The 144179-nt window shown below is 39.5% G+C and overlaps 4 protein-coding genes across 8 annotated transcripts; 3 read left to right on the top strand and 1 right to left on the bottom strand.

The window, feature by feature from the left end:
- The first annotated feature begins 5012 nt into the window (after positions 1-5012).
- si:dkeyp-110g5.4 (uncharacterized protein LOC561637 homolog) lies at positions 5013-11662 on the top strand. 3 transcript variants are annotated; one of them, XM_051652960.1, is made up of 4 exons: positions 5013-5213; positions 6109-6778; positions 9893-10024; positions 11295-11662. In XM_051652960.1, exons 2-4 carry the CDS (start codon positions 6137-6139, stop codon positions 11655-11657), a joined length of 1137 nt encoding a protein of 378 aa, XP_051508920.1. In that variant the 5' UTR covers positions 5013-5213; positions 6109-6136; the 3' UTR covers positions 11658-11662. The 3 variants fall into 3 exon arrangements, with proteins under 3 accessions (XP_051508920.1, XP_051508919.1, XP_051508921.1); XM_051652959.1 differs by having other exon boundaries at positions 6087-6778; XM_051652961.1 differs by having other exon boundaries at positions 6084-6778.
- A 1355-nt stretch (positions 11663-13017) lies between these two features.
- Positions 13018-18421, top strand: LOC127414738 (insulin-like growth factor I). The gene is made up of 4 exons (XM_051652979.1): positions 13018-13165; positions 13885-14032; positions 14948-15108; positions 17369-18421. The coding sequence occupies exons 1-4, from the start codon at positions 13097-13099 to the stop codon at positions 17603-17605; spliced, it is 615 nt and encodes a 204-aa protein (XP_051508939.1). The 5' UTR covers positions 13018-13096; the 3' UTR covers positions 17606-18421.
- A 9639-nt stretch (positions 18422-28060) lies between these two features.
- Positions 28061-58854, top strand: LOC127414722 (plasma protease C1 inhibitor-like). Of its 3 annotated transcripts, XM_051652942.1 has the most exons (12): positions 28061-28121; positions 28383-28430; positions 28823-29099; positions 30163-30501; positions 37500-37571; positions 37673-37693; positions 42979-43185; positions 43297-43440; positions 54530-54733; positions 54834-54973; positions 56387-56609; positions 58384-58854. In XM_051652942.1, the coding sequence occupies exons 2-12, from the start codon at positions 28398-28400 to the stop codon at positions 58635-58637; spliced, it is 1914 nt and encodes a 637-aa protein (XP_051508902.1). In that variant the 5' UTR covers positions 28061-28121; positions 28383-28397; the 3' UTR covers positions 58638-58854. The 3 variants fall into 3 exon arrangements, with proteins under 3 accessions (XP_051508902.1, XP_051508903.1, XP_051508904.1); XM_051652943.1 differs by lacking the exon at positions 37673-37693; XM_051652944.1 differs by lacking the exons at positions 37500-37571; positions 37673-37693.
- Positions 58601-120089, bottom strand: LOC127414725 (double C2-like domain-containing protein beta). The gene is made up of 11 exons (XM_051652948.1): positions 119922-120089; positions 106413-106836; positions 104195-104274; positions 101690-101764; positions 88633-88742; positions 83960-84086; positions 83823-83879; positions 83514-83638; positions 76208-76289; positions 68859-68955; positions 58601-61648 (listed from the first exon to the last, which is right to left on the bottom strand). The coding sequence occupies exons 2-11, from the start codon at positions 106816-106818 to the stop codon at positions 61518-61520; spliced, it is 1290 nt and encodes a 429-aa protein (XP_051508908.1). The 5' UTR covers positions 106819-106836; positions 119922-120089; the 3' UTR covers positions 58601-61517.
- Between the last annotated feature and the right edge of the window lie 24090 nt (positions 120090-144179).

The raw sequence follows: 144179 nt of genomic DNA, 5'->3' as shown, positions 1-144179 counted from the left end.
ACTGTACGTGTATATGGATGGACTTGTAAGAGTAGCATGCAGTGGGCTACTCCAAAATTAGGCTGCAATTATTGCATACATGTGGTTCGAGTTCTAAGTTTTACCGTACATAGGTTTCACACACAAATATGTGCACACGGTTAGCGAATGAGACCCATTGTCCTGTGAGCTCTTTACTATACTATAAGAGTAAATAAGGTTTAACACATTTGGAAGATGTTTAATAGTCTTGAGAGAGCTCTGGATGTGGGCTAGAGATGCTAGTTGAACTAGGGATTAGAAAACACATAGTAAGTTAAATGTTACCAATATGTTACTCATATAAAGAGGAGAGAAAGAGGAGAATGAAATGAATAATATACTGACAATTGTCTTACTACTCGAAACTGCTTGGAAAATCCAATCCACACATGTGCTCATGGTCTGTTTACAGCAAGTTGCAATGCAAACTATATGTTTGGTAATAAAAATAAATAAATAAATAATAATAATAATAAAATAATAGAAATAGAAAGGAAATTTTAAAATAATAGGTAAAAACAGGATTGTGCATCTGCAGATGCAAAATGCCAAATCCTAAATGTTTTATTTAATGTATTACCTTTGAGGTTGTCTGTTAAATCCATCCAATGATCCTTTGTACATTTGTTTATCTTCATGACACACTTGAAATTAATGCAGTCTTCCAAAATCAAAAATCAAGCAAATGTCACAGAAAACCAGATCCTGCATTCCAAATCCATATTATTATTATTATTTGTTCAAATTTCTGATAAGAATAAAGACAAAGACACTTTGTGTGATAATCTTGAGGTAACTTTTCATATTATTTGACTGTTTGACATTACTTTGGTGTGTCACCAAACATTCGACAGTGAGAAGAATCGTGTTACAGTGAAACATCTGAGTGTCAGAAACTCTTGATTAACAGATATGTTTTGTCCAATTCCTGGGAATTCAATCTTAATTCCACCAGCAAAAGAAAAGAAAAAAGAAAAATAAGTCTTTTTAAAGGTCTTTTAACATAGGTAATTCTCATTTCTGTTTATTGTTTACATCCCCACCAATAATAATTGTACAACTGGATCTATTTACTTTTGATTTTGTAATCCATCACTGTTTTCCCTTTATCTTCACTGCGATAACAACTTTGTCAAGGTAAAATAATTTAAAGGGACAGATTACCCAAAAAAAGAAAATTCTCTCATCATTTACTCACACTTATGTATATGACTTCCTTTCTTCAGCAGAACACATTTGAAGAAAAATAGAAAAATATCACAGCTCAGTAGGTCCTTATAATGCAAGTGGATGGGAACACGATTTTTGATGCTCCAAAAGGCACAGACAGTCAGCAGTAACGTCATCCATATGACTCCAGTGGTTAAATAAATGTCTTATAAAGCGATATGATTGCTTTGGTGTGAAAAAGATCAATATTTAAGTACTTTTTAACTCTAAATCATCACATCTGGTAAACAGCAGTATGCACGTTCATGAGATGGCTGAGGTCACGCGGTCTTTCCAGCGATGGCGTGGCAACGTTCCATTCGTTGCAGCAGACATAATTGCTTGGCATTGCCTACATGTGCACCACCACATCTCCTGAGCTCTCTGTCTCTCTGAGGCTTGTTGTTGTGCTGCTGTTGGTCCAGCCTCCTCCATCTCCCTGTGCTCCTGGTCAGAGTTCTCAGATTCAAATAAATATGGCTGTGCAAAAACTTGGATCTCCTCTTCTCCTCTTAAATCAAAATCTTCTGACACCTTTGTTTAAATTTGTTTACGGCATTTAGTCTGTAGAACGTTGCTCCTACTCAGTTGTAAACAACGCTGCTTTTCCGGGCGTGTCGTGCATGCGTCACTTCTCGCGTGAACATGCCAACGCTAATACGTCACACGAGAGGCCGCTTGACCTCAGCCCTCTCTTGAACTGCTGCTTATCGGAAGTGATTATTTATAGTTAAAAAGTACTTAAATATTGATTTTTTCTCACCAAAAGCACTCGTATCACTTTATAAGACATTCATTTAATCACTGGAGTCGTATGGATGATGTTAATGCTATTTGTCAATGCTTTTTGGAGCATCAAAAATCGTGTTCCAATCCACTTGCATTATAAGGACCTACTGAGCTGAGATATCTTTCTATTTTTCTTCAAATGTGTTCTGCTGAAGAAAGGAAGTCATATACATCTGGGATGGCATGAGGGTGAGTAAATGATGAGAGAATTTTCAGTTTTGGGTGAACTATACCTTTAAAAGACAAGACAACTGTGACATACAGAAAACAGAACTGGTTTTCCCAAAAGTGTATTTATATTGCCTGGGAGAACAAGGAGGACAACCTGTGTTTAGCACATGCTGATACACAAAGTCTACTGCAAGCAGTAATATTTATAGATAAACAAACAAACAAACAAACAGAAAATGGGAAACGAGGAACAAACTGGAATAACTTTCAACATTCTAGTACAATTAACATTCTGATGCATCCTAGTTTACACTGGACAAAACTTAACAATTTTAAGTTTGTAAATGTTTTACTGCTTCAATAGAAAAATATACTTTTATGCTGCTGATTAAATCACTGACACATGTAAGATAGAACTTACCTGCTCAGCTATTACCTTGCTGCAATCAGAATCAGAATCATAATCAGCTTTATTGCCAAGTATGCTTACACATACAAGGAATTTGTCTTGGTGACAGGAGCTTTCAGTGTACAACAATATAAAAACAATACAAAAACAGCAGCAAGACATAGATAATAATAAAAATAAAAAAAATAATTATACACATACGTACAGACACACACATACATACATACACACATACACATAGGTAGTGCAAATCTAATACAATCTGTTGTCTGTTATGTACAGTGCAAATGTTTTTTTATTTTTATTTTATTTTATTTTTTTCAGAGGAATGAAATGGCAGAAGTGGTTGGATGTGATGGATAAATATAAAAAAGACTAAACTGTGTATTGCACATAGTTGTTGCTCAATGGGGCAATTTATCTGTTCATGAGATGGATAGCTTGAGGGAAAAAACTGTTCCTGTGCCTGACGGTTCTGGTGCTCAGAGCTCTGAAGCGTCGGCCAGAGGGCAACAGTTCAAAAAGGTAGTGGACAGGGTGAGTGGGGTCCAGAGTGATTTTTCTAGCCTTTTTCCTCACTCTGGAAGTGTATATTTCTTGAAGGGGGTGGGGGGGTTTGGGGGGGGGCAACCAATAATCCTCTCAGCAGTCCGAACTGTCCTTTGTAGTCTTCTGATGTCTGATTTCATAGCTGAACCAAACCAGACAGTTATTGAAGTGCAGAGGACAGACTCAATGACTGCTGAGTAGAACTATATCAGCAGCGCCTGTGACAGGTTGAATTTCCTCAGCGAAAGAAGTACAACCTCTGCTGGGCCTTTTGAATACCCCATTCTGTGTTATAGCTATTAAAGTCTCTTCTGAAAAAGTTCACCCTTTATACTGTCATATTTGGGAATGCTGGTAATACAAGTGCTTTTATAAAATTATAAGCTTCACATTTCTGCCTTTAAACCCTCCAAAATTTGGCCCCAATCACTTCCATTGTAAGTGCCTCAATGTAACTTTTTCTTTTTTTTTTTTTTAATGAGGAGGGACGAGTCAAAATTAATTTTTTGTGGTAATTAACATTATGCTACAAATGCTGTCGATTAAGCTTAACATGTATTAAACCTGGAATATTCCTTTAATGTTACTGTTAACTGTAATTTATTCATTACAGGTCATGGCCTCTAAATACGCCCTATATGTAAAAGAAAGAAAGAAAGAAATATCTGAAAATTGAAAGAAAATACTAAAATTATTGAAGGGTATAGGATTGTGACATTTCAAAGATAAATTCTTATTTGGCACATCCCATATTAGCTCTGCTATGAATTTGTGTGTTAATGGGATAGTTAACCAAAATGAAAATCCTGCAATCATTTACTCACCCTCATGTTGTTGCAGACACCTATGGCTTTCTTTCTTCCGTGAAACACAAAGGATGTTCAGCAGCATGACAGCCTCAGTCACAATTCACTTTCATTGCATACATTACCACACAATGAAAGTGACTGGTGACTGAGGCTGTCATTTAGCCTAACATCCCTTTTTGTGTTCCACGTAATCAAGAATGCATGTTTGTAACAACATGAAAGTTAGAAAATTAGTAATTTTGGGGTGAAATATCCCTATAGGAAATAAATAAAAAATATATACAAAAATCATAAAACAAGGTAATTAGTTGTTTCCATTCTGTTGGTGTTCTTCAAGAGTTCTCACAATTATCTTCATGGCATGTTCTGAATAAATGCAATATGTCAAAGTATTTTTTTTATAAAACAAAATGAAAGAAACATTTTTGCATGGCAAGAGAATGCCACACTCATTGAAGCTAATAGCCATTATTCTGTTCTTTAATATTATCTGATAAGAGCAGCCTATCAGGTCTTCATAAAGATAGTTATTTTACTTTTTCTTTCATTTCATATCTTGTCATCATGACTCTTTGGTTTACTTCTTGAGGTGCGACTGTTTTGAATACTTTTCCTTTCTCTTTTCTAAAATAGCAACCTTCCTGTATCCAATAACTCATGACACTTGCAAAACAAAAGAAAGTGCAAAATGTGTTACCTGAGAGGATGAACTGCATTGGAATAAAACAAATTTAGATACAAAAAATGAATAAATAAGCAATAAACAAACAAACATGAAATAATAATAACAATACATTTTAAGTCTCGGACAGGGTTGGTTGTTTAGTTTAGACTGGACAGCACAGCCCCAAGTCAGCTTAGTGCAAGCTATATGACACTTCTAGCCACTCTGTACATAATATATCTTCTGTATGTTTTTTTTTTTTTTTCTACTAGTCTAAAAGTCTACTTCTATTTTTACTTCTGAAATTTTGCATCCACAGGAATGAATTTTGATTACTCTATTATACATTTATTTTTAGTTATATTAGTCTTTAATTTTCAAACAAGGACTTTTATTTTGACACCAAACAAATGTCTCCGGAAGTACCAGCTGGTTAAAGATTGCTCCTGTAAATATTCTACATAAATAGATTAGCTAATTCAAGTAATTAAAATATTGCCCTGAATTCAGTTTGTGGGGTTTGATTTCGAGATATTTATGTACAATATGATCACTCCGACTGCATTTCTGTGTTTCATGTAACCAGTTCCAGGTACATAACATTTGTTTTTGGGCATATTTGTCATCTGAATGATTGTTGGTGCTTCTGATGCGCCAAAAAATAATTTAACATGGTAACCATAGTTTCTGCCAAAATACCGTACAGTAGTTACTTCGGTTATTGTTATTTCTGCAAAAAATATTAAATCAGTACGTGTTTAAAAATCTTCACCAAACAGTGTGTGACAGTACGGAGCCCCTTAGGCTGGAACTTGTTTTCTGAATTGATATTCGTAGTGAAAGCATAGTAATAATAGGGCCTACAGGAAAACTATGTTAATAAAAATAATTTTGTGCTTATTATGGGTTTAAAAATCATTGTAACCACACGATTTACCATGGTTAATCTATACTATAGTAAAACCATAGTTACTATATGGATACAGTGTACTGTATTAAAACCATAGTTTCCACCAAAACTATGGTTACTACAGTGTACAATATTACTATAGTAAAACCGTAGTTAATCTATGGTATTTGGGTAGTAAAACCATAATAACCACAACATTATGATTTTTATTACCATAGTTTTTGTTTTGCTGTATTATCACTATGCTTTCACTGCGAATATCACGGTTAAATTATGGTTACTGTAGTAAATTCATGGTACATTTAATGTGAGTGAACGCAAAACAGTTTCAGAAAAAAAATCCGCCTGTCCTCTACGGAGCTCCGTAGTACAGGAGCTTTCAGAGTAATTATTATTTTATTTTTTTAATAACAGTAGTGACTACAATACTGACATTAACTGATGAAACTGTGGAATTTTGGTGGAGACTGGGATGGTTTTGAAAATCTGTTTCATTATTTTGTTGTACACTTAAAGACTCAAACATAAAAAGTTTTACTCTGTCTGTACAAGCAGGCAAATTTTTATAATCCCACAGGTATAAATTCTTGGGTCACCAGGATAGTATGGTTGACTCAGCGTCTTGCATGGAGAACATCGAAGTTTACATCCCGAAGGGAGCTTGTGTCAAAACCATCCCAGTGCAATCCCTGTCCACCTCTACGGCCAGGAAAATCGGTGTGTCTCAGCTTCAGAATGGATCTGAAACATCAGAGAAACAGATGTCACAAACAGTAATGTGGATCTCCCCAGTTGAGCTGCGGGAAAAAGAAGTGACTGTGGGCAAGGACAGCAGAGAAAAGGTTCCAAAAGATCAGAGGCCACTAGTGACCAAAATAACTCCAGGCCAGTTTTGCATTCCTGTTGTAAGTTCCAGCATCACTGCCTTTAAGGTCTTAAGAAAGATTTTAACAGCACACAAGGCTCCAATACGGCTTTCAGAGACCGAAAATGAAGCTGTCTCTGTGCCGTGTAGCAGCAGGTCTTCTAATTTACGTCAGAACGCCTTCATCGTATTTAACAGCCAGATCTTCCTCTCAGTAAGGAAGCGTAAGTCACGGGGCAGGCAAGTGAGTGCTCAAAACTCTGTCTTGGCATCTTCAAGTGCGTTACCTGTTTCTCCCAGCCCACAGCACCAGCAGGATGCTACATCTAAATGTCAGGAAGAAACATTCAAAGACACTCCTCCCTCAACACATGAGAGTAAGGTAGGAAATGTTTCCTTTCTGTTGTGGTTGTCAGTCTCTCTTGAAAAATGTTTAAATGCCAGATTGTACATAGTAAATCATTATGTACAGTGCATTCAGAAAGTATTCAGACCCCTTAATTTTTTTTTCACATTTTGTTATGTAGCAGCCTTATGCTAAAATGCTTTAAATTATTTGTTTTTTTCCCCACATCAATCTACACTCTATACCCCATAATGACAAAGCAAAAACCAGATTTTTGATAACTTCGCAAATTTATTAAAAAGAAAAACACCTGAAATATCACATTGACATAAGTATTCAGACCCTTTGCTATGACACTTGAAATTTAGCTCAGGTGCATCCCATTTCTCTGGATCATCTTTAAGATGTTTCTACACTTTGATTGGAGTCCACCTGTGGCAAATTCAATTGACTTGACATGATTTGGAAAGGCACACACATGTCTATATAAGGTATCACAGCTGTAAATGCATATCAGAGCAAAAACCAAGTCATGAGGTCAAAGGAATTGCTCGGAGGCAGGATTGTGTTGATGCACAGATCGGGAGAAGGCTACAAAAAAAATTTAGGCTGCATTGAAGGTTCCCAGGAGCACAGTGGCCTCCATAATTCTTAAATGGAAGAAGATTGGAACAACCAGGACTCTTTGTAGAGCTGGCGCCCGGCCAAACTGAGCAATCAGGGGAGAAGGGCCTTGGTACGAGAGGTGACCAAGAACCCGATGGTCCCTCTGGTTGAGCTCCGGAGATCATGTGTGGAGATGGGAGAAACTTGCAGAAGGACATCCATCACGGCAACACTCCACTGATCTGTGCTTTATGGCCGAGTGGCCAGACGGAAGCCTCTCCTCAGTGCAAGACACATAAAAAAGCACCTAAAGGAACTGTTTGGCCTCAATTCCAAGTGTCATGTCTGGAGGAACCTAGTCACCACTCATCACCTTTGCAATACCTTCCCAACGGTAAAGCATGGTGGTGGTAGCATCATGCTGTGAGGGTATTTTTCAGGGGCAGGGACAGGGGGACTGGTCAGGGTTGAAGGAAAACTGAATGCAGAAAAATACAGAGATATCCTTAATAAAATCCTGGTCCAGAGGGCTCAGGACCTCAGACTGGGCTGAAGGTTCACCTTCCAACAGGACAATGACCCTAAGCACACAGCCAAGACAACGCAAGTGGCTTAGGGTCAACTATGTGAATGTCCTTGAGTGGCCCAGTCAGAGCCCAGACTTGAACCCAATCGAACATCTCTGGAGAGACCTGAAAATGACCATCCAATCTGACAGAGCTTGAGAGGATCTGCAGAGAAGAATGGCAGAAAATCCCCAAACTCAGGTGTGCAAAAGTTGTCGCATCATACCCAAAAAGACTTGAGGCTGTAATTGCTACCAAAGGTGCTTCTACTAAGTACTGAGTTAAGGGTCTGAATACTTATGTCAATGTGATATTTAAGTTTTTTCTTTATAATACATTTGAAAAGTTGTCAAAAATCTGTTATTTGCTTTGGCATTTTGGGGTATGGAGTGTAGATCGATGTGAAAAAAGTTAAATAATTTAAAGCATTTTAGCATAAGGCTGTAACATAACAAAATGTGAAAAAAATGAAGGGGTCTGAATACTTTCCGAATGCACTGTAACTAGTAATAGACTGTTATATATCAGCCAGGGTGATTAATTGGATGATATTGAATATCAGGTTTGTCCAATAACGGAAATGTTCCGGGTTCAATCCAAGTTAGGCTCAATTATCAGCATTTGTAGCATATGTTAATTATCAGAAAAAAATTAATTCGACTCGTTCCTCATTTGATTTAAAAAAAAGCAAAAAGTGCAGTTACAGGCATATATAATGGAAGTGAATGGGGCCAGTCCATAAACAAAAGACACACACGGTTTCAAAAGTATATAGCCACAAGTCGTAACCATTATTTGTGTTGAAATTATTTTAGTGTGATACAATTGTTTACTAACCTTATCTATGTTAAGTTACAGTGTATCCAATATTGCAACACATTTTCATAGCAACGTAACGCCGGTAAACCTTGTAATCTGGCAAACGTCGTAACACCGGTTAATCCCTGATTTATTTCACACTAAAATCATGTTAACACATTCACAGACGAGCCAAAACATTATGACCACTTACAGGTGAAGCGAATAGCATTCGTCATTTCTTAACAAGGCCAAATGTCAAGGTCTGGGTTGATTAGATGGTAAGCGAACAATCAGTTCTCGTAGTCAACGTGTTGAATGCAGGAGAAATGGGCAGGAGGAAAAACCTGAGCGACTTTGACAAGGGCCAAATTGTTTTGGCCAGACGACTGGGTCAGAGCATCTCTGAAGCGGCAATGCCTTTGGGGTGCTCCCGTTCAGCAGTGGTGAGTATCGGACTGTGGTCCGATGAGGGACAAACCACAAACCGCCGTCAGGGTGTTGGGCGCCCAAGGCATCGATGCACGAGGGCAACGAAGGCTATGCCGTCTGGTCCGAACCGACAGAAGGTCTTATGTGTCATAAGGCTCATCTGTGTATAATGTTTTGTGGCCATACTTTTGATACAGTGTGTATTTTATTTTTTATAAACTGGCCCCATTCACTTCCATTTTAAGTGCCTTACTGTAACTATGATTGTTTTTTTTTTTTCTTTTTTTAAAATTAAATTAAGGACGAGTCAAAATTATTTTTGTGGTATATTATGCTACAGATGCTTTAGACTGAACTTGTATCGAGCCTGGATCATTCTATTAACGGTCTAAAAAAATTCTAAAAGATCTGATTTTCAAATATTTTTAGTGAATTTTGAGTACTGGTAAAGGTTGTTTTTAAAAATTGTTAACTTCATTGATAACTTTAGCAATTTTGTTTACACCTCATTTGCTATTATTTAATTGTCATTCATATCATTATATATACCAGCATTATATCAGCCATCTACCACTTAAATCTCTAGATATTGCTATTGAAAACCCATGTCAATCAACCACTATAGTATGAGATTAATTACATTGTCATGGTGATTGTCATATCAGGTATTATTTTTTCAAATATAAATTTTTTTAATACAGGCTTTTATTCGATTTCTTACTGTTGCATGTCTCTTTCCAATCCACAGACTGAGAATGTTCAGACTCCAGTCACAGAGGTTGGCAACAACATGCAAATATCAGCATTTCTGCACAATGTCTCTAAAGACATGCCTGAAGACATGCCTGAGCAATGCTGTACGGATGAAGAGTGTCAAAAGGTTTAGTTTCTATCTTTTTACAATTCTTTTTAAATACTTATAATGTTAAGTGTTCCTGGAGCAGCATTACTTGTAGAGTATGGCTCTAGCAATGCCAAGGTCATGGGATCAATTCCCAGGGAACGCTGTTTCTGATAACATGTATACCTTTAAAAGCATTTCCTTGCTGCATAAAAGTGCTTTGTCATACTCTGCAGAGGATCAGGTTTAAAAATACTATATTTTGAAATGATTAAATATGGGGGAAAAACATGGTGATGGTGATAATATTTGAATTCCCATTACAGGAATATAAGTTAAGCTCAATCCTATTGTTGATTACCACAAAAATTAGTTCTGACTTGTTCCTTCTTTTCTTTAACAAAATAAAAAATTGCGGTTACAGTGAGAGGCACTTACAATGGAAGCGAACGGGGCCAATCTGTCAATATTAAAATACTGTTTCAAAAGTATAGCCACAAGATGTAAACAATATGCATGTTCACATGATTTTAGTGTGATAAAAATCACTTTCTAACCTATTCTGTTAAAGTCCAATTTCACAAATTCGCTGTAAACCCTAAAACGACTGTAATAATTATGATAGAACAACTTTACAGCTCAAATAATACACAAGTTTTAACAGAAGAATTAATGTAAGTGCTTTTATAAAATTATAAGCTTCACATTTCTGCCTTTAAACTCTCCAAAAATTGGCCCCATTCACTTCCAGTGCCTCACTGTAACTGTGATTTTTTTATTTTATTTTATTTTATTTATTTTTTTAAAGGAGGGTCAGGTCAATATACATTTTTGTGGTAATAAACTTTTTCCACAAACGCTGTTGATTGCATACCATATCAGTGTGTAATTTCTGCGCCACTAGCTCCACCGAATGGAATTACAAAAATAAACATGGTTTTCAACCAGCTTTCCAAATACGCCTCCAGTCTGCTGTTGATCGAACAAACAGATAGTCCCGCCCTTAACCTGCTGCATTGGTTGAGCCAGTGTTGTTGTGTCGGGCTGGACGGATCACTTAAAATAAACAGGAATTTTTATAGCACCACCAAGACGCAGTTTTAACAGTTTTGGAGAACATTTACCTACAAATGGCTTACTTAATAGTTGTCTCGGCATAATAACATGGGATAGGAGAAAGTATTTTAACACAGAAAAATTTCACACTTAAGCTTTAATGTTAGTTTTGATGTTTTGACATTACAAGATTAAATGACTTCACCCACTACAACAACACAAGATAACCATACATTTTGCATGTGTACTATAGGTGGATGGGACAACCCCAGATTCCTGTTTGCAGACTAGCCCACCCCAACCTCCAGAGAATCAAAAGTACAAACAGAATGCCTCTTTGGAAGTATCTTCTTCCCAGTCTGATATCATCCAAGAGTCCTTAAGCCCCAACACATTAAGAGAGTCAGAACAGCCCATGGAAGCAGATGGAGAAGGAGAAACACTTGATGAGAATGAGTGTTTAGAGACTGCAGTGCTGCCAAAGGTTGAGAGCAGTCTTATGTTTGATTTTGACCAGTTGGCCAAGGAGGAGAGAATCAACCACTTACGAGCTCAATTGAGACAGAAGGAGGCTGCGCTGAACATCTTTAACTCAAAGCCGGCAGATCAGATGTAGATGATCTTACTAAATATGACAATTATGTGAAATGTCCTCATTCATAATTTCATTTGAGCAGCAGCAGGAATTTTCTTTTGTTTCTAAATTGAATGACAACTCACCCTCATGTTGTTCCAAACCTGTATGACTTTTTTTTTTTTTTAAGGAGGTGTTAGGCAGAATGTTGGCCTCAGTCACCATTTACTTTCATTGTATGAAACAAAAAGCAATGAAAGTGAATGGTGACTGAGGCTGTCAGTCGCTAACATTCTACTTAACATCTCCTTTTGTATTATACAGAAGAAAGAAGTCCAACAGGTTCACAACAACGTCCGTTTGAGTGAATTTCTGAATGGGTGAAGTTAATTAGCTGAGGTATTTGTTACGATTTATATTCACATTTAATTTGAATAATTATGGCAGAGGAATAAGGTTGCACTCATTATGTTAAGGAGGTATATACAGCCTTCCATAGGCTGGAATGCAAAAAACATTTGCACACATTTCCCAGACTCATTTACGTACATAATATATGTTTGAATTCAACTGATTATTTGCTAATATAACCACGCTTGCTGTTTGGTTTAACTTTAGTTTGATTATTCATCTGTATGCATCTCAGATGAAATAAAGATAGTTAATTTGTACTCGTTTCAAATTAGAAGTTTTCAATCAAGCTTTTTATACAGTTCACTTTTAGATATATATTGCGCTTTAGTCACTTCTTTGTACGCCGTCTGCGTTCTCAAACTAGATTCTGCCTGTTAACTTAATATTTTGTGATTATCACCAAGTGTGTACTTTTTAGTAATCTAGTACTTTCATAGGAGAAATAATCTCATTGGCTGTGAACGTGCCCCCCATCTTTGTTTGTTTTTTCTTTTCTTCCCTTAACTCTATCATTTCAGTTGAAGCCTACACGCTCTAAAATAACTGTGACCTGCTTCTCGTTGAGATACACTTGTGATTACTTATTGCTCCATTGTCGTCACTCTTAAACATGGTTTCAGTGTCATGCTGCTGTGAGTTTTGAATCCCTGGTTATATGAGATAATAATAAAAAATGAATCGCAATCATCTGAAGTAACAAATACTGTACATATATTATTGGGTATCTTTCAGAGAACCTCAAGCATAATTCCATTTACATTACTGAGTTATAAAAGTGACATACAGCTGGATAACTTAGACACATCGAAATGCCTCACCTCAATATGTCAGTTTTTAAGTTGTTTTTTAATTACAAATGTGTTTGCTAGTTTTTTATGTGCACTGAGCAAAAGACAAGCTTGCGATTAGGTGTTGTCTTTGGTTAAAGGAAGGGTAGGATGTAGTCGGGTGTGTGCGGCACTGGTCCGTCCCCCCGGTCCTTCTATAAGAGCAAACTGGTGTAAGAACTTCAGCAGCTCTTTAGACAGACCAAACCTGTGGGGGGCGGGGGGGCAGAAAAAACAAGCATGCCATCAGACGGAATGCCTCTCTCTCATGCCAGATGCCTGTGGACAGAAAGAGGATTCATGCTGAAGGTAAGACTTTGTTGTGGAAAGTGATGTGTGCACTATGATCAGGCTTTTAAATTGTAATGGTTTCATGTTGCACAAGCCAAGGATCTTTTATGCTTGTTGCATGATATCTAGGTGTCTAATTTGAGGGCAAAGACCAATTCCTGCTGATTCTTATATGTGCATCCTTGTTTAAGCAAGTTTTAAGGGGTTTCAGGGGCAAAGAACTTCCCTGACATTAAGTCTCCATACAAAGTTGTTAAAAACAACTTTGCATTTTTTGCTAAATGACTGGTTTCTCAGATGAGTCAAATAGCATTTTTGTGACTAACAATTACTGCCTCCATTGGAGGTTTGCATGTTAGGGAGCTATTATAACTATTATGTGGGATGTTGTCTGTAGAAGAAATATAGTTAGAACGTCTAAACACCATGCATTTTGCAGTTGGATACATTTCTTAAACTAACTTCTGCTGAGTCAGCTTTTTATGCAAGGCCACATGGCAAATCTACAATTTCAATGGCTGCAATGTCTTGAATTTTAACTAACGTCATTGTAGAACAAATCCAGTGCCATCTGGACTTTTTTGCATATTCGAATCAGTATGTTTTTGGAAAACAAGATAAAAACAAAATATATGCAAGGGTCATTCGTGAAAATTTCTATTAGTTGCTTTAACAAAGGAGTGTTATGGGGCCCTGATAAGATGCAGGTGGCTTAGAGTTTGTTTTTTGTAAAACAGGTGCCCAGCTGGCGAAATGTGTGTGTTCTTTACTCCTTTTTCTGTGTCCTGGTTCTGCCGGATGTCGGAGAGGGGGCAAAAGCTCGCTGTGGAAGAGAACTAATCGCAGACCTGGAGTTTGTGTGTGGGGACCGTGGATTTTACAGAGGTGAGAATAACCTAAAAACTTTGCACATGTCCTAGATTTGGATATACTGCAGAATCAAATCTGGATACAAAGATGTGAGTGCTGATTGTGTGTTTTTACTTATGTACTGAGACTGGGGTCACGCTGATAGAGTGCGACTCGGAAGTGACTTGTATCTAAAGCATGTCTCTTAATCTGTAATCTTACAGTTTACCCTCAGCATTCAATCATATTCATAACATTTTAATATCAGTGTATTAAAAGTGACCTTGCCCTGTTAAGATACAGACAGGGTGTCATCAAGTCAAGCCGTTATCATCACTTTTAGTGTTCATGCCGATCAATTGAATCAGCCAATAGGGAACAGAAACTATTTGCTTTTGTGGGCGGTCTGAAGTTAAAAATAAAAAAATAAACACTGAATATATAACAAAATAAGTTACCATACCAACATGTACTCTTCTGGTATAACTGATTTGCAGTTGTTGACGTCAACATTGCTGCTAACTGGGACCCTTTCACCCTGTTCCAGATTCAAGGCCGCCCTCACACATTTCTTTCTAGTTTTCTCACTTGTTCGCACAAAAGGAACATTATGACACGGTCTCAGTGACAATGCCTTATTATTATTATTATTATTATTATTATTATTATTATAACAATTTCAGAAAAATATCTAATAAATGTTGTTTGTCAGTTTTAGCCAACTACATACATTTCACACCCAATAGTGGCCTAACTGAAGAGTTATATGGTTTGATTACTCATTTTATACAATACAAAGTATAATGTTTTTGAAAGCCCCCTTTTCCATAGTTCATTTCAAAGTTTGCTTCAAACTCACTCAATTATTATGTTAATGGGAGTTGTGAGGAACTACATCATGAAGAACATTATAAATCTTTAGGATTTTTCTTTGTGTCTTTTGGTGGTTAGGTAAACCTGGAGGAGCCCGTAGCAGTGGTCCTCGCTCACGTGGGAAAGGCATTGTAGAGCAGTGCTGCATTCGAGGATGTGACCTCCAGCATTTGGAGTCATACTGTGCAAAACCCAAGAGACGGCGCCGTCAAGCCCCTTCATCTCTGCAACAGACTCTGGTGAGACTTCGTTTAGATCCCATTCAACTGATTTTGCTTTTGTAAAGCTTTACATTTTTAGTGCAGAGCTTCATAGTAAAGTTCATAGCTCTGTTAAGATTAGGCCACAGTGGTTCTCAACTGGGTCCAAAACTGGGTCGCAGCACGTCTGTTCTGATAGAGTTGTGAATAGGAGAGAAAACCAATGCTAACTGCAAATAACAGAAGGCAAAAGGCATATTAGCCATATAATCATGCATAGTTAGGATTGCCAAATCATTAGGGCTGTCTACTTTTAAAAGGGAGAAGAAAACGCTTTCCATATCTTCTGTTGTTGACGTCAAAGGTTATGTGATCAATCTCTCTACACTACACTATTTTGGCTTACTCTATGCTGTATTGCCTCAAATTAATCTTGCACTTGGTAGAAGCTAGCGTAATATGGCAGATGCCAACTTGGACAGCTTGTGTTACATGCCCTCCACCTTAAAAACCATGAACAAATCTATGCAAGATAAAAGATAATACAACCCAGACAACATTAAAGGGATAGTTTGCTCAAAAATGAAACTTCTCTCATCATATATTCACCATCATGCCATTACAGATATGTATGACTTTCTTTTTTCTGCTGAACACAAGCGAAGATTTTTAGAAGAATATCTCAGCTCTGTAGCTCTATACAGTGAATGGTGGCCATAATTTTGAAGGTCCAGAAAGCACATAATGGCAACATATAATTAATCCATAAGACTCCAGTGGTTAAATCCATGTCTTCAGAAGCGATATGATAGGTGTGTGTAAGAAACAGGTCAATGTTTAAGTCCTTTTTTACTATAAATTCCCTCCCTGCCCAGTAGGTGGCGATATGCACAAAGAATGCGAATCTCTAAAAACAAAAGAAGAAGAATGTGAAAGTGGATATTTATAGTAAAAAAGAACTTAAATATTCATCTGTTTCTCATATTGCTTCTGAAGACATGGATTTAACCACTGGAGTCATATGGGTTACATTTATTCTGTATTTATGTGCTTTTTGGACCAACAAAGCTGAAATATTCTTTAAAAATCTACATTTGTGTTCAGCAGAAGAAAGTATACATGTACATCTGGAATGGCATGGCAGGGTGTTTGTGTAAACTGTCCCTTTAAATCAGTAATGTAACTTTTCCATAACGGGGCAACAGTTACTGTCATTCTTTTATTCAAATACTTCAGTTTAATCAATTAATTTACATAAGTTCTCAATCTGAATACTATGGTCCTAATAAAGTGCCCGACGTGGTCTTCTGCTGTTGTGCATTCTGAGATTCTATTCTGCTCACTAAAATTGTATAGAGTGGTTATCTGAGTTACCGTAGCCTTTCTGTCAGTTCGAACCAGTCTGGCCATTATCCATAGACCGCTCTCATCAACAAGGTGTTTCTGTCTGCAGAACTGCCGCTCACTGGATGTATTTTGTTTCAGAAATACTCAAACCAGCCAACAATCATGCCACGGTCGAAATCACTGATATCACATTTATTGCCCATTCTGATGGTTGGTATGAACATTAACTGAATCTCCTGACCCGTATCTGAATGATTTTATGCATTGCACTGCTGCCACACGATTGGCTGATTAGATAATTGCATGAATAAGTAGGTGTACAGGTCTTCCTAACAAAGTGTTTAGTAAGTGTATTACTGTACCTCCTACCCATAAAATTAAATCAATATCAAATCATATTTAATGTGATTGTGTGTATAACTAGGCTTAGAATATATCAGATAAATAAAAAACTGAAAAATTATTTAAGGGGCATTTTTTGCCTGCACAGTTTGAATTTCAAGGGCATTTTTGTTACAAGCCCCCCTTAATTTGTTACCTTGCATTAAATACAGGTTATGGTTTTGTTAATGTGTTGGGTCACCACTTGATGTTACATTTATGTATTTGGCAGATGCTTTTATCCAAAGCGACTTACAGTGCTCTTATTACAGGGACAATCCCACTGGAGCAATCCCCCTGGAGTTAAGTGCCTTGCTCAAGGACACAATGGTGGTGGCTGTGGGGATTGAACCAACAACATTTTGCTTACCAGTACAGTGCTTTAGTCCACTACGCCACCACCACTCCACATGTGCAGTGTAAAATCTGGGCTGAAGCAAAACCATTTGAGAACCATTTAGGCCATAATACATCCAAAGAGCTATGCAACTAAAAATTAACTTTAAACCTGGCAACTTCAAAAGCCAACAACATGATGTCAAACTCATGCACTTTTACTCTATTGTTGCAGGAAGAGCAGTTCTGGCTGGTGTTTCAAAGGCGATACCAGAAGTTTGCTGAGATGAACAGAGATGAAGAAGCCACATCTCAAAAACTCATAGAGCGGACGCTCTACCATTGGAACTCTGATGATTCAGTATTATCAAATTCAAACACCAATACACCCAACCGGCCACCTTCTACAAACCAGCATGATTCACCTTTGCGAGTGAAACCTGTGCCAGTATTTATCCACCAGAATCGATAGTCTTTGTGGATCTGCATGGACCTTTTCTGTGCTTGTAGAAGTATAAACTGAAAAGAGACACTTGAGGACAAGATACCAAAGTCACTCAGAAATGTGTCTGTCAGAATAATTGTTGCTGCTGAAATAGAAGAAAACAGATAAGAGAATGTGAATGAAACTTCAGAGTGGACTGTTTATGTGTGTCAGTTTTTCCAAAAATATGTTGCATGTTGAATAAAATGTTAATTGTATTTTTCAATGTCCCCTTTTTTTAGTTTCTCCTGTAGCACTGATTCCTGTTCTCAGATGTACTTGAGAGTGAACTTGCTCAAAGCAAATTTCGTTTCCAAGTTGAAAACTATGTTATTCTTGTGAACTTGCAAGACCCAAAATATGAAAACGTATGCATAGGCCATTTTGAATGTTCAAATATGCCAAATGTGTTTTGTGAAATATTACTGATTTTTGAGGAGGATGTTTAATTTATGTTCTGAGTTTTATATTAGGGTTTGACGTTTTTTGATGCTTGTGAAATGTCTATAAGCAGATTTTGGACAGAAAAACATTAAAGAAACATGGTGAGGACACCATGTTACACAGAAGAAAGATCTTGAATTGTATTGCTTTAAGGATAACTGGTGTGTATTTGATAAAGGATTGCATTTATCTAATATACCAGATCAGTAATATACCAAACAGTACTCTGTTTAAAAGATGCATTTAGTGATTTTAGAACTATAATGTGATCTGAATGCTGCATATGGTTTTGAATTCTTAGATCTTCCCAATGACCTTTAAAGATAGAACATTAGTCTGTTTACAGTGAATAAATAATATCACCACAGCCTTGGTGTGTTATCATTACATAAACATTGAATAATGTTCTTTTTTGGTATGCAGTGCATAGGTGAAGTTTGGTGTTATGGATTTTCTTCACAAAGTTATTTTCTTTACTGAGAATGCAATCACCAAATCTGAAGAATTTTTTTGCATTGGAGAGGGGGTAGCTCACTTTAATGATGAAAGAGTTAATCACTCAAGAACAAGGAAAAGGGGAAAAAGCCAGTATATAAATGTTTAAATACCAACAAAATAAAAATAAATAAATAATAGTTCCCTATCTGTCACTCACTCGACGTCGTGTCGATGTAGTGACACTAGGGGTCACTCTTGGGAGCCCCAAACACCTCTGCTTTTTGAAAAAAGGCCAATGGGAATTGGCGAGTGGAATTTGCATGCCACTCCCCCGGACATACGGGTATAAAAGGAGCTGGTATGCAACCACTCATTCAGATTTTCTCTTCGGAGCCAATCGGTTCTATTCAGTGAGCTGAATTCATCCGCCGAGTTCATTCACCTCATCTGCTGGATTTACGGCGCATTTCAGCGGCTTCTCCCCCTCTGCACTCGTGGAGTGCAGAGAACGCCAATGGGTGCTTCGGCAGAACAACAAAAAAAAGAGTATATTCTAAAAGTGCGGCACACACAGAACGTCTTTTTAAAGATGCCTTTCCGCTTGTGTGTTATTCCTGGTTGCGGTCATTATCTCTCCGCTTTTGACAGCCACGATCGGTGTCTTACGTGTCTGGGTGCTGCCCACGTGGAGACTTCATTTGTGGATGGGTCTTGTCCTCATTGCGAGAACATGACCATGGCAATGTTGCGGTCGCGGCTTGCCTTCGTAAGAAAGCAAGCCACCCCAGTGGCTCCCCACCTCGGTCCTTCAACCTACGGGTATGAGGCTGCGTCGGTTAGCACTGGGGGAGATTTGGGGACTCCAATGGGACCACCTCCGCCGGGTAACCCCCCACGGACCTCCCATTCCTCAGCACGCTCGCTTGCCCTGGTCGGGCTCTCGGATGAGACCGCCGGCTCGTCTCAGGGCGAGTTTGACATCTTATTCGTTGCCCGGGAAGACGATGAGCTATCGAGCGCAGCATCGGAGAGTGGGTTCGTCCACTCTGATGTGGAGGCTTCGGCTGGGCTTCCCCCTTCGGGTGTGGTCGCCCAGTCTCAGGCCGACGCGGAGATGACGGACATGCTTTCCCAGGCAGCCGCGAGCGTTGGGCTAGAGTGGAACCCTGCACTCTCCCCTGAACCCTCGCAGCTCGATGATTGGTTCCTGGGCCCAGAGCGCCACTCACGTCCACACCCCGCCCCGGTTCCTTTCTTCCCGGCAGTGCATGAGGAGCTGACAAGATCGTGGGGGGGCACCTTTTACTACCCTGTCCCGATCTTTCAGCTCCCCCGCTCTCACTACCCTCGATGGTGGGGTGGCCAAGGGGTATTCATGTGTACACTTGTGCCCGCAGAGCGCCACCACCTGGCACGGGCGCCTGAAGCTTCCGTCCAGGGCCTGTAGGTTTACGTCATCTCTGACGGCTAAGGCCTATGGTGCCGCTGGATAAGCCACCTCCGCCCTGCACGCTATGGCTCTCCTGCAGGTACACCAAGCTAAGGCGCTAAAAGAGCTGCACGAGGGTAGTTCTGACCTAGGATTGGTGCAGGAACTGCACTCGGCGACCGACCTCGCTCTCCGGGCGACGAGGGTTACATCACGGTCTCTCGGGCAGGCAATGTCCACCCTGGTGGTCCAGGAATGCTACCTTTGGCTCAACCTGGTCGACATGAGAGAGGCTGACAAGGCACGGTTCTTTGACGCCCCCATCTCCCAGGTTGGCCTGTTCGGCGACACTGTCGAGGACTTTGCCCAGCAGTTCTCAGCGGTGAAGCAGCAGACGGAGGCCATTCAACACATCCTGCCCCGGTGCAGCTCAAGACCCCACACCCCGTCTGCTCATTGCCAAGGGCATCCTCCTGCAGCAACAGCACTGCTCCACCTCAGCCCACCCCCACAGCCCGGCCCCGGCATGGAGCCCACCGCAGGAAGCAGACGCCACCCGTCTCACGGCCGGCCACCAAAAACCCAAGGAAGGCTTTGAAGTGCCCCTGAGACGGGCGACCCAGGGACGAGGAGACCTGTTCTACGGAGCTGACCTCCTCGACCAATCTTATGGTGGGCGTCAGGAGCCAGGTAAATGCTTCGATGTCTCTGGACTCAGCACAGCCATGGGGTTCGAGCCCCTTCGACATGGCACCTCAGGCTCTTCCCCGCCGCAAGGCCCCACCCGCCAGTACATCGGACGTGATTATCCCCTTGGTCCCCCTCACCTGGAGTTTGGACGTGTGGCTCGCGCTTTCCAACCCATCACGATGGCTGACCTTGACCGCCCAACTCGGCTATGTGATTCAGTTCACCAGGCGCCCGCCCAGGTTCAGCGGCGTCCGTTTCACCTCGGTGAAGGGCGAGAACACCACTACCTTGCGTGCGATAGGGCCTGCCCCTCAAGCTGAGATGAAGAAGGGGTTTTACAGCCCCTACTTCATCATACCGAAGAAAGGCGGTGGGTTGTGGCCACTCTTGGACCTGTGAGTACTGAACCGGGCCTTGCACAGGCTCCCGTTCAAGATGCTGACACAAAAACGCATTTTAGGGAGTGTCCGGCATCAAGATTGGTTCGCGGCAGTAGACCTGAAGGACGTGTACTTCCACGTCTTCCTGTGGTTTGCTTTTGAGGGCCGGGCGTACCAGTTCGGCCTGTCTTTGTACCCTCGCGTCTTCACGAAGGTCGCAGAGGCAGCCCATGCCCCGCTAAGGTGCTGAACTGTCTGAAGGTGTTCAGACAGAAGACAGTGGTTCCACTGAAACTTTTTCAGAGGCTCCTGGGGCATATGGCATCCTCATCCTCGGTTGCCACACCGCTCGGGTTGATGCATATGAGGCCACTTCAGCACTGGCTTCAGACTCGAGTCCCGAGATGGGCATGGCACCGCGGGACACATCGTGTGGTCATCATGCCGATCTGTTGCCGCCTCTTCAGCCCTTGGACCGACCTTGCATTTCTACGGGCAGGGGTTTCCCTAGAGCAGGTCTCCAGGTGTATCGTGGTTACGACGGATGCCTCCAAGATGGGCTGGGGCGCCATATGGAATGGGCACACGGCCGCCGGCTCCTGGACTGGCCTGCGGCTGCGTTGGCACATCAACTGCCTCGAGTTGTTGGCAGTACTGCTCACCCTGTGGAGGTTCTGGCCGTTGATCCAGGGCAAGCACGTGTTGGTCCGAACAGACAACATGGCAACTGTAGCATACATCAACCATCAAGGTGGTCTACGCTCCCGTTGCATGTCACAACTCGCCCGCTGTCTCCTCCTCTGGAGTCAGCAGCGCCTCAAGTCGCTACAAGCCACTCACATCCCGGGTGACCTCAACACTGCAGCGGATGTGCTGTCACGACAGGTTACGCTCAGGGGAGAGTGGAGACTCCACCCCCAGGTGGTCCAGCTGATTTGGAGTCGATTCGGTCGAGCACAGGTAGACCTGTTTGCTTCCCAGGAATCCTCCCACTGCCCGCTTTGGTATGCCCTGACCGAAGCACCCCTTTGTATAGACACGCTGGCACACAGCTGGCCCCCTGGACTATGCAAATATGCATTTCCCCCAGTGAGCCTACTTGCACAGCACCTGTATGCCTTGAAGTGCTGTCTGTTCGCTAAGCGGTGTTCTTCCCGACACGAAGACCCCCAGAGATGCGCAGTCAGATCGGTGCTTTCCTTCCTGCAGGAGAGGCTGGAGGGGTGGCTGTCCCCCTCCACTTTGAAGGTGTATGTAGCCACCATTTCGGCACATCACAAGGCAGTGGATGGTAAGTATTTGGGGAAGCATGACTTGATCATCAGGTTCCTGAGAGGCACTAGGAGGTTGAATGCCCTCGTGGGACCTCTCTGTAGTCCTTCCGGGTATACGGGGTGCTCCCTTTGAGCCTCTGAAGTCAGTTGAGCTTAAGGCACTCTCTTTGAAGACTGCCTTCCTGACTGCGCTCACTTCCATCAAGAGGGTAGGGGACCTGCAGGTGTCCTCTGTCAGCAAATCGTGCCTGGAGTTCGGTCTGGGTTACTCTCACGTGATCCTGAGACCCCGACCGGGCTATGTGCCCAAGGTTTCCATGACCCCGTTTAGGGATCAGGTGGTGAACCTGCAAGTGCTGCCCCAGGAGGAGGCAGACCCAGCCTTGGCGTTGCTGTGTACGGTGCGTGCTTTACGCATCTATTTGGATCGCATGCAGAGCTTTAGAAGCTCCGAGCAGCTCTTTGTCTGCTTTGGTGGACAGCGGAAAGGAAGCACTGTCTCCAAACAGAGGATTGCCCACTGGGTCGTTGATGCCATCATGATGGCATATCACACCCAGGACGTGCCGCCCCCTGTGGGGCTACGGGCCCACTTTACTAGGAGTGTAGTGGGCTCCTGGGCCCTGACCAGTGGCGCCTCTTTGGCAGACATCTGTAGAGTAGTGGGCTGGGCAACACCCAACACCTTTGCAAGGTTCTATAATCTCCAGGTTGAGCCGGTTTCATCCCGTGTGTTGTCAGGTCCAAACAGGTAAGTTCCGGGACAGCTGGCTGGGTATACTGCTTGCGCATAGTGCCTTTCCCCTCCCATGAGGTGAAGACGTGCGCTTTTGACTCCCAGTCGTGTTCACAAGTTGTGATCCCTGGATGACTTTCCTCCTTAGCCCTGTGGCAGACAAGTTTGTGGAGAAACTCGCTGCCGGCCCAGTACATGTGCTAATGAGGCCCTGTACTGAGGTAGGTGCTCCACATGTGGTGGTTCCCCGTAGGTGACCCCATGTGATATCTTCCGCTGAATCGTTTCCCTGTCGGTAAACTGCATCTTCCTTGGGCAGAGGCCCCTCTGCCCCGGTCACCATGTTTGTAGAAACTCCTCCTCCCTCGGGTAGGACCTACCATGGGACTTCTCCACATGACATACTTCTGACAAGACCATGTGACGTATTTCCTCTCAAAATCCGATGTAGACATTTATGGCCCCCAGTCGGTTAACAAATTCCACTCTTTTTGGGGAGAAAAAAATAGGAAAAGAGGCCATGGCTGGGCTAGCCTGTCCCTATTTGTTGGGCAGTCGACTTGTTCCCGAAGGACCGTTCGACGCTCATAAGAGTGTTGGGGGAGGTTACGTGACGGCCTGGTGCGCTGGCTATGAGGCACACAGTGGTCTTCCCGTCTCGCACCGCCAGTCCACATAACACAGTTCAACTAGTTGTGTAGTTTTGTATAGGGACCACTAGTGTCACTACATCGACACAACGTTGAGTGAGTGACAGATTGGGAATGTCCTGGTTACTTTTGTAACCTCCATTCCCTGATGAAGGGAATGAGACGTTGTGTCCCTCTTGCCACAACACTGAACTACCCGCTGAAATGGCCGGAACCTTGTCTCGGCTCCTCAGCACAAAACCTGAATGAGTGGTTGCATACCAGCTCCTTTTATACCCGTATGTCTGGGGGAGTGGCATGTAAATTCCACTCGCCAATTCCCATTGGCCTTTTTTCAAAAAGCAGAGGTGTTTGGGGCTCCCAAGAGTGACCCCTAGTGTCACTACATTGACACAACGTCTCGTTCCCTCCATCAGAGAGCGGAGGTTACGAAAGTAACCAGGATGTTTTCAGACAAGATAGCCGCCATCTTTTGGTATAAGAACATACTGTACATGTGTCAACAGTAATATTGCCATTAGAATATATACATTGGTAAAGACTAGATAATAATGTTGAATTTAAAACAAGTTAAAGTGTTGCAATCACCCCTGTGAAAATTCATGAATAAAATTACATTAATACATTTCTTTATATGCAGTATTGAAAATATAAAAAAATTCATACTAATAATTTATAAATAGTTTTAAAATTTCCTCCCAAATGCACAGTCAATATAAAATCGTATAGCTCCCAGCAACAGTAATAAGGTTATAGCTACAGCATGGCCGGGTCCAAGGGGGCATTGCCCCTCTAGATTTTCCTTGTGCCCTCCCCAGACTCTTCTGAAACCACCCTCCCACTCCAATGAAGAGAGAACCACTTGCCCACCCTAAAGATCAAAATGACCCCCCCCCAAAAAAAATTGGTATCTTAGTACCGGCCCTGAGCCACAGTAACCCTAAATTAATGCAAACCTAATCCTAACCTTAACCTTATCGTAACCCAAACCCTAGCAACTATTATCAATGTTAATGTTTAACCAGCAACCTAGAAATAAAATATACAAGTTTAAAGTCAGTCATCATAACATTAGACAGCAGAAGAAAAATACTAGAAATACAAAAATCACTTGTATACCTGAAATTAGTTTTGTACTGAAAACTGAAAAAGGTAAAATTGAAAATAAAATAAAATACAATCACACTTTTTCTTAAGCGACAACTATACTGATCATATGATGAGTCAGTGCCAACACTTGTTTGTGAAATTAAATTTGTATGTAACAATTACCACACCACCCACCCACCCAATTTGTCCTGCCCACTTAAGATGCTGCATGTAAATTCTGAAATTCTGATGAGTGTAGCTAAGGTGATGTGACATTACGTCACATTGCATTGATAGTAAGTATAGTGGATACATCATAAGCAGTCACATAGTCACAAATACTAGGGTGAGTTTTGCTAGCTGAAGAAACTCTTTCTCTCTCTCTTTCTCTCTTCTCAATGCCCTTGAGCTCTGATAAGTAAAGCACTGAGATTATTTAGAGTTTTGCAGGTGACAAGCCTTCAGCCAAGACACAGCACAGCGAAACATACACCACTTACACACACACACATGTTGGTGCGGCAATCCTTATGAGGAATCTCCATAGACATAATGATTTTATACTGTACGAACTATTCTATCCCCTAACCCTACCCCTAAACCTAACCCTCACAAAAAATGTTCAGCATTTTTACATTTTCAAAAAAACATAGTTTAGTATGTTTTTAAGTAATTTGAATTATGGGGACACTAGAAATGTCCTCATAAACCACATTTATAGCATACCCTTGTAATTACCGGTTTGTAACCTAAAAAAATGTCCTCGTAAACCACCCACACAAACACACACACACACACATAATGGCATCAAATGCTTCCTTTGCTGAGTTTTTGTGCTCTGAAAACATATAAGGAAAGAAATGGATGCAAACACATGACAAATATCCACATAACTCCATATATCCACATAACTCCATATATCATCAAATCATAAAAATTTAATTGAGTATTGTTAATCAGTTTTGAATTGTTAATAAGGAATCCTTTTTATTATATTCAGAACATTTTCCCAGTAAAGTACACTTGCTTTACAGCGTAAAATAACTTGTTTTACTTTTCTTTCCATGACCACATGAATAACTAATTTATCTAAACATCTAATTCAAATCCATGTTTATTGCATGGCTCTCTGGAATACTTGATTCAACTGATTAATCGTGACATTCTTTAACAAGTGGGACAATGTACAATCAGTCAGTTATTATTGCAGAATAAACCTGTTCTAAGTGACAATCTTGATCAATCTGTCAGGGTTTGTTTAGCAATAATGACCATCTGATGTTACATTATCCCTTACATATGGGGGTATGGTTCTAAGTTTTTAACATGTTTCATTCAAAACATATGTATTTTAAAAGTATTTTAAAAGTATTTTTGTAATACAAATATATTCAAATAACAGTATTAATATAGATCGATCGATAGATAGATAGATAGATAGATAGAATATAAAAAATATTAATATTAAAATATATATTATTATAATATACAATCTTTTTTATATTTTATTTGAATATTTTTGTAAACATTTTGTAAGCATATATATATATATATATATATATATATACACATACATACTTACACAAAAGCATCTGCTAAATGAATGAATGTAAATCCAACATTTAATTTAAAGTGCCATTTATGTCTCTTTAGTTTATCAATGTATGACAATGAATTTGCTTGCATATCAAAGAGATTTTGATAATCTCAGAACTGTGACATCATTTGTGCCTTTGAAGTCATCACCATTGATTACGAGTCGTCCAATGAAGAACAGATAGTCACTTACGTGTCACTCTATATTTTTAAGGAAAAGACGTCACAGAAACCTTTAACCATCAGTATAGTACTACTCAAAAGTCTTTCCCAGGCCTTCACCATTTTTACTATATCAGCATAACTTTTTCAGATGTGAGAGATGACAATAGCTTTATAATGCTGTAACAAACTTACAGCCGCTAAGAAACAGATAAGAAACAGATATCACAATAATCTTTCATTTTACCTTCTGCGTCAGAGTCTGATAATACTGCTCACTCCCCCATCCTGGAGATGGACCAAAACTCCTGGCCGCTTTGGTCAGGATAAACATGCCCTTTTTACTCTGAAAAAAAAACAAAACACTGGGCAACATTGTCCATTTTGGACCAACAAAGCTCTGCTTTGTATATTACTGTTAGGCTTTTGTTGCTCTAAGCTGCCGAAGTTTCCATCAGAAACTTTGCATTACAGCTAAATATTAAAATATTAGATGTATTTAATGTGTAAAATAGTAGCCTAATCAGAGAAAGAAAATTTCCCACTTTTTTAAGAGATCCTTTAAAAGCTATTTTTATTGCCAAGTGATTTTGGAGAAAACACTTCAAGCACAAGTGCAAGGACACAAAAGCAACCTCTTGTTGAATCGTCTGAAACATTCGAATGAATTAGCATTTTTATAATCTACTCATTTTCACCGTCATGGCCCAGCAAACAGTACACAAACAAGTCAAAACATGTTCTATGACATAGATGAGACTGAATGAGTCTGAAAAATCTTGACTTTGAGAGCACAGAAAAAATGGAAAAAAAGAGACCTCTATCAAGACATTTTACAGGCCAAAAAATATTGTCAAAGATTGTGGGACTCTTAAAGTAAAGTGCAGTGCAAGGTCTAAGCAAAAGACCACAATGCACTCTCAGAAAAAAAGGTACGAGGGCCATCAATGGGGTCATACCCTCCTGGTGATCTCATCTGTACTTCTAGTTAAAATGTCTAACTTGTTTTGGGTACATAAATTAAGGACCTATTGTGTACATTTAAAGGTGCATTTATGTATTTAATTGCTCTGGGAACTAAAAAACATACCTTTTTGTTTCCATAAGAGAACAAATATGGGAACTCTAGTGATGGCCTTGTGCCTTAAACCGTACCTTTTTTTTCAGAGAGTGAGAAATAAAGCAAAATGAATGCTATCTGAAGATGATATATAAAGTATATACATTTATTTACCAATACTGTACAGTATAATATGATCTGCATGCAATTAACAACACAGTCTTGCTTTCATGCATTGGCTATATTTGAACTAATATTACTGTTGTGGCTGACAACCACTTGTCCCACATACTACACATTCTCAGCCCATTTTAATGACAATGTTTGTTATTCCACATTAGTAGCCAGCTGCACTCGGTTAAAGAGACTTTGGACATGATTTTCAGTAAATCAGTTGGATTTCAATCCAGGATCTATATAAATAAAGAATCAACAAGTTAAGAAACATCTGTTTAATGATTTACCAAAGAGCAGTGGGAAGAGGCCATAGCAAGAAAACCATACAAAACTCCCAAACGGAAACAAAGAGAACATTTCACCAGGTGCAGCTACGTCTGTAAGTCTACCTTTTATTGCTTAAATAGAATTTTCCTTTATATTAAACTATTTTCCAAAAATATTTGCATAGGCTAATGTATGTTGGTAATGAAACTGCTTGGTGATGTAATCTGTGTAAGACAAGACAGTCCCTTAAGGGTATTCTGGGATGCATTTCCATGATGTGTTGTTATTGTGTTTGAAAGAGATAGATATGGGGAAAATTAAATATATATAATCTAATTGTTTCATAGAATTGTTGCAATCTTTTCTTTTCAAGGCTACTTTCATCACTATGTATCGTGCCTTCCTCCTGCTCTTGTTAGAGGTATGTAAATAAAACATTTATAAATCACATTGGACATTGATTTCTATATGACAGGATAGCTTCGGCAAAGATACAAAATATATACATTAACATAAATGTGACATACTGCTACAAACATGTAAGATTTTCTTTATTTAATGGAACTCAAAGAAAATTATTGACAGAATATTAGCTTCAACCACTTTCATTGCATGGAAAAAACATGCAGAAGTGAATGGAAAATGAGACTTACATTCTGCCTAAAATCTCCCTTTGTGTTCCACAGAAGAAAGAAAATCATGCTGGTTTGGAATGACATGATGTTGAGTAAATGATGCCAGAATTTTCATTTTTGAATGAACTATCTCTTTAAGCAAAGTGTTTGATTTGGAAGTGCAATCTCCCTTTTTCAGCTTTCCCTGTCTTCCTGTGATGTGGCTATTCCACGCAACTCCAAAATTTCCCTTCATTGTCTCACTGACAATGACTCTTCACTAGTTAACGTTAAATTTACCTGGAGCTTTAACTCCACCCCAATCCTGTCAAAGGACAAAATTGGCAGGGATGGAAAGGTCTTGCACCTTACAGACATAAAGTTCAGTGATGAAGGAGAGTACAAGTGTGTGCTGGAAGGATTGAAAGGAGAAAATTATGTGAGGCTGAGAAGAACATTCAAGATACGTGTGGAAGGTGAGACTTTTCTTATCAATGAGGGGAGCCAGACAATGCAGTGTCAAATGCCAGCTCATTGATTTCTTTAAACTCAGATGTCAGTTAATTAACTGAAAAAAAAAAAAAAACCAACAAAAAACAAAAAACAAACAAAAAAAAAAAACAACAAAAACAAAACATGTTGTGCAATTTTTTTTAACAAAATATATATAGTTTTAGAGTTTAAAAACCAACTTTTCAAAGCTACATTGACTTATCTGATTGGTGGAGCTCTCTTCAGTATTATGTTTACATTTAGTTCAGTTCTTAACTGGGAATTCATCTACTGAAAATATTTTCTGGGTTCAATACAAGTTAAGCTTATCTGGCATAATGTTGATTGCCACAAAAATGTATTTGGACTTGCCTCTCCTTTTCTTTAAAAAAAGCAAAAGTATGGATTCCAGTAAACAAATTTACAATGGAAGTGAATGGGGCCAATCCATAAACATTAAAATACTCACTATTTCAGAAGTATAGACATAAACAGTATGCATGTTAACATGATTTTAGTGTGTTCAAATCACTAACTAATCTTTTCTGTGTAAAGTTATATCTTCATTGCCATGACAAGGTAACATCACAAACAATCATTGTACAGTAATTTAGTAATCCACCTTCAAAAATTATGATTTAAACAACTTTACAGCTCAAATAATTCACGAGTTTTAACAGAAGAATTAATGTAAGTACTTTTATAAAATTATAAGCTTCACATTTCTACCTTAAAACCCTCCAAAAATTGGCCCCATTCCACTTCTTCACTGTAACCTCGATTTTTGCTTTTTTTAAAAGAAAAGGATGGATGAGTTGAAATAATATTTTGTGTGATCTACCTTATGCCACAAATGCTGCAGCTTGAACCCGGAATATTACTTTAAATTGAAATCGTAGGATATACCATCGCTTAATCTCTGAGTTCATGGCAAGTCTATCCTGAAATTTAAATCAATTACTCTGTGGAGAAATGCAATGGGATTCTTACTTATGGAACATTTGTGCTCTTTAAACTCTTGTTTCTCTACATCTTTATTTTTCTTAGTGCCTCCACCTTTGCAGGAGTTGAAGATCATCAAATCAACAGTTGGGGATAATGTGAGGCTTCCATGCCAGGTTCAAAAATCTTCCTATTCTGAAACAAACGAAACAGCCCCTGCTGTCTGGAAACGGGAAATTAAAGGAGAAACTGTGCTGCTTAATCCTAAAAAAGGCATAAACCAAGAAGAGGAAAACATGACAACTAATAGGGTGTTCTGGGATGACAAACCCGAAGAACGGGACTGGACGATTAAAATTAGTCAGGTCACAAAGGAAGACGCTGGGACGTACCTCTGTGTCATAAACACATCCGAGACGCTGTTGGTGGACCTGGAGGTGGAAGGTACTCCTCATACCTTACTCTAATGCAATTCACTTCAACCCACTAAACTAATATATTTATTTAAATATTTAATATGGATTACTGTTAAAGGAATGTTCCTAGTTAAATATGAGGTAGCTTAATTGACAGTATTTGTGGAAGAATATAAAAATACTTGTCCATGTATAATTAATAAAATACAAAATAAAAATTGCTGTTACAGTAAGACACTTACAATTGTAGTGAACGGGGACAGTCCATGAACATTAAAAAACACACTTTTTTTAATGGGTGTAAAGATTACTCATGTTAACATGATTTTAGTGCAATAAACTGAGGGATTTACTGGTGTTACACTGTTTAAGAGACAGGATTTTACCAGCGTTACGGTTCCACGACAACAAAGTTGTAATATTGGATATAACTCTTCACAGATAATGTTAGTAAGCATGTCATCACACTAAAAACATATTAACACATGTAAGGTTTACATCTTGTGGCTATACTTTAGAAACAATGTATATTTTAATGTTTATGGACTGGCCCCATTCACTTCAATTTTAAGGGCCTTACTACAACCACCATTTTTTTTTTTTTTTTTAAATAAAAAAGAGATGATAAAATGAAAATAAAAATGGTCCCACTTTATATTAGGTGTCTTTAACTACTTTGTACTAACATTAAAATACTGTACATACAATGTACCTAATTGTGTAACTACATATTGTTCAGCAAAATTCTCACAAGATTCACATTTGCTGCTACTGAGGTTGAGGTACGAGTAGGTTTAGGGTTAGGGTTTAGATTAGGGTTAGGGTTTAGGGTAAGTGTTGGGGTAGGGTTAGGTGTAACAACAAATGTAATTAAATGCAGGTACTTTAAATTTAAGTACAATGTAACAACACATTTGTACATAGTAAGTACATTGTATCAAATGCTTAAGTACATAGTAGTTAAAGATAACTAATATAAAGTGGATCCAAATGTTTTTTTTTATGGTAATTAACATTGCGCCACAAATTATGTTGATTGCTCTTAACTTGCATTTAACCAGGAATATTCCTTTAATTCAGACTACCTTGAAGAATCAAGTACTCTACAAATATTCTTAATATTCTATGAATATTATGATCCTACTAGATAACCTGAAATTCCTATTTTTAACTTTATTTATCTATCAAAGTTTCAGTTTATTCAGCAGGATCTTATTTGATTTTTTGAGGATGCTTGAATGATTATTATGCATTCCCATTAGAATCCTTTAGGATTGTTTGTTCCAAATTATGACATAAATTCCAATAGGAATTCTGTACAAACAGAGGCGTAACTTTGTTTTAAAAAGTGGTGGGGGACATTTTTTTGTTTTTGTTTGGGGGGCTCTTGAATATTAACCCTTTCGTACATAACTGGGCCCCGCAGAGTAGCATCACACATATGTGTTTCTGCAACAGCCAGTTACGTTACAAGCTGCCAGATTCAAATTGGCTTTCGCCGACACAGGCTAAGCTGGTCAAGCGTCTGTAGTTTATATTTGCTCAAACAATTACTCATACAGTCTTTTAAACCACAGAATTATTTTATTTTATATATATACAACCAACTCGTCACCAAAGTACCATGATAAAAAGTTTACAGCTCGTATACGCACAGTCAATACATCAATCTCAATCTTCCTCCGATGCGTGCTGCCATTTGTTTACATTAGTAGCAGTTGTCATTTGTCAAACAAACAGCTACTCAAACAGTTTTTTCAAGCACATAATATGCTTATTTTATGTAACAAACAGCCTAATTGTCACCAAAGTACCACAATAACTGTTCACAGCTTGTAAATGCACAGCCATCATATCTAAACGTGATCTTCCCATGCACGCAGCTACGTCTACTTATTAGGTGCAGATTCGATTTTCATTCACACAAACAGCAACTCAAACAATCTTTTCAGGCATATAATAAATTTATTTTCTGAAACAGACAACCAAACTATCACAAAAGCACCACGACAACAGTTTAAAACTCATATACTCACAGTGAAAACATGCTGATCAATGTAATTATCCGATGCACGCAGCGAAGTCTGTTTACATTAGCGCTTGTCACACAGACACAGACACACACACAAACACACATACACACACACAATGTCTGAGAAGTCAAACAGGGCATATAGGGAAACAGGACTGCTGATATTATTTGTTCATTTGTTTTTTTACAGCTATAAAAACTAACTAAATAAAATAAATACAGTAAAGCAGACATAGCCCATTTGTTCACATGTTTACTATATTATAAACAGTATTTTGCTTTCTTTTTTATGACAAGAAATCAAAAAACATAAAAACTAATTGCGAAGCACTCGTCTTGTTGTGAAATCTTTGCTGATTTTGATATAGTGATAAGTGACAATAATGATTATATTGTTAATAATATTTTAAAAAGAGTATTTGCTGAATATTAGCAACTTGTGCATAGTTATTTCTTTAAATGTTATTTAATTGAAAAAGCATGTCGAAATCCCCGTATCTCTCATTCAGCATTACATTCCATTCATGCCTACCAAAAAAACAAAAAACAAAAAACAAATCACATTGCTTTGAAAATTCGGACATATCATTTTTATAAGATATATTTAAATTTTGAACTAATATGTATACTTATTTTATATATTCAGCCTGCACTGTCATTATAAAGATCTCATTGTTTAATATTGTAAGCTATTATGATGTGATCTTATTATAACCTCCTGAGACCCAGCAACAAATGTTTTACAATTTCCCTTTTTTAAATGTCAATAGAGTGTTTGGTGCATAAAATACATATGATAGAATGTATTATGGCCTTTAAAGCCTGATGTATCAAATGTGATAAAAAAATAAATAAAAAAAATTAATCACAAATTAAATATATACTGTATACATATATTTTGTTTAATGGTTCAGAAAACAGCTCCATTAAAATAATAATAAAAAATAATAATTTCCAGATTATAATAATTTTTTTCCTATTATTACAAACTAAATGGAAACTCCTGCTCAAGAACTGGAGATGTTTCTTTTACATTTGTCACATCATCTACTATCTCTTCTCCTAGCCAGTTCACACGATCCTCATCCCCTGAACACTAACCCCTCACTGGACTACAACCCCCATCATGCATGGCCTCCTGCCATTATCTCTCACACCTGTTCATTATTACTCATTATATGGAGTTAATTAACAGAGGTTCGGGAGGAGCATGTTAATTTTAATCTGACAAATCACAGTCCACGAGCAGGAGTATATAAGCCGCTGCTTACCTGCTTCCTGTGACAACTCTCCTGACACGAGAGTCTTTCCGGCATTCAGCCCCACCCATTTCCCCACAAACAGACCCAGGAAGACGGATCATTGGATGCAACTTCCCTGCAAAGCATTCGGCTCCACCAGAACAGCTCTTCCATCCAAACAGTCTTGTTATTCAACAGAAGCTGCCACAGCAGCTCTTTGTTTTTTAACAGTATTGATGGCTACCACGTTAAGTGTTTTATTTATATATATATATATATATATATATATATACACTATATTGCCAAAAGTATTCGCTCATCTGCCTTTAGACGCATATGAACTTAAGTGACATCCCATTCTTAATCCATAGGGTTTAATATGACGTCGGCCCACCCTTTGCAGCTATAACAGCTTCAACTCTTCTGGGAAGGTTTTCCACAAGGTTTAGGAGTGTGTTTATGGGAATTTTTGACCATTCTTCCAGAAGCGCATTTGTGAGGTCAGACACTGATGTTGGACGAGAAGGCCTGGCTCGCAGTCTTCGCTCTAATTCATCCCAAAGGTGCTCTATCGGGTTGAGGTCAGGACTCAGGCCAGTCAAGTTCTTCCAAACCAAACTCGCTCATCCATGTCTTTATGGACCTTGCTTTGTGCACTGGTGCGCAGTCATGTTGGAACAGGAAGGGGCCATCCCCAAACTGTTCCCACAAAGTTGGGAGCATGGAATTGTCCAAACTCTCTTGGTATGCTGAAGCATTCAGAGTTCCTTTCACTGGAACTAAGGGGCCAAGCCCAGCTCCTGAAAAACAACCCCACACCATAATCCCCCCTCCACCAAACTTCACAGTTGGCACAATGCAGTCAGACAAGTACCGTTCTCCTGGCAACCGCCAAACCCAGACTCGTCCATCAGATTGCCAGATGGAGAAGCGTGATTCGTCACTCCAGAGAACGCATCTCCACTGCTCTAGAGTCCAGTGGCGGCGTGCTTTACACCACTGCATCCAACGCTTTGCATTGCACTTGGTGATGTATGGCTTGGATGCAGCTGCTCGGCCATGGAAACCCATTCCATGAAGCTCACTATGCACTGTTCTTGAGCTAATCTGAAGGCCACATGAACTTTGGAAGTCTGTAGCGATTGACTCTGCAGAAAGTTGGCGACCTCTGCGCACTATGCGCCTCAGCATCCGCTGACCCCGCTCTGTCATTTTACGTGGCCTACCACTTCGTGGTTGAGTTGCTGTCATTCCCAATCGCTTCCACTTTGTTATAATACCACTGACAGTTGACTGTGGAATATTTAGTAGCGAGGAAATTTCACGACTGGACTTGTTGCACAGGTGGCATCCTATCACAGTACCACGCTGGAATTCACTGAGCTCCTGAGAGTGGCCCATTCTTTCACAAATGTTTGTAGAAGCAGTCTGCATGCCTAGGTGCTTCATTTTATACACCTGTGGCCATGGAAGTGATTGGAACACCTGAATTCAATTATTTGGATGGGTGAGCGAATACTTTTGGCAATATAGTGTATATATATATATATATATATATATATATATATATATATATATATATATATATATATATATATATTATCCTGTCTGTCTTTCTATGCTCCATTCGATGAAGCAGTTTATAGCGCGAAGTTGCTGCTGCAAACTGGCTGCTCCTGCACTTTAAAAAATGTGAAACAGCTCTCTACGACTGCTCATATGTTCTCTTATCTAAACTTTAAACCCGGAAAGCAGTCCCAGCTGCCTCTGTGAACGGGCGCCATTCCGGCTTCATGCCATTAGAATAAAATTTTGTTTGAATGCGAAAGAAACAAAGATTAACTATTCAATCTAACCACCATTTCAACCCCCAGCATTTTTAATCCGGTTCTGCCGCACAGGTGATGACTGTCAGCCTCATTACCACACTGCAGCTTGTTTAGGGGGCGTGTTTTATTCAGCGATTGTTCCTCATCTTCTAACCTGAATATCACGATTGTTTCTCCCTCCAAAGTGCCCTTCGGAGCGTGATTTAGTTCATCATGCAACACAGAACTCCCTTCAATCGACCGATAATCTAATGACAAATTATTTTCAAACCAATGCAGACATTTTAACGCAAGCTCGCTGCCACGCAGCACTGGCTCTGACCATTCCACAGCACACTGCAGTTATACACGGCCTCTGTCCGAACAGACACGAGCCAAATTTGGCTCCGCAAGAGGCGGATCATGCGCCGCGTTCCAACTCATTCATAATCATTCTGCAATGTGTCTCGCTTCCTCTCAACTTTATTGACATATATTGATGAATATTGTACAGCAGGGGGCAGTCATACTCCTAAGGAGGGGATGACCACAACTGTATCCTTCAGTCATGACTGCAAGTCCATTTATCCTGCATATTTGCATGCAGTACAGAGCCAAAGATCTTATTTCTTAGATCATTTCCCAGCACATATCTCCTGCATTTCTGTATGCAGTGCAGAGCTGCAACTCAATGCATTCCTAGATAATTCACACCTATTGCTATGTGATACATTTCCTATGCAAGAAGTATATTGTACTACAGGTGATGGTTATACTCCTAAAGAGCAAATGGCCTAAAGTGAATCCTTCAATGATTGCAAGTCCATGCATATCTGTTTGCAGTACAGAGCCAAAGCTCTTATTTATCAGATCATTTTATGCTATTTTTTTCACATTTACCTACCGAGGAACCAAAGATGGCAACCATTTTAGTTAAGAAAGCACAACTGCGGTGCTTCTGCCTTTGGCTCAAAACATCTCTAAGCAGCACAAATGTGCTGTCCACGTGCCACAACTGTGGCGTCTTTTGGGTCATGCAACAAACCCCCATGACACCACAAAGCAGCGCAAACGTGCTGTACAGGTGCTGCAACCGCGGTGTCCTTCAGACCATGCGACAAACTACCACAACACCGCAAAGCAGCGCAAATGTGCTGTACAGGTGCCACAACTGCAGAACCTTTCAGGCCCTGCCACTAAATCTCCCACAACACCGCAATCATGCTTCCTGTTTCCTCTTATGTTTCCTCTTAAAACTCAAGGGGCACAGCTCATAAATGTATACCCATTCAGCAGGTTCTTTACTCTGCGCCACCCATCATTCGAATGCAGTGTGGGCTCTCCCGTTCGAATGCTATGCAGGCTTTCCCATCGAATTGCAGTGTGGGCTCTCCCGTTCGAATGCAGTGTGAACCTCAGCGCATTGGTCGCAGACTCTCCCATTCGAATCGCAGTGTTGGCCCGCCCGTTTGACCGCAATGCAGGCTCTCCCGTTTGAATCACAGGGTGGGCTCTCCCGTCCGAAACACAGTATGAGCTCTCCTGTTCGAGTGTAGTGGTGGTGCAGTAATCTTAATAGCCTTTTAGCTTTTCACGTTAACCATGGCATTGGCATTTCCTTTGGTCATGGTCTAAATGAGCCTGACACACAATAAGGTGTGCCTAAATGTGATAAACTATGTGTGCCCTATTTGATATTGCAGCCACAGTGCCCCACCAGATAATGTGCTGCAGCACCCGCCCACGCTCGATACTGCCGCAGCATTGCCCGCATACTTTCAATTATGCCACAGCATCACCCCTTTTTGCATTTTGATACTGCTGCAGCACCCTGCCATGACAAACGTAATAAAGTTGTATTCTTAACTAATCTTTTGCTTCTCTCAAAGCTGCATATAAACGTAATTGACATGTTTTCCATAACTAACCTTTGCTTCCCTTACAGGTGTTGATGATTCTAATGAAGTCTTTTGTGCCCTACTTAATACCGCAGCAAAAGTGCCCTGCCATGACAAACGTAATAAAGTTGTATTCTTAACAAAATGTTTGCTTTCCTCAAAGCTGCATATGAATGTAATTGACACATTTTCCATAACTAAACTTTTGCTTCCCTTACAGATGTATATAAAGGTAATAAATGTACGTATTCCTAACTAACCATTTGCTCCACTGCAGGTAAGTACATTACAGGTGTTAATAAATCTAATGAAGTCTTTTGTGACCTACTCAATACCACAGCAACAGTGCCCCACCCATACCAATTATGTGTACACAGTTGTCAATATTTTCTCCACAGGTGCTTTCAATGTCTATGTTCCATACTTTCTTAGAAGTGCATCTACAGCAATGGAAACACAGCAGCGCTCCCACAGGAGCTCCTTCATTATGCCCATAAATACTCAATCCACTGCCGCAGCAGTGCTTTAAACTCCACTCCTACAGAAGGCCCACTTTACTCTACTGCCACAGCAGCTTTTTTTACCATGCCGAAGCCTTTTTTTCTTCACTTCCCAGCAGCTGCAGCTAGCATTACAGGAGATAGTAGTCACCACCTCCCCTTCTCAAAGCACCATATTTCCCAATCTATGGGTAGTCTATTGAGTGAGGCTACCCCTGCAAACAAGCCCCGTTCCTCTCATTTTCATTTTCCCCGTTTGATTGCTTGCTGGGCTTACCCGTTCGAATGCCGTGAGCGATCTCTCTCTATGGAGCAGTCTCCCATTCGAATCGCAGTGTGAGCCCTCCCTTTCGAATATGAGCCAACTCTCGTTCTCATTCTTCCCTTTCGACTGCTTGCTTGGCTTACCCATTCGAATGCCGTGAGCGCTCTCTTACTATGGAGCAGTCTCCCATTCGAATCGCAGTGTGAGCCCTCCCTTTTGAACACAGCACGAGCCTTCTCCCCGTTCGACTGCTTGCTGGGCTTACCCGTTCAAATGACGCGAGCGTTCTCTCTCTATGGAGCAGTCTCCCGTTTGAATCGCAGTGTGAGCCCTCCCTTTCAAACTCAGCACGAGCCAACTCTCATTTTCACCTTCCCTGTTCGCATACCGTGAGCCCACCCACTTCTACGATGAGTGGTGGTCTCTCGTTCTAATCGCAGTGTAGCCCTCTTGACCAGCAATTGTACAAGAACGCACCTTCAAACAAATGATTAAAGCACTCTCTCTGTACAAATTTTTTTGGGGAAAACAATTCAGAAGCATCCGCCAAGCCAATTTACCAAATAGAATTGTTGCTGGCTTGCTGTCCTAAATACTTCCTGTCATGGTACTGTTCTTTCATCTTAATGCCTTTTTGGGGGTAATCAGGAGTCGAGTCTCGAGCTCTGAGCCCTCCAGTATACGGACAACAAGCCAAATATGTTTACTGTTTCAACACAAGATTACAGTAACATACGAACTACTGAAATGGAGTTAATTAACAGAGGTTCGGGAGGAGCATGTTAATTTTAATCTGACAAATCACAGCCCATGCAAGGAGTATATAAGCTGCTGCTTACCTGCTTCCTGTGACAACTCTCTTGACATCCCACCTCCACCTATTCTCTAGATTCATTATTTAAATAAGTAAAGTCCGGGGGGTAATCAGGACTCGAGTCGAGTCTCGAGCTCTGAGCCCTCCAGTATACGGACAGCAAGCCAAATACGTTTACTGCTTCAACACAAGATTACATTAACATACGAACTACTGAACTGTGTATTTAAGCCCTGGAGTTCTATCATTCTGTGCGAAGTCTTGCCAGTTCTTTCTCTGTCTGCAATTCTAAATGTTTATCCCTATTTGCCTGTTTTGGATTTTTGACCTGTGCCTGTTTATTGTGGATTTGGCCTCAGAGTTTCTCCTTTTGGATTTGTCTTCCTCACTGGACTGCTTTCTGGTTTTTGACATTTTTGCCTGTTTGATCACTCTATTAAACCTGCATATGGATCCTACATCTGCCTCTCTGTCTGATTCGTTACAGAAGATTTCGCCTCCAATTGATCCAGCAGATTTGTCTTCTTTACATAAGGCATTCAATGATCAGTCGGGTCTACTAGCCTCCCACCACCATCGGCTAGAACAACTCTCTACCGCTATGGAAGAAGTATTAAGTTTTCTACGGGTGGCTCCTCCTGGTAGACCCTCAGGGCTGAGTGATATGCCCTAGAACAACTACGAGAGGCTAAAGTATTCACCAAATTGGACTTGCGTCATGCCTATAACCTCATTCATATCAAAGAGGGGGAGGAATGGAAGACTGCCTTCAACACACACTCAGGTCACTATGAATATTGTGTCATGCCTTATGGCCTTTCGAACTCGCCTTCAGTGTTTCAAGCTTTTATGAATTAAATCTTCAGAGTCTTGCTGAATCATTGTGTCATAGTTTACATTGATGATATCCTCATCTATTCCCCCTCCCTGGAAGTCCATAGGATAGATGTCCGGGGAGTCTTGCTTTGCCTCAAGAACAATCACTTGTTTGTCAAAGCTGAGAAATGTGAGTCATGTCACCACTACTACATTCCTGGGTTACGTGATCAGTCCGGAAGGAGCACATATGGACAATGCCAAAGTCGAAGCTGTCAGGAACTGGCCCCGTCCTCACACAGTAAAGGAACTCCAAAGGTTTCTGGGCTTTGCAAACTTTTATAGAAGGTTTATTCGCAACTTCAGTTCCATCGCAGCTCCACTCACCTCTCTTCTCAAAGGCAAACCTAAAGCTCTTGTCTGGACTTCCCAAACCACTTCTGTATTTCTAACACTTAAACATCACTTCACTTCGGCCCCAATACTCTGACATCCTGATACTTCACTCCCCTTCATTGTTGAAGTTGATGCCTCAAATATTGGCATCGGAGCGGTTCTTTCCCAGTGCCATGGAAGTCCCACTAAAATGTATCCATGCACCTTCTATTCACACAAACTAACTCCAGCAGAGCAAAATTATGACGTGGGAAACCGTGAACTCTTGGCAATGAAAGCTGCTCTGGAGGAATAGCGGCACTGGTTAGAGGGCGCACATCATCCCTTCACTGTTTTGACTGACCACTGCAATCTTGAGTATTTAAAGTCTGCTAAAAGGATGAATCCAAGACTGGCCCGCTTGGCTCTTTTCTTCTCTAGATTCAACTTCTCAATTACCTACCGCCCTGACTCTAAAAACTCTAAAGCTGACACCCTATCGCGAATCTATCCCTCTGAGTCTGTTGAGCCTACGCAAACCATACTTCCCCACTCGATCACTGCTGCCCCGGTTCAGTGAAATATTATGAGGGATATTGAACAAGCTGCCCAGACCAAGCCATCTCCTCCCAGTTGTCCTAGGGTTCACACCTATGTGCCAACTGACCTTCGCCCCGAGTCATTCACTGGGTTCATTCCTCCTTGAGTTCCGGACACCCAGGTGAGAACTGCACCATTCAGTTAGTCCAAAACAAGTTCTGGTGGCCTACCCTGACCCACGATGTCACACAATATGTAGAAGGTTGCTCTGTCTGTGCACAAACCAAGTCTTCTAGGCTTCTCCCCGCAGGACTTCTTCACCCTCTGCCTGTCACTCGACGACCCTGGTCACACATAGTAATTGACTTCCTCATGGATTTACCTCCCTCACAAGGTAACACCACCATTCTAGAGATCTAGAGATGGCAGAGGCCCTCTTTCAACATGTATTCAAACTCTATGGCCTGCCTGAGGACATTGTTTCTGACCGGGGCCTGCAGTTTACATTAAGGGTGTGGAGAGAATTCTGCAGACTCCTCTATGTCATCGTCAACCTCTCTTCCGGATATCATCCTCAATCTAATGGCCAGACAGAGCAGCCTTAATCAGGAGCTGAGCCGCTTCCTTCGCACCTTCTGTCTCTGTAACCAGTACGATTGGCGTTGGTTTCTCCCCTGAGCCGAATACACTCAAAACTCCTTATGTAATTCCTAAACTGGTATGACTCATTTTCAGTGCATCCTAGGCTTTCAACCTCCCCTCTTCCCTTGGTCGGCAGAACCCACTGAATTACCCTCTGTCCAACATTGGATGCAGCGAAGTGACCAGGTTTGGGAATCAGCTCATGTTCACCTTCAAATGGCGGCTCGTCGGCAGAAACTACAGGCAGACCGACACCGTAGACCTTTCCCCACTCTCTGACCAGGCCAATGCATGTGGTTATCTACTTGGGACCTACGCCTTTCTTGCAAGAAGCTTTCACCCAGGTGTGTGGGTCCGTTTAAAGTTATCAAACAAATTAACCCAGTCTGCTACAAACTCCAGCTATCGCCTGACTATTGTATTTCTCCCACTTTCCATGTCTCCCTCTTCAAACCCCTGGTTGAGTCACCTGGAAGTCTGTCCAATAATCCTCCACCACCACCTCTGGACCTTGATGGAGACACAGCATATCGAGTAAATACTCTCCTTAACTCTCGGCGGTGTGGGGGTCAACTGCAGTACTTAGTGGACTCGGAGGGCTATGGGCCCGAAGAACATTCCTGGGTATCTGCAGAGGACATTTTAGACCCTTCACTCATTGAGGAATATCACCTAGCTCATCCTAATCGCCCCGCTCCCAGACCTAGAGGCCGACCCCCGGCACGCCCTAAGAGAAAAGGGGGGGGTGCTGTCACATCATCTGCTGTCTCTTCTCCTAGCCAGTTCACACAATCCTCATCCCCTGAATACTAACCCCTCACTGGACTACAACCCCCATCATGCATTGCCTCCTGCTATTATCTCTCACACCTGTTCATTATTACTCATTATCTGTGTATTTAAGCCCTGGAGTTCTATCATTCTGTGCGAAGTCTTGCCAGTTCTTTCTCAGTCTGCAATTCTAAGCGTTTATCCCTGTTTGCCTGTTTTGGATTTTTGACCCGTGCCTGTTTATTGTAGATTTTGCCTCAGAGTTTCTCCTTTTGAATTTGTCTGCCTCACTGGACTGCTTTCTGGTTTTTGACCTTTTTGCCTGTTTGATCACTATTAAACCTGCATATGGATCCCTGCCTCTCAGTCTGATTTGTTATAACATTAGATACTTACCTGATGAAAGCAATTTCAAGAAGTGGTAAGGACAAAATTGGCAAAGGCAAAAAGTAGTAGGGACATGTCCCACCCATCAGTGATGCATATATGTACACATTCCTGTAGGATTTTTGACTAGGGTAATAAAACTACTCCTGTTTATACACTGTAAAACAAAATTCCCCATTCTACATTAATTATCTGGAATGAATTATCTTTCTCTTGGATGCATTTACAATATGAGTTGAACATAGTCTATGATGAATAGGTAGAAATAACCATGATGAAAAGCTAATTTTCTAAGTGTTATTATATCTGCACTGAATTACCTAAATTGCTTTATATTTCTCAACTTGCATCCTCATAGAATGAAAGCACTTATTTGTCACACTGAGGTAAACTTTTCCCTCCATTTCACTCTTCAGCCCGTCCTCTGCCCCGCTGCCATAAGCACACCCACCCCTGGGAGACTTGTGAGGATCCAGACAACAGATCATGGAAGTCAACTCTGAAGGAATCACTCACAGAATTCTCCTTTTCAGTGTACTTCCATCTTAAAGGTTCAAAGCCCTCAACAAACTTTATATTCTCCCCGATCAGCATTGCTGCAGCTCTCTCTAACTTGCTATTGGGTAAGAGTTTGTGGAGGGAATGTCATCTAATCAGCAAACGCTGATTGAAACACATTCTTTATTTAAGCGTGTTCCTTCCCTCTCTGCTTCACCCTCTTTCCTCTCCTCAAGGTGCTCGTGGTGAGACCAGAAAACAGTTGCAAGATGCTCTCAGGCTTCCCTATGATTTCTCCTGTGTGCATTCCGAAATGAAGAAGCTGAAACAAGCATCAAAACAAACACTGGGGATGGCCTCGGCCATCTTTTATTCTCCAGGTAACCACTGAATCAAACCACATCAGTGGAATTGCTCCACTGGGATGCAAATTTTGTTGGCCAATAACCTGTCTCACATAACCAAACATTAGATTATAGGGTATAGGGGCTAGGTGTAACAAAGTGAAGTTGTCAAAAGGGCTATATCAGTAACAATAAGATTTGGAGTCAAATGTCCAATTGTACAAATATGTTTTCTCTAGCAGAACTTATGCATGTTGATATCAATCGCCTAGTTCAAAGCCTATAAAGTAATTAACCAAATATAATCAAAACACTGGCATACATTAACCCTCCCTATTGCCTTAAGAAACTGCAGCCTCCTTTTGCCCTTTGGGTCATTTTTTACCTGTATTGAAAACCATTAAAAATGCATGAATTCTTGATTAGTGTACAACAGCACTAAAGACCCCCCTTGCTAAAATCTGTTTTATTGTAGTCCCAAAAGTGTATAATGATAGGAACAATTTTTTTCATTGAATGTTAAAGCTGAAGTATGTAATATGCAGAGAAAACGTCATGGTTACTTGTGTAACCTCCGTTCCCTGATGGAGGGAATGAGACGTTGTGTCGATGTAGTGACACTAGGGGTCACTCTTGGGAGGCCGAGACACCTCTGGTCTTTGATAAAAGGCCAATGAAAACTGGCGAGTGGTATTTGCATGACACTTCCCCGGACATATGGGTATAAAAGGAGCTGGTATGCAACCACTCATTCAGGTTTTATGGTGCGGAGCCGATATAAGACCGGCCATTTCAGTGGGTAGTTCAGCATTGTGGCAGGAGGGACACAACGTCTCGTTCCCTCCATCAGGGAACGGAGGTTACACAAGTAAACATGACATTCCCTATCTGTCACTCACTCGACGTTGTGTCAATGTAGTGACACTAGGGGTCCCTATACAAAACGCCACAATTAGCTGAAATGTGTTACGTGAACTGGCGGTGTGTGGTGGGCAGACTACTGTGTGCCTCATAGCCAGCACACCAGGTCGACACGTAACATCCCCCAACATAGTTATGAGTGTCAAATGGCCCTTTTTGGGGACAAGTCGATTACCCGAGAGATAGAGACAGGCTTAAGTCAGTCGTGGCCTCTTTTCCTCTTCTCTTTTTTCCATTCCCTAAAAAAGAATGGGGATTATCCGACTGGGCCGCCAGGTCTAGGTCCTCCCAAGGGGAAGACACAGTGGAGACCACACCTCACCCAAAGAGAGGGGGGGATATTTAAGTGGAAGGATACGTCACATGGTCTTTCCAACCATGTGGAGAGTCTTCAAGGTAGATCGTGCCCAATGGGGGAGGAGTTACTACAAACATGGAGACTGGGGCAGAGGGGCTCTGCCCAAGGAAGACGCAGTTTGCCAACAGGGAAATGAATTAGTGGAAGATATATATCGCATGGGGTTAGCCTTACAGGGAACTGCCACATGCGGAGCACCTACCCCAGAACAGGACTCTTAGTTAGCACGTGTACTGGGCCGGCAGCGAATCTCTCCGAAAACTCGACTGCCACAGGGCTCGGAGGAAGTCAACCAGGGAACAAACTTGTGAACACTACTGGGAATTAATGGCGCATGTCTTCAGCTCAAAAGGAGGTGGAAGGCGCTATGTGCAAGCGATACACCCGGCCGGCTATCCCGGGCTTATCCGCTTGTGTTGTGTGTCACTACCTGGGATGAAACCGGTTCCACCTTGAGGTTGAAGAACCTTGCAAAGGTGTTGGGTGTTGCCCAGCCCGCTGCTCTGCAAATGTCTGTTAGAGAGGCACCCCTGGCCAGGTCCCAGGAAGCCGCTACACCCCTGGTAGAATGGGCTCGTAGCCCTACCGGGGGTGGCATGTCCTGGGTGAGATATGCCATAGTTATGGTGTCAGTGAGCCAGTGGGCGATCCTCTGCTTGGAGACAGCGCTTCCTTTCCACTGTGCACCAAAGCAGACAAAGAGCTGCTCAGAGATTCTAAAGCTCTGCGTGCGATCCAGATAGATGCGTAAAGCATGCACTGGACACAGCAATGACAGGGCTGGGTCTGCCTCCTCCTGGGGCAGCGCTTGCAGGTTCACCACCTGGTCCCTAAAAGGGATGGTGGGAACCTAGGGCACATAGCCCGGTCGGGGTCTCAGGATCACGTGAGAGTAACCCGGACCGAAATCCAGGCACGTTTGCTGACAGAGAACGCTTGCAGGTCACCTACCCTCTTGATGGAAGTGAGTGCAGTCAGGAGGGCAGTCTTCAAGGAGAGTGCCTTAAGCTCGGCTGACTGCAAAGGCTCAAAGGGGGCTCTCTGTAGACCCTGAAGAACTACAGTGAGGTCCCATGAGGGAACGAGGCATGGTCTGGAGGAATTCAGCCTCCTTGCACCTCTTAGGAACCTGATGATCAGGTCGTGTTTCCCTAAGGACTTACCGTCGGCTGCATCATGTTGTGCTGCTATGGCGACAACATACACCTTCAAGGTGGAAGGGGACAGCCTCCCTTCCAACCTCTCCTGCAGGAAGGAAAGCACTGATCCGACTGCGCATCTCTGGGGGTCTTCGCGTCGGGAAGAACACCACTTAGCGAACAGACGCCATTTAAAGACATACAGGTGCCTCGTAGAGGGGGCCCTAGCCTGAGTGATCGTGTCTACCACCGCAGGTGGTCCCATCCAGGGGCCAGACATGGAGATTCCAGGGGTCTGGTCGCGGTTGCCAGAGGGTGCCCCGTCCCTGAGAAAGAAGGTCCTTCCTCAGGGGAATTCGCCAGGGGTGAGCTGTTGCGAGGAGCGTGAGGTCTGAGAACCACGTCTGGGTGGGCCAGTAGGGTGCTACCATGATGATCTTCTCCTTGTCCCCCCTGACCTTGCACAGGGTCTGTGCAAGCAGGCTCACTGGGGGAAACGCATATTTGCGCAGGCCAGGGGGCCAGCTGTGTGCCAGCGCGTCTATGCCGAGGGGAGCCTCGGTGAGGGCATACCAGAGCAGGCAGTGGGAGGATTCTTGGGAGGCGAACAAGTCCACCTGTGCCCATCCGAATCGACTCCAAATCAGCTGGACCACCTGAGGGTGGAGTCTCCACTCTCCCCTGAGGGTAACCTGCAGAGACAGCGCGTCCACTGTAGTGTTGAGGTTGCCCGGGATGTGAGTGGCTCACAGCAACTTGAAGTGCTGCTGACTCCAGAGGAGACGGCGGGCGAGTTGTGACAAACAATGAGAGCGCAGACCACCTTGGCGGTTGACATGTGCTACTGTTGCCGTGTTGTCTGTCCGAACTAACACGTGCTTGCCCTGGATCAATGGCCGGAACCTCCGCAGGGTGAGCAGAATTGCCAACAACTCGAGGCAGTTGATGTGCCAATGCAGTCACGGACCCGTCCAGAGGCTGGCGGCTGCGTGCCCATTGCAAACAGCGCCCCAGCCTGTTTTGGAGGCATCTGTCGTGACCACGATGCACCTGGAGACCAGTTCTAAAGGAACACCTGCCCGTAGAAACGAGAGGTCTGTCCAAGGGCTGAAAAGACGGTGACAGACCAGCGTGATGGCCACACGATGTGTCCTGTGGCGCCATGCCCATCTCGGGACTTGAGTCTGGAGCCAGTGCTGAAGCGGCCTCATATGCATCAACCCGAGCGGGTTGGCCACCGCCGAGGATGCCATATGCCCCAGGAGCCTCTGAAAAAGTTTCAGTGGAACAGCTGTTTTCTGTTTGAACTCCTTCAAACAGGCCAGCACCGACTGGGCACACTCATTCGTAAGGCACGCCGTCAAGGAGACTGAGTCCAACTCCAAACCGAGAAAAGAGATGCTCTGAACCGGGAGGAGCTTGCTGTTTCCCAGTTGACCCGAAGCCCTAGTCTGCTGAGGTGTGAGTGCCAGGTCCCTGTGTGCGCACAACATGTCTCGAGAGTGAGCTAGGATTAGCCAGTCGTCCAGATAGTTGAGAATGTGAATGCCCACCTCCCTTAACAGGGCAAGGGCAGCCTCTGTGACATTCATAAAGACTCAAGGAGACAGGGACAGCCCGAAAGGGAGGACTTTGTACTGATATGCCTGACCCTCGAATGCAAACCGCAGGAAGGTTCTGTGTCAAGGAAGGATCGAGACGTGGAAGTATGCATCCTTCAGGTCTAGGGACATCGAAGCACTTACCTGGCTCCTTGTGACCACCCCTGGAACAGCCTGGGATGGGGGAGGAAGAGGCCTGTCCTCGTAACCCATGGAGACTGCCACATCGGGGGCAGCTGTGTGCCACAGCTGGGCGCTCAGGGGTGGAAAGGCCACTGCTGGAGCGCCAATCCTGCAAGAAAAAACCCGTGGACGGTAGTTGTGGTGACCGTACACACTGGGTATGTGACCCAGGGAGGAAGGAAGCCGCTCTTTTGCTGAACTGTTGGGTACCGCAGCCACTTGGGCATGCGGCGAAATCAAACAAAAAGGCAACAAAAGATTTTCCACCCAGCCCTCCACTGGGGGATGGAGTGGTCTTTTTACCAGCTCCAAGTGAGTGGGTTCCCTCGTCCCTGAGTTGCCCGTCTCAGAGGCGCTTTGAGGACCTTCGTAGGTTCTTAGGCACCGGCTGTGAGACGGGTGGCGTCTGCTTCCTGCGGTGGGCTACACGCCGAGGCTGGGCCGAAGGGGCGGGCTGCGGCAGAGCTGGTGCAGTCACCGCAGGGGGATGCCCTTGGCGATGAGCAGACAGGGTGCGGGATCTTGAGCTGTGCCGGAGCAGGATGTGCCAGATTGCCTCCGTCTGCTGCTTCACCGCCGAGAACTGCTGGGCAAAGTCCTCGATGGTGTCGCCGAATAGGCCCGCCTGGGAAATGGGGGCAGCAAGGAACCATTTCTTGTCGGCCTCGCCCATCTCGACCAGGTTGAGCCAAATGTGGCGCTCCTGGACCACTAGTGTGGCCATCATCTGCCCGTGAGACCGCGCCGTGACCTTCGTCGCTCAGAGAGTGAGGTCAGTCGCTGAGCGCAGTTCCTGCATCAAATCTGGGGTGGAACTACCCTCGTGCAGTTCTTTCAACGCCATGGCATGGTGGACCTTCAGGAGAGCCATGGCGTGCAGGGCAGAGGCGGCTTGTCCAGCAGCGCTGTTGGCTTTAGCCGTCAGGGATGACGTGAGCCTATAGGGCTTGGATGGGAGCTTAGGGCGTCCGCGCCAGGTGGCGGTGCTCTGCGGGCATAGGTGCACCGCGAGCGCCTATTCCACCGGGGGAATCGCCGTATAGCCCCTGGCCGCCCCGCCATCGAGGGTAGTGAGAGTGGGGGAACTGCGGAATCGGGGCCGGGCAGTAAAAGGTGCCTCCCACGACTTCATCAGCTTCTCGTGCACTTCCGGGAAGAATGGCACTGGAGCGGGTCGTGGCTGCTTTGAGCGGTGCCGCGAGCCCAGGAACCAATCATCAAGCCACGAGGGTTCAGGGGAGAGCAGAGTGTTCCACTCTAACCCGACGCTCACGGCCGCCCGGGAAAGCATGTCTGTCATTTCGGCATCGGCCTGTGACTGGGCAATCGTCCCTGAAGGGGGAAGCCCAGCTGAGGCTTCTGCGTCCGACTGGACAAGCCCGCTCTCCGATGCTGCGCTCGAGAGCTCATCATCTTCACGGGCTCCGAACAAGAAGCCAGACTCACCGTGAGATGAGCCACCAAACTCATCCGGAAGCCCGATTGGGGCAGACGAGCGTGCTGGGGAATGGGAGGTCCGCGGGGGGATACCCAGCAGAGACGATCCCATTGGGATCCCCAAATCGCCCCAAGTGCTAGCCGCGCTGGCCTCATACCCGTAGGTAGAAGGACCGAGCGGGGAGCCGCTTTTCTTACGAAAGCAAGCCGCAACCGCAACATTGCCATGGTCTTGTTCTCGCAGTGAGAACATGAACCATCCGCAAACGCTACCTCCGTGTGGGTCGCGCCCAGACACGAAAGACAGCGATCATGAACATCCGAAGTTGAGAGATAACGACCACAACCAGGAATAACACACAATCGGAAAGGCATTTTTAAAAAAACGCGTCTTTAAAAAGACTTTCCGTGTGTGCCGCTCTTTTAGAGAAATATATACTCTTTTAGAGGAGGAAAAGCTCTTTCAGAAAATATACTCTCTTGTTTTTCAGGGGCGTTCTCTGCAGTGCACCAGTGCAGAGGAGGGAGAAGCCACTGAAATGCGCCGTCAGATCCAGCAGAGGTGAATGAACCGTAGTATTCAGCTCAATGAGCATGACCGTTTGGCTCCGAAGAGAAAATCTGAATGAGTGGTTGCATACCAGCTCCTTTTATACCCGTATGTCTGGGGGAGTGGCATGCAAATACCACTCGCCAATTTTCATTGGCCTTTTATCAAAGACCAGAGGTGTCTCGGGCTCCTAAGAGTGACCCCTAGTGTCGCTACATCGACACAATGTCGAGTGAGTGACAGATAAGGAACTATAAGTAAGCCCTTTAATTTTCTTAAACTGTAAGCTCTGTCTTTCCGTGGCACTATGAAAATTGCTCATTTTTTTTTTTTTTTTGAGTGACCCGCTTAGACCCCATTCAACAACATACCTCAACCAATGATGTGAGGTGGGGGTGGTTGATTGACCAACGGCAGATGGAGGGCTTATTCAGAAAGCTGTTTTGAAAATAAAGTTTATTTTTGCAATTCTGTTTGGTGGCACTAGTGGTGCAGAAATTACATACTTTGGCTTTAAGTAAAATAATAATAATGGAAAAAAAAGCTAAAAAATGTAGCAAACATTGGCAAATGATGTCTTGTGTTACATTTATTTCAATCGCTTTTAGCATTTTCTAATAGCTCATCTGTTTTACAACTGATTCTGATTTATTCTCCTTTTCAAAAAGGAGTTACAGGAGTTAGAGTTACACTTTTACTTTAGTATATGCCTTTTTAACAAATTAATCTTAATAGACTCCTCCAGCAGTCAAAATGGGCCCACTTTGCATGTCCATTGCAACAAATCCATTCCTTCCCACTTATGTCAAACAATTTGTTGCAGTGTTACAGGTGTTTAGAAAGATGCAGTAGTGTTTTATCTGCCATCTGTTTTAAGAGAAAATAACATTGGATATGATATTTTAACATTAGGGGAGCCTTAAACCCCATTGTTCCCTATCATATAAAATCATGTTTGCAAACTTATTTACTAACATATTACCTGTTCAAAACTGTAAAAAAAAAATAAAATAAAATAAATAAATAAATAAAATAAAGTTTGTGTGTGTGAGACTACAAACCCCATGTGAGAGTCCGCAATTTGTGGGAAAGATGCAGTACCCAGTAGAGCAGGTGGGGGAGCTAGAGAACAGTATGGAGCTAGGGGCTAAATTTGAAAACATTTGGAATATTTTTAGGTTAAATTTGATTCTAACTATTTAAAGCTGCATTCAGAAATTCCTAGGGTGAAAGGTCACAACTGGTTATTCTCATACAAGTCAAAATTGATCCATTAATACAATGGAAGGAAAATTTTGTTTTGATTTTCTCTTAATTATTTTTTGATGGTCTTGACAAAGTCACAAAGTATGGTTCCAAAAATGATTCAGTATTTATAATGTATTCTTTACCTCAAAAATTACCCCAAGACAGTAGGAGGGTTAAGGCAAGGGTCAATAATGATGGCAGATGACTGAAATGCCATTCGCTTAGCATAAGTGATGTTTTCCTCTTTTGTAAGTCACTTTGGATAAAAGTGTCTGCCAAATGAATAAATGTAAATGTAAATGTTTTAATGTGTTTTTAGGACAAAGGCATTTTCATGACAGTCAGGCCATGAAAAATACATTAATACAATTTATTAATTAAAATATTTGTTTGTCAAAACATTGTTTTGACTTTCTTGAACGTTACCTTTTCCATGTTGCGTTGTGAATCGTTTTGTGCTTAATTTTCTTACGTCTTAGTAAAGAATAGTTCCCCCCAAAAATTCTCTCATCACTTTCATGCCAACCCAGATGTGTACAGTATGATTTTCTCTCTTTAACTGGAGTCATATGGATTACCTTTATGCTGCCTTTATGTGATTTTTGGAGCTTGAAAAGTCTGGTTACCACACCAGACTGTGTGTGTAACCGGTCCTGCTCGACCCGCTCCGAGCAGGATTCGAATCGACATCTCCGGTGTGGGAGGCAGGTGCGCTAACAAGGAGGCTAAAGGATATAGCCCCTAGAGACCAGGGGAGTGATGTTTACACACTGCACAGCTACCTACCAGCTGGCTACCTTTACACTCACCGCCTTAAACCTCACTCCCATCCAGGTCACGGCACCACTGCACCGGTCCTGCTCGACCCACGCCTAACGGGATTTGAACCGGCGTCTCCGGTGTGGGAGGCAGGTGTGCTAACAAGGAGGCTAAAGCCCTTAGCATCAGTCGCAAGTGTGCCTCTTGAGGCCAGGGGAGGGATGTTTACACACTGTACAGCTACCTACCAGCTGGCTACCATTACATATGGACCTACAGAGCTGAAATGTTCTTCTAAAAATCTTTGTTTGTGTTCAGCAGAAGAAAGAAAGTCATACACATCTGGGTTGGAATGAGGGTGAGTAAATGATGAGAGAATTTAAATTTTTGGGTTAACTATCCCTTTTAATAGGCTGCTTAATACAGATTAAATGTGGTCACTCTGAATGAAGCATGGCACTACTGTTTGAATGAACCCTTCGTTAAGTCTTGGAAGGGCCCTTAGTGAAAAAATGTATTTTCTTACTTCATCTGCCCCCCCAAACTCCCCAAGATATAAGGTTGTACAAGGCAGATTTCTGTGCGTACCCTCAGATGAAATCCTGCAGGCGCCCATGGCTTCATTCTGTTCTGAGTGATTTTTAAAGCATGGTCAGAGTAAGATAACAGCTAATGTATTTATAAATACATATGGGACATTTATCCATAGAAAAGTTATTTGCAATCATTGTATAGTGAAATTTATCATTTAATCTCAACTGGTATGAAATATCATCAATGAATGAAATGTGTGTTAATGAGATGGCCAGACTGCTGCAGGTTATATATGTTTGATTTATTATTCAGGAGTTAAATATAGCTACATTTGGAACAGAAAAAATATATTTAGAGGCAAATTTCAGCAAATGATCAAATTGAGATGTCACGTTAGCGGCAAAAATATGATTTATTGATTTAATCAACTTGCAGCCCTAAAAAAAAAAAAAAAGAAATAATCTGCCTTTCCGTTAATAAATCTCTGCGCCTAAACGTGCTGAACGCTGTAACCGGAAACGCCTGAGCCGCACTGCTTAGAAGGCAGAAGCAGTTGTGCAAGTAGTCCATTACCCAACAGTCACCGCTACTGATCCTCTCGACCAATCACAGCGGACTGGATTTTCCGAGCTGGATGATAAAATGATTTTATTTATCATTTTTTACTGATTTTCAACAGTGGATCACTTGCTTATCATGTGTATATAGTATCACTTAAGTCTGAACTGGTTCAAACTTTGTTTTATTTAATTTTCCAGAGATATGGAATTACTCCTGTTCAGTTTATTGAATAGTTTTTCTTGGGGAAGTTTTACGTTCATAAAAGTAAGAAATCTAACATTAAACCTTTGCTATTGTTGTTTCAAAGAGGATTTTATAATTATTGTGAGTCTCTAAAATACCAAGACAGGAGAGAATAATTTAATGCACATGGCTGTAGCAGATTGCTTATATTTACTGATATAGTGTTAAAAGTATAAAAATTCGGTCTAATCTTGGGCTGTGTGTATTTTATAACTACTTTTGCGAGTATAAGGCTGTATGTTCTTTCTATACATTGTGTGTTCTAAGCACCTGCCTGTAGCCATCCATGTGTCTGAATCATGTTTATTTGTTCTCGAAAGATATAAAATGATGGGGTTTTGTTGCTTTAGTTTTGATTTGCGCTTTGTCATTCAGAGGTTCTTGATTAAATTATCTAATGCTTTATTGTCAATATATTGCTTGAAATTATTTAATGAAACCAACATTCAATAGTGAGTTTAAAGTGTGTTTATTTACCCTATCTATCAATGCCATGACTTTTTCAAATAATAATTTGTAAAACTGCATTTATAAAAAAAGTAAAAAAAAAAATGCATCATCTGATTGTAGTATTGAAGTCTACCCCAAATGCACACTTAACACTCATGCCCCCTCGTGAACTTGCTGACTAGCGCCCTATCAGTCTGCGCTCGCTTACATCACCAAAGTCTTCACTCAGAGGAAGACCGCATGGGCGGAGGGTGCTATTTGGAACAGGGCCACAGTAGACGTGTCCTTAGAGAAAGCCCTATTAATAAGTCTACAGATTGACGAATTCAATTGCAAAATGGATTGCTGTAGACTATATCTATATATATCTATATCTATCTATCTATCTATACATATATATATATATATATATATATATATATATATATATATATATATATATATATATATACACACACACACTACCGGTCAAAAGTTTTGAAACACTTATTCTTTATTATAATTATTTTCACATTTTAGAATAATAGTAAAGTCATTAAAACTATGGAATAACATAAATGGAACTATGGGAATTATGTTGTGACTAAACAAAATCCAAAATAAATCAAAACTGTGTTATATTTTAGCATCTTCGAAGTAGTCACCCTTTTTCTAGAATTTGCAGAAATGTACTCTTGACATTTTCTCAACCAACTTCTTGAGGAATCACCCTGGGATGCTTTTTAAACAGTATTGAAGGAGTTCCCATCTATGTTGGGCACTTATTGGCTGCTTTTCTTTATTATTTCGTCCAAGTCATCCATTTCAAAAACGTTTTTTTTTTTTTTTTAATGAAATAAATTAATATGTTGGCACAATTATATTTTTGTCTACAAAACTAATTTCAAACATTTAAGCATACGCCTTCAGATCAGAAGATTTTTAAGATCATGAGAAACATTTCAGTCAAGTGTTTCAAAACTTTTGACCGTGTGTGTGTGTGTGTGTGTGTGTGTGTGTGTGTGTGTGATAAATTCGATTAATTAATTGACATATCATTCAGTCAGTTTTCATTCGGAATTAACATTCTACTGGCTTATTCTGTTTCACTGATATACAAGAGTCCTATTGTTCTCTGCCTAAGAGTTTTGTTTTCCCATAGAGTACAGGTTAGCAGAGGCTTTCATCAACCAGTCATTGGATTTCTATGATGCAAAGCCACAGGAGCTGACCAATGACAGCGATCATAATGTGAAGCTCATCAACAATTGGGTGGCAGAAAAGACAAATAATAAAATCACTGAGTTAGTTGACGAAGTTGATCCCTTTACCTTGTTTGTTCTTTTAAATGCTGTCTACTTTAATGGTAAGTGCCATTATATCTGAGCTCAGTGGGTTTCTAATACCTATTTCTCTAATTATGAGGTGTCAAGGCATGACACAGTGTCTGTGTTTGTACATTACAGGTAAATGGAAAATGGTTTTTGAATCCATGAATAAACAGGAAGAGTTCACTAAGTTTTCAGGTGAGGTTGTAGATGTGGAAACTCTCTACAGCTCCAAGTACAAGCTTGTAATGAGCTATAACAAAAATTTAAAGGCAGAGGTAAGTGTCACAGGCCTCGTTTACACCTGGTATTAACATCCATCTCAGGTGATCCAGTCACAAGATAGAGCTAAATATAGGTGTTAATCGTGTCCAAAATGTTTTGTGATTGATCAATCAAAACACAATGGGATATGGTCATTAATGCATGTGGCCACAACACATTTATAGTGTAAACGCAAATGCATCCTGGACAGTGGTGTCTGAGGCTCATCATTTCTGGTGGGGCACAAACAATCATTTAACCCAACATGTCAGGGGTTGCGTCATTTACCAATTGATAGATTGATAGATAATTCCAAATGCTTGCCATCATTTTGATAGATAAAAAAGAAACAATATAATCATTTTAACTTAGTACATCGGTTTTGACTTCACTCTACTGTCAAAGGCTGTGCATATTATCTCACTGACTCAGATGAACAGCATTACAAAACTAATCAAAACAAAAAGGCTCAATGTTTAGCTGTTATTGTAATCTAATATAAACCAATGCATCAACAACACCTCAAACCAATGGCATCCAATTCACTGAAATTATAAGCGGTGCGCTTTAATCCAATCAGCAACACATTAGAATAAAATTTGCTTTTAAAACTTACCAATGAAGTTCACTATGTAGGTCTGCATTTGATTGGCTAAGGGGCAAAGGCAAACATGCCCCTCAGGCTGTCGCTGAATGCTTGTTGCACATGCACATTATGTTCTCCAGATCTCCCCTGATTAACACTGATGACGGCTTGCCCCACGCATAGCAAATAAGAAAGATTAAATGGCTTTAATGCAACAGACCATAATAATTATAGAATTTCTCAAAAGAATGTCTACTGTTGTCGTGAATAATGGACATAAAACAAGTTTAAAATATAGAAAATATATTATTTTCAAATTAATGTATGAATGAAAATTTAAAGGGATAGTGCACCCAAAAATGAACATTGTCATCGTTTACTTACACTTATGTTGTTCCAAACCCATATAACGTTCTTTCTTTTTTTGAAACACAACATGAGATGTAAGGCCTAACTCAGTCCTTTCACTGTATGGAGAAAAAAATACAATGAATGTGAATGGTGACTGAGGCTAACATTCTACCTGACATCTCATTTTATGTTTCACAATAGAAAAAGGTAAGTAAATGATGACATAATTTCATCATAAGATTAAGTGTACAGCTTTTTTATTTTATTATTATTATTTTTAAGCTTTTTTGTACATTCTTATACTTTATCAACATACAGTGATGTACTGTATGTAGTCACACAATCAGAGATTCTCTCTTTGATTAAATCTGATCACAAATGATCAGTGGAGACACATTTTAATGCCAGGTGTAAACAGGACCACACATAACACGTATTTGTGTGCAAGCATATATATATATATATATTTACACTCTTTCTTTAACTCCAGGTTGGAAAGTTCCCTCTCACAGGCAAAAATAGTCTGTTCATTTTGATCCCACGCACAGTGTCAGAAAAATCATTCTTATTGATGGAGAAAAATATGAATGCCACAAATATTATAGAAATGGTTTCTGAGATGAGCAAAGTCACAGCTCAAACTGCTGAGGTTACACTGCCTAAAATAAAACTGGCTGTGACCACACCTCTGGAGACGTTACTGAAAAAACTTGGTAAGAGTGTCTCTATCAACCCCAAAATAATATAGAGAACTAAGATGTGACCTTTAAAGGAACAGTTCACCCAAAAATGAAAATTCTGTCATAATTTACTCAACCTTATGTTGTTCCCAACCTGTATGCCATAATTTTTTCTGTGAAATACAAAAAGAGAAATTTTGTTACCATGCCTGTCAAGCTTCAAAAAGGACAAAAGCACCATAAAAGTAGTCTAAGACTTTTATGTACTAAATTCCATGATCCTGTTCTACGATAGCTTTGTGTGAGGAACAGACCAAAATGTAATGCATTTTTCACTGAAAATCTTCCCCTCAGCTGCACATCTCATTTCGCAGTAGCATACAAATTCAAATAGGTACCTAAAGACACTTTGGAGGGGAAATCACTAAACATTTGCGTCACTTTTGCCCATAGTATTTCAACACAAAAAACTGCATCTTCTTCACTTCACTAACCACCCGCAATCTAGATTAAGTAGATGCAATCAGTGATGAAATTGCGCTGTGTCTTCAGTACATAATATAAATTAAGTAACTGTCATTCCTTTTCATGCTAACACGCCTCCTTTCTATGTAAATTTACATCATGCTATTACCACCAGATGAAAGCAGGTGGTAAAATAAATTTTAGCAGAGGCTATTTACACTAAGTGCAAATAGTGTTAGATGCTGTTTGCACCCCTAATTAAATACTAACATTAACATACAGTAGGGGCATCACTGTAGCATGTTTATTGTGTTTATTTGGAGTTCCACAGACACCCTACACCAACCTCTACCCCTAAACATAAACCTAACCTTCCCTTGCAAAAAATAACCATGGTTTTACTATATAGTATCATGGCATTTTGTAGTAAAATATAAGTAACCACAAAATTAAACATGGTTACTATATTTACACCATATTATATTACTAACACAATGGTTAATTGCATTAAAACTATGCCTTCCGCCAAAAAAAAAACAAAAAAACAAAAAAAAAAACAAAAACAAAAAAAAAAAAACAGTTACAACAGTATTACTATAGTAAAACCATGGTTAATTTTAACCAGATCAAACCTTTCTCTAAACTCCACTTCACCATGACCAAATCACTGTGAGGAAATGAACCTTTCTATTCATTTTTATGTATTCTTAAAGTAGTATTAAAGAAAATATTAAGAGTAGAGACAGGAAACCGGATGGAAAAAGTGGGACAAAAGGCTGAATCGAACCGGGTAGCCCGCACGAAAAAAGCACATCTATACTGTTGTTACACCCCACGCCACTGGAGGTGCAGTTTGTGTTCAATTTGTGTGTTCTACTAGACTATTGGAGTGCAAATAGCTGCGCTGTGTGGCAGGTGGTTTACATCTAATGCAAATAGTCACTCCGATAAATTTTATTTAAAATAGATATTGGTGTACTTTTTATGTTGATCGTGTCAGCAGTAATTCATCGAATAATGATCAAATGATAAAGAATAGCGTTGTAACCTGATGATTCATGTGTCTGGATCTCAATAGTGAAGTAATGCTCTTCAGTTCTGACAGAGTGTGTCAGATCGCGGTGGTCTGCTGCATCTTGTGCTATACAGGAATTGCTCGTGCAAACCTGAGGAGAGGAAGATAATCCTGGAATAACGACTTATATCTGTCCCTCACATAAAGCTATCGTATGGCTTCAGAAGACATGGAATATTAAGTAAGCAATCAAGAACAACCAGAATATTTATTTTTGTGTGAACTGTAAGTGTTATTTTTCATTCTTCTCATCTATTCTTCACTCAGGTTTGTCAGATCTCTTTGACAGTCCTAACTTGTGTGGTATGTTTCCGGGGGAATCTGTTTCGTTCATCTCAGACGCTCGCCATCGTGCCTTTCTATCGCTAACGGAGAAGGGAGTTGAAGCTGCCGCGGCCACTAGCATTTCTTTCTCTCGCTCCTTCCCATCGTTCACAGCTCTGCAGCCCTTCATTCTGATAGTCTGGAGTGATGAGATTGGGGCTCCGCTTTTCATTGGAAGGATTGTTAATCCGTTATAAGAGAGATAGAGAAAGAGAAAACGTGATGGAGAAAAAAGACATCACAGTATCGATCAAATCAACAAAAATATGGATCCAATCAAACATTCTGTTGTACATTCAATCATTAATCACAAGCAAACCCAATGAATGCATTTGTGTAACATCTCATTATGCATATAATTAGAATGCATGCACAATCTCGGTAACCATTAAATACATGCTTGTCCTTAAACAAGTGTTACATGTTTTAGTTATTTAATATAGTTTATTCTCTTCAGAGCAGTTTCATTTAGTCACAACACAAAAATAAAAGTAATTTCATGAATTAAAGATTATTTACAATATCACAGATGGTCATATGACTCAAACGCACAAAACCATTTGACATCGCTCTTGTTTCCAAAATAACCCCCTAAACAGCCACTTTTGCACCAATTTATTTTTGAGACGCAATTACAAAGACCGACACACGGTGGCAGTCACATCATGTTCCACACAGACAGTCAACAGAGGACACGTGAGTGAGACTTGAAAAATCCTCTTTCAATTTAACCCCTCCTTCATTAAGGCTCTCCCTGGAGTCCCATCTTGGCTGGCAGGTGGTGCCAGTCCATTATCTAAATACCACGCTGTTTCATCAAAGGTAGCCTGGATTGTCACAGTTCAATGAGCAAAAACAAAAACCCATAGATGGGCCTGATGATGGAGATTAAAGCAAACATAAGCACTGCAGACCAGTGGTCCATCAAAGCATGTGACATTCAGTTGGCATGCAGCTGCTTAACATAACATACTATAGTTATACACCATTTAAGCTATTCATTTCATAACTCAAATTTAAAGGGGTAGCTCACCCAAAAATGAAAGTTCGGTAGAATGTCAGCCTCAGTCACCATTCACATTCTCCATATCTTTATCACATACAATGAAAGTGAATGGTGACTGAGGCTACCATTCTGCCTAACATTTCCTTTTGTACTCCACATACTGTAAGAAAGTCACGATTAAACCATGACAAATTTAAAATATTTGGTGAACTATCCCTGTAAAAAGACACAGTAGAACTCAATAAGCCACAAATGCAGCCATGGAAGAACTGGGATAAAAGTAAAAAAAAATTTTTTTTATAATTACATTTTTGTAGATATTCAATGATTTATAAAACTGAAGTGAAAACTGACATTTGGGGCATTACTACTTGTTTTTCCAACCAATTGAAGAAGGTTCGACTAATGGTGTTCGGTTATCCTTTTTAGAAACAGTTATTTTTGCAACAGAGTGCAACAGAGCCCATCTACTTTTTTTAGCCGCCTTGGTTCCTGAAGTGTTTTCTCCATTCATTTTTTCCATCCTTCATAAAAGCGTTCTAAGCCAGAGTATTCTAGTTCTTAACCAGGAATTTCGCTCAGTGTGTCGCCAATAGAAGCATGTACTGCAACATCAATTAACAACCTAGGAGCTCAAGGTTGGTTTGTCTTTAAAGATTTATAAGTTATCGTTAAAAATCAATTAGTCTATGGAGAATAGGAATAGGATTTTTAGTTCTGGAACCTGACTGTTGCACTCTATTCCATATGGTGATGCTACTGCCATTGAAATTACACACTTCACCTTTAAATATGTTTAAAATAAAAAATGTGCAGTCATTTTTACAAGGTATAACCAGGGCTGATGTGAACACACTGTCAGGACTACAAAAGAAGTGTGCCCTTTGATTGCTCAGCACCCCATTTTTGTGTGATTCTGGGCTCTTGCACGCTCATGTGACCCAAAGATGTCCTGCGATTGGTAGTTTCTCCTTCAGACGATTTGTTTGATTGTTAATTTAACCCCTAAGGGGCTGCAGTTGTGCATGAGGGCTACCAGAGGCTGTCATTGACAATTTAACCCCTGTATTGGTATGCACTGTCCTTTGCGTGTGGCACCTGTGGTGCTTGCAGTTAGACCTCTAAACTAGAGAGAAAGTGAGAAAGTCAGTCAACGTGCATAAGAGCTTCTTTTTTGTACGAGACTGAACAAACATTCAACAGAGACACAAATATAGAGAGATAAAAACAGGCAGACATTCACACACAGATACATGCATGCACGCACGCACGCACACACACACACACACACACACACACACACACACACAAACTTGCAATGAATTCCCCAAAAGAGTTGTGCAGATTGTTGAGGTGACTGTCAGTATAGTCCTGCATGGAGTGACAGATGGTAGTCTCCAGGTAGAGATAAGTTCTTGAGTGAAACTTTAAATAAATAGTTTCTTTCTTCCTTTAAAGTTTTTGTCCATTTTTCTTTGCAAACTGTCTCTTGTACTTTTCTCGTGCTCTGTGTTTTTGTCAGACTGGAAGAGACTGTAAACTTTCATACAAAATGAATCGCAAATGGTAATACGTACAGTAGATACACATTGATATTTACAGTCAGCTGGATGTGTTGTGCATTGACAGTATGTAAGATTACGGCTCCACCAACTGTAACAAACACCAGGATGCTATTACAAGGTTACTAACATGTAATAAACAGTTAATAACACTATAATATGGCATGGGCTCCTGTGGCATAGTCACAACACGGTACAATTTCATATAAGTGACGTATAGACTGGAAAAAGTCAATGCATATGACAACACACGGTTGTGCGTCACAATCCGGGCCTGTGATCACACTTGCCTCTTTCTCAGCACAAAAGACTGTGTGAAGGTCTGACATTTATCTGTACAATAGGTTATTATGCATTATCTCACTCTTTAATATTGAATGTCACCATCGCTCCCAGATTAAGCATTATTGCATTTCTTTATCATTATTACTTCATTATTTTTTGTATTACTTATCAGCAGGTAAGGAAACGTGTGCGTGTGTGTGCTTGTCTGAGTGTGTGCATGTGTGTTAGTCACTGCTAGGGGCTCCTTGTTGTGTTAGTGTGTGCCAATATTCTACTTTCTTTCCTTTGTATTTTAGACACTCAAACCAGTGTTTTAGTCTATCTCCTTTTGCGTTAATTCCCAATTCAACTCCACCTGAAAGAGAGAGAGGGGAGGGGGCATGGGGGTCAGAGAGAGAGAGAGAGAGAGAGAGAGAGAGAGAACAATCAGATACCAAAGGTAGGGCTGCATTATATGACAAAAATCTTAATTGTCGATTATTTAGTGGTTAACGAATATGGGTTTTCTGATGGCCAAAGCCTATACTGAAATATAGAGCTCAGGCTGGCCAGTGGCTAATATTACATAATGTTGATAAAGAATGCAATTTCACTATCACAAATGAGACGTACACAAAATAGCAAAATTAAATGAACAATATTTACTCAGAATTCACTTAAAACATTTGACAAACTGTTGGCAATAACAGGCACAGTTATTGCCGATAATCCAAAATATCAGCTAATCAGCCTGGCCTGTAATCATCTGAAATTATTTTATTTTACATTTTTCAGGTTGTATGCTTTCTTGCAATAGAAATGGCAAAGTAGGTACCAGTTTTGGGGAAGCTACTTTGAAACTGTAGCTTCCCAAGCTACATGTTACTCATTACGTACAGTAAAGTAGTTAAACTACCGTCAAGCTACACCGTTAAAAAGTAGTTAGCTACACTACAAGCTACTAACAACATTGAAGTTAACTGAAAATTAGAAACATCAGAAAAAGAACAATCAGATGACAACATTTACTATAACTGATATATAAAAACCTGATATTATATATTTAATTAAGGTGACGTTAAACTAGGCTCAACATTGAATTGATATAAATTTATACTAAATATAAAATAATAATAAAAAAATTAAAATACAAAAAACAACAAAAAGAAAACAAACTTTAAAAAAAAAAATTCACTGTAGAAAAGTAGTGATTTCTGGCAAAGTGAATTCAGACTCAAATGAATTAGTGAATCATTTATGTGAATGAATTCATTTACATGAACCGACTCACAAACAGACTCACTAAAATGAATTGGAGTCCTTAACACTAAGACCCCAATTAACTAAAGGTTTGCGTGTGCAAACTTGATAGCACACTAAAAAAAAAGGTCTGCGCTGATCTACTGACGTAGTCTTTTAAAGACTGCGTCTTTCACATGTGCAAAATAGCATGTCTTGGCAATTTTTGCGTGTTTCCCCGACATGAATGTCTTTGGGATGCCTCCAAATGCGCATAATAAAGGTTGGTCTAGATGCAAATTGTACCAGCAAAGTGATTTATCAACCCTGAAAGTCATTGGAAACTAGAGCAAATTAATAAAATGAAAGGCAGGTATTAATCTCATTTGCACAGTGCATCATGCTGTCATTGTGACAAAAAGAAGACTTTGAGAACAGATAATACGTAGAACACCCTTTATTGACACACATTAATGTGAAATTAAAGTTTTATTTGATTATTTTAAAACTCAATATCATAACTGATAACATCATAAGCCTACTAACAATTTATGCCCAAATTATGTCATAATTTAATGTTTTAAACATTGTTTTTAACTGCCAAATTATTGCTAAATATTTTAAGTGGCTGTTCATTCTAGTAGGCAGCCCGATGCGCACCTGTATGCCAAACAGGTTCTGTACCGTGCAGCTCCCGTGTCTGTCTCGTGCGCAGCTAACTTTGCCATGGTCAAGATAATAGCAGATTGAAATTCAGATTTAATTTAAGTATACATCAATTGTGCATTGGCTTACCGTGTACATTATAATGCATTTTTTATTTTATTTTTTGTGGATTATAAACATTTCAATTGAAGAGTGTCATGTGCATTCTCATCAACTACTCTTACACTTATTAAATAGCAGGGATTACAGAATACATGCTGTTAAATGTAATTTGTAATGTATTCCGTTAGATTACTCAAGGTCAGTAACGTATTCTAAATACTTTGGATTACTTCTTCAGCACAGGTAGATATTTTCACTTGTTTTGACTATAAAAACTCTGTCAGTACATTAAGACAAAATACACATGTTAAAAATACATTCTCTGAAAAACCTAAATATCTTATGCAGTGTTGTTTCTAAAACAAGATTAATCAAATTGATCTTGTTTTAAGGATTTTTAGATATTTTTACAAGAAAACAATACAAAAATTATTATCCAGAATAAAATTTTTGCCCTAATATCAAAGAACTTATGATCCAATGTGAACTTTCTTGATAAAAAAATATGAGAATAGCATTTTAGCTTAGCGTAAAGCTGACAATTTATATAAGGTTTATTTCTATTTCTTCTGCTCCAAACTTACTTCAAACTTACTTCTCTGTCTGCTCGTATGAAGGTAACACATCATAAGAAAGTGTTTCACTGCTGTTCAAATGCACTTTGGATCGCATCATTTGTATGTATAAATGTTTTCCATCTGAAAGGACTAAATATTAAATGAAACAAATGACAATAAAATGCAAAGTAATCTCTTCAGTAATCAAAATACTTTCTGAATGTAACTGTATTCTAATTACCAATTATTTAAATTGTAACTGTAGTGGAATACAGTTACTTATATTTTGTATTTTAAATACGTATTCTCGTTATATGTATTTCGTTACTCCCCAAGCTACTCCTGTATATAAGTATGATATAAGTATTATATATATAATTTACTTTTAATATTTTAGTATTTTAAAGATTCAAGTATTGCAAAATAATTGCAAAATTTAGCAAAATTAGCTGCAAAAATAAAGGGCATCTTATGGAGCACTTGCTTGTGCTGTTTCAGGCTTGTGCATTGTGGGATTTAAATGTATCCAAGTGGCTTGAGTGTTTTGACTATGTTCACCAAAATTAGTTCAGATCCATTTAATGATTCAGTGACCATTTCTGGTGATGCCAAAAGGTGGTGACAAATGAATGTCTTATGTGAAATTAGTCACTGAATAAATGATCAAAATAAAATTTTAATCCTTTAAAATTTGTATGTCTACAGACCTACAAAGAGAATTTAGTAGAGATTTTAAGCATTATAAGAACAAAGCAAATCTATAATTTCCTTACAGTTTGTGAGCTGCTGAAAATGACTTTTATCAAAAGACAACAATAATAGTCTTATAATAATTATAATGAGTTTCAATAACGTACGTACATGTACGTATAAAAAAGCGTGTCTACATATCTGTTCCCTTCAGTAAAATGCCTAAGTGTTCTAAGAACACAGCAGATCTATCTTTTTCCTACAGTTTGTCGACTGTATACCAACATGGAGGTAAAAAATGAGCTGATATTAAAAATAGCTTTACATATTTAACACAGATCTAGTAATCTGCTTAAACTGGCAAAAACATCCTATCAAACGATTACCTCACAAACATAATATAAAAAGCATAACTTAATGAAGACTCATGCGCTGATATAAACTCCACTTACAATGTGTGCTTAAAATAAGTTTTTTTTTGCAATGCATTTCACGTAATGCTGCCAATCAAGAACAATATACTGAAAAATAACTCTCATTTGTGTGTTCCTCATCTCTAGATTAGTCATTTAGATCAACAACAATGTCGATAAAAAGCATAGATAAATGAGCATTGTTGAAAGCAACTTTGTAGAAATGAACGGAACCACATTGATTAGACTGTCTGACTGACTGCCTATTACGTAAGCGTTGTTTCAGCTCATAAAACTCACCTGTTATTGGCTGAATGGTCGCTCAATCAGCCCAAAGTAACAAAACGCAAAGAATACCGTATACAAATCCACCAATTGGACTCACTACGGGTTTAGCTTGGAAAAGTGCGGGGGACAAAAATCACCTTTTTAAAGAGTGCGGGAGATGTGACCCCCAAAACACCCACGACGTGCACACGCAATTTCATCTACACACTCTCACGGCGAAATTGTAAGGATTCATATGACTTTTCTAAATTTGGCTAATTCGTATGATATCGTACGACTGTACTCTTTCACTGCAGCCAATGACCTCGTTGGACATCATTTCCATCCAATACGTGACAATTACTTGCTTCTGTCACACACAACAGCTTCCTATCATGTTTACACACTACTGATCGGTTATGTTTAGATAAGGGGTTTGGGTAAGGGCATAATAAGCATGTTCTTAACGCCTTGTGCACGAAACTCGTGCTTACTTCCGCATTAGACATCCAGGCATTTGCACGTGATAAAATTGTACAAATTTATACGAACAAACTCGTACAAAATAATACAAAATAGCCAACTCGTAAAATATGTACGAATTTTCATGAGACTGGGTTGAATTTCATAGATTGCACAAGCAAATTAGCACCAGTAATTTGAGATCTTTGTAAATCTGGGCCTTAATATAGTAAATCAGTTATTTTAACCCTTAACATGAACTGTCTGAAAGAAGCAATTCACTTAAATGATTTGGATTTCCCAGCACTACATATGAGTAAGCAAGAGGTGAGTCCATTTGATTGCTTCTTTGTGCTCCATTGCTGCATTTGCAATACAATGTGCAGTCTTTTGTGATGTAACTACACTCGTTGGACTATGTGGCTTGGTACTGAAAAAGCTACACTATTGTGAAAATAGCTGAGCTACTGTCATGCTACTGATAAATGTAGTTAGTTACTCCCACTGGTAGTTTTAGACAGTTCAGTATGTCGCCATGTTCACATAGGACATGTTCTTGCATTATTATTGCTATTATACAATATTGCTAAACAGTACTTTGAACCATCATCATTGCGTTTTTAAGATGCTGTGCCAAAATAAAAACTGTATAACTTGGAAAAATTAGACCCCTGCATTTGCTCCATTCAGTTGTGCTCTTTCTAGTGGTTTTGAACAGCAAACAACCTTAGTCTACCTCTGAACACCTAAACTTCCTCTGAATAATGCAACTATGTGTGAAGGCGTGCCTGTGGACACAAGCAGTGATTCATTTGGTCATGCACCAACCGTATTTTGCCCTGCATCGATCACTCCTACACAAATACACACACTTCACATCAATACCTGTGCTCATGGCCACGAGCAAGCCATGACAAATAAACCCTACACATGACATGCCCACCATGGTGAATGAAAGAATAAGAAAGGAAACAGAGAGGGAGACAGTGAAAGAAAGAGAAAGTTGAAAAGATCCATGATAAAAAGCTTAAAAAATGTTAAGCTTAATTTAACTCATCAATCCGAGACCTCTCTATGCCTTCACTCACAAGTCTTCGCTCATTCACATCCCTTCATTTCTTCACACTTCTCTCTTGATCTCTCTCCATTTCTCAGCTCTTCACTTTCACAGTAGCTCTCGTAAACAGTAACACTGACATCAGTTAATCTCACTTTCCTGATCGTTAAAGAGTGCTCATGTCATTCAACCATAAATAAACATGTCACACAACAAAGCTTAGTCACCAGCTCAACAGCTATTTCCTTCGAAGCTCTATTTCTCTTCCTGAAATAAAAACTAAATACTGACAGTATTCAGTTTGAGGAATAATACCACAGCATTGAGTAGAAAATTAGATGTACAAGCTTAACATTCAAGAACATTTGGTTCTCTGAGAATGAAGCATTAAAACAGTGTTTCTTCATGAAAGGTTATGGATTACAATAAGCTCTATTGACAGCATCCGTGACATGCTATTGATTACCACTGGCCAGGTGCAGAATTATCAAGGGCTCAAAGGCATTGACAAAAAAGCCCTAGATGTTTTAAATATGTGGGTGTGTGGAGGAGGGGGGTGTAATGACCAGGATGTAATCGCACTCACATAAACAAATTCTATTCATAAATGCTATTCGGCGGTTGCATTTTCGCTCTAAAGTTAATTTTTTACTCCATTGATGGTTAGGTTTAAGGTTAGGCTTTGGATTAGGGTGTAGAGTTAATAAAATATGCATTCCTGTTGACTGTATTTCATCATTTACAACTAAAAATACAACTTGCTTTTGGTTGCAGTCTGTGGACATTCCACTCGGAAACTGGAGCTCACATTTGCCCATATTTTCAACAACACTTCCAACTTCGGCCACTGGGGCAGTGATTAGAATTTCAATAAAGCACAGACCGATTTTTCTGCCGCAAAACTTACGACCTACTGTTGCCCAATTTACAGTATGATAAGTCTGCATTTACTATATTTCATAATAGTTTACACAAAGCCTATCTAGTTTAGGGCCTTTGCTACTGTTGTTTTTGATGTTTGTCTGAACTAGTCTTACGTTACATGTCTTAATGTATATATATTTTAGGAACACCATATTTTTTTAAATTATTTGCTTGCAGTGCCTTGTCTCATAGTGTACAGTAAGAGCATTACTGTAAACATGATTTTTCGAGGTTTTTTCTGAGGAAAGAGTCAAAATAATTTTCTGTGGTAATTGACACTGTTTGGTAAGCATGGCACTGAGAGTGGCGCCTGCAGCTGTACGGCCGTACACACTGTGCTTAACATGAGCACTCAGACTGACCTGAGAAATATTTACTCTCAGAATATTTCTTCAGTCATGAAGTGTGTTCTGTGGCTGTTTAAAAGAACTTGCGATGACCAATTTGCAAATGAATAATTCTTTTGAGTCGGTTCTTTTCAGTGAATTAGCCAAACGGGCTTACAAAACTGTCTGAATCAATTCGTGATTCAGTACAATTTGTTCGGACTGCTCTCTCACGGAATCATTTGGAGCAGTTTCTCGCACAGTAACAGCATTGGGATATTTACAGATACAGAGAACAAACAGTGCTGAATACAGTGGAAATTAATCTACAATCAACTGAGACAAAAGGCTGTCTTTTTGAGAGGTAACTTTGAGAGGTAACTTCAGCTAGTGATGTGTCATGTGAACAAGGCGCTCTTCAAACTGAATGTGTTTTTGCTTCCGCTCACACTGTTTTTCAACCGTATTCCATGTAAACATTCGCTAGATGGATGTCTTTTGACAATTGCGTCATGTTTCACTGTGTTTTTAGGATCTCAAACGGGAGCGCTTTTTAGAAGCCATTTTAAGTTAAAGAACTTCAACTGATAAGACACCTGCGTTCTGATCTATTCGTTGTGGTACATTTTGCTTTTTTAGTGTGAGAACGTGTCTGTTCTGAACGGTTACTGGAAGCTACTGAATGCTTTAGCAAATAGTTACATGATACTTGATAAAAAAAATGTTTCTCTCAAAGTCACCAGAATTGAATGCTTTGGTGTTGTTTTTGCAAAACAAATCACACGGGGGAGCATATACATTTCTGTGCGTACCCTCAGATGAAATCCAGCAGGCGCCCATGGCAACAGATGCTGTCAATAGAGTACTTGATATTCCAGCTCACCTATGAAGTCATTGCTCATGCCCAGGTCATAGTCCCAGACTGAGATCTCCAAGGTTTTCTTGGCGAGCTGATCATGTGGAACTTCATAGGAAAATTCCTGGGTTGAAGAAGAAACAATGAGTTTTGACAGAAATATATATATATATATATATATATATATATATATATATATATATATATATATATATATATATATATATATACTGTGTACACACACATATATATATATATATATATATATATATATATATATATATATATATATATATATATATATATATATATATATATATATATTTTGTATTCGAAAGAAACAAATTTGTATTCGATTTGGTTGACAAGTTCCCCTGCTGAAAAACCCCTTAGCTTAAACCTAAGGGGCTGTTCAGACTGAACACACAACGCATATGACAAAACACAAGTGTTTTAAGATGCATTTTTTAAAGTTAGACACAATATCTAAAAATGTGGCACTCCTGAAAAAACTGTGAGACACGGCAAAGAAAAACAATGCAAAAAGAGGGACACAAAAACTCATCCGGTGTGAATGTTCTGTAAAGGAATGTTTCAGGTTCAATACAAGTTAAGCTCAATCGACAACATTTGTAGCATAATGTTGATTACCACAAAACATTTTTTTTTTGACTCATCTCTGGTTTATTTACAATATTTGGGTGTCAAACAAGACACTTTTTTTTCTTCACTTCCTATGCTTCACACAAATCGCACACAAAAATTATTTACTAATTAATTAATTGATCTATTCATTTATGTATGCATTAGTTATTATTTTTAATTGGTGAATAAAATGAAAATAAATCAAACGTAAAAGTATCCCAATATTAAAGTCTCATTGTATACTGCACAAAGTGTAATCACCACAAAATTAACTGTATTAAAATAAGTGTATTGAGTGTAATTTCATAATAGAGCGCAACAGTCTGGTTCTGGAAGTAAAAATCCCATTCATTTATCCCATAGACGAACTGATTTCAACAATAACTTATAAACCTTTAAAGACAGACCTACCATGAGCTACGAGGTTGTTTTTTTGTTTGTTTTTTTTTTCCTTTTTCTCCCCAATTTGGAATGCCCAATTCCCAATGTGCTTTTTAAGTCCTCGTGGTCCCGTAGTGATTCACCTCAGTCCGGGTGGTTGAGGACAAATCCCAGTCGCCTCCGCATCGGAGACCATCAACCCACGCATCTTATCACGTGGCTTGTTGAGCGCGTTGCCACGGAGACATAGCGCATGTGGAGGCTTCACGCCATCCACCGCGGCAACCACGCTCAACTCACCACGCGCCCCACCGAGAACGAACCACATTATAGCGACCACGAGGAGGTTATCCCATGTGACTCTACCCTCCCTAGCAACCGGGCCAATTTGGATGCTTAGGAGACCTGGCTGGAGTCACTCAGCACGCCCTGGGATTCGAACTAGCGAACTCCATGGGTGGTAGTACGAGGTTGTTCATCAATGGTATATGCTTCCACTGAAGCCATCTGTCTGCATTATTTTAACCTCATTGTTTAAGAATCATGTTTGATATTGGAATTCATGGTCAACAACTACTGGTACAGCAGAGAAATATGTGGAAATAAAACAGAGAACCGCGGCCAATGAAACCCACAAAACGTGCCTTGGAGCGACCACCCAATACCATGACACGCACTATGAATCACGTAATCGAGTCAGTCTCCCTTCACCCTTAAACTACTTATATATTTGTACATATCGGAATATTTTGCAATAAACATAAAATATGTTGTTTCTATACATATAATCAAACAACCTAAAATAAATGTTTAGATATTCCCATCATTTTTTTATTCAATGACATCATTTGCAATACTTCATGGGATTGTATTCCGTGCCCTCATGAAAGGCGGTAAGTACACAGTCTTGTACCTTTGTCTTTTTGTTCGATTTTGAAATACTTTTTAGCCACAAAGTTTGTGATGTTGTGATTTTCCTCAGAGCTGGTTGGTTTTATTCATGGCTTACAACTCTTTTATGAAGGATTTTATAAAAAGTCTATAGAAGAAATGAATGGGGAAAATACTTCCGGAACCCAGACGGCTGAAAATGTGGGTGGACACTGTTGCACTCTATTGGCAAAGTCTGTCTCCTTACAAAGCTCTTAGCGCTATACGATTACTCCATAGCACTTGTAAATCTATAAGCATTTTGAAGTACTACTTAAGTTACAACAGCTTTGGGAAATGGGCTGCAAAACTAAGACAAATCATAAGGTGGATTCTACAATCTATTTAGGCTCACGATGCTTTTGGGAAACGAGGCCCTGGTCAGTATGTAAGAGATATTGTACAGTCAGTCGGTTGCAGTGTTGGGAAAGTTACTCTAAAAAGTAATCCACTACAGATCACTGATTCCTTCTATAAAATTTCAATCACATTACTTTACTGATTGCTTCATAGAAAAGTAATCAGATTACTAATTACTTTACTTTATGTTACTTTCTAAAACCATCAAACCTGCGAGAAATGCGTGACACTCATAGTTCTTTCAGTACTTTAATATTGACTGAAACCTATAACAAAATTACAGCAACATGACAAAGTCAGCAACTTGAATAAAGATCCAATTCATTTCTAAAATTGCAACTTACTTAATCTTAAACATGCCTAACAATGAAAACTGTAGTATCTTCAGATGTGTGTGTAGTATCTTCAGAACTTCAGATACTTCCAACAAAAGGATCTTTAGGGTTTATATCAAGTAGAAATAACTAACAGTTGCATGTAATCACTTTTTACAACGTAGAGGCTTACCGGTAAAATTTCATCTTGCAGACCAGCTGTCATCCCAGTTAGCCCATTCTGTAGTGCCATGATTTTGGACAAGACAACCTCTAGTGTTGGTAGGATGATGTCATAATAGCAATGATCTTCACCTTGTAAGATATCTTAGGCAGTGGCGAGGGGCTTCAGTATTGTGCAATATTCCCTCAGGAAATGATAATCTTTTCTGTGATGCATTTTATCCCCATTAGATTGTAATGGGTGTTCAAACCTGTAAGTGTGACCTCAGTGATGTGTGACTGTCTATCATGGAGTTCCATCTTGTTGCGATGGGGACAATTATTTATTTTCTTTAAATCCTCAACTACCTCTGAAGCCACTGTTGAGTACCTAGCTTTGATCCATAGACCTGAGCACTTGCCGATGACACTTTTGTATACAGTTTTTGATCGCTTTTGGATGTTAGCCATATATCTACATCAGTGGTTCCCAACCCTGTTTCTGGAGGCCCCCCAACACTACACATTTGGGATATATCCCTAATCAAACACACCTGATTCAACTCATCAGCTCGTTAGTGGAGACTCCAAGACCTGAATTGGGTGTGTCAGAAAAGGGAGATATATAAAATGTGCAGTGCTGGGGGGCCTCCATGAACAGGGTTGGGAACCACTGATCTACATCATTATGTGACACCAAGTTAAGTAAGTGGGAAGCACAGCTCAGGTGAGAGAGAGAGAGAGAGAGAGAGAGAGAGAGAGAGAGAGAGAGAGAGAGAGAGAGAGCCTAGCTGACATCTGTGAATGTCACTTCATCTTTAGAATCCAACACTGTTTTCAGCAGGTTTGTACATTCTGAAGGCTTTTAGGAAATTTGATCCATTGTTTGCGACTGTCGCTGTGACTTTACCTGACAGTCCAAATACTGAATACACCTGCTCTTTTTGGCTTGCAATCACATCATATGTATGCCTTCCCTTAATTCTTTTACAAGTGATGACAACTTTTTACGGCTAAAAATCACAGGGTTAATCAAATGGGCTGTCATCCCAAGGAAGGTATTATTATGACTAGTCTAAATGTCTGCGGTTTGAAGACATACACTAAACACTCAAATGACTTTTTAAGTTCAGAATCCATGTCAGCAAAACATTTATCCAAATACCTTGCAAATTTATTTCGGTCCGACAGAGGCACACATCTGCCTGTCACTGGTATCATCGTAACTATGTTTCTAAATGACTGCGACTCCACAGTCGACAAAGATAGCGTTTTCTCCACCACAGATGTTGCCACAACTCTCTTCATCTGATCTGGAGTTATTTTCCCTCCCGATCCTTAACAAAAATCCAGTCTGGCTTGTTTAGGTGAGGTTGGACCGCTGTGTTCTTGGGCATGGGAATCCTCCTTAGCAATGAGTTTTGCTGAAGAATGCTTTCTGTTTAGGTGCTTCTACAATTTGCTGGTCGACTTAAGAGTGGTAGAAAGTTATTTTGGAAATTGGGCACAATTTGTATTTAACAGTTTAAGATTTTTGTTTTTACATTTAATGAAATCAAAATAATGTCTCTATTTCCAATTGAAGCAACAACCACACTCCTCTGCATCCACTGTAACACGGCATTCACACATCTGCCGTTGCCTCCATGCGTGTCCTCTACAGTGGTTCGTTAGAGCGCTTTCTCATTAGCTGACACAGCAACGCAAAACAAAAATACTTAGGTAGAAATGTAATTCATTTTAAAATTCATTCTACTTTATTCATATTATTGTCTTTGCAATAAATGTGTAATCCAAGTAACAATTTATTCATATCAATAACTGTAATTAGATTACATACATTTAAAATGTAACGCATTACTCCCTACACCAGTTGGTTGTTATCGTAAAATAAACCCGAAATGTGTGATCAGGACCCCACTGCAAAGCAGAGACTACTTGCCAAATGAACAAAAATAAATGGATTGGAAACATTAGGGAGCCCCTTAAAGGACAGGAAGGGAATTTTTTTTATATAGTTTTGCGTGCCCTCTCAGTAAGTTTTGCATTCCTTTGCAATAAGTTTTGCATACCCTCAAAATAATTTGTGTTTCCTCGCAATAAATTTACCACAGATTTACTACAGTAACAATTATAATAAACCATAGTAATACTACAGGAACATAAAAACTATGGTAATAAAAATCATGATTTTGTAGTTACTATAGTTTTACTACAGTAACCATTGTATTTGTCATAAAACCCTAGTAACCACAAGATTAACCATTTAGTCTATACTAAAACCAAGGCTATTCTATGGATACAGAATACTGTATTAAAACCATGGTTTCTACCCAAAAACATGGTTACTTTTCATAGTTACTACTTACTACAATATTACTATAGTTAAACCATGGTTTTCGACAGAAAAACATGGTAAGCCTACTAATTGCATGGTTACTACAATATTACTAAAGTAAAATCATGATTTCTGCCATAAAAAAAAAAAAAAAAAACATGTAACTGTCATATAGTAAATCCATGGTTTAACCAGAAAACATAGTTACTACATGGTTAATACAATATTTCTATAGTAAAAACCATGGTAAATTTATTGTGAGGGAACAATAACTATTGTGAGGGCACACTAAATTTATTGCGAGGAAACACTAACTACTGTACATCCAGTTAGTTAGGGATACAATATTAATAGATAGACTTTTGGCTCTGATCGTCTTTCTGTATACATGAGATATGACATTTGGATGAATAGTTTACCTATTAACATGCATAGTTAGGGATGCAATGTTGATAGATAGACTTCCTTTAGTCTGCTTATTTTTCCCTAACTCCCTAACTGTTGGAATTTCCAGACAGGACTACTGGATCCAAAGCATCTATCCACCATAACTTTTTTTTTTTAGAAAGGTCGTAGAGGGTTGAGTGAGGTATCATAATTTTTAGTATCATGTACTAGTCACAGATATATAGGTTTCATGATCATATTCTACTTCTCTGATTTTTAAAACCCCCAGATACACCTTTTGGCTGAGAGGACTTTTGGATCCATAAGTCCTATTTAACCCCCTGTCAGGCCCTAATTTATGGTGAGGACACACAAAGCTTATCACGAGGACATGCAAATCTACCTAAAAATAAATAAATAAAATAAATGTAAAAAAAATCCCTCCCTCTCCTCTAAGGCAGGGGTTTTCAAACTGTTTGATGACAAGGACCACCAAATTTGATAATCCCCTTCGAGGGACCCCCTTTGTGGAAAAAGTAGTAAACATGATATTATAAAAACTTCTTGTTTGCAAAACTAACTAATTGGTTTTTATATTATCATAGTACTAAAGCCAAAATAAATTATTAAAATATTATCAGGAAAATATTTATTAAGTTGACAGTGTATTTTTCTTGCATTGGAGTATTGCTAGATGTATAAAATTTTCAATTAAATCTTTTTTTTTTTAATGATACAATAAAAATATTTTATTTTAACTATTTATATTTATTGTGAAAAACACTATATAAATTTGTAAAAGTATTTAATAACACAATAATTATTATATCAAAGCACCTTTACAGAGAATAGTAAATTACATCCTTTATTTCTTACAAATAAGATTTTTTTTTCATTTTCAGTAAATGAAATTTTATGCAATTTATTTGTATTTCTTACTATGGCTGTAAATACAATAAAATAATCATAATTAATTAATGGTAATGGTAGTAATGTCAAATAGTGCCAACATTTTTACACTTTATTTTTCTTCTCTGACATTTTTTGCGGACCACCTAGCACCCTCTTGCGGCCCCCTGGGGGTCCCCAGTCCCCAGTTTGAAAACCTCTGCTCTAAGGGGATCCATAAAACATTGATTGAGATTTTATTAACTTACTTGTAGAAATCGCACAGTGATCTGTGAAGTAGGAAAGATGACTCGAAATACCCGGATGACCAGTCTAATATGACTGCATTCCCAGATTTGCATTGTTATTCAGTATTATCAGACCAATAGATGGTGTCATTGACCAATCAGAATCAAGCATTCCAGAGACCCGTGTAAAAATCGTTTTATATCCAATATAACAAATTCGTTGCCATGATGACGCAACACAGGTAAACCCTGTAAGTGATTTTATCACAATGAAACTATATAGAACAGAGATTGTATCACACTAAATTCACGTTAACCTATACAAAGTTTGCGTCTTGTGGCTATGCATTTGAAACATTGGGCATTTTAATGTTTAAGAACTGACCCCATTTACCTCCATTGTAAATGCTTTACTGTAACCTTGATTTTTGTTTCTTTTTACTGAAAATAATTGAGGGACGAGTTGAACATATTTTATGTGGTAATCAACATTATGCTACAAATGCTCATTCCTTTAAGATGGTCTAGCTGGTCTCCCAGTCTTGCCAGCTGGTATTCTGGCCTGGTATCCCATCTGGTATCCCGGTATGCCCAAGACTAACCAGTTTGGGCAAGCTTGGAGTCATGCTAATCTTATGCTGGTTCAAGATGTTTATTGCTTTTGTTTTATCCAGCAAGGATAATCTTTTTGGAAAGAAATGAAAGTTACTGTGAATAGCTGACCTCGTTAAACTCTGGGTTTAGAGTTTTCTTCTTCACCAAAGTCTTGTATTTTGACTTTTTTCCCATGTCAGGCTGCAAAACACTGATAGACAGAAAGAAAGAGAGAAAGAGAGAGATAAGCAGAGAGGAATCTTTGCTTTGCAGTGAGAATTTATAACTTCTGAAACATGAAAGCAAATCATTAACCTGGTTTGTCTAAAAACATCCATGACACAATCAAGCCAGAATAAAACACAAACAGGGTGAAAGAGCTCATTTTGGAGCGTGTCAAATAAGAGAGAGAGACAAAGAAAGGGAGACCTTGTAGTGGGGGGTGAGGGGTGGGGGGCTCATTGGGTGATTCATTCAATCTATTAGAGAGTGAGAGATGGTACTCTCTAATTGCGAATGGATGGAACACAAGAGTGGTATTGGGTGAATGAATGGATTGAGAGGGTGTTGGAGGACAGATGATGCATCCACAAGGTCTGTGGCTCATGGAGTCATCAGTGGATTACCAATCAGGATTCATCATTCATTATCCATGGGAGATATTAACCTACACAACACATTAAAAATGAGAGAGAAGAAAGAATCACATGGGGATATGATGTGAGAGACATATTGCGTCGATGATGAGTTGTGAAGTTTTGATTCTGCAAAATCTGCTTTCTTACCAAAGCAGAGAGGAGGTTATATAGCAATGTGAGCTAAATAGAGGGGCCCGGGACTAGTGTCACACTTTTTAATCCAGTGAACATTTCTTAGGGTAGGTTTATTTTTGAACGTCATATTCCTTGAAGTCTTGACTACAAAAAAAGCTATGAACATTTCACCATTATTGCACAAGAAAAAAAGATACAGTTCATTGAACATGGGTTGACCAAAATCGGACCATGCTGTCATACTATATGGGGTGAGTTGTCACAAAGGGCACTTGCTATTAAACAGCCTTTTATGTGTTTTAAGCACAATTTATACAGGAAAACAATTATGAAACACAAAAAGAGTATGAAATTTGAAAATTGAATGGGTGAAAAAAAAAAAGATTGAATAAAATGCAACAGATATTGCAATTAATGAATTCATTAAAACCCCAAAATAAAACTTTTCAGTTAAAATCTACCTTCATAATATAGTTGACCTTTTCCTGAATGTATGCCAGTATTGTTTGGTTATGTTTGCTTGTTTACCCTTACAATAACCAAGAGTTATGGCAAATTTGCCAATGATTAATTGCACATGCAAACTCTTTATTGTCAGTTCACCAATATCGGTGAAGAGCTGCAAACTTCTGGCAAACATTTGCGGCAACTTTCAAGCTAATTGGCATGTGAAAATAATGAGTGGTACATTTTTGGCTAGTTTGGAGCAAGTTTGTCAGACCTCTAGATATTTTGTAAGAGTACCCAAGGGCTATTACAAAAATTTTGTAATGTTTGTAAATTATGTCTGAATGACATGTTTGGAAAAAAAAAAAAAAAAAACATACAAAATCACAGCTTGAGAAAACAGCACTTGTGCAATTGTGTAATTACTCAAAGTCTTATAGTTACTGAGATACTGCCCTTGTGACAATTTTTCAGTGTGATAACTAGCCTTGGTCTCCCCTATGAAGCTGACTTCTGAACAGCACAAAAAAATTAGCAACACTATATGGTTTCCATTAATGACAGTTGGATATTACTGATGGATTATCATTTAACAACACTTGCATCCATTTGCCCCTAGAAATTATTTAGTATCTTGACCAGATAGCCACTGCACTGCATTAAAGACTCGCTATCGAAACTAATAGTACATGCTTGAGTGATGATTCAATATGAAATAGCTAATCTTTTTATATTAATTGGCTGATATGATGATACATGTCTGCATATTAATTAGTTTGACATTAATCAGTAACTTACACCTAACGAATTTTAGCCAGGATATTAATGACATTTTATTTCTGTGTGACAAGCTTTCTGTCACTGATGGGGCGATTTTGCAATTCTAATGAGTTCTTAATGTGATTGCATTTTATTTTTTCATGTCCTGTAACAAGTGTTAGATATTAATTGGGCTACATGAAAATGTATGTGATAACAAATGGTAAGCAGTCTTTGAAAGAGTTACAGGGAAGATACATTTTATTTAAAAGGGTCATATCATATATCCATTTTAATTATATAGACCAATTTTTCCCCTCAGGTCCACTTATAATGCTAATACAGAAATTTTCTGCCAAAAACATAATTTTGTTGTTGTTTTTTTTCCCTCCAAGCTTTGTTTCAATAAATGCCCCTTTTGGACTGGGGTTCTGAAAACTACATCCCAGATAACACACGTGCATCTCCAAGATGTCTGTTTTAGATCTTTTCATCTGGAAAGCATCACAATCTCATTAACATCTGCTAAACATCTTAAAAATATCAGATTTACAAACATTCTAAATCATAACCTTCTTAAAGAAATCTGCTGAATACCTCATTGACTTCCGAGACATACTTACTGACATACGTCTTATAGATATATTGCAGATGAGCAAACAAGTCTTCCAAGTGTAAACACACATATCAAATAGACATCTGAGTGATGTATGTGTGCTTTTAGGGATAATGTTTTCATAGTACTATGAACTCTCAAAAAAAGAAAAAGAAAAATGTGTTACCTCATGATACGACTACTTTAAAAAGGGAAAAGTGACTGATGTTACACGTGTTAATATCAGATACTAATCAGTATGCTAAGCATGAGGCACATAATGTCCTTCACAAGAAGACCTTCTTGGAAGTTTCATTCTAGTGGCCAGAGGCTCTCTTAAAGTAGATTTAACCCCAAGGAAAAGACTGTTGTCATCTCATCTCGGTAATTAAAAGAATAACTGTTGACTCAGAAGAGCCTGTCTAGTGACAAGCTCCAGTCCTGAATGACAGAGGGAATTTGGCATGGAGTGAATGTATAGGCTTCCAATGAAACATCTGTATATTGCATAGAGAGGGCAAATTCAGATAAATGAAGATGATGTCCAAGATGTTAAACCTCTACAATGTAAAGATGCATTGTCATGTAGGCTTTTGTACAAAAATATTTGCTTTATAAGGAAACATCTAAATAAACTAGTTAAGTTGAAGTCAAACATATGATTTAATATAGCTGCGAGCAGCAATTAACAGGGTTCAAGCGGTTTAAGGCCTTTAAGCACATGCGTAAAAAGGTATTATGTTTTATTTAGCAAGCATGTAACCACCTAGATCATAGATGGAATAGACTATTTACAGCCAATACAGGCAATTTACTAAGGAAATACATGGTTTTTAAAGCTTTTTAAAGCTCATAGCGCCACCTATGTTCCGATCTCCATAAAAGTCTGCATGCTTGTTTAGAATCATATGTTGCATGTGCTCACCTAATTTCGTGAAGTTCTGAGTTTTTATTTTTTAGGAATTATGGGCTTATTTGTACACTTGACCACGCCCATTTTGTAAATGACACTGTTATAGCTACCCAAAGGGTAAAGTTCAACATTTGTTTTGATAATTATTGACCTAGAGAGTCCAGAGAATTGTACTACATTGGTTTTATTGAGGTTGAGCGAAAAACCTAGGACTAGTTCACAAAAGTAGGGTTTTTACATAATTGTGCATATTTAATTAACGATTTGATTGACAGCAGTGGTTCTTGAGGCAAAGTTGTTCAGTATGAGGAGATCTAACAAATGATATGAATTATAGCTGCATCCCAATTCAGAGGCTGCATGTATCAGTGAATAAATCACAAATTACATTTAGACTTAATTGCTTATGCATTTAGTGAAAAAAGCACATTCAAGAGCATATGCACATGACGGCAAGCATTTGAATAAACATCTGAATGTGAGCCTAAATGTCTACGCACCACAACAAGTTCATACGAAAGTGGAACCATTGAAATTGTGTCCCGTGTAATGACATTAATTAGAGCAAGTGCAATAATATCTGCATTCCCTTGTCTGTTCTAATTACTTGGTGATGCCAAGGGCCAGATGAAAATAGAGCTGAACTCTACGGGGTCTCATTCATAATAATTCCATACACACACACGGGGGCATAGGAATAATGCGAAAAGTGTGGGGAATACATTATGAATCTCATCAGCCTCTCTTAACAGTTTTATTAAAGTTTTATTTCTTGAATTTCTCTGAAAATGCCTGTAGTCTTGCCTTAACTGCACATTGATTAAATGGACTTCCTGCTAGCAACCTAGATATGGTGATTACACTCACATACAGATAAATAGAGAGCAGACAGAGACCGAGTAAGCCTTCCTGTGTATAAGCTTCTCCTGTTAAACCAGACACTCTGTTGGAGATAAACACGTTAACGTCACTAACGAACAACTATAGGCTACAATTCCAAATCTAGAGATTTGTTCATTGCTTCCTTCTTCCTCCACTGAAAATCGACTACTTATTGATCAGCCTCCAGTCCCTCTCTACAGTTAATCCCTACTGAGTCCAGTTTCATGTTCCCTGAATTACAAACTAAACCTGTCTAACCCTCTTTACATCCTTCTTTCACATTACTTGAACATGTGAACATTAGTCTGTTAATAGTGCCGGGCGATATAGCTGACATCATTTTTGCTAAATTATATTACATGGGTCCTTGCGCATCGCAGCAGTTTTTAGGTGGAATGTCCACTGTGTGGTGCTATAGAGTCACATTTTCTACTAATCATCTAAGGTTTTTAAGGTTAATTCAACAAAACCTACCTCCCTACCCTAAACCTTAAATCTAAACCTAACCAATAGTGTAATAAAAAGCACATTAGAGATGAACAGCGCAATTGTTGAAGAAGCAATGTCATTTTGTGGCGCTTCTATGACACTTTCGGCTAACAAGTTGACTTGTGTGCTCTTCAGGACTCGTACTCCGGTCCACTGCATCGCGAGTGCAACGCTCTCAGTTGAACTACCACACAATTTGATTACACTCGGACAAGCTTGTAAATGTAGTTGCAAACGTAATGCAAATATTAAAATGAGTTATGCGCTATAGTAAAAGTGTTTAGCTGTCATAATATAACATTGTGTTAGGAACAGGGCAAAAAGTAAATGTTTATGAACTGATAATCTGCAGTTTTACTGGTGATTTGTGTAAAAGGGATAAAAAGTCACTGTTGTAGTGTTTATTTCACCAGGAAATACGTCCAAAATGCCACATAAATTCATTTTGCAAAGAAGTATAGTAACGTGATTCTATGAGATCAGTTTGTCTGAAAGGGCTTAAAAAGATTATGCTTTTCAATCAGAGGAACTTTCATTTCAATCAAACAGCCATTGTAAGACAGGTAGATTTAAAAATGTAAAAAGTAAAATATAGTAAAAATCTACTACAAATAATCAAGGTATGTTTTTCTGACTATTAAATCATTTCCATTTATATGCACCAATATAAAAATGCATAAACAGCAATGTTTACCTGCATATATTGTCATTTTAACGCATGAAAAATGTAGGGAAAAAATAAACTAATCTAATAAAAAAATGCATTAAAATCATCAATATTCACTGTCACTTAATATCATCGATAGTATTTTGTTACTATTCAATATATCACCTAGCACTGCCTGTTAGTGTCACTGAAAACAAAGCTTTCTGCATTGTTGCCATATTCCAATTATGTTGCATTATGTTGGGTTTAGGGAAGCCATTCAATAATTACAGTGAAAGCTTTTATTACTATTAAAAATATTAATAGTGACTGATGCAGAAAATCCAGTTTAAAAAGAAGACACTTTGCTGCTTCAATAATTTCCAGCTAAATCCAGCCATATCTGGAATCAACCTCAATGGACAAAGATAAATAACATATGGCCCAGTGGTCATGATGCACAAAAAATCCCAACATCCAAACAAACTTCTGCCATGCTGTCAAATCGAGAGAGCGAGAGTGAGTCAAAATTTCTACCTTATCCTAAACTGTATTGACAAGTCCAGTCCTAAACACCTGCTACAGTGCCTGTCACACACATACACACACACACACACACACACACTCAATCCCAGCAGTCTATCCTGCTGTATAAAAGCAGTCCACTCTCCAACAATAGATTTTTCCTGCTCTACTGAGCCCATCAGCGCCTGTTACTGGCATGATAAACAAGGAAATCCTATCTTGTAGGAGCAGATAGTGGAAAAACTCCTTACTACATCACCAAACACATCAAAATACACCCACGATAAGCATAAACAGTAAGCCATCGACAGGTAGAAAGTGGTCCAGGATTTACGAGATGAACAGTGTTGAGAAGGAGAGCCGTGATAAATTAGAATAGAGCATTGCTGTGCCTGGAAGCAGAATTGGGAAGCCATGTCTGAGAGAGGAAGATAACAAAAAGCAACTCCAGAGTTTTCTGAGTCAGTCTTTTTACTTTTCTGCATGCCTCTTGACACTTTGGCTCCATCTCTATGCCTCATTAATTATCTTTGCCTCTAAATAAAAGCCCCTCTTGTCTTTTTGTGTGTGTGGGCTTGGAACGATTCGTCACAAGAATCCATAGGGGGATAAATTATGATCAACCATGGGTACAGCAAAAATAAATCACCCTGAAATGAAATCCATGATGCTAACAAGAAGGGCGATGCCAATGAATTCAGTCATAACACAGTTAAATCTACTTATTTGTGTCTGAAGCTGTGCTAGCCCCCACAATTCAAGGGGAGTATGAAACAAAATCTTGCTTGTTAAAACTCAAAGAAAAACCTAACACCTGTACCATCTCTTTTTAACAACTGTATGAGGTAGAAAATAAGAAAATTAAATAAAAGCTGGATGAACAATAATCATCGCCACTGTTTACTCACTACATGTGCCCTAGGGATTGAACTTGCCTGCTAATTTGTTTTTGACTCTATTTAGACAACATTTGCGCTTTGAAGTATTGATTATAACATGAAGTCCACTAGCACAAGGTGATAAGTCCAGTCTCCAAAGGGCCACATGTGTTTCCACACTTAAAGCCAGAGATGCACCGATGTATCTGCAAAACTTCGGTATTGGCCGATAAAAACAATTATCTGCATTATTGGATATTGTCAGATTGTCGAAAAACAGCTGATGAATCCCAGGAAGCTCAAATTGGTCAAATCTATACCTTGAAATCTTTGTAAGTATGGGATAAAAGCACTTGACAAATGTCTTAATAATTGATGGACCATCACAGATATTTCAGACTCAGTTCTGAAGGGGTTCATAGAGTTACAGTGCTTAGTTTTAAAATCTTAGTATTTAATATCTAGGTATTCGCAGTAAAATAAACCATTGTGTCAAACTCCCTCTTAACTGATCGTTTCAAGACTCACATTTTGACGAAGGGGTCCGAGTAGCCATTAGAATCCATTGCGGCCAGGTGGGCGCAGCGAATAATTCCCACAACCAGAGAGCTCTTTTCTGTGATGTACATGAGAGAGACCAGGATACGGCCACGCTAGAGAGCGAGAGAGAGAGAGAGAGAGAGAGAGTCTGCAGTCGCCTTGTTTCCATTGATCAATATTCTATTAATAATACATTACAGAATACATGTCAGTATATGTGAGAATTCTATATTCTGCAGTAGTTTCACTGTAAATAGAGAGTTCTCAAGTATGGAATGGAAAGTGTCGGATCTATACCTCCTCCTCTGCTACAACAGCCCCGGAATCCACTGCCTGGCTGCTACCCTCCCGGGTCTATAAAACCATAGAAAAGTTATTAATAATACACCAAACACCCAAACTCTAAATTATGCATAGTACACACACACACACACCTGTGCAATTCTCTCAAGGCCCATGTTGTATCTCTTGTTGTCTCCCTCCTTCAGTTTCTTGAGGGCCACCCTGACTTCACCTATGAACTCGTTCCGTCCTAAACGATCCATATCACACACACACAGCCTGCAAGAGAGAGAGAGAGAGAGAGAGAGAGAGAGAGAGAGAGATGACACTCAGAACTCTACAACTCTAAGCCTTCAATCATCTCTCAATACAGCACGTTTAGTGTGTCATACGCACATCCAGAGATAAAGAAAAGAGTAGCTGAGACTCAAACGGTAGGTAGTACTGAAACTGAGAAAGAGATTGAGAGATAATTTTCACTCAGTGAAGATATTAAAACAACAGGACTGATAAAGAGAAGTTTAAAATAAAGTTTTGAAGAATACTTTCATTTAAATTTAAAGGGGACTGGGGCTGTAAATCTTAAAAATAACAAAATACTGTGGTGAGTTTTCTCATTCACACCAGCTACTGTCATGGCAGAGCAACAGTTTGAAGAGAATATTGCTGAGCAAGTAATTTAAAGTCAGTATATTTATAGCAACTTACCTGCATAATAACTAATCCAGGTTATTGGCACAGATTTTTTAAGGTAAACCTATCGCCCCATTGAGTACTGAGATTTGTTACTATCACAGTAATGCTAGAACAAATGTTAAGCATATTCAACTGGACCGCATGTTGGCAACACACTGGCCATGCGCTTGCATCTGCATACTCGTGTAAGGTATGATTCTGGCCTTAGATCTCTCTACATTCTCTTCCATGTTAATCTCAGTTTTTGTTCTGCCACAAATGATAGCCTTCAACCAATGAGCTACAAGACAATTTTGTTAACTGTTTGGTCATTATTTTTTCATGCACATTTTTGTCTCATTGGTCCAAAATCCTGTTCTATACACTGATGAGCCAAAACCCTCTGACCACTCACAGGTGATGCGAATAATGTTGATCATCTCCTAACAAGTCCACATGTCAAGGTCTGGGAAGATTAGATGATAAGTGAACAATCAGTTATTGTAGTCAAACGGCAAGGCTTATGGGGTATCCCGGTCAGGAGTGGTACCTACTGACAGTTGTCTGAGAAGGGACAAACCACAAACCGGCAACAGGGTGTTGGGCGCCCAAGGTTCATTGATGCGCGAGGGCAACGAAGGCTATCACGTCTGGTCCGAACCAACAGAAGGTCTACTGTGGCAGTCACAGAAAATGTTAATGATGGTTACGGGAGGAATGTGTCACAACACACTGTGCAATGCACCCTGCTGCATATGGGGCTGCGTAGCCGCAGACCAGTCAGAGTGCCCAAGATGACCCCTGTCCACCGTCGAAAGCGCCTTCAATGGTTACGCGAGCATCAGACCTTGGAGCAGTGGAAGAAGGTCGCCTGGTCCGATGAGTCCCACTTTCTTTCATATCATGTGGACGGCTGTGTTCATGTGTGCCGTTTACCTAGGGAAGTGATGGCACCAGGATGAACTGTGGGAAGACAACAAGCCGGTGGAGGGAGTGTGATGCTCTGGGCAATGTTCTGCTGGAAAACCCTGGGTCCGGCCATTCATATGAATGTCAATTTGACACGTGCTACCTACCTAAACATTGTTGCAGACAGGTACACCCCTTCATGGCAATGATATTCCCCGATGCCTCTCTCAGCAGGATAATGCGCCCTGCCACACTGCACAGATTGTTCGGGAATGGTTTGAGGAACATGATAAAGAGTTCAAGGTGTTGTCAACTTTGTTCCTGAACTGAAGATTAAAGATCACAGCTCTTCAAACTCAAGTCTATATACTACATTGAATACAATTGTAGTGTATTCTGCACTGATGTATTTTGTTGACTCCAGTAATGGCAAAGGATGCTTCCACATGCATATTGGCACAATTGCACTATTGATAATGAAGCCATTCTTCACACAATGTTCGCTGCCAATTGCCTGCCACCAGCACCCATTGTTCTTATGTCAGAAATGACATTGACATTTAAAAAGAAAGCTGATGAAGAAAGGACGTTTTTTTTTTTTTTTTTTTTTTTTTTGACAAATAGCGATATGGGAAATGAAGAGAAGCAGGCATAAAACAGCTTGCTCAGAATAAAAAAAAGCAACAACAACATTTCAATAGTTTACCCCAAAATTTTAATTCTATCATCATTTACTCACTCTTAGCGGTTATGCATTATGTTAGTCTCAGAGAATGAAGGCAAACAGTGACTGAGGCTGACATTCTGCCTAACATCTCCTTTTGTGTTCTGGAAGAAATAGTCACATGGATTTGGAACAACATGAGGGTGAGTGAATGACAACAGAATTTAAATTTTTGGGTGAACTACCCTTTAAATTCAGACATAATATTTTTGGAGCATCAGTTTGGTGGAGGGACTGTATCAGTGAGAACTTAACTGAAATACTTCTCCATATTTTAATACTTAGAAAAATGCATGCCTCTCACACTCACAGCACTGAGCCACTGCATTTGATTTGAGACTGGCCAGCTGTCATACCCCAGACACAGCCAGTGTGACAAGGTGTTGACGCTGCCCGTGGTTGTGACATACTCTGTCAATGCCCTGGGCTCTGGGAACCTGCTTTTCAGGATGATGGCCACAGAGAGTAACATTTTTTTTAATGAAATTCATCCTTTGGGATTCCAAAGTGGCACGAAACTGTGAATGCCATGAGAAACAGTATGTCACTTATGGCAGAAATTACGTGTCTATATTTAATATTACAGCTTACACATCGAGTTAAATAAAAACCATGAGCCTGTAAAATTTCAGTATGGTTCATGTAGCTCAACTGGTACAGCATAGCTCAAGGTCATGGGTTCCATTCCCAGAGAACGCACAAACTGATTAAAGGGGTAGTTCACCCAAAAATGAAAATGTTCTCATGCCAGCTGCTAAACACAAAGAATTTTAGAAGAATATTTCAGCTCTGTCCAAACAATGCCAGTGAATGGTGACCAGACCTTTCAAGCTTCAAAAATCACATAAAGGCAGCATAAAAGTAATCCATAAGACTACAGTGGTTAAATCCATATCTTCAGAAGTGATTTGATAGGTCTGGGTAAGAAACAGATCAATATTTTAGTCCTTTTTTACTATAAATCTCCACATTTACTTTCACATTCTGAAAGTGAAAGTTGATATTTATTGTAAAAAAGGATCGCTCAAGGACCTTTCTACCCTTTAAGTAATAGTTCACCCAAAAATGAAAATTCTCTCATTATTCACTTACCCTGATGCCATCCCAGATGTGTATGACTGTCTTTCTTCAGCAGAACACAAATGAAGGTTTTTAAAAGAAGATAGCTCTGTCAGGTCCTTATAATGCAAGTACATGGGTGCCAGCACTTTGATGGTCCAAAAGTCACATTTAGGCAGTATAAAAGTAATCCATGTGACTCCAATCGATCATTTGTGAATCGATAGGTTTATGTAAGAAACAAGTCGATAATTAAAACGGTTTTAACTTTAAATCGGCACTTCCAACCAGGGCTCTGATACGGTTTGAAATGACCGAACTCTCGCATGCTCTTCAGGACTCGTACTACGGTCCTTTGAATCGCAAATGCAACGCTTTATCAGTTGAGCTACTGCACAATTTGATCTCACTCAAACAAGCTTGTAAATGTAGTTGTTTATATAATGCAAACGTTAAAATGTATCGCCTTACAAGTCATACTCTACAGTAAAAGGTTTTAGATGCCAGGTTTAGAACAGGGCAAAAAGTAAGTATTTATGATCTGATAATCTGCCGTTTTACTTGTGATTGTTGTTGTGGCACCTCTAGTGTTCTATATACCAGGTTGCAAAGTACAGTATTACCTAAGATGTCCAGTGGACTAATTGTTTTTTAATCTACAAGAAGCTTCTGTCTTACACAATTTCCCAAATCCTGCCATTTCTCAGAGTACTGCAGAGGCATGGTGTCTGGATTTATAGTCTGTCTACAGCTCTGAGGATAATAGCGCTTTCAGCATGAACCAAAAAGTGGAACACAGAAAAAAAGTAGCTCCGCTCTCTGTTTATCTCTATGTGAGAGCACCTGCTAAGTTTGTTTCTCTGACTGTGCATCAGAAGGGTTTATATTACAGCTGAAGAGAAATGGAGCCCCTCTTTCTCTTTGTCCTCTTGAGTTTTATGCTTAAATTGTACCATTCCTCCACACAGCAAGTTGGACCCAAGTGTGCATGTTACCCTAAAGCTATTGTGTGATTGCACCATGGAGAGGTCCACAATTTCTATGTCTAAGACACACACACGGATACTCATGCTCACACACGGCCTTCTGAGTGTGTGCTCTGCATGACAATATACTCCTGGAGAGTTGGCTGGACCTTAATGACCAAAGCACTCAAACTCACACACACATACACACAAATAGGTCAGAGTGTTCTGATCGTTATTGCAAACACATGTTCTCATTGTCTCAGAGTGATTAATAAGCCAGGCAGAGAGACTCATGGGATACGCAGTCCACACCATTGGCATGTCAACAGAGCTACGAAGAGCCATATGTTCTAAAGATGAGTTTGAATACAAGTCAAAGTACAGGTAAAGTTTCACAGAAAGAGCCAGAAATAGTTGTAGCTAAAGATATCCTGCATAATGGCCCTGGTGAGCATGGAGAGAAGAGGATGATGGGAAACAGAGGTGGTACCTGAGGGTTTTGGTGGTCATGTCAGCAGCCGTAATGCCGTGATAAACCAGGGTCTCATTCCACACTGGATTCAGCGTGTTTTTTAAAGTCTTTGTGCGCAGTTTGTTTGCCTGAAAGAAAGCGAAGATAAGAGAGATTGATTGAGAATTTAAAGCAAAGGAAAGAATTATAATATCTCAACTGTTTCTCCTAGACAGCAATGAAATACAGGTAAAGCAAATGGAAACTTGCTTCAGTCTGCTGCATCTCAGCATTTTTCTCCTGAGAAAAAGACCTCAATAATCTCCAACCTGGTCTCATAGAATCAGGTTTCTATACCTAAATTTTTGCTAAATAATTTTTATGTGGTACCTTGATGTATCGCGGCAGTGTCCTGGTGAAATGAACACTAGACGCGCTACAACAACAGTGACTTTTATTCCCTTTCACACAAATCACCAGTAAAACTACAGGTTATCAGTTCATAGACACATACTTTTCACCCTGTTCCTCTTCAAACAATGCTATCTTATGACATATAAACACTATTATTAGAGTGCATGACTTAAGGTGATCCATTTTAACATTTAAATTACAGAACTAACTAAATTCACAATCTTGTTTAAAGCTTGTTTGGATAGAGCATTTCACTTGCGATGTAAAGCACCATGGTACGAGTCCCAAACAGCACGCAAATCGACACATATGCCAAAAGTGTCATAGAAGCATGACAAAATTTGCATTTTTCAAGTCAAACTTTGCTTTTTATGACAATGTTGATTAGGTTTAGGTGTTAGGTTTAGGGTAGGGAGGTAGGTTTTATTGATTTAAAACTCAACAGAGCATTAACCTTCACAATCTCATCTGTTTGGGGAGAAAATTTAACTTGCTTTTAGCGCCACAGAGTGGAACATTTCACCTCGGAACTGCAGCGATATGTAAAGAACCACTTAATATTTTGCAAAAATGCTGCCACAGTCACATGTCTCCTCTTGAGTTTCAGAAGAGATCTCAACAATGTGATAAACTGTGCTCAGATTGGCCAGTACAGCAAGTCTACAATCAAAAGTCAGAGATTTTTATATCAAGTCAAACATTACTCATCAAATACTTCCAAGACCTAATTTTTGGAGTTTTGCTATCCACGTCATTTTAAGAGCTCTACAGTCCTATGTCTAACAATTGTCTTATACTGTATGTGTATAATTTTACTTCTCCTAATGAATTTCAGTAGAAACATTTGAAACAAAGTCGATACTTATGTAAATGTAGCATTACTTAAAGCTCCATTAAATTTCCTGAGTCATGAAAGAGCAATCTCTGATAAATAAAATTGCCCATGGTTTGAACCCACCGTGAGCTCGAGGAACAGTGGGTATATGTTGTGCAGTTTATACAGTACTAATCCCCATGGAGCATACTGGGGTTAAGTGCCTCGCTCAAGGGCAGAATGGTTATGGTCAACCAACCCTACGGTTACCAGCCCGAGCTTTAAACACTACACCAAACCATGCATGCATGTTACATAAAGAAACTCTAAATTCCATTGAACCACAAAATAAACATGCTTTCACATGTCACCACCTAAGAGCATGTGGATGAAATTGCTTACAGCTCCAAGCACCATCTGTACAGAAATTACCATTGCTTTATATAGTATAGTCAACAACAAAAAAAGCTCAAATCAGTTGTTGCTCAGATGTGCTACAGTTTCTTGCAAGTTTGTGCAGTAGGAGAAAGTATAATGGTTAAAGAATTAAAACAAAAAATAAAGTATAATTTAATTACTCTCATTATGGTCCTTAACCTGTATGACTTTTTTTTTCTTCTGTGGTACACAAAAGATGTTGTGAATTATGCTCTTTTATGACACTTTTAAAGTGCTTGATGGAGCTTGATGGCCCCTAGTCACTATATGATTTAGTTAGAAGGGAAAAGAGCAGTGCAATCATTCTTCAAAATTAGTGTTCCATGAGAGAAAGTAATACAGGTTTGGAACCATGTGAGGGTGAGTAAAAGATGATATAATTTCCATTTTTGGGTGTACTATCACTTTTAGACTCAGCGCAAGTAACTGAAATGTTGTGAGTTTGAACCCCACAATGTGCACCCAATGAGCCATTACCACTGTGCCCTTTAGAAAGGCACTTACCCCAGGTAACTCCTGAGAGACCGTCCCTATAATAAGTTGATGGTTGGTAAAACTGAACAACAATTGGAGCAACAATTTTCACCTGAATCCTGACTTTCTCCTTTTTGAATATGTTAATGCATTCTGCCTGGGGTTACTATTGTTTTTATGCTAAAGATTTAGCAGTATTGATCCAGATGTAGTCCAACCAATAAACCATCTCTGAACTGACGGTGCCAAACATGTCAGGGAATTATCCCGCTACCTAGCTCACTACATCAATAGGTGGACAGATATTGGGAGAGATGAAAAGAGGATTATGAAGAGAGAGAGAGAGAGAGAGAGAGAGAGAGAGAGAGAGAGAGAGTCAGTCAGGGATGACAAGAGAGGAAACATCATTTATCTCTTCTCCCTCAGGTGAAAGGCAAACATCTGCTCACCTACTTTGCAGAGGAGAGAGAGAGAGAGGACGGGAGGTTTCCCCCAGCTCACCTCCCTCTGTCTAACTCATACACATACACACACAGCTCATCATCACCCTTTCTGTTTCTTCCCCTAAAATCTGCTCCCCCTATACTCATACACACTTGTTTACATATGGGAAAATATCTTTCACATTTTGCCACCAAATAAATATACAAGGAACAAAATCGTAATTTGTCTTCACATTTTTTTGTGACGTGCAGTTTCACTAAGAGACGAAGGCTGGCTCAGCACATATATTATGCTGAGCGTGACACAATGACCTGCACAGTTTGTCACACATATGCAAGAAAATTCACCAAAATAATGTCACTGTCATACAGATCAAAAATATATATTTGGTTAGACTTATAAGGTTCCATTTAGTTAACAACATTAGTTAACATGAACTAAAAATGAACAATATTATTAAGCATTTATTAATCTTAGATAATGTTATTTTCAACATATGGTAATACATTTTTAAAATCACAAGTTGTATTTGTTAACATTAGTTAATGCACTATGAACTAACATGAACTAACAATGAACAATAGTTTTTTTATTAACTAACATTAACAAAGATGAATAAATAATGTAAAATGCATATTGTTAATTGTTTGTTCATGATACCTAATGCATTAACTAATATTCACAAATGGAACCTTATTGTAAAGTGTTAACATATATTTTAGTAAAAAATAATGCAAAATACCTGGCCACAGAATATATACAGTATATACTCAAAGGCGCAAAAACCATATATGCAAGTGTAAGGGGGCTCAGTGGAAAGGAGGAAGCGAGAACCGGCTTTAGAATATAAATAATAGTTTAATAATAAACTTAAACAAAATCACACAACCATAAACACACAGTACAGCTGCCTGTAATTCTCTCTCTCCCGAACTGTCGTCCCCGGCCGCCTTTATCCCTCGCGCGCCCCATCAGGCTGATTGGGGACCAGGCATGCATCATTCCAGCCCGGCCCAGCCCTCCTCGGCTCTACAGCAAGGTATGCAACGCATAGGGGTGCCATGTAAAGGGGGAACGCCAGCGGCTCACTAAAAGGGGCGCAATTGCCCCCCACCCGGGACGACACTCATATCCCCTCAACCCATACAGTATATAAAGTGCAAAATACAGTTTCCTGACTGGTAAGAAATAATTATGGTAAGTAAATACTCACAATTTAACCATCACTGGCAGGTACGGTATAAACTTAATTATAGACCCTGCTTATATAAATTGGTATTAGTTTAGCAAATTTTAGGCCTTTGCACACCAAACACAAATTTTTACCACGATTTCTTGCCTAGATTAACATTTTTAATAGAAACAATGAATTCCTTTTGAAACCATTTCACACCTGGAGCAAACATTTGCACACTGGCAAAGCGATGTTTTTTTATTTTATTTTTTTTACGGTGAGTGTGTTGATTTTATATTTTTCGCCCAGTGATGAAATGCCCTGACCAATAAAACATGAGCTTTGGATAACGTGTCAAGAGCTGCTGCACTTACCAAAACAAGCGCAACTGGTGGCACTAAAGCACATAAAGCTGTTTTGACCACCGACATTGAACACTGATGGAATTTGAGGAAGAAATACTAAACCAGTGAGGATGTGTGTTTCATTTGCATCAAATGCCTTAAAAACTGAAGAAGAAAAAAAAAAAAATCCTCATATGGGTTCTCTTAACATATAAATTATATTGCTGTATTTCTGCCTTGCATCCCCTTTAAAAATACTTTCTGATCTTACGTGGAATGTCTTCACAATGTATTCCATATTACTGCATTTTTTGCCCTTGCAGTTAATCTTATGTGAGTTCTCTTATCTCTCTAATATAATATATTGTGGCATCTTTGCCTTCGCAACACTTTTTTAAATAACCAACTTAACCAATCTTGTTTTTTTTTTTTTTTCACCAAAAATGAATACAATTAATAATATTGCTGTGACTTGCAGTTCACCTTCTATGGCTTTGTATACCAAAAATGTGGTGGTTTCTCCACAAAATGATGGCATCATTATTGCTGTGCTTTCGTTAACAGCTGTACTGTCATTAACAATAAAGTATCTAATAATGAGTCAGACTGAAGATGGGTTTTGTGTTTAAATGTCATCACGTTTAATTCGTAACATGCATGGTTTTGAGCAAATGTATAACTAGTAGATCAGTATTGTTCCAATTGACATCATTTGTTTTAACAGTCATTATGTGAGTGCATTACACAGTGATTTTAAACCCTCAGACTGTGTCTACAGTACATGATAATACTGTTAGTCAACTTGTCATTCAGGCGAATTGCAATACTTTGTGAAAGTGTATCGAATGTTTTCTACCTCGTTGAGCATATCAACAACACACACGTCATCGCTGCTGCAGCTGATTTTATCGATCATCTCGCTATAAAATACGCTCATTTGTCTTTCGTATTGTGATTCCATGATTGTTTACAATTGAACTTGTCATGTAGTTTCTTCTTCTCATCTGTGTTGGCTAAAGGGCAGACCAACTGAAAGGTGCTTTCCGACAACTACCATACCAGGGTAAAATTGCTTGTTGATTAGCACCACCTTCTGTAAAGGCGTGAATGTGTTAACAGCGATCATTCGCCTTACTTTTAATGTGAAAGGGCCATTCATCAGCGATTAGTTTTGCATTATTGTGTCGCCTTTGGTGTGCAAAGGCCTTAAAACCTGTACTCACTCCCACAACACACACACTTCAATTACCCTCACACGCAACCCCCCCAAACTGGGCAATTACCCTCCACCAGTTCATTCAGCAAATTAGTGTTAAATCAAAGCACCGCTCTGGCCAAACACAATCTCCCAAACCACAGCCTGTCTTTCTCGCTGGCTCTCCTGACAGAGAATGTCCACGTCATTCATTGCCTGAAGAACATGTTGCTTTTCTGCATATTTCATTCCCCTCTCTTTTTATGCTCTCTGCACTGCTGCATTTAAAGCTGGAAGCAGCCAGGCTTGGCTATCCTCTCTCTAGCCTCCTGAGGATGCTCGGCGAATGAGAAACACACTTTAACTGCTACAGACACTAGGAAAAAATACATACAATTAATTAAAATAGTGCCAACAAAGAAAATAGCTGGTGGGTTTTGCATGAGGAAAAGCAGTTTAACCTAAAACAACCACAATAGATTTAGGCCTCCATTTCTTCCATTTTCAGTTTTCTAACATCTTCGTTTTCCAAAGTATGTGGTAATGAAAAGCATTTTCGAAAGTTCGGTGGAGGAAAATGCTGTTCCAGTGTGGATGAGAGGCATAAAGGTATCAAAATCAATGCATTTTTTAAATGAAAACGTATAAGTGTTGAAGTGGCCTTAATTTACAGAAAAGCCCTGCCAGAAAAGTACTAATGCAGTACCATGGTACAGTGATTGTGTCAAAAATTACTACCATGGTATTTATTGATTACCACATTCATCTACCATGGTATTTATTTATTTACATACTTATTCATGTATCATGGTATATCATGTAAATACCATGATACATGAATATGATGATCATTCAGTACCATTTACATTTTCATTTAGTCATTTAGCAGACTCTTTTATCCAAAGCGACTTCCAAGTGAGACACATAGCAAGCAATTTGTCATACAAAGTTTAACAACATCTGCAGTATAGGACTGCCAAGTTCTCATAGTGACTGGAGTAGTAAAGATGCTAGCACAGAAGAAAGAGACAGACAAGAATATGATTTTTTTTCTGTACATCAAGTGCAGGTTAAGTGCAGTAGTAAGTGCAATTAGTGTGGGTTGGTTAAGTGCTCGCGGAACAGATGTGTTTTCAGCTGGTTCTTGAATTTTGAGAAGGTAACAGCAGATTGTGAGGAGCAGGGGTGTAGCAGTCATTTTAAAAGTGGGGGGGATCCAGCCAGTAAGTAGGTGGCTCGCACAGACCTAACACTTACAGAGCAGTATTAATATATTACAGTATATATATTAATATATAAGTATGATATAAGTATGATATTAATATATATGTATTATTTACTTTTAATATTTGTAATAATATAAAGACTCAAGTATTGCAAAATAATATTAGCTGCAAAAATAAAGGGCTTCTTGTGGAGCACTTGCTTCTGTTTCACACATGACAATAAAAGACTGAGCACAAGCTGGTCCTGAATAAATAATTTAATCATTTACAATAATGACGATTGTGCATGTGCACAGTTTTATTTTTTACTTTGTGCTTGTGCATTGTGAGATTTAAATGTATCCAAGTGGCTCGAGTGTTTTGACTATGTTCATCAAAATTAGTTCAGATCCATTTAATGATTCAGTGACCATTTCTGGTGATGCCAAAAGGTGGTGACAAATGAGTGTCTTGTGTGAAATTTGTTAGTCACTGAATAAACGATCAAATTAAAATTGTAATCCTTTAAAATTTGTATGTCTACAGACCTACAAAGAGAATTTAGTAGAGATTTTAAGCATTATAAGAACAAAGCAAATCTGTCATTTCCCTACAGTTTGTGAGCTGCTGAGAATGACTTTTATCAAAAGACAACAATAATAGTCTTATAATAATTATAATGAGTTTCAATAACGTCCATACGTTTTCATGTACATATAAAAAATGCGTCTACATATCTGTTCCCTTCAGTAAAAAGTGTTCTAAGAACACAGCAGATCTATCTTTTTTCCTACAGTTTGTCGACTGCACACCAACATGGAGGTAAAAAACAAGAGCTGATATTAAAAATAGCTTTACGTATTTAACACAGATCTAGTAATCTGCATTAATTGGCAAAAACAACCTATCAAACAATTACCTCACAAATATAATGTAAAAAGCATAACTTAATAAAGACTCATGCGCTGATATAAACTCTCACTTACAATGTGTGCTTAAAAGAAGGATTGTCCTTTGTTTTTTTTCTGCAGTGAATTTTATGTTAATGCTGCCAATCAAGAACGATATGCTGAAAAATAACTCTCATTTGTGTGTTCCTTATCTCTAGATTATTAATTTAGATCAACATCAATGTCGATAAAAAGCATAGATAATTGAGCATTGTTGAAAGCATCTTTGTAGAAATGAATGGAGCTGCATTGATTAGACTGTCTGACTGACTGCCTATTATGTAAGGGTTGTTTCGGCTCATGAAACTCACCTGTGATTGGCTGAATGGTCGCTCAATCAGCCCAAAGTAACAAAACGTAAAGAATACCTTATACAAATCCACCATTTGGACTCGGTATGGTTTTAGCTTGGAAAAGTGCAGGGGACAAAAATCACCTTTTTAAAGAGTGCGGGGGACGTGTTCCCCACGTCCTCCACGGCTGCTACGCCCCTGGTGTGGAGGTTGGAAGTTCATTCCACCACAGAGGAGCAAAGAAAGTGAACGTTCGTAAAATAGACTTTGAGCCTCTTTGTGATGGGACCACCAGGCGTCGCAGAGAGCGAGTTGGAGCATAGACCTAAAGAAGTGAATTGAAGAGGATGTGGTTCCAATGGCTGTCCTGAAAGCCAGCCAATGGAAAGCCAGCCATGGTATTACCATTTGCTACCATAATCTAATGCAATGATTGTTTGTTTGTTTGTTTGTTTTGTATTTATTTATTTATTTTTGCACATATACCATGATAGTGCCATGGTATTCTTTAAAATACCTTGTAGTTCCATGTAAATACCATGGTACATAAATATGGCAATCATTCAGTACCTTGGCATTACCATCTGACACCATGGTACCATGATACCGCCACTTAGGATGGTACTCCAAGGTTATTCATGGTACTCTTTGTAGGTCACAGATTACACAAACTGCAAAAGGTGATATTCAATTTTTGAATATAAAAAGTGCACTCAGTAACTTTTGTCTTTGTGTCATCTTGGACTTACACTGACACCTAGCAGCTTGGATGCAGCATCATTTAAAGGGATAGTTCACCCAAAAATGAAAATTCTCTCATCATTTACTCACACTTATGCCATCCCAGATGTATATGACTTCCGTTCTTCAGCAGAACACATTTGAAGAAAAATAGAAAAATATCTCAGCTCAGTAGGTCCTTATAATGCAAGTGGATTGGAACACGATTTTTGATGCTCCAAAAGGCACAGACAATCAGCAGTAATGTCATCCATACGACTGCAGTGGTTAAATTAATGTCTTATAAAGCGATATGATTGCTTTGGTGTGATAAAGATCGATATTTAAGTACTTTTTTAACTCTAAATCATTGCTTCCAGTAAGCAGCAGTATGCACGAGAGGGCTGAGGTCACGCAGTCTTTCCAGCGATGGCATGGCAACGTTCCATTTGTTGCAGCAGACACTCTCTACCTCTGTTGGCATTGCCTGGCATTGCCTACATGTGCACCACCACATCTCCTGAGCTCTCTGTCTCTCTGAGGCTTGTTGTTGTGCTGCTGTTGGTCCAGCCTCCTCCATCTCCCTGTGCTCCTGGTCAGAGTTCTCAGGTTCAGATAAATATGGCTGTGCAAATACTTGTATCTCCTCTTCTCCTCTTAAATCAAAATCTTCTGACATCTTTGTTTAAATTTGCTTCAGTTTGTTTATGGTGTTCTGTCTATACAGTGTTCCTCCTACTCAGTTTTAAACAGCGCTGCTCTTCCAGGTGTGTCGCGCATGCATTTCTTCTTGCGTGAACATGCCAACGGCAATACAACACACGAGAGGCCGCGTGACCTCAGCCCTCTCGTGAACGTGCATACTGCTGCTTAACAAAAGCAATTATTTATAGTTAAAAAGTACTTAAATGTTGATATTTTTCACACCAAAAGCATTCATATCCCTTTATAAGACATTCATTTAACCATTGGAGCTATATGGATGACGTTAATGCTGATTGTCTGTGCTTTTTGCATCAAAAATCGTGTTCCCATCCACTTGCATTATAAGGACCTACAGAGCTGAGATATATTTCTGTTTTTCTTCAAATGTGTTCTGCTGAAGAAAGGAAGTCATATACATCTAGGATAGCATGAGGGTGAGTAAATGATGAGAGAATTTTAATTTTTGGGTAAACTATCCCTTTAAAATCAATAGTTTTCAGTTTCAGATGCCACTGTAGAAATGCTAGTATTCACAGTCAGCCATGATTAATTTAATTGGTGAGTGAAAGTTTCGAATAACAGGATGGTTACTGTGATTAAGCGAGTACTATTCAGCTGGTCATGTGATTCTAACATGGCAGCTCCCATGTGCGAACCCTCCCCATGTAGAATAAAACAGCTTTTATAAGGTTACTGATATGACTGGATTTTTCATTTTAATGTGAGTGGTCATTATTTCCTACATAAATTACAAAATTACAATTCATGTCTTTAGGAGTTAAACTTTTATAATGAGGAAAAAATGACTGAGTGCATCTTTAAAAAACTTTCTCCTATCCAAGCTAAAAAGAAGCAAAAGAAGATATTAGGAAGAATTTTACAGATTGACAGCTTCAGTCACCATTTACTTTTAATTGTATGGACAAAAGATGCAATGAAAGTGAATGGTAACTGAGGCTAACATTCTGCTTAACATATCATTTTGTGTTCTATGAAAAATAAAAGTCATATGAGTTTGGAACAACATGAGAGTGAGTAAATGATGACAAGAGTTATCATAATTGGGTAAGCTGTCCCTTTAAATTCATGGGACAAAAACATGTACCCTAAACAAAGAAAACTGAGTCAGCTATAAAAACGAATTTCTGGTTTATTCTAGTGATCTAGTTTAGCCCTTTAAGCATTCATCAAATAAATAAATAAAACTCAAAATACCCCTGCTCACATAGCATCTATGCCTGCAACAGCAAATGGTTTCACCTGTCTCACTCTCTCTCTGTCTTTGCCAAATCAGTGCTATCGCATCTTCTTCTAAATATTTAATCCAATCTTCCACTTCTCTCTTCTTCCCTTTCTCTCTCTCTCTCTCTCCCTCCATCTGGCCCAGGGCAGTGAGATTCCCAGAGCAGCAGCTTGGGAGAGTGTGTGTGACTCAGATATCTCATTCTCCATGCTGTGTTATGATGACACACACTCACACACTCGACTAAGAAGAGGCCACTCTCTAGACCCACAATCTCTCCCTCTTACACTGTCTCATATTCTTCTTCTGCTTCCTGCACTTTTTATGGGATTCTGATAGATGTCCCTGTATGAGAAGAAGTGCATTAGGAGATTGCATGCGGAGATATGCGAAAGCATGCGATGTATGTAAAAGGACAAAAGGAGAGTTTGGTAATCAGGTTCTTTTTACATCTGGAAGATTCCGATATTAAAGGGATAGTTCACCTAAAAATAAAAACCTGTCATCATTTACTCACCCTCATGTTGTTCTAAAATCAATACGACTTTCTTTTTTATGCAGAAAGTAAGCCTCAGTCACCATTTAATTTAATTGCGTATTTTTTCCATAAAGTGAAAGTGAATGATGACCGAGACAGTCATTCTCTCTAACATCTCCTTCCAAGCTCCAAGGAAGAATAAAAAAATCAAGCAGGTTTGGAACAACATGAGGGTGAATAAATGATGACAGATTTTTCATTTTTGATTAGAACTACACCTTTAACCAGGGCTTGGGGCAAATATGATACTGAAAGTCACAAAAATGCCCCATATATTTAAATGTGAGGCGTATAATAAATACGGGTTGAGGTTAAGTAAATAACAACAGAATTTTAACTTTTGGGGAACTAACACTTTAAGTATGTAAGATGAAAATGTTATCAAAACATTTTCACAACTTTTTACAACATACAGTAGTTTTGCTAGCAGGGTCATTGATTCAACTGAAGTATATGACATAAATGGTGCTGCACGGCCACATACGTGTAGGTGTGTGGCATCTGTCTGACGGTGGGCATACGATGTACACTTCCATCGCCTTAGGCTCACACACTTTTTAAAAGACAGGAGGTGTCTATGACCCTCGCGGTCAATATTTACCAGGCTGGCACATGGGAGCGTACACAAGACGTGACATTTCACAGTTTCTCTCTCTCCGTCCCTGCCTCTTGTATATACACGCTCCTCTGTTGACGTGAGTCGTGTAACAATCCGCACTGTTTCCATGACAACCACCTGCTGCTGTCCCCCCTCATCTGTATCTCTCCTTTTCCATCCCTCCCACCCTTCCAGCAATCAAAGCTGTGTTGGTATTCCAAGGTCAAATAGGGTCATGTGGCGACAGACAGAGATATTGGCAGAGATTTGGATGAAAGAGAAAGACTGTAAGAGGACAATGAAGAGTAAAAACCACTGGAGACCGGACAGGACAAGACACCTCTGGGTGTCTCAAACATCACAGGTCTTCCTGTCTCTGCATGCCCTGTTTTAAACAGATTAGAGTGCTGTGCCTTCATTACATGCAGTGAAAATAATGGAAATTAAAGAGAGAAGCTTATTACTTACTGAATACTGTTCAGTGTATACTGTGTTCAGCTTACTATTTATAAAAAATAATACATTGGAACAGTAGGCATTGTTATATAATATTTAAATAAATAAAAATAAATATTTCAACCAGTAGTATGCTACATTGTCATATGACTTCATCATCTTGGACATAAAAACAGTTAATTCGCATTGGTAATTTGTCTTAAAGGGATAGTTTACCCAAAGATGAAAATTCTCTCAACATTTACTCACCCTCATCTTCCTCCAAACCCCTATGACTTTCTTTCTTCCATGGAACACAACAATGAGAACAATCAGAATAACAGGCTCAGTCACCATTCACTTTCATTGTGTGAAAAAAGGTGCAATGAAAGTTAATGTGACTAATGGGCTGTTCACACATTTTTTGTCCATCTACGCTTTGTTTTAGCATTGTTTTTCTATGTAAACATGTGCTAGACAGATGTTTTTGGCCATAGTGATGCGTCCAGCAGTTTTTTTTCAGCGTCTCACGCAGGAGCGGCACATATTTTAGATGGCGTGTCAGGTAAAAAATAACATCAACCTTTAAAAATGTGTCTCGAGACACCTTCTCTATTTGTTGCACTGCATCTAGCTTTTTTAGCACAAGAACGCATTGAAACGGCTGTCAGTCTACCTAACATTTCCTTCATGTGTTCTATGCAAGCAAGAAAGTCATACGGTGAGGTTCCTCATTTGTAAATCGCTTTGGATTAAAACATCTGCTAAATGACCAATGGGTTTGGAACAATATGAGGGTGATTAAATTATAACAGAATTTGTAATTTTTTGCATTAACTATCCCTTTTAGAGAGATAGAATAATTTACCACCAAGAGCTCACTAAATCTACCAGTTTCAACCAAATGATCTCCGCATGAACAGCTCCAGCACTCACAGGCAGCCCTGCCTGCATGCATTCGCAAATTACGCCTGTGTGTTACATGAAATGCATGTGTTGATGTGTGTGTGTGTGCGTCAGGCAATCATAAGCAACTTGTGCTGATGGGGCAGCGAGAGTTGAACCATGCTGTGAGTATGGTTGCGTGTTGTTTGTGAGAAGGTTGCAGTGACCTTGCTTGCTCCAGGCAGGAGGTGAAGTTTCACATATGGATCAGCCAGTCCATTGGAGTCCATGGCCTTCAGTCCCTGTGGGCACAAACAAACAAACAAAAGCACATAGACGCCATGTCACATGCGATGTACACACATGTCTTGATGGGGTGATAGGTTGATAGATCATATATCCTTTAAGGCACATACACGCTTAAGGGTTCATGATTACAATCTGGACTGGGGGCAGATTCTCATAGGCTGACACAAGTGACATTACAGTCAAAGCATCACTTTCTTTGCTCAAGGAAGACCATGGAATAAAATTGTGTAATTTATATATTATTTTGCATGTTAAATGCAAGTGGTTTATTTAAAGTACCCATAAAATTTGGTTTGAGAAGCACAGTTTTCTTTCCTGAGATTTTTATTTATTAATTTATTTTTTTTTTCAGATTTTTTTAGCCTTCAGTTTAGAGCACATCAAAACCTGGCAAATCCAAGCGGTCAGAGTTTGGCTGGTAAGCTTCAGCAGTTAGCCCCCGCTAGGAAGATGCTGTAACTACACCATTATACAGACAAATGTCATATTTATCCATTGACAACCATTCAAAGTACCGGTAGTCAAGTATTGTGATTAAATAGGGCCATTAACCAGAGGTAATTTTGTTTTTGATGTTTTTTTTTTACTGGTGAAATGCAAGATGAAAGCAATTCCATATATCAGTATTTACGGAGTAATCCATTATTTTGTAGAGGAGGCTCACAATGACAATTTTCATCTATGATTTTGGAGCCAAACAACTGTTAAAAAAAAAAAAAAAACCTTAGAAAGGTGGCATTGTGATTATTTTATTTTCACAGAGATTGGTAGGTCTATTACTAAAATCAGTTGACTTCAGCGCCCCTTGTTGTATTACTTGTAAATAGCTATGTTTCCATCCAAGTTGCAAATTTTATTTATGCAAAAAACCATAATAGCGCAAAAACAATGTGCGAATAACGCTGCGTTTCAAAAGAACAAAATCGTCACTTCCAGAGAAATTTTAGCCACTGTGACTCTTTTATTGAGCACACAGATAAAACGCTGTAAAGAACTTTGTCTCATGTCTGGGAGCGACAGTGTTCCACGCAGTTCTGGGAGCACAGTGTGTGTGTTTTTTTCCTTCCTTTGCTGTGCGGATCTATAATATTTTTTTTCAAAAATTTCATTAAACCTGCTCTTTGGCAAAGTTAAATTTTATATTCGACTTATTTCATCTGCAAACGTTTTGTAGGCTTTGGATTTTCTAGACACCGTTATTTCAGGATGACCAGAGCAAAATTTCAGATGCGATGACTGGTCCTCTGGTTAGTTCAGTCATTCAGTCACATGAATTTTTTTATGTGCATCTTGTATTTCTAATAAATTAAATAGGAGTTTATTTGGTTAATGCGTTTCCATCATAGTTTATGCGCATTTTTGTTGCACCTCAAGCAAGCGTATATGTTTTTTATGTGCATTTTGGGGATTTTATTTGCATCTTGGTTTTTCCAGCCAGCAGTTTTTATGCGATATCCCAAAATGTGCATAAAAATATTTGGATGGAAACCCAGCTAATGGTGTGAGTCTAATAATTGAAAAACACATTTTGTGCTGTTTTTACAAAGTTGGAGTGCCTATAACTCCAGAAGAATTAAAGATACCTTACACTGTAAAATAGTTAATAGTTGACCTTACTTAGATTTTTTAAAGCGATCGGTTTGCATGCTTTTTTTTTTTTTGCATGAGTAAGTAAACATACTCATTTGGCTCAAGTAAAATGAACTTATGTACAATTAACTTGTTACAAGTACACTTAACTCATCTGTGATTAGTGTCATTGTTTTTATTCAATTTTTTTAATTCAGTTATAGCACGTCTTTATAAGGGAAATGATGTCTGGACTCTATAGGTTAGTCATTTGGTACATTGGATTCTCCTCAGTACTTCTTAGTGCACATACAGTAAATCTGCAATTTTGTAAAGCACAATGAGTAGAGAAGAATGACTTATAATTAACAGGCTCCAAGTTCATCAGAGGTAGCATCACCCTAATGGTGACTTCACACAAATCAAAACTATCAACCAGCTACAACAAAACAACAACAATAGTCATAAGAATAAAAGCTAAATCAATTTTTTAAATAACAATTATTATATTTCTACATAAGTTCACTTGTCTTGACCAAACATACATAATTTGTTGAGTTAGTAGCCTGGTATTTTACCAATTTTTAATGACTGAAAACCAAATCTGGGTCATATGGTCTAACTGAAGTACAAATAATGTAGAAACTAGGTGAAGTTTCTGACATTTGAACATGGAATAACCCAATTAATTTGTTTGCAAGGGACATATATATATATATATATATATAAAATAGTAGAAACAGCTTGAAATAGACTAGTGCATAGTGTATACTGTTAAGTACACAGCTCAAAATACACAAGTGCATAATGTAAGTGCACAGTGTGTGTGTGTGTTTGTGTGTGTGTAAACCTACTTTAGCCTTGTGGATGGTGCAGTGTAAGCAGTTATTTTCTTGGTCAAACAGCAAATTAAACTCCAAAGTTCCCAGGTAAGCTGCAAGAAACAAAAAAATAACTTACACATTAAAAAAAAAAAAAAAAAAAAAGGCAAAATGACAACAAAACAACTAAACTGGGAATCAGTCTTGCCTGTTAAGATCTAATCAGGGCTCAGCACATACAGAGGGGCTTGTAGTGTTTATGCACCATTACAGAGACTAATGAAGTATTTAACACTCGGATCGCGTACCTCATCATACACACACACACACACACACACACACACATACACACACACAAACACACACACACACCAATCCAGCAAACACAACACAAAGCAATCAATACGGAACAGAATGAGGAGCAAGTCCAGGCCAATGGGAAGTACTCACGCCTCATTGGCTGCTCACTGGTGAATAAAATCAGTCAATCCGAAAAAAAAAAGAAGAAAAATTTGCAGAACAGAATTTCAGTGGATTCATATATGTGGGGAGTTATGTAGTAGATAAGCATGTTCTTACATAAAGAAAAAGGTCACTGGGTAGCAAAGGTGCGGTCTGGTGTAAACAATCTGGGTTGGTAGCGGAAAAGGTTGAAGGTGCAAAGCCCACAAGGCCTGATTCATGTTCTGTCACTGTTGTGTCCTTAAAAAAAGCACTAAGCTCCAGGTTTTTCCAGAGGGATTGCCGTTGTAATAAATGAAGTAGCTGTATAAATGTCAGTTGATCTGAATAAAAGCATCTGCAAAATTATTACTTGGAGCAAACAAGAAGGGTAGGGCATAGAAAATAAGAAAAAAACGCACATTTATCCAGGGTGTCATTAACCTATTTTTTTGAGGAGGCACTAGTGGTAGTATCATTTCACTCACATCAGCGAGATAAATCATGACCAGAGGCGAAAAACACTTTAAAAACGTAGTAGTTCCTTAAAAAATAATGAGTAGTGATAAACTAGGAACTTCGTTTAGCTTGCATGGAGACCTGGATTTAAATTCCAACCTGATTATACATACACTCACTGAGCACTTTATTAGGAACACCTGTACACCTACTTATTCATGCGATTATCTAATCAGTCAATCATGTAACATGATTGTTGGTGCCAGATGGGTTTGTCCGAGTATTTCTGTCTCCTGGGATTTTCACGCACAACAGTCTCTAGAGTTTAATCAGAATGGTGCCAAAAACAAAAAACATCCAGTGAGCGGCAGCTCTGCGGATGGAAACACCTTCTTGATGAGAGAGGTCAACGGAGAGTGGCCAGACTGGTTGGAGCCAACAGAAAGGCTACGGTAACTCAGATAACCACTCTGTACAATTATAGTCAGCAGAATAGCATCTCAGAATGCACAACACGTCAAACCTTGGGAAGGAAGGGCTACAACAGCATAAGATGACGTCGGGCACTTTATTAGGGCCATCATTTTCCTAATAAAGTTCTCAGTGAGTGTATAAGCAAACAAAATTGCTACTTAACTTGACAGTAACCATGCAATAACCATGCATTTTCATTGTATGGAGAAGAGTAACCCTTTGCTCTTTGCTTTTTGATAATAACTCCTTTTGTGATCCACTGGATAAAAAAGTTATACAAGTTTCAAAGGTTAATAGATGACGACAAAACTTTCAGTTTAAAGTTATGATCTGTGAAACATGCAACTCGATAGGACTGGCCAAATTTAGACATGCTTACTTTAAACATTTTTTACTTTAAATTATTAAAACAAGATACATTTACTTAAGATGCAAATATTTCAGAGAATCTATATTGAATTAAGTTTATTTGTCTTACCCCATTGGAAGAAATTCCGTACACTACCATAAAAAAAACCAATGCACCACAATAAAAACCCACTGGCTTTTCTTCTTTTAATCATAAACCTCATTAAATGTTGTTATAATTATGCTCATAATAAAAATTTAAAAAATGTCAATGGAGTAAGAAAAAAAAACTTACCAATAATTCAAGATATATATTCTCTAAAAACAAGTCTTATTACCTTACAAAATTTTGCTTTCAGTAAATGTATCAAGTACATTTATCCTATTAAGAAATTTTTTTTTTTGTTGCATTCAAAATCCACTTGGCTCAAAAATCTGAGGGGACACAAATGGGCATGACGCTTCAGCGTGTAACCCACCCAAAGGGATGCCAAAAGCGAAAAAGTCACAACTGGCAACACAAACTCACTGTCATCGTCATCAGAGTCAACAAACTCTCCGTTCTCCTCTTGCCCTCTTTCCCTCTTGTGGTCTCTCTCTTCATCCCTGACTCCGTCCTTGTCTTTGTCCTTTAGAACCTGTTTAATCCGGGGTGGAGGGGGCGTGATGGGGAAATCATGGAAGCGTGGGAAGAAGTCGGAGATCTGTGGGATGGGGAGGATGGGTCCGGGACACACGTTGATGGCAAAGTGCTCCTGCATGGAGATCTTCACTGGTGAGGGAGGGGGTGGCACAGCGGGGCTGGGGGGGCCCGCTGCGGAGGGAGGGGTGGACGGGGAGGGGAAAGAGGAGGAGGACGGAGGCAGGGGGAGATGGGAGGATGGGTTATTGGGGGAAAAGTGGGAGTGAGGCGGAGGTGCTTTGGAGACGCTCATCTGGACCACTGGAAATGACTGTGGGAGGACAGAGAGAGAGAGTTCTTTAAAAATATTCTTAAAAAAAAAATTTTTTTTATATATATATATATATATGTATGTATATATATATATATATATACATACATATATATATATATATATATATATATATATATATATATATATATATATATATATATAAAAATAATAATTTAAAGTTAAACTTTTTCAAAAAAATCTATGCATATATTTTTTTTTGCCATATTAAGTGGTGCTTGCTAGCATCATCAAAGTTACTTAGAGCATATGTATTAAACTTTGGTGTGTAACTTGTCCCACACTGCTTGTGTTACAGACATTACCTCAAATTGTGCAGCTTTTTGAGGAGAGGTGTGCTATAGAGCGCAACAGTTTTGTTCTGTAAATCCCATTCATTTTCCCCATAGGGAAACTGATTATTAACAGTAACTCAAAAAAAATTAAATACAAACCTATTGTGAGCTCTGAGGTTGTTGATAAATGGTAAATGCTTTTGAACTAAACTACCCATGATCCTGAGGGCATAAATAAAACAATCAGAGAATCGTGGCAAACAAAGAGCGCCAAAAGTATACATATTGAACATATTAAAGTATACAATGGACCCTTTTCACACGTTTGCGAAGCGGAAGTCATCATAGTTGGCTAAACTTGAATGGTGGTGAATGGGAGACCATAGCAAATTTAAATTTTGCTTACCCATTTGCACTAACAGCAAAAGAAAAAAAATCAATGATTATGCTTTCACAGCTTTGCAAAAAACGTTACAAATATACAGCACTGGATAACAGCAGAAATAAGAGCGAATCAGGCCAAATTTACTGTCCCTCCCTCCCCAGCTGTGTTAGAAGCCTCATTGCAGCTATGGTAGCTGATTTTTTTTTAACATTTATTCCAGGGTAATATAATACAAAGTACAATGTTATAAATTTACACTAAATATTTTAAAAATTAGAAATATAAAAAGTTTTAACATTTTCATTGTTAAACAAGGCGGAAACGTATGATAACAGGTTTGTGAAAAGGGTCAATAGAAAGATAGAAAGTTTTCAACAATGTAGCTAGTTATATGTAATTTAAAAAAATACTGTAGCAACATGTCATCACATAGCTACATCAAATAGCTACAAGTCATCAGGCATTTGATAGCCAGCTAGGCTGTGCCTGGGGTCCTATAGGTTGCCATTGAAACGCTTTGTAGTTTGACACCTGAGAGGAAAATTATGAGCGACGGTCTGAGCTTAGTTTTGTATGTGAATGGATCGGATGGAATAAACATCAACCAAGCACTTTTTAATTAGAAATGACAACAATTAGTAGGCATATGTCGAGCTGTAACGTAGCTAAAAGTTAACAAAAGTGTCTGAACATATTTTAGTGTAGCCTGGACTGCCTGTAGCTGCAGTACAGATGATTGTACAGATGATTACAGGCAGAAACAGGATCTAGCGTGCAGGATAGTGATGCATTCCATTATGTCATCGTTCTCCAACTTGAAGTGCTTTTGTAATTGTCACCTAAGTGCGTTCTTGAAGGAGCGAACAGCACCCAGTCAGATGTCCACACAAAGTTGTGTGATCATGTTGAAAATCACTAACTAGTGTCAACAGGTGCCTTTATATATATATATATATATATAAACATTTTTACTGATAAAAAAAAACAGGATTACACAAACAGAACATACACACACTCAATCAATTTATAAAATTGTATATCCCCCCCCCCCACTATATACATCCAGTGGTCCGACACAAAATGAAAGTAACCACACATTTATAAATATAATAAAAAAACACAGACAAAGGAAACACTTAAGAATAAATATATATATATATATAAAAACAAAAGAAACAATATCAAATTTAACAAATATATACCCAAACCAAACAAAATGTCTCTCTCCACAGCCTGTCACTAAGCATCCTCCAAAAAGGCCACAAACCTGCCCCATTTTCTGTCAAATGCAGCCGAATTGCCAAGCCGTCTATACGACAACTCTTCAAAAGACGCTACCTTGCCCAATTCGGTGCACCATTCATAAAAAGAGGGAGCGATCGTAGATTTCCATCCCCTCAAAATGATCTGTCTCCCGATCATCACGCCGATGAGGACCCAGCTCTTTGCATACCCATCGGCTATATCAATAACCGCCCCATCACCCAACATGCAAAGTCTGGGACAGAACAGAACCTGAGTGCCCAGGACCTCAAAAAACTAAATTCTGGACTCTCAACCAAAACTCCTGAATCCTCAAACAATACCAGAAGGCATGTATTAAATTGCCATCCTCCAGCTGGCATCGCCAACAGGTGGGTGTGTCTTTTAAACCCAGCCTATACAATCTAGAGGGGGTCCAATATAATCAATGCAAAATCTTAAATTGCATCAGACGCACCCTTGCATCTCTAGATGTAGACTTGATGTTTTTGAGGATCCTTGTCCACACTCCCTCCTCCAATACTAAGTTGAAATCTTTCTCCCATAACCTCTTGAGAGAAGTTGAAGTTCCATCCCCCAGACTCTGAATTAACAGTGAGTAATACACTGATGCCTCATGACCTTTCCCAAAAGCATTAATCACCTCTCCCAGAGTATCTGCCACTTTAGGTGGATGTATGCTACTCCCAAAAAGAGTACAAAGCAGGTGACGCAGCTGTAAATACTTATAGAACTGAGATCTGGGAATCCCAAAATGATGGACCAAGTTTTCAAACGATCTCAACACTCCACTTTCATATAGGTCACCAAGTATAGCAACCCCCCTCACAATCCACTCTAGCCAGCAGAAAGGGGACTTGCCAATACACAATCTTGGGTTCTGCCATATGCTCGAGGCAACATTTAAATAAGTGTCCAATTTAAACAATCTGGACACGTTAGTCCATACCGAGTGTAAATGCAAAATAATGGGGTGTAACTTAACTTTTCCGATTAGTTTGATAGAGATGCTTTGTAATGGCGAAATAGGGGCGAGAACTGCCTGTTAAATAATGTAGGGAGGGGCTCTCTCAGGTGGAAGTGACCAATGAGCCAAATGTCTGAGACTGAATGCATAGTAATAAAATAAAATCTTGGGTAGGCCTAGCCCAACTTTGTCTATCGGCCTATGTAACTTATTAAAATGCAATCAGGGATGTTTACCATTACAAATGAAGGACATCGCTATGCTATCAAATTGCTTGAAATAAGAGAGGGGGACATCTACAGGGAGAGATTGTAGCAGGTAGCTATATTTTGGAATACAATTAATTTTAAAAACATTAACCTTCCCAATCATCGATAAATGTAATGAAGCCCACCTGCCCACATCGCTCGAAAACTTTTTTATTAAAGGATTCAAATTAACACTAACAAAATCAGACAAATTTGCTGGGAATAAAATCCCCAAATACTTAAAGCCCTGTTTTGGGCCACTAGAAGGTGCCCAGCTGGAAAACCGTTACTGGACAGTACGCTGTAACTGCCAAAGCTTCGGATTTAGACCAATTTACTTTGTATCCTGAGAACTTGGAAAAGGAATTAATAATTCTGTGGAGGCAAGGCATAGATCTAGTAGGTTCAGAGACAAATAATAAAATATCATCTGCGTAAAGCAGAAGCTTATGCATCACACCTCCTGCCATCACCCCTGGAAAATCATCCTCCTTTCTTATCGCAGCTGCTAATGGTTCCAGGGCAAGACAGAACAATAATGGGGAAAGAGGGCAACCCTGCCGAGTGCCCCTATTGAGAGTAAAATAATCTGAAATTAATCCATTTGTTTGTACTGCTGCTACAGGGTGTCTATAAAGTAACTTAATCCAACCAATAAATGTACTCCCGAACCCATACATTTCCAAAATCTTAAAAAGATAATCCCATTCTACCATATCAAATGCCTTTTCGGTGTCAAGTGAGATGGCAGCGACCGGAGACTGATCATTTGCTACTGACCACATGGTATTGATGAGACCCCTGATGTTATCAGAAGAGCTGCGGCCCCGAATAAACCCCACCTGATCTATATGTATAAGAGATGTCATAACCTTACTTAATCGGTTAGCCGCTTGGATCTTTGTCCTTTTTAAGAATCAGATTGATCCGGGCTTGTGTCATGGTTGGCAGAAGCTTTCCATTTTTTAATGATTCAGTATAAACTTCTAACAAAAGTGGAGCCAGTTCTGTAGCATAGGATCTAAAAAATTCTGCAGCAAAAACATCTGGCCCCGGAGCCTTGCCAGTAGGTAGGGACTTAATTACCTTGTCAAGCTCCTCCAAGGTTATCTCAGAATCAAGAGAGTTTTTTTGCTCAGTCTTCAGTTTAGGAAGATCTAATGGTTCCACATAGTTTCTAATAACTTCATAAGTAGATGAAGACGTGGAACTATAAAGATCAAGATAGAATTCTTTAAAGGCATTATTAATATCAGTGGCTGAGGTAAAAATGTCACCACCAGCAGATTTCACTGAGGGAATGATAGAAAGAGACTCTCTCTGCTTTATATATCTAGCCAAAAGCTTGCCTGCTTTGTCCCCCAACTCAAAGTATGACTGACTTGCCCTGAATAACCAAAACTCCACTTCCTGCGACAAAATAGTATTATATCTATATTTCAATCGGGTCAATTCTCTGAGGCCATCAGATGACATAGGGCACTTCAGCTCTGCCTCTGCAATTTTAATATTTCCTTCCAACTCCACGAGTTCTCGTGCTTTGGATTTTTTGATGAATGAGGCATACTGTATGATCTGACCCCTAAGAACCGCCTTAAGTGCCACCCAAGCCACGCCCACAGAGGATACAGCTGGACCAGTTGGTCTCCATATAAACACTGATTTCAGCCTTTAACATTTGTTGGAAATCAGGATTTTGCAAAAGGGATACATTAAGGTGCCAACTATATTATTTATTTTTCACTATATGTGGCAACACCTCTAAACTCACCAGGGCGTGATCCGAGACTAAAATGTTTCCAATTGAGCAATCAACAACAGATGAAATGAGGGATTTGGATATCAAAAAAAAAATAAAAATAAAAATAAAAATCTATTCTAGAATAAATCTTATGGACTGATGAAGAAAATGTATAGTCTCTACCAGATGGGTTCAAAAGTCTCCAAATATCATTTTTACACACCCTATGAAGCATCAATGTTGCTCTAGAGGGCTTACACACTTTTGCTTCACTATGATCAAGGACTGAGTCCATCAAAAGATTAAAGTCTCCTCCCAAAATTATATCATGAGGGGTGCCAGCGGCTTGCAACTTCCCTTCAAGATCTATAAAAAAGCCCTGATCATGAGCGTTAGTTGCGTAAATATTAGCCAAAATCAGACTTTGCCCCTGAATTTCTGATAAAACAATAATGACTCTTCCTAATTTATCATTAATCTGTTTGAGACATTTGAATTGTAAATGTTTATTTACCAATATAATGACTCCCTTGCTCTTACTTGAGCCAACACTAAAGAAAAAATGTCCACCCCATATCTACCCAAATTTTTCAGCTTCCTGCGGGGAAAGATGCGTTTCTTGAAGAAACACTACATCATATTTCTTACGTTTAAGAAAAGAAATAATCTTCCTTCTTTTTATGGGGTGCCCCAACCCATTCACATTCCATGTGGAGAGAGATAGTACACTCATATTAACATTTGACATTTTGATATAATAGAAAAAATTAATTGTGTGCCAAAGACAAAATTATGAAGACCACATTTCAACATTAATGCAACAATAAAACTCCGAACTTCCCCCCGAACAAAACAAACAGAAAAAAGAAAAATGTGCACATTAACCCCGAGCATGACAGCGCCAAATGGTGTCAATCCCTTTAAACTCAAAGAGTCCATGTACGCCTACGAGAGCCCCCGCGACAACTTTGCCATCAGATTGCTCAATTTTGCCTCACAAATTTGTAAGGCAAAATTAGATAACATCAAATATTTTGTAAAACCCAGCCAATAGGTATAATAAACACAAAGAACGTGTAGACTCATTCACAGAACTGTCTCGAAGATGTGTTCCTTCACAAAACAAATTCCAGCCGATATAAAGCCGTTCAGTTTCCTCGGTTTGACAAATGAATCTTCAGTGAGCCAGCTGATGAGTTCAGCAGATGACATAATCATTCCAATGTCCCACGAAAATACTCCACAAATCATATTCCAGCCAACAGGAGGCATAAGCACAAGGAACTGACAGATTCATCCATAACTGTCCCGAAATAGGGTTATTTAACAAAACAAGCTCCAACTGCTAGGCAGGACCAGCACAAAAGAAAACGAAACACGCATCCCGGTTCCTCGGATGGTCAAGAGTGAATTAACTCGAAGGCCGCATAAAAGTATATCCCATGATATACACAGTCCGCCAACTTTATAAAAGACATCCTTTGTGTGGGCATGTAGATATTTTGAGGTCATCCGTAGTGTCTATTCTCAATCTGCCCGGGAACTTCATTGTAAAAGTGATCTTCCGTCAATGCAAATGTTTCTTTAAGGAAAAGCGTTAATCCACAAAACAAAACAAACTCCAACCACTCGGCGGATCATCGCAAAAAGGAACAAAAATGGTGCCCAGCTTCCTCCGAAAGCCAGAGCATGTACATTGAGCCAATCCACTCACAAGAAAAACACCCAATGGTTACTCACCCATTGTTTCAATAAAAGGCATTGCCTGATTGGGACATGTAAATACTTTGCTGCCGTCCTTGGTGTTTATTCTCAGTCTGGCCGGAAACATCAGAGCAAAAGTGATTTCCGCTGATGTAAGAGTTTCTTGCATTCTTGCATTCTTGCATGATTCTCTCTTGTCAAATTCGCAAAGTCCAGGAACAAGAAAATATTGTAATTCTTCCAAGAAAGCTTTCCTTTGCTCCTCGCCTGGCGCAACATGAGATCTTTATCAGATGATTTCAAAAATTTGGCCAGAATCGATCGAGGCCTGTCTCCCTCAGCAGATCTGCGAGCCGGGACTCTGTGAGCTTGCTCGATTTCGAGCTTGTGGCCTGTTATGTCGAGCAGACTCGGGAAAAGCTCGTCTAGGAATTTCACCATATCTCTGCCCTCCTCATGCTAAGAAATTCCAACAATTCGAATGTTATTCCTGCAGCTTCTATTCTCAAGATCTTCAAGCTTTTCAAGAACACATTCCAAATCAACTTTGGTCACGGGCAGATTAGCGGCTAATTCCCTCTCTGATGCCTCAAAATAATCGATTCGTTTTTCAACATCCGTCACTCTTGTGACTAGCTCAGAGAATTTTTTTTCCATCGCCGTAATCGATCGACATATTACAGCGAGATCCTCCAAGTCCGCAAGTACCTTCGTCAACATCACCGACATGTTGGACAGTTGACACTGGATTCCTTCTCCCACCGTGCCATCCAAATCGAGTCCCCGGTCCACAGGCCTGTCTGGGCTTTCATCTTGAACCCGTAAGTGTCTTTTAATATCTCTAGAGCCTGAGGATTTTGACTTCTTGGCCATGTTTACCTCAAACAGTAAATGTGTAACTGGGTGTATCGAATTTCACCGGATTATATCATGAAAATAATAAAAAAAATTTGCAAAGTGCGCAGAGCTGTCTCTCACACGTCTGCCCTTTGCATGGCGTCACGTGGCTCCCAACAACACGTGTCTTTTTAATGATTTTGCATAGGACTAGTATCTCTGTTATATCTGAAGGCCACTTTGTATACAGGTGCATCTCAATAAATTAGAATGTCGTGGAAAAGTTCATTTATTTCAGTAATTCAACTCAAATTGTGAAACTCGTGTATTAAATAAATTCAATGCACAAAGACTGAAGTAGTTTAAGTCTTTGGTTCTTTTAATTGTGATGATTTTGGCTCACATTTAACAAAAACCCACCAATTCACTATCTCAAAAAATTAGAATATGGTGACATGCCAATCAGCTAATCAACTCAAAACACCTGCAAAGGTTTCCTGAGCCTTCAAAATGGTCTCTCAGTTTGGTTCACTAGGCTACACAATCATGGGGAAGACTGCTGATCTGACAGTTGTCCAGAAGACAATCATTGACACCCTTCACAAGGAGGGTAAGCCACAAACATTCATTGCCAAAGAAGCTGGCTGTTCACAGAGTGCTGTATCCAAGCATGTTGACAGAAAGTTGAGTGGAAGGAAAAAGTGTGGAAGAAAGAGATGCACAACCAGCCGAGAGAACCGCAGTTTTATGAGGATTGTCAAGCAAAATCGATTCAAGAATTTGGGTGAACTTCACAAGGAATGGACTTAGGCTGGGGTCAAGGCATCAAGAGCCACCACACACAGACGTGTCAAGGAATTTGGCTACAGTTGTCGTATTCCTCTTGTTAAGCCACTCCTGAACCACAGACAACGTCAGAGGCATCTTACCTGGGCTAAGGAGAAGAAGAACTGGACTGTTGCCCAGTGGTCCAAAGTCCTCTTTTCAGATGAGAGCAAGTTTTGTATTTCATTTGGAAACCAAGGTCCTAGAGTCTGGAGGAAGGGTGGAGAAGCTCATAGCCCAAGTTGCTTGAAGTCCAGTGTTAAGTTTCCACAGTCTGTGATGATTTGGGGTGCAATGTCATCTGCTGGTGTTGGTCCATTGAGTTTTTTGGAAACCAAAGTCACTGCACCCGTTTACCAAGAAATTTTGGAGCACTTCATGCTTCCTTCTGCTGACCAGCTTTTTAAAGATGCTGATTTCATTTTCCAGCAGGATTTGGCACCTGCCCACACTGCCAAAAGCACCAAAAGTTGGTTAAATGACCATGGTATTGGTGTGCTTGACTGGCCAGCAACCTCACCAGACCTGAACCCCATAGAGAATCTATGGGGTATTGTCAAGAGGAAAATGAGAAACAAGAGACCAAAAAATGCAGATGAGCTGAAGGCCACTGTCAAAGAAACCTGGGCTTCCATACCACCTCAGCAGTGCCACAAACTGATCACCTCCATGCCACGCTGAATTGAAGCAGTAATTAAAGCAAAAAGGAGCCCCTACCAAGTATTGAGTACATATACAGTAAATGAACATACTTTCCAGAAGGCCAACAATTCACTAAAAATGTTTTTTTTATTGGTCTTATGATGTATTCAAATTTTTTGAGATAGTGAATTGGTGGGTTTTTGTTAAATGTGAGCCAAAATCATCACAATTAAAAGAACCAAAGACTTAAACTACTTCAGTCTGTGTGCATTGAATTTATTTAATACACGAGTTTCACAATTTGAGTTGAATTACTGAAACAAATGAACTTTTCCACGACATTCTAATTTATTGAGATGCACCTGTATATTGGAGGTTACTGTAGCAGAATCTGTGCCAACTTTATCAGAGTACATTTGAGCCACTTTGCTCTTTCATTGCACAGCTATCTGCCTCCGCACACCGTTGGCAAGTTACGAAACATAGGATGGCAGGGGAAGAGTCATTTATGTTCATGAGTAAGGGCATTTTCAGACCTGCAGCTCATTTGTTTTGTTCCGCAACAGGGGCTAAAATGTTGACAATGTTGCATTTTCCTTTTGGTTTGGTTCGCTTTCACAAGGCAACATTTCAAAATGGACCAAAATTGTGTCAATAAAAGTCACATGTAAGCAAACTTTCCCCTTACTGGTCAGAATATTTACGCGCTGTTCTGGGATTTAGCGAATCCATTGATATACTGGCTAAAATTATATACTGGACCTGTAAAAACTGTGTCAACCATAACTCATTTTCTGTCATGCTTATGCAAAACGTCACTGCATGGTACAGAATGCACATTCCAGTCAGAGGATGCGCTGAAAATACATATTATCCGACACACGAATGATATGCAATGTAAAATTTGCACCATGGTTATTTTTTGGTCATACTGCCTGTGTTCAGCTGCTATCCAAGAGAAGCAATCGTACTAAAATTAGGGGAATTATAGGAATTATAAAACAGCTCCTATTTTAAACATGCAACTATATCTAATATAGTCACCAAAAGGCTATATACGTGTTTTGATGATGAATTACATTGAAGTGCTGACCTACAGATGTCTTCTCCAAAGACCCATCAGGCATGCTCATGGTTTTTATTGGGATATTGTTTGGTTCGTTGGTTCGTTGGGTCAGATTGTATTCTCACCACAAGCGAACCGCTCCAGTGTTCATTTGCAATCGGTCTGAGACCACCTCATCTAGGTGTTCTCGGACCAATTGTTTTGGTGCAAATCCGAGTGCGGTTTTCCATTGCCAACCTACGCTTCGGAAATCCGCCACCCTGTGTATTTTCTACAGATACGTTTTGTAAATCACGTAGAAATAGTCAACTTCAGGCTGACAGTGTAGACTACATTAGTTCTAGTTGGCTTAACTAGTCTATGCAACCCTTATGATGCATTCTGAATGATGCAACCGAGTTGCTCTCCCTACACTCCCAAACTACATATATTTGTGTACTGTATACACCGATCAGCCACAACATTAAAACCACCTGCCTAATATTGTGTAGGTCCCTCTTGTGCCGCAAAACAGCGCCAACCCGCATCTCAGAATAGCATTCTGAGATTCTTTTGTTCTCACCACAATTGTACAGAGCGATTATCTGAGTTACCGTAGACTTCGTCTGTTTTCGAACCAGTCTGGCCATTCTCTGTTGTACACTCTCATCAACAAGGCATTTCCATCCACAGAACTGCTGCTCAATGGATGTTTTTTGTTTTTGGCACCATTCTGAGTAACTTCTAGAGACTGCTGTGTATGAAAATCCCAGGAGATCAGCAGTTACAGAAATACTCAAACCAGCCAATCTGGCACCAACAATCATACCACAGTCCAAATCACTGAGATTCAATTTTTTTCCCCATTCTGATGGTTGATGTGAACATTAACTGAAGCTCCTGACCCGTATCTGCGTGATTTTATGCACTGCACTGCTGCCACACGATTGGCTAATTAGATAATTGCATGGATGATTGTTGGTGCCAGACGGGCTGGTTTGAGTATTTCTGTAACTGCTGATCTCCTGGGATTTTCATGCACAACAGTCTCTAGAATTTACTCTGAATGGTGCCAAAAACAAAAAACATCCAGTGAGCGGCAGTTCTGTGTACAGAAATGCCTTGTTGATGAGAGAGGTCAACAGAGAATGGCCAGATGGTAACTCAGATAACTGCTCTGTACAATTGTGGTGAGAAGAATAGCATCTCAGAATGCTATTCTAAGCATTATTAGTCAGGTGGTTTTAATGTTGTGGCTGATCGGTGTATATCTGAATATTGTGTCATTCACAATGCTTCATGGGATACTAGTTAATGCTATTATGAAAAATGTTAACTACACAGTCTTGTACCTTTGTCTTTTTGTCTGATTTTCAAATACTATTTTAATCAAAGAGTGTAATATTTTGATTCACCTCAGAACTGGTTGGTTTGGTTCATGGTTTAGAACTCTTTTATGAAGTACTTCACAAAATTCATTTAGAAAAAAATGAATTGGAAAAACACTTGGAGGTGGGCTCTTTTGACTTCCAATAAGTAAACACCCTAGCAACTGCACAGCAATCTTGGCAATCACCCACAGCACATTAGCACTGAGTTTTGCACAGGTAAGCACCACTCACATTTTCTTCAAAAAATATAAAAACCTAGTTTTATATTATTTCAAAATATAGACTGACCACGTTTCATCATGCCATTCCATAAAACTGACAAAAAAGATTTTGTCATGCGGATTTTTTGTCCTCGGCAAAAGTAAAATTACACGTTTGATCTGACTCAACTGAAATGGAAGAATCTGAAACAGTCCCTGATCCAGACAGATAAAGATGTGTGATAGACGCTCCATCATTAATATCTTTATTTACCAGTAATGCAGCTGTTTTGATTATAACACCTCCCTAAGGACACAGATAAACTGTCTGTTTCTAACACACTAAATCCTCTCTTGTGTTTCTATTACTGTCTCACACATTCATTTTCAACCTTTCCTTTTTTAGTTCTTTTCATGTAGTTTGTAAGATGACCTACACAAGCAAAAATAAAGACAAAAATAGAATAAGTGAGCTCAAATGAAATTTTTATGAGCAACATAAAATTGGTTTGTTTTGTATGATTATTAGCAATGCCACACTAATGAATATTATAATAGTTATTACTATAGTTTAAAATATTAAACTCACTCTTACATTACACAGTGTCTTACACAAATGCTTCTGATATTTTACTTTACTTATTGGATTAAAAATTAAGTGTTGCAACTTACATCACAATAACACGTCACTATCACCAGTACTATTTGTGCTTTCCACACACATACAGAAGACATCGATATTTTATGTGTGACAAGGTTACTCTAATGCGTTCATACAAACAGATTCACAGAGTGCAGATCGTCAGGCTACAAAAACACTCTGTCACATGCACACAAAGGCTGTCAGGCTGAATCACAAAAATACACACACACACATGTCAGTGACCACAAACACAGAGACACATTGCTCATGCACATATGAAGAGTTACAGAAGTAGAAATGAATTCAACAACTAGAGCACAATGATTACACAGTGAAATGTGCTTTGGTAAAGGTTCACTCTTAGAAGGATATATACACCTGCACACAACATGCGTTCACTGTCACACACACACACACACGTTCGTGTGGCTATCCTTATGAGGACTCACCATAGACATAATGATTTTTTAACTGTATGAACTATAGATTCTATCCCCTAACCCTAACCCTCACAAAAAACTTTCTGCATTTTCACACTTTCAAAAAACATAGTTTAGTATGTTTTTTAAGCAATTTTAATTATGGGGACACTAGAAATGTCCTCATAAACCACATTTATAGCATACTACCCCTGTAATTACCAGTTTGTAACCTAAATAAAATTCCTCGTAAACCACCCAAACCCACCCACACACACACTTAAATAGGTGTACATGAAAGTGATTGCGAACATACACACATTCTCACACATAAACACATGCATATGTCCACATACTCTCTCACACACACACTAACAGGTGGTCAAGCTGATACACAAACCTGCATTTGAGTGGACAATAAGATAAAGGCACTTAAGCACTCAAGACACATATCCACACATAGAAATATACACACTCACCCAATGACAGTCTTCATCTGGTCCAGCACTCCATCTTGTCTTCCCTCATGGTCTCTCTCACACACACTGAAAAGAAACCCACTGCCGCTTTGTATCAATATATCCTCTCTCGTTCTCTGCCCCTCTCTCACTCACACTCTCCTTCCCTCTGTTTCACTACTCTCTCTCTCTTTCCCGTTCCCTCTCTGCCTCGCTTGTGACGTTTTCTTTAAATTCTCCAAGTGCTTCGTGCACCGCACACACTGATCTGTCACATAAGGAGATATGGGGGGGGTGGGGGGATATGAGCCAGAGAATAAGCAAATGAGTAAAACAGAATAAAGGAAGAAAGAATGGCAGAGAACATCTTAAACCAGCCTAAGCTGATTTGCTGACCTCCTAATATGGTCAGGCTGGCCTATTTACTGCATTGCCAGCCGTTTAGCCTGGGAAACCAGCTAAACCAGCTGAGCACCAGCGTGACCAAGCTGGTTGACCAGCTTAAACCTTCTAAGACTAGCAAGCCAGTTTAGGCTGGTTTAAGATGCAACCACCCAGAACACATTAGCATTAGATTTCAGCCAAACCTCTCTTCAAACTCGTCCAAGTATTTAAACTACACAAGACTTATATCCTTTAAACTTCGAATCTCTCTTAAACTGTCCTACAAGCTTCAAACTTCAAGGCTTTTTTCATCCTTCAGACAAGACTTTGTCAAGCCAACATTCAAAGTTTGTCTTGATAAACTTTACTTTGCTTTACTTTTTTCATTTTAAATCCATCTAATTATCAATCATAAACCAACGCAAATCTCTCTGTGTCAATTTAAAGTCCTGTAAAATTTGTCTTATTGTCCCATGAAAACATTCTTGAGTTGTCAAAGTGGTCAGTCTGTGTAATTGTCTCATTGTGGAATCACCTAACTGTGCTACTTTTTGTTACATATGTCCACCAAGAAGAAAAATGATCTTGTATCCAGTTTAAAAAAAAAAAAAAAGAGAGAGAAGAAAAATGTTTAGTCAGGAAAAAATATTTATACCCCTCTGAACAGAAAAACCTTACAAAAACCTCCATCATCAAAGTTATGCTGCAGCTCAGGCTATAGAAACAATGGATATGAAAAAAAAAGCATCATGGGAACTTGTACATTACCACTTTGCACTGAGATATGCTAGAGCAGTGCTCACATTTTACTGTTCTGCCTGCTCAGGATTTCTGTCAGAAAAATGTGTGCTATGAAAATCATTCCATTCCATTTACTCGCCCTTATGTTGTTACAAACTGTATTACTTTTTTGTGGAACACAAAAGGAGATATTAGAATGTCCAAGCTGCTCTTTTCTGTTTATCAAAAGTGGATGATGACTTATACTGCCAAGAGCCAAAATAGACAAAAACGCATCATAAAAGTAGTCCATATGACCTGTGCGCTATACTACAAGTTTTCAGAAGCCATTCAATAGCTTTGTGTGAAGAACAGGCACAAATGCATACTTTTATGAAGCTTTTTGTCCTTTTTTGAAGCTCGACAGTATAAATCACTATAGACCTTTGTTGTATGGAGAAAAAACAGACATTCTGCTAAATATCTTCTTTTATGTTCTACACAAAAAGAAAGTCATAATGTTTTGGATTGGAATGTCACGAAGGTGAGTTAATGATGACATAACTTTTGTGTGAAATATTCCTTTAGGTTGTTTACAATTGGTCTTCTTTCTTGTTATTTGAGGTTCGGCTTATGAAATGTCTTCATACAACAACAATAAAAGTCCAGAATTAACTCTACCTGACATTTTACAATGACTTGGGCAAACAAAAACCTTTACAGACATGTTGGAGGATTTTAGGAGTTGCTTTGGGTATCTTGTTAAGTGGTTTTTCACTGAACAGTTCTGACAGTAGCATTCAAATGTGCTTTTCTTCTTTCAGCCCTATTACAGATAAGGCTAGCATGAGTCTCTTATGAAGATGGAAAGAGTGAATTTTAAAGGGATAATTTACCCAAAAATTCTCTGATCATTTACACACCCTCATGCCATCCCAGATGTGTATGACTTTCTTTCCTCTGCTGAACACAAACAAAGATTTTTAGAGGAATATTTCAGCTTTGTAGGTCCTCACAATACAAGTGAACAGGTAACAACATTTGAAATCTGCAAAAGTACATAAAGGCAGCATAAAAGTAATCCATATGACTCCAGTGGTTAAATCTATATCTTCAGAAGCTATATGATTATTGTGGGTGAGAAACATATCAATATTTAAGTCCTTTTTTACAATCAGTCTCCACTTTCACGTTCACATTCTTCTTCTTTTGTTTTTGGCGATTCACATTCTTCATGTTTATCGCCACTTACTGGGCAGGAAGGACAATTTATAGTAATAAAAGATATATATATTGATCTGTTTCTCACCCACACCTATCATATCGCTTCTGAAGGTATAGATTTAACTAATGGAGTCTTATGGATTATTTTTATTCTGCCTTTATGTGCTTTTTGGAGCTTAAAAATGTTGGTACCCATTCACTTGCATTGTACGTACCTACAGAGCTGAGATATTCTTCTAAAACTCTTCGTTTATGTTCTGCAGAAGAAAGAAAGTCAAACACATCTGGGATGGCATGAGGGGTAAGTAAATCATGAGACAGTTTTTATTTTTGGGTGAACTATCCCTTTAAAGTCCCAGATGTGATATATCTTGGCTCTGTTTGGTTTGCAGTCTTGCTGAGGTGCAAAAACTTTGCCAGGTTCTGTGAAACCCCTTAAGAAATCATGATAAATTCACAGACGAGGAAGGGGAGGGAACAATGATACTAGCAGCTGTGCCAAAAATGGAAAAACACTGGTTACCTCACAAAGAGTTGAAAGCACTGAGCGATATCCAAAGCCTTCTGTTTTGACTTTTAAAGCAAGTGCCAATTTGTACACTGCTACTATCAAATTAGCAACATGTCTGCAAAAATAATTAGCAATTAGCAAAACTCTTTGTGCTGCTTTTTATCTGAAACCGGTGAGCTGAAGGTCAACTCGTCACATGAAGGTCAGCTGTCACAGTTTCAGTGTAATTGCGCACTGGGCTATGTCCAGACTCATGAAGCTGGACCTGTAACATGTCAAAGACTTTAGAACATTCATCTGTATAAAAGATAGGAAAAGGATGGAAACCAGTCCCTGAAATCCCCAGCATATAATTAATGCTTAAGAATGACTCATACCACAAATTCCCACTCTGAATTGATGAATGTATACATAATACAAAATAATAGAGTGTGTTAATAATGCATTACGCATAAATATCTATTTTTGCTGTCTGACATAAGAAAAGGTATGCATGAAGGTGGATCCTCTGAAAGAAAGGTATTGTTGGTTGTTTAAATCTGTTTGCAATTTATATTCGGTGCATCAGTATTCACAAAATTTGTTAAAGACGGAAGGTAAATGAGGATGCAAAATAGATCCACACACACACAAAGACAGTGATGGCTTTTTCTTACCCTTGCTCTCCCCTCTTTCTTAAAGGTAATAATCACTGCCTGATACACCAGTACAAATAACCTGTCATCCTCCATTACAAATGCAATGGCCAACCTAGTCTACGCATTAGCATGGGACAGAAAGAATTCACCTTGATTTACATGCACAGTCTGAGATGTGTTCGTACACAGATGTATTTATCCCTGTTTTCCAGGTACAACAGATGGATGTTCTTCAGTTGCCCTTGCACATACTGTATGTCGTTACCCTGATGAATATAGACTTGCTTACACTCTTCTCAGCAACTGAAGGCAACTGAAGTTAAATGTTTTCTATTTTAAAGACGAATAATTAACAATTTTGCTCATAAGTTTACATTCCCCATGTAGAATCTATATATATATATATATATATACACACACACAGTATATATACAGTATATACACTCACTGAGCACTTTATTAGGAACACAATGGTCCTAATAACGTGCCAAACATGGTTTTCTGCCGTTGTAGTCCATCCGCCTCAAGGTTCAACATGTTGTGCATTCTGAGATGCTATTTTGCTCACCACAATTGTACAGAGTGGTTATCTGAGTTACCGTAGACTTTCTGTCAGTTCGAAACAGTCTGGCCATTCTGTGTTGACTTCTCTCATCAATAAGGTGTTTCCATCCGCAGAACTGCCGCTCACTGGATGTTTTTTGTTTTTGGCACCACTCTGAGTAAACTTTACAGAAATACTCAAATCAGCCCATCAGGCACCAAAAATCATGCCACGGTTGAAATCACTGATATCAATTTTTCCCCATTCTGATGGCTGATGTGAACATTAACTGAAGCTCCTGACCCGTATCTGCATGATTTTATTGCATTGCACTGTTGACACACAATTGGCAGATTAGATAATCACATGAATAACAGGTGTTCCTACTAAATGGTTCAGTGAGTGTATGTGTGTGTCTATATACAATATATATATATATATATTAATGTTGTGTTTTGGATGCTGGTATCTCTACCAGGCTTCTTAACTAGCTTAACCAGCAAGCCACCATTGGTCAACCAGCTTCATCAGAAAACAACATACTAGCTGACAAGCATTTTTTGCTGGTGAACAATATAGGTATGACCAGACCAGCACTAACCAGCATAAACCTGCTTGAACCAGCAAGAATATTCATGCTGGTCTAAAAAAAAATTCAACAGAGAAAGTCATAATATTGCATTTTATATTTTTTTATTAATTCAGTACTGTCCTGATGAAGATATTTAAAAGATATTTACATATTCCCATGAGGCAAAATAAAAACTGAATCTACACAAATGATCCTGTTTACATACATAAACATTTAAGATTGTCTGTTTCCTCCTTGAGCATCAATGATGGCTTTCAGCCTTTGTGATAGTTGTGCATGAGGTCCCTGGATTAAAGAACAAAACACAATATTTATGATCTCTCTTACTTTACATTTTTTTTTTAAACATCTTACAGATTCTACAAGAGGAAACTTATGGGAAAAGATGTATGCAAAATTAGGAGCACAACTTTATCAGCATTTAAAAGGTTTGTTACGATATGGGAACCAGTAAAAAAAAAAGTCATCACTAGCTGAGAGATCTGCCAAAGGGGCCGTTCATACAGAAAGCGTTCTTGTGTTAAAAAAAGCCAGACGCAGTGCAGCAAACAGAACAGAATGCAGGTGTCTCAAAATGTGTTTTCAAAAGTTGAAGTTATTCTGTGTAAATGACCCCTAAGAAATCTGCTCATATGTCTATGTTTTGTGGCATGTTTTTTTTTTCTTTCAGATTAACATTTTTATTGGTTGCTCCTCAAACATGACACATAACAAAGCAAAACATTCATATACAGAGTCAACTATTATCCCCATTAAACCCCATTGTTTCCCTTACCCCTCCCGATCCCCAACCCCACCCCGACCCCCAACAAACATCCCCGTGGCCAAAGCCAGAGTACACACGCTGATAAAAAAATTATATATATATATATATATATATATATATATATATATATATATATATATATATATAGATAGATAGATAGATAGATAGATAGATAGATAGATAGATAAAATAAATAAATAAATAAAAATAATATTAATAGATGTTTACTTATCAATATAATGACTCCCTTGCTCTTACTTGAGCCAGCACTATAGAAAACATGTCTACCCCATATCTTCCCAAATTTTTCAGCTTCCTGCGGGGAAAGATGCATTTCTTGAAGAAACACTATTTCATATTTCTTATGTTTAAGAAAAGAAATAACCTTCCTTCTTTTTATGGGGTGCCCCAACCCATTCAAATTCCACATGGAGAGAGACAATCCGCTCATATTAACATTTGACATTTTGACATGAGAAAAAATAGATTGTGTGTCAAAAATAAAATTACAAAGACCACATTCCAACATTAGTGCAACAATCAAACCTCAGACTTCCCCCCGAACCAAACAAACAGAAATAGAAAAATGTGCGCATTAACTTCACACAAGATAGCACCAAATGGTGTCCATCCCTCTAAACTCATACAGTCCATGTACGCCTACGAGAGTCCCCGCGACAACTTTGCCATCGGATTGCTCAAGTCCGGTGTTTCTATACAAAAATTTGTAAGACAGAATTACACAACAGATGACAATCTATAAAACGGGTAGTCAAACTCACTCCAATGTCCTGCAAGAAATATTAAACAAAACCAACTCTAGCCAACAGGAGGCATAAGCACCCAAAACGATTCATCTACAAGTCCAGAAAAAATTATTCTACACAAAACAAACTCCAGCCACTAGGTGGAACAGCACAAAAAGAAACGAAAAAGGTGCCCAATTTCCTCGAACAGTCAAGTGTATGTTTAGTGAGTCGGTCCACTAGGCAGTTCACTACATGAAAATCACCAAATGGCTTACTCACTCCATTGTCTTTATGTAAGACAATGCTTGCTGGGGACATGTATATATTTTGCAGCCATCCTTAGTATCTATTCTCAGTTTGTCCAGAAACATCAGAGCAAAAGCGATCTTCGGTTGATGTAAGTGTTTCTTGCATTCCCTGAATCAATCACGTTTCTCTCTTGTCGAATTCGCAAACTCTGGGAACTAGAAAATGCTGTGGTTCTTCCAAGAAATCTTTCCTTTACTCCTCACCTCACGTAACACGAGATCTTTATCAGATGATCTCAGAAATTTGGCCAGAATTGATCAGGGCCTGTCTCCCTCTGCGGATCTGCGAGCCGGAACACTGTGAGCTCGCTCGATTTCCAGCTTATGGCCTGTTATGTCGAGCAAACTCGGGAAGAGCTCGTCTAGGAATTTCACCATATCTTTGCCTTCCTCATGCTCAGGAATTCCAACAATTTGGACGTAGTTTCATCGATTACGATTCTCCAAATCCTCCAGTTTTTCCCAAACGTGTTGCAAGTCTGTCTTGGTCGCTAGCGGGTTAGCAGCTAATTCCCTCTCCGATGACTCCAGATAATCGATCCGTTTTTCAATGTTCGACAATCTTGTAACCAACTCAGAGAATTTAGTCTCCATGGAAGTGATCGATCGACGTATCACAGCAAGATCCTCCAAGTTTGCAATGACCTTCGTCAGCATTGCTGACACGTTCATCAATTCACGCTGGATTTCTTTCAGTTCACCGTCTTCACTCGAATTGAGTCCAGAGCTTCCGGCCTGCCACTGTGGGGAATAAGCTTGAGCATGTAAGTGTCTTTTAATGTCTCCAGAGCCCGAGGATTTTGAATTTTTTGACATATTGACTTCCTAGAACAGTTAAGAATCAGGGTGTATCGAATCTCACCGGTTTATGACACAAATAGTATTAAAACTAGCAAAGTGTGCAGAGCTCACCGTTTACACGTCTGCTCCTTTGTGGCATTTTTTTATGCCATGCCCTGTATTTGTCATGTTCCTTATTTCCCTATGTTTACTTAAAAAGATGATTCTGTATACTGTGTATAAGGACAATCAAAAAAGACAAACTGATTTTGAGTATCTCTAGATATTTGGACTATTGCTTAACATATAGTTGAATTTGTGACTTACATTTTTTATTTTTTTTTTTTATCTTTAAGAAAGCAAAGAGAGCTGCATAAATGGTGCAGTCCTTGTTTCATGCCCACATCCCATATGTTTTTCGTTTTTTGTCATAGAGGATTCCACCTGTCATCGTTCACCTTCACAAACTGATAAGAGACATTTTACAGTGCCTGTCCATTTGAGACCTGTATGTCCCCCTCTCCAACTCTCTCTTCATTTTGTTCTTTCTCTCTTCTATAATAGACAGACAGGTCCTATTAGCTCTCTGCCAGTCTCATCTGTAGTCCTGACAGCCAATAAGCACTGCCGTGCCAAATTCTCTGTCTCTCCTCAGTTCAACAGACATATGACTTTTCTGTTCGACTGTGGGTGAGACAAGCTATTCACCTAACAGCCTCAAAAAACATATCACAGCTCTCTAAAAAACTGAAAGCACTGTGTGGGTTGGAACAACAGTCAGAACTCATCAACAGCATTCCAAATAGAATCATAAGTGCTTTGTTGATGATGCTTTGCCCTCATCTTGAAAAACTTCAAAGAGGGGATGAGATGGAAGGGTCAAACCATGATTCAATTAGTAAAGGGTTTGACTTAAAGAGGAACTAGCTGTGTAGCTGTGAGGTATATGGTAATATCTGGGTAGTGTCATGATATAAATAGGACCCAGATGCAGGAGTAAAAATATAACAATGTTTAATGAGTGAAAAGTTCAAGTAAATGATGAAAAAATATGAAGGAGCACAAAAAACGGAACAGTCCAGAGACGAGGTGGAAGAAGATGAAGGTGGTGGACTCTGACGGCGGCAACTGCAGTGGGGAGAGAGTAGAGGTAATATATATTCCTGGGTGTGAGATGGCGGCAAAGAGAGAAACAAGGTGAGTAATCTGGTGAATGGAGGTGATGGTAATGGCTGGAGCACAAGAAAATAAGCAAAAATATCCAGACTAGAAAAATACAGAGAACAGCGTGAGAACATGAGTTAACAAAGCACACAACAAGAGAACGATCCGATACTGAACTCACACAAAAGGGCTGCTTATAAGGGAAAGAGCAGATAGTGTGCAGGTGCCGAGCTAATCAAGCAGCGGCTGGTAATGAGCGTTGCTGGGCAACGCTGCCACGTGATTAACTCGCACCAGCAACAACACGAGGGAGACACACAGAAACAAACCGGCAGAATGAATCCTCCCATGACAGGTAGTTGACATGGCATTTCATAAAATAAAAAAAATAAAAAATGTTATTATACTTTTATAACTATTATGCATGTTGTTTTATGATCTTATATGAATTGAATAGTCTACAACATTTGTCACACCACAGGACAATTTAAACTAGATAGTATTGCCTGAGGGAAATATCAGGAAATAGGCAAGCTTAGGTTCAGGCTTTGGTTCTGTGTAAACAAAATGCTGCATCAGAGCATGTATATGGATGCAAAAAAAAAAAAAAGACCAATCACAATTCAGTGTGCAAATACCACATTGACGCCATAGCTTTTGGTTACTTTACATTTGGAATGGCAAACAATCTATCAATGTAAAAATTAAAGGTTAAAAAGTAGACATTTTACACAACCCAAAAATAGACAACACACCTCATGCTGAAAAACAACTGGCTTGAATTGAGGCTGAATTAATTGCAGACCTTCAATACTTGGGGTCAGGGATTTAGAAAGAAAACATAACAAAAAATGTTGAGGAATATCAGTAATGCTGCCTTGCAACCATTATAAGGAACTGAAAAAGAAAATGACTGAAAAACTTGAGAAAAAGTGAGCATTTAAAGCACCTAAAATGTATACTTCCTCATACCTTTATAGATATTTTAACCCCAAATCTTGATGTTGACAAAAAATCATTTCCATGCTATTTGTCAACTATCCATATATTATCTACTTCAGGAGTCAGAAGGTGGAAGACATTTTGCTTTCACACAGGGACACTGGTGGCAAGTGGCAAGCTTCTTTTTCAGCTTCGAAGTTATGTAACTCTCACGCAGCATAGTGCAGTTATGCAGTATTTATCACAATGCCTGCTGCCTCCCTCTGTCTCTCTGTGAACTCCTCTCTTAGGGGTTTAAATTAGTCCCTCTCTTGGGATAATCCTGAGTTTGGGACTAACCAACCTCAGCACTCACAGCCTGGTGGCAACTCAGCCTTCACATTTGCCAATGACCCAATTTCTCTCCACCCCCCACCCCCCAGATTATTCTTTTGCTTCACTTCTATTTCTCCCTAATGCGGCTTTGTTTTTTAAGCTGTTGACATGACTGATAATAGTTTGCAGGAGCAAGTGACATAGTTGTGATTGATAGCATGCTTGCTCTCTCTCTTATACAGTATATATTAGAGATGTCGAAATGAACGTGTTAACGCATCCGATTAATTTAAAATACATGGGTTAATTTTAATTTAAAAAAAATTATGCAATTAATGCATTTACTAATTTGACATTACATTCTGACATTTTATTCAGCTCCATGTGAGTTCTAAAGACTAGCTGGAAGGGCTAAACCTTTTAGATGTGTCAGAGGACATTACACTGGCGTACACACCACTAACACACAACGGCGATTCCGTGTCAATGATCAAGTGATGGAGAAACGATCGCTTAACCTTAATTTTTTGGTACAAAACAAACCCAGATGGGACTTGTGATTGATACATTTACACGGCCAGCTGTAGTGAAGCATCAGCATTTCCGCGGCTCCGCGTTGCACTTCCATCTTACCGTACAATTCTGGTGAAGTATCATTAAATGGACAGTGTCAGCGCTAAAAGCAAAACAAGCCGTTTTCTGCAAACGTTAGTCAACCTCCCACTTACACTTTGAGAAACATTTAATGATACTTGAACTGGTGCTATTTTAGTGCATTTCAGTCTTTATACTGTGGAATGTATTGTTTGGAAACGTAAATAATACATTCTTGTTACATATGGTTTTTTTCTTTCCTAAAAAAAGGAAATAAAAGCCTTTTGACAGGAAAATAAGTATATACTATAGTCAATTTTCAGCCATTTCAAAATCTGTGATTAATTGTGATATGAAACATCATGTGATTAATTGAGATTAAATATTTGAATTGACTGACAGCACTAATATATATATATATATATATATATATATATATATATATATATATATATATCACACACACACACACACACAAACATACACTATACAGTATATTTGTATACAAGAGAGAGCAAGCAAGCTATTTATATTGACACATAACGTGTAAATATACCTTTTTATTAATGGTTTTAGGTTAAAATGTACATTAATGTGTAAGTAAAAGTCTATATCATAGGCCCAATGGTTCATTTAACATGGTACTTTGGTGTGGCAATTTAATTTATGAAAGTACAAATATTCCAGGTCTCAATATATTTAAATTCATAAAAGCTACATGCATAATAATTACAAAAGAGTATATGTATGTATATATATATATATATATATATATATATATCTACTAGCCCTATTCAGCCTACTGCCAGAAATAAAGAGAGAAATGGAGTGTGCCAGAAATTGGTCCTAGGGCAGGACAATAGAACAGCTTTTCAGAACTGAAGGTGACTTTAATAAAGAAAATATTTTATAAAATGCTAATATTAAGAGAAAAAGAACAAGAGATTGGAGGAAAGAGGGATAAAAAGTAATGGCTGGAGAAATAAATCAATGCTACGAAAAAGCACACAGAAAAATGACTTCAAAAATGACTTGGAAAAACAATAACAACTGAATGGACAGTTAGGAAAAAAAAACAGCACTTTGATTTTACAGGTTAACCTCTTGTTACAAAGTCAATATAGAAGTAATATCTTTGCATTTTTTACCAATGTAAAATATTTATCTTAGCCCAAGTAAATAAAGGTTCCCAAATCTGATCAAATCTTTTGTGTTTCCCATATCATCTTATTTTTCCCTTTGTAATACACCGCCAAACCCAGACAGTAAGGTCTCAGACCATTAATATTGTCCTTTTGGCTGTTGTCATCCCATATAGGATTGTCTGGATTTGATGATGACTGTAGGTGTGGGGACCAGCCTAGGATAACAATCATAGGGTTAGGAGGAGATAGGTCGGAGAAGGAAAAATATAGAAAGAAAAAGAAGAAAAATGTGTGTGTATGAATGTGGTCTGTATTTGTGTTCTATGCCAGTTTGAGTTGGATCTATTCGCACGCCTCCCTTTGTATGTGAGCGATAGTTGGCACGCATGTCATCATGATACGTCTTATTTTTCGGTGTGTCTACTGATTTTTAAAGCCATGTTTAATGAAGCTGAACGCTGCCATTATCTGCTCATGCAGCATCATTAGTCACCTCTTGCATTCCGCATCCCTGACTCTAATCTATAACAGGCTTGTTCAAAAACATACCTTGTGTAACCTTCTCCCTGCATGGATGAACCCACATTATGATGCCCCATGTAGCAACAACTTAACTTTTTCTTGTATTTATTCGAATCTATCCACATACTGAGAACTTTCGAATCCGCAGCCGCAGCCTGTTTTTTTTTTTTTTTTTTTAGCCACTCAGAAGACTGATTGAGGCACTTGTCAGTTTTTAGTTAGGTGAAAACGCTATTATGCTACAGTTGCTTTTGACAACTTTCACGACAATGAAATTATGTTCATTGTCCGCTGCTCTCCAGCTCCATCTCTGATTACAACGCTCTCAGCGGTACAATGTGCGGAGCCCTTTAGACCACAGGGAGGGAATTTATTTTCATAAATAGTTTTGGTTTTGCATTCCCTCATTGAAAATTATTTTTATGAGGGAATATACTTTCTATTATACACAAAATATTTCTCGCAATATTATCCATCCCTTACGAAAATTAACCATGGTTTTACTACAGTAACTATAGTTTAGTCATGACGACTCTCAGGAAGATTTAGATTTAAAGATTTAGCATGTTGATGTGGGTATGACATATTGGTAGAATATTGGTCTTGGCAGACTATATCTGATATGCTGCTGCTGCAGAGCAAGTTCGGAGACTTGCTACTACTAGAACATACACAGACATACTGAGTGAAGCATATGGACATGCTGCTGCTACTACATAATTAGAAAAACACAAGACATGCTGCATCAGCATGTATGACATGCTGCTGCATAATTAGACATTAATTCAATCCCCATGTAGCAGATGCACTTTGTATTGTTACTACCACGTAACATACTCTGCATCTTTGTACATTCCTTGTTTTTATATTATTATTGTTACTTTTTAATTTTATTATCATACTATTTTTATCGTACTATTTATATATTTAATTGCACAGTCTATGAAGCTGACCAGGTTTACATTTCACTGCAAGTTGTATATTGTATATAACTGTGTATGTGACAAATAAAATAAATAAATAAATCAATCAAATATGTTAGAGGGTGATGGGAGACAAAGGTACCCAAACGCAGAGAGAAACAGTCAATGAGTTTATTAACAACAACATTTGTAAACAAGGACAGGCGCACCTGGCACAGCCTGCAGTGATGAGTAGAGTCAAAAGCTATCATCATCATCATTGGCAGTCATTCGAGACGAGTATGACTGTCCTCTCCATTGGGTCGTCTACTTGTGGGTCTTCAGATGGCTGTAGAGGCCAATCTGCGATCCACATACTTTGGTGCAGTGTGGGCAGGGGAGAGTGGTGGTGGTTGGTGGTGGTTTTTTCTTTCTCCTTGCAAAGCTGTCACTTTGTCTCTGCGGCACAGCGGATGCATCCCTGTTTGATACCCGTTTCCAAAGTGAAAGGCTCGGACTCAGAGCCTCTGTTGCTGAGCACTGTGACTGACATGCCGTCATGTAGAAGCCTCAGTATTCTGATGTACTTGTCATGACAGTCGTACCTTGATAGTGTGCTCCACAGAGCCTGGCGATCTACTGTGTCAAAAGCTTTTGTCAGGTCTATGAAGGCCATGTACAAAGGCTGCCTTAGTACACAGCATTTTTGCTGTAGTTGGCATTCTGTGAATATCATGTCTGCTGTACCTCTGGATGGGCGGAAGCCACACTGTGATTCTAGGAGTACTTACTCAGACAGTGGTAGCAGACAGTTTGCGAGGACACGAGCACGGACTTTGCCTGTTGTTGACAGGAGCGAGATGCCCCTGTAATTTCCACATTCAGCCTTGTTCCACTTCTTGAATATGGTCACTATTAGAGCATCCCTGAGCTGTGAGGGAAGTTCTTCTTTTTCCCAGACCTGTAGGAGTAGGGCATGGATGTGGTACAGGAGCTCTGATCCACCTTCCTTTAAGATCTCAGCTGGGATCCCATCTGGACTGGCAGCCTTGTTGCTCTTAAGGCTCCTGATGGCATTTTGAACCTCTGTTATAGCTGGAGGTTCCCCCATGTCTTCTCTGATGGGACTCTGGGGGATGTGGCTGGTATTGTCTGTTTCAGTTGTGCTGTCACGGTTGAGGAGTTCTTGGAAGTGCTCCTTCCATTGGGCATTAATGGACTCGTTGTATTTTGGCAGCTCCTGCCCGTCCTTTGAGCACAGGGGGTTTAGGCCGCGGTAGCTTGGACCATAGATGGCCTTGGTAGCACTGAAAAAGCCTCTGGTGTCACCCTGAGTCTGCCAGTCTCTGGATTTCCAGACCCTTTTGTGTCCACCAAGAGTTATTTAGCTCCCTCACCCGTCTCTGAACATCCGCCTTGGCTCTGGAGTGAGCCACCCTTTTGGCCTTGCAGGTTACATCATTTTGCCAGGCACGAAAGGCTTTCCTTTTCTTGGAGATGTGTTGTTCTATCTCTGTGTCATTCTCATCAAACCAGTCCTGGTGTTTTCTGGACTTGTACCCAAGAATGGTTTTGCAGGTAGCGAGGATGGTGGATTTGAGCAGGCTCTTTGATGTCAACAGGATATTCCTGTTGGAGGCTTTCCCCAAGAGAGGCCTGAAGTCACTGCTGGATGGCAGTTTCATCCAGGCTTTTAAGGTTCAGTCTTGGTCGGATCTGCTTCTTTTGAACTCTCCTCTTTCTCTTGTGTTTGATTGACATTGTGGAGCATATGAGGTGATGATCCGTCCAGCAGTCATCTGCATCGATCATGACCCTTGTGATGTTCACGTCACAGTGGTCCCTGGCTCGTACAATGACATAGTCAATGAAATGCCACTGTTTGGAGCGGGGGTGTCTCCAAGATGCCTTAAGTTTGTTTTTCTGGTGAAAGAGAGTGTTAGTGATGGTAAGGTCGTACTGAGCACACTCGCTGAGAAGCGTAACTCCATTGGAGCTGATGTTCCCGATGCCTTCCTTTCCTATAGTGCCCTTCCAGAGGTGTTGGTCCAGGCCAACCCTTGCATTAAAGTCTCCTAGGAGAATAATCTTATCCTCCGTGGGGATTCTTGACAGTGTCTCGTCTAAGCAGGCAGAGAAGATCTCTTTTACTTCCTCTTCAGAGTCATAAGTAGGGGCATAGGCACTCACAACTGTTGCTATCTGTTTGTTGGCAAGCACCAGATGGATGGTCATGAGACGCTCATTGATCCCCACTGGAAGTTCAGAGAGGTGGCTGGTGAGCTGGTTCCTAATTGCAAATCTAACACCATGGATCCTGGGCTCATCAGCAGCTTTTCCTTTCCAGAAGAAAGTGTAGCCACCCTTCTCCTCCTTCAGTTGTCCTTCGTCTGCCAGTCGGGTTTCAGAAAGGGCAGTTAGGTCAATCCGGTATCTCCTCAGTTCTCTAGCAATGATCGTGGTTCTCCTCTCCGGTTTGTCACTGGTTGCACTATCCATCAGTAATGCACACATTCCAGGCTCCAAAGTTCATAGTTCTGTGTTTCTGACTGCGAATGGTGATCCTTCTGGATGCAGTAATCCAGTCAGGAGGTTTGAGGCAGGCTATTTTTAGGGCACCTTTTCTAGCTCCTTCCCCAGGTGGGGTGAGCAGAGTAGATCCTAAAGAGGGCTGCTCAGTCGTGGGTGCAGCTGCCGAAGGGCTCTTTCTGCCTCGTTCCAAGAGCCCAGTGACTGAATCTAGCACCCACTGCCTAATGTGCCGGTTCATGACTAGGGTCTTGCAGATCTCACAATCCTGCCCCTGTTGCCACTTGCTGGTCACCATAGGACTTAAACCGGGATGTTAGAGTGGATTTGCTTTAAAGAGGACACCTGTGCATGAATTTGTTTAACGTGGGGAGATGGGTGCACGGACAGCCACCACATGGTCCTTGACAGATCTGTGTCAGGATCCAGTGGCATGGAGTCCAAGATGACTGGGGGCCCTTTTCTGCTGCAGCCTTCATCCGCCTTCCCAGCCGTTGTGATGCTCCCCTAAAGCCAGCCATCATCCTCCACCTGTTCCACTGTTGAGGTCTTGGTTGGATTGCTCTTTGTCAGGGACCTCCCCCTCGACCTTACCGCCATGGGTGGCCCTACCAGGAGCATAGCTCCAGGCGGCATTGCTCTCGGGATCTCAGGACCACACAAGTCTCTCCACCATGACAAGGTGACAATCCCCGTAGAGGTATGAGGATGAGTGCATGCATTGTGGAAGTCAGGAGCAATCCAAAGAGAGTCCGTTGAAGTTGGTGTGGTGCGAAGCAAAGCCCAGGCAAGTTTCTCCCCAACACACAGGCAGAGACTGAGGAATCTTCCTCCAAGGGAACCGGGCAACATTACAGGCGAAGGCGAAGGCAACGGTGAACAGGAAGGTAACCACACCTCTAGAGACAGGCAACCAACAGACACATGAGCAATCTCCAACTAAACAAGAGAGCATGGTTAACACTTGACAGCAAACAATAAACTGGCAAAGAAAGAGGGAAAACACATGGAATAAGTAGGGAGTGCAATCAGTGAGAAGCAGGTGGAACAGGCAAGCAAATCATTGCCATGATCAGCTCCTCCCCGGGAACGTTCAGCGTTCCCATGGAAATGCTGATCACGTGCGCTGGCTCCATCTGTGAGACACAAGGGAGATATAAAAACAAACAACAGTATGAGCCGGCACAAATGCCAGAACCGTGACAGTACCCCCTAGGGCGTCCCCAGCAGAGTCACCTTGCTGACCGTGGAAGCGATTGAATAGGGCGTGGTCCAGGATATCCTGTGCCGGGACCCAACCCGTTTCCTCAGGTCCATAACCCTCCCAGTCAAACAGATACTGGTACCCTCTGCCCCGCCGCCTAGCATCGATCAGTCTCCTGACCAAATATGACATACAGCCCTCAAACAGACACAGGGGGTGGTGGGATGGGAGTGACGGGGTGCAAATTAGAATGCAAAATGGGTTTAATTTTGGAAACGTGAAAGACGGGATGAATGTGACGGAGGTAATCTGAGGCGGACCACCACCAGACTAATGACCTTGGCGATGGGAAATGATCTAATAAATTGGGACCCAGTTTACGTGAGGGGAGATGGAGTGAAATGTCCAGGGAGGACAAACAAACCTTCTCCCTGCACACTTAAGTCCGGGGCTTAGACAGGTGTCAGTCTGCTGACCTCTTAGCATGAGCGCCAGTCCGTAAGAGGGCTTCTCTGGTGGCTTTCCTGGTGCGTCAGCACCTCTATAAAAATGTGTGAACGGATGGGACCTGAGCATCAGGCTCTTGGGTGGGAAACAGAGGGGGCTGGTAGCCGAGGCTACACTGGAAGGGTGACAACCCAGCAGAAGGTGACGGCAATGAGTTACGGGCATACTCGACCCAAACTAAACTTTCGCTCCAAGAAGAAGGGTTACTGGAGGCCATACATCGCAGAGTTTTTTCCAGTCATTGGTTAGCTCGCTCCGCTTGCCCATTTGTCTGGGGGTGAAATCCAGAGGACAAACTCACTATAGCCCCCAGCTGCCCAAAAACGTGACACAAACTGGGGGCCTCTGTCAGAAACCACATCAACCGGGAGGCCATGGATGTGGAAGACGTGATTAATGACCACTACCGCTGTCTCCCTCGCTGTGGGGAATTTGGGGGAGGGGAATGAAATTAACCACCTTCGAGAGCCAGTCCACTACAGTCAAAACAACTGTGTTGCCATAGGTGGGAAGGAGACTAGTTACAAAGTCCATGGTTATGTGCGACCAGGGCCTCGAAGGGACTGACAGCGGTTGGAGGAGCCCGGCCGGAGGGTTACAGGAGGTCTTATTAGTCGCACAAACTGGACAAGCGGCAATGAACTGGTGAACGTCCTGCACAAGCAATGGCCACCAGAAATGCTGTCTAATGAGCATCTGGGTACGAGTAGCCCCCGGGTGGCTGAACCCTCTAACCAATGACGCCACTCGCCCAAACCAACCGGACAGCCAGTAATTCCCGGTTCAATGGATGGATCTTTCCATCTGAGGGAGAGCGCTGTGAGAGGACCGCTCCAACACTGACCTTGGATGCATCCACCTCCACCACAAACTGACTAGCAGGGTCGGGGGTAATTAAAATAGGTGCAGTGGAAAACCGCTCTTCAGGTTTAGAAAACTCGGCTTCAGCCCACGGAGACCAACAAAAGTCAGTGCGTGTGGAGGTAAGATCCGTCAGGTGCGTGGCGAGTTGGCTATAATTTCTTATAAACCTCCGATAAAAGTTGGCGAACTCGGAGAAGGCTTTAGCCTTGGCTGGGTCCATACACTCTCCCTCGGATGAAATGATGAACCCCAAGTATGGAACCGACTGTGCATGAAAAGCGCACTTCTCCACCTTGACAAACAGCCGATTTTCCAACAGCCGCTGAAGCACCTGCCTGATGTGCTGCACATGGTCCTGTATATTCTGGGAGAAAATCAGAATATCATCAAGATAAACAAAAACAAAACGATCGACTACGTCTCTAAACACATCATTCACAAGCCCCTGGAAGACGGTGGGGGCGTTGACCAATCCGAAAGGCATGAGATGGCACAAATGCCGGAACCGTGACAAAAATTTAGACATGTGAAGCCTGGGAGTTAGAGGGTTTCAGAGAAAACTGATAGATAACAAACAGATAACTATCAAATAACAAGTTCAAAGAACCTATCAGCTTGCACCATTCAGAATGTCATTTGAACCAGTATCAAATCTGTACTTTTATTTGCCACCTGGATTTGATTTTCAGGGACATTTTTTACCTTTGTGAAGGCATATTTTTCATGTCAAATTCATAAATGTAATCAATTCATTAATAGAAATTCTCAACATTTTTAAGAAATGATTACCTCTTCCCCAAGAATTAAATCAATATCAACTCATATTGTATGCCATAATACAACGTATGTACGATAACAGCATCGTTTTCAAAAACTTGCACTTTGAAACCCGTTTTCACATGTTTGCGTTTTCAGGCCCCAAAACGCTGTTGTCGTGTAAATGAACTGCCAAAACGCATAAAAAGTTTTCCGTTTTTAGTTGAAAACGTTGTTGTGTAAACAGCCCCTAATTCAACAGTGCAGTGGTGGCTCAGCGGTTAAGGCTCTGGGTTACTGATCAGAAGGTCAGGGGTTCAAGCCACTGTTGGGCCCTTGAGCAGGGCCCTTGAGCAAGGCCCTTGACCCAATCTGCTCCAGGGGTGCTGTATCATGGCTGACCCTGCACTCTGACCCCAGCTTAGCTGGGATATGTGAAAAAAAGAATTTCACTGTATATGTGCAAATGTATAATGTGTGATAAATTAATTAAAATTAACAGCTATTCTGGTGGATGTTCAAGAATGACTAAAATTGCTTACAGCACCTTTAAGAATGTGTACATGAACACAGTAACTGTACATTGTCAATTTTCTGAATATGGAATTTGTATCGGCTCTGGCAGTTCAGTACGCTGACTCCAGTTTTGTTGCGCAGTTTTAAATGGCCTGACGTCTACTGGGAACTCACAGTAGAATATCATTATTGCTTTACTTGCCTTTTGGTTCTTTCTCAGCAAATGTGCAACGCTAAATCAGGCCTTTTTTAGATCGCAGTAAGCATAATCATGTGTAATAGACTATGACGGCATCTCTCCAGGCCTACTCACCTCAACATTACCCTTGCCCTGCCAAGCAGCGATTACGAAAGAGAATGGAAAAAACAAGCTGAGGGCAGTTGCCTCACTTTCTTTTAATAAATGCCATGAAGACAGTGGGGGGAAAAAGGACAGAGGCCAAGCAAACATCAATAATGACTCTTGCTCTTTTGTCTCAGGCCTGACAGTTCATGGACAACATTTTGTCTGTAAATGACACATTTGTCCTCCCACTGAGTCCATTTACATTTACGGCTAATATACTAGTTGGCCGCACAAGAAATTACTTTCTTATGATAATACTGTAAACAGAAGTGAATAAACTGTTGAGGACTGTTGGCATGTATAATCTTGAAATAATGTGAACTCATGACCTCTGTAAGAGCAATGAATGCATTAAAAACCATCTGGCAAAATTATGCAGATTGCAATTAGGCACAATGTACAGTAGTGTATTAAAGGGATAATTCGACAAAATAAGATTATGTCATCATTTACTAACCCTCATGTCGTTCCAACCCCATAGGACTTTTTTTTTCTTTGGTAGAACACAAGATGATGTTAGGCAAAATGTTATCCTCAGTCACCATTCACTTTCATTGTATCTTTTTTTCATACAATGAAAGTGAATGGTCTAACTGAGGCTAAAATTCTGCCTAACATCTCCTTTTGTGTTCCACAGAAGAAATAAAGTCATACAGGTTTGCAAAACACAAGGTTGAATAAATTACAGAATTTTCAAAACTATCGTTTTAATACTGACTCATGCAGAAAGTAGGCTTTAAAGCTAAAGTATGTAATTTCTGTGACACCGGTACCACTGAACGGAACTGCAAAAATAAACGCTTTCAAAACAACTTGAATTGAACTGAATATGCCCCTCATCTGCAGCTGTTCAAACAGCCAAATAGTACCGCCACAAACTCACACCACTGGTTGAGTTATGTTGTTGGGGCGGGTCTAAGTAGGTTGCTCAAAACAAACACAGGAATTTTAATAGTGACATGGAGACACACTGCTTAAAGTTTTCGAAAAAATTAACCTATGAATGGCTTACTTATAGTTGTCTCTGCATATTTAGCTGGGATAGAAGAAAGTAACACAGAAAAAGTAACATACTTAAGCTTTATATTCGGTTTACTGCCTGCTTTCCGTGGGTGGAAATAGTGCAATGTTAATTGCACCAGGCAAATTTGAGTTTTCACTGAGTTTGTGAATAAAGGCCAATCAATAATAAGCCTAATCCACATAAAAAGTATGCAATGATTTAATTTAAGTAACCTAAAATTTGGTTGTGGATGGTTAGTGACAGGTGCAGATTTTTGCGCTGAGACACAGCATGCAGCATTGGCGCAACTGTTTAGTGAATTCGCAAGACAGTTTTAAAACATTTTCCTATCCTTGGAGCTAAATGCAGCATGATGAGCAGTGTTCCATGTCCATCTGTATATTTTGCTGTGAGCACTATAACAAGTTTCACATTTAATTAACAAACTTTTCATTATCAAGCTTTATTATGAAAAAATAATTTACCCTGCATGCATTTCTATCCATCTTTTATATATATTAATTAAAATGTTTAATGATTTTCCTTGAGAAATATTCTAGTAACAAAATGAGACTTCGCTCTAGGGTTAAGTTGTATGGTTTAATTAAAAGCCCAACTGTAGCTTCAACTGTTTCTAAGTATATTCTATAAATCTTTGTCTTTAGGATAGACCTTCATTAGGATCTTATTATCAGAAATAGTCTGAGCTTATTTATGTCTCAATTTAGAGCTGTAATTACATTCATGAAGTGTGCAATCAACTGCTGTTGACCTGTTAAGAGTTAATTCACAATTTATGAACAAAGTTTGAATCAATCTATCAGATGAACTTGTCTGATATCTGCAGTACAGTTGACCCAGTCAGGCTGGATCTATCTTCATGCACAGATAGACACAGTGCACATTCCTACAGTTAAATTTTTTTTATCCATACTGACATCTTTAAAATGCATGTGCAAATAATCACAGAAACATTACCAGTCAAAAGCTTGCACACACGTGACAGAATTTACAGGTGCATCTCAATAAATTAGAATGTCATGGAAAAGTTCATTTATTTCAGTAATTCAACTCAAATTGTGAAACTCGTGTATTAAATAAATTCAATGCACACAGACTGAAGTAGTTTAAGTCTTTGGTTCTTTTAATTGTGATGATTTTGGCTCACATTTAACAAAAACCCACCAATTCACTCTCTCAAAAAATTAGAATACATCATAAAACCAATAAAAAAAAACATTTTTAGTGAATTGTTGGCCTTCTGGAAAGTATGTTCATTTACTGTATATGTATTCAATACTTGGTAGGGGCTCCTTTTGCTTTAATTACTGCCTCAATTCGGCGTGGCATGGAGGTGATCAGTTTGTGGCACTGCTGAGGTGGTATGGAAGCCCAGGTTTCTTTGACAGTGGCTTTCAGCTCATCTGCATTTTTTGGTCTCTTTTTTCTCATTTTCCTCTTGACAATACCCCATAGATTCTCTATGGGGTTCAGGTCTGGTGAGTTTGCTGGTCAGTCAAGCACACCAACACCATGGTCATTTAACCAACTTTTGGTGCTTTTGGCAGTGTGGGCAGGTGCCAAATCCTGCTGGAAAATGAAATCAGCATCTTTAAAAAGCTGGTCAGCAGAAGGAAGCATGAAGTGCTCCAAAATTTTTGGTAAACGGGTGCAGTGACTTTGGTTTTCAAAAAACACAATGGACCAACACCAGCAGATGACATTGCACCCCAAATCATCACAGACTGTGGAAACTTAACACTGGACTTCAAGCAACTTGGGCTATGAGCTTCTCCACCCTTCCTCCAGACTCTAGGACCTTGGTTTCCAAATGAAATACAAAACTTGCTCTCATCTGAAAAGAGGACTTTGGACCACTGGGCAACAGTCCAGTTCTTCTTCTCCTTAGCCCAGGTAAGATGCCTCTGACGTTGTCTGTGGTTCAGGAGTGGCTTAACAACAGGAATACAACAACTGTAGCTAAATTCCTTGACATGTCTGTGTCTTGATGCCTTGACCCCAGCCTCAGTCCATTCCTTGTGAAGTTCACCCAAATTCTTGAATCGATTTTGCTTGACAATCATAAGGCTGCGGTTCTCTCGGTTGGTTGTGCATCTTTTTCTTCCACACTTTTTCCTTCCACTCAACTTTCTGTTAACATGCTTGGATACAGCACTCTGTGAACAGCCAGCTTCTTTGGCAATGAATGTTTGTGGCTTACCCTCCTTGTGAAGGGTGTCAATGATTGTCTTCTGGACAACTGTCAGATCAGCAGTCTTCCCCATGATTGTGTAGCCTAGTGAACCAAACTGAGAGACCATTTTGAAGGCTCAGGAAACCTTTGCAGGTGTTTTGAGTTGATTAGCTGATTGGCATGTCACCATATTCTAATTTTTTGAGATTAATAGAATTTTGAGAATTGGTGGGTTTTTGTTAAATGTGAGCCAAAATCATCACAATTAAAAGAACCAAAGACTTAAACTACTTCAGTCTGTGTGCATTGAATTTATTTAATACACGAGTTTCACAATTTGAGTTGAATTACTGAAATAAGTGAACTTTTCCATGACATTCTAATTTATTGAGATGCACCTGTATGCTTCTCAACATCTTAACCCTGCTATTGCCTCCAAAATCTGCATACACCTTTTGCATTTGTGGGTCAGTTTTGACCCGGTGGAGTTTTAAGCTTATAAAACATTCATAATCCAATTGTTTTCATCAAAAACTATATTGTAGCTCATTGTTAACTTCTTAGCTGTTCATGCATGCAGAAAGATATATATTTTTGGCATGTTAAATGAAAAATGAATGTATGATGTAATTTTTTTTTTATTAAGAAATTTAGAAATTCTTTAACATATAAAAATAAACATTAACTACAGCTAAACCATTGTGATACATGTGAAGATATATGTTTTATCAATGTTTATATGGAATTTCATTTGAATAAAGCATTGCATTAAATTTAAATAAATATTTAAAATGAGAATTTCTAGTCATTCTATTAACTTCCATATTAATTAATTACTCATTACGTCAGAAAAACAACTCAGTAGTCAAAATCTACGCAGCCAAATAATGTTTTTTCCAACCAAACAACAACAATACAACTACACAACACAACTACACAACATCTGTACTCGTATACAATGTTTTTAAACAAAATGTATACTGTTTATTGCATGAACTGCTGAATGTTAATGTGTGATTATGTTGCAAGCTGGTTCATTATCAGATCAGTCTTTAGAGGGCTGCTGAGTAAAATGTGGACTTTTCTTCCTTCAACCCTTATTCAGACTATGTATGCTTGAACTTTTTGTAAACTAGATGCAGTCCCATTTTTTAAAAAAAGTGTGTGTGACAATATGGGAAAGAGGCTAAATATAAGTGAAGTATTTTTAAGAAAAATCTAATTCATAAATGTGCAAAATTATCTGCATAATATCATGTGTAAAGCCACAATTGATGCCCAGGTCAAAATTGACTAGGGAACGCAAAAGATGTAACAATTTTATAAAAATGGTTATATCTCTTAAATAATTTCTTCATCATAATAATCATGTTAATTTTGGTAGACAAAGTGACTAAAACTATGTGGTATTTAAAAATTATGATTTACCTCTACCAGGGTCAAAAATGACCCGAATGCAATAGGAGGGTTAAAACCATTTTGATCTAAAGGTTTATGCTTATATACTTAAATTAGTTTAGTAGACAAAATAAATTGTCCCTACATGAGCCTATAGGAATG

The sequence above is a fragment of the Myxocyprinus asiaticus genome, chromosome 24 (assembly GCF_019703515.2).
Source record: "Myxocyprinus asiaticus isolate MX2 ecotype Aquarium Trade chromosome 24, UBuf_Myxa_2, whole genome shotgun sequence".
Lineage (NCBI taxonomy): Eukaryota > Metazoa > Chordata > Actinopteri > Cypriniformes > Catostomidae > Myxocyprinus > Myxocyprinus asiaticus.
Note: the sequence above shows the minus strand (reverse complement) of the source record. Positions and strands in the feature narration are given on the sequence as shown.

Excerpts from the sequence above, each read along its gene's own strand:
- LOC127414738 (XM_051652979.1), top strand. The coding sequence starts at position 13,097 with ATGCCATCAGACGGAATGCCTCTCTCTCATGCCAGATGCCTGTGGACA. Across the intron at positions 13,166-13,884 it reads AAAGAGGATTCATGCTGAAG|GTGCCCAGCTGGCGAAATGT; the intron begins GTAAGACTTTGT and ends TTTGTAAAACAG. Across the intron at positions 15,109-17,368 it reads CATCTCTGCAACAGACTCTG|GAAGAGCAGTTCTGGCTGGT; the intron begins GTGAGACTTCGT and ends CTATTGTTGCAG.
- LOC127414722 (XM_051652942.1), top strand. The coding sequence starts at position 28,398 with ATGTATCGTGCCTTCCTCCTGCTCTTGTTAGAG. Across the intron at positions 30,502-37,499 it reads GGTGGACCTGGAGGTGGAAG|GTGTTGATGATTCTAATGAA; the intron begins GTACTCCTCATA and ends CTTCCCTTACAG. Across the intron at positions 43,441-54,529 it reads GGCCATCTTTTATTCTCCAG|AGTACAGGTTAGCAGAGGCT; the intron begins GTAACCACTGAA and ends GTTTTCCCATAG.
- si:dkeyp-110g5.4 (XM_051652960.1), top strand. The coding sequence starts at position 6,137 with ATGGTTGACTCAGCGTCTTGCATGGAGAACATCGAAGTTTACATCCCG. Across the intron at positions 6,779-9,892 it reads CCTCAACACATGAGAGTAAG|ACTGAGAATGTTCAGACTCC; the intron begins GTAGGAAATGTT and ends TCCAATCCACAG. Across the intron at positions 10,025-11,294 it reads CGGATGAAGAGTGTCAAAAG|GTGGATGGGACAACCCCAGA; the intron begins GTTTAGTTTCTA and ends TGTGTACTATAG.
- LOC127414725 (XM_051652948.1), bottom strand. The coding sequence starts at position 106,818 with ATGAGCGTCTCCAAAGCACCTCCGCCTCACTCCCACTTTTCCCCCAAT. Across the intron at positions 83,880-83,959 it reads GCCTTGAGAGAATTGCACAG|ACCCGGGAGGGTAGCAGCCA; the intron begins GTGTGTGTGTGT and ends ATGGTTTTATAG. Across the intron at positions 83,639-83,822 it reads CTGTTGTAGCAGAGGAGGAG|CGTGGCCGTATCCTGGTCTC; the intron begins GTATAGATCCGA and ends CTCGCTCTCTAG.